This window comes from Mauremys reevesii, linkage group 25 (genome assembly GCF_016161935.1).
Source record: "Mauremys reevesii isolate NIE-2019 linkage group 25, ASM1616193v1, whole genome shotgun sequence".
Classification (NCBI taxonomy): domain Eukaryota; kingdom Metazoa; phylum Chordata; order Testudines; family Geoemydidae; genus Mauremys; species Mauremys reevesii.
This window is the reverse complement of record NC_052647.1, coordinates 19,414,543-19,536,438: the sequence shown is the minus strand read 5'-3', so window position 1 is coordinate 19,536,438 and position 121,896 is coordinate 19,414,543. Positions and strand designations below refer to the sequence as shown.

General features: G+C 52.2%; 2 protein-coding genes and 1 long non-coding RNA gene across 5 annotated transcripts; 2 read left to right on the top strand and 1 right to left on the bottom strand.

The window, feature by feature from the left end:
• Nucleotides 1-13,010: 13,010 nt before the first annotated feature.
• On the top strand, nucleotides 13,011-21,584 carry TMEM106C (transmembrane protein 106C). 3 transcript variants are annotated; one of them, XM_039514902.1, is made up of 8 exons: nucleotides 13,011-13,162; nucleotides 14,049-14,257; nucleotides 14,930-14,993; nucleotides 16,189-16,348; nucleotides 16,440-16,580; nucleotides 17,980-18,029; nucleotides 18,353-18,406; nucleotides 19,725-21,584. In XM_039514902.1, the coding sequence occupies exons 2-8, from the start codon at nucleotides 14,077-14,079 to the stop codon at nucleotides 19,885-19,887; spliced, it is 813 nt and encodes a 270-aa protein (XP_039370836.1). In that variant the 5' UTR covers nucleotides 13,011-13,162; nucleotides 14,049-14,076; the 3' UTR covers nucleotides 19,888-21,584. The 3 variants fall into 3 exon arrangements, with proteins under 3 accessions (XP_039370836.1, XP_039370835.1, XP_039370837.1); XM_039514901.1 differs by having other exon boundaries at nucleotides 13,023-13,178; XM_039514903.1 differs by lacking the exon at nucleotides 13,011-13,162 and adding an exon at nucleotides 13,184-13,247.
• Nucleotides 21,585-26,495: 4,911 nt separating this feature from the next.
• COL2A1 (collagen type II alpha 1 chain) lies at nucleotides 26,496-92,789 on the bottom strand. The gene is made up of 54 exons (XM_039514506.1): nucleotides 92,532-92,789; nucleotides 88,882-89,088; nucleotides 87,323-87,339; nucleotides 86,755-86,787; nucleotides 86,589-86,621; nucleotides 86,444-86,497; nucleotides 85,626-85,727; nucleotides 83,816-83,893; nucleotides 82,959-83,003; nucleotides 82,790-82,843; nucleotides 78,444-78,497; nucleotides 78,175-78,228; nucleotides 77,524-77,577; nucleotides 77,377-77,430; nucleotides 75,347-75,391; nucleotides 72,327-72,380; nucleotides 65,541-65,585; nucleotides 64,600-64,653; nucleotides 62,459-62,557; nucleotides 61,507-61,551; nucleotides 61,134-61,232; nucleotides 59,439-59,492; nucleotides 58,052-58,159; nucleotides 57,534-57,587; nucleotides 56,644-56,742; nucleotides 54,915-54,968; nucleotides 53,618-53,716; nucleotides 53,073-53,126; nucleotides 52,388-52,441; nucleotides 51,572-51,625; nucleotides 50,869-50,922; nucleotides 50,224-50,268; nucleotides 49,081-49,179; nucleotides 48,544-48,651; nucleotides 47,727-47,780; nucleotides 45,843-45,896; nucleotides 44,455-44,508; nucleotides 43,934-43,987; nucleotides 43,655-43,762; nucleotides 42,464-42,517; nucleotides 41,668-41,721; nucleotides 40,810-40,971; nucleotides 40,602-40,709; nucleotides 38,165-38,272; nucleotides 37,531-37,584; nucleotides 36,837-36,944; nucleotides 34,779-34,832; nucleotides 34,229-34,336; nucleotides 33,592-33,645; nucleotides 32,891-32,998; nucleotides 31,879-32,167; nucleotides 31,174-31,361; nucleotides 28,596-28,838; nucleotides 26,496-26,881 (listed from the first exon to the last, which is right to left on the bottom strand). The coding sequence occupies exons 1-54, from the start codon at nucleotides 92,623-92,625 to the stop codon at nucleotides 26,735-26,737; spliced, it is 4,473 nt and encodes a 1,490-aa protein (XP_039370440.1). The 5' UTR covers nucleotides 92,626-92,789; the 3' UTR covers nucleotides 26,496-26,734.
• A 2,129-nt stretch (nucleotides 92,790-94,918) lies between these two features.
• LOC120391132 lies at nucleotides 94,919-107,059 on the top strand. The gene is made up of 3 exons (XR_005591229.1): nucleotides 94,919-95,003; nucleotides 96,892-97,020; nucleotides 106,810-107,059. It is a non-coding gene; the product is annotated as an uncharacterized LOC120391132 (long non-coding RNA).
• The last annotated feature ends 14,837 nt before the right edge of the window (nucleotides 107,060-121,896 follow it).

The following is a 121,896-nucleotide window of genomic DNA, read 5'->3' as shown; positions in this document are numbered from 1 at the left end:
ATCTGGTTAGAGCCCAGCAGACTCAGGAGGCTCAGTATAACAAGGGGGCCAAGGTGCGGATTTTCGAGCCGGGGGATCGGGTCCTCTTGTTGCTTCCTTCCTCAGAGTCCAAGCTGCTGGCCAAGTGGCAGGGCCCCTTTGAAGTGGTCAGGCGGATTGGGCCGGTCGACTATGAGGTACGGTTGTCCGGGCGAAGGAGGGATACCCAGGTCTACCACGTGAACCTCCTTAAAGCCTGGAGGGACCGAGAGGGCCTGCTGATAGCCCCATACCCGCCAGAACCGGAGTTGGGGCCACTGGTGGGAGCCCGAGGCAGCCGGGACGGCGGACATAGGCCACGAGCTACCCCAGCCCAGCGGGACCAGGTAGAAAGACTGGTGGCGGCGTTCCCGTGGTTTTGTCGACGCGACCCGGACGAACCACATTAGCAAGCCACCACATCGCTACCCTTCCAGGGCACAAAGTGCGGACACACACCGCCCACTCCCCAGGAAGATGTGGGAGACAGTGAAGGAGGAGCTCGGGCTGATGCTAGCCTTAGGGGTGGTGGAAGAGTCGCGGAGTGAATGGCGGAGCCCCATAGTGTTGGTCCCCAAGCCAGACGGGACAGTCAGGTTTTGCATCGACTTCCGCAAGGTAAACGCCATTTCACGTTTTGACGCCTATCCCATGCCCCGGGTGGACGAGCTGCTGGAGCGGCTAGGAAAAGCCGAGTTCATCTCCACCCTGGACTTGTGAAGGGATATTGGCAGATCCCGTTAACACCGCCTCACGAAAAGACAGCATTTCCAACGCCGCTCGGACTCTACCAATTTACGATGATGCCGCTCGATTGCACGGGGCCGCGCTACCTTCCAGCGACTCATGAACCAGGTGCTGGACGACACAACGAATACGCCGCAGCGCATCGATGACATTGTCATCTACAGTAGCACTTGGGAGGAACATCTGCAACACCTGACCAAAGTTCTACGGGCATTAGGCGGCCGGCCTCACCGCTAAACCCGCGAAATGTCACCTGGGCCAGAAGGAGGTGACTTACCTGGGCTACACGGTCGGCCGGGGAAGATCCGCCCTCGTAGACAAGGTGGAAGCATTAAGAACGAAGCAAGTCCGCAGTTCTTGGGGCTGGCGGGTACTATCGGCGGTTTGTGCCTAACTCGCCACACTCGCTGCCCCACTGACGGAGTTGACGCGCAGTTCACAACCCCAGAAAGTACGCTGGACGGAAGGCTGTGCAAAGGCCTTTCGCGCTCTGAGCGAACAATTAACACGGAACCGGTACTAGTCCAACCGGATTTTTCAAAACCCTTTATCCTACAGACGGATGCCTCGGAGGTGGGACTGGGGCTGTACTGTCGCAGGAGGTAGGGAAGAAGAACACCCGGTCTTGTACCTTAGCCGCAAGCTGTTCCCAAACCCGGTACTCCACCATAGAACGCGAGGCCTTGGCAGTGAAGTGGGCGGTCAAGCACTAAGGTACTATCTATTAGGAACCCCTTCTCCTTAGTGACTGACCACGCGCCTCCGATGGATCAATAGTATGAAGGCGACGAATAACCGGATCATGCGGTGGTACCTGTCCTCCAACCCACGCCTTCCGCGTGTCACATCGGCCAGGCAAGGCTCATGGGAACGCGGACTTCTTCTCCCGCATCGGGGAGGAGGAGGGGGAGGCGGGAGTCCAGGGTCAGCCGGGCCCGACGGCCGTCTTAAGGGGGAGGGTGTGTGACGGGGCGGGACAGCCCCGCACTGGTACAGCAGGGGTTAACCCTTCCTTGCTAGCAGAGGAAGCCACGCCCAGGAAGTTCTGCTGGGCATGCTCTAACTGGCAGACAGGTATAAAAGGCTGCAGGTCTGCTCAGTCTGGGCTGACCACCGGGGGAGAAGGACGCAGACCGTCAGCTCCTGCGGGAGGAGAGCCAGGGAGCCTGGACCGGGACGTCAGCCGGGCAGAGGCCGCATCGAGACCCGGAGAGGACGCCGGCCGGAGGGGACCTACGGGGGAACCGCTCCCACAACGCCAACGTCCGACTAGACGGGGTAGGAAGTGACCCAGGGGACTTTAGAAACTGACAGCCTTAAAGCTGCGGCACCGCTCGGCGTGTTGCGGGCGGATCCGCGGGTGGCAAGGAGAGCTTGCCACAATCAGGGCCCTGGGTCGGGACTCGGAGGAGAGGGCGGGCCCGAGTCCCCCTACCCCACCCTGTGATACCCCACCCCGAGGGGGGGGGATTTATGGACTCCGGCCGCCAGGCCACACTACCCCGCCCCAGAGAGGGGGGGGTTTAGGGACCCCGGCCGTTAGGCCGCGCTACCCCACCATGGACTCCGGCCGCTAGGCCGCACTACCCCACCCGGCGCTTATGGACTCCGGCCGCTACCCCACCTGTTTATGGACTCCGGCCGCGGCGCTTATGGACTCGCCGCTAGGTCGCTACCCCACCCCGTCCGCTAGGCGTGCTACCTCGCCCGAAGGGGCGCTATGACTCCGGCCGCTACCCGCCCCGAGAGGGGCGCCACGGACTCCGACCGCTAGGCCGTGCTACTCTACCCGGAGGGGTGTCCGAGACTCTGGGGCTACCAGAGACGGACCGAAAGACAAGCGAGTGGTGCAGTGCTAGGCCCCACCCCGCCCCTGCCGCGAGGGGGCGCTGGGGCACCTGGCCCATCACAGGCCCAAAGAGCTCAAATCACAAGAGGGCGCAACACGGAAGTTGTGTTCTGAGGTGACCCTAGTGTCTGAATTTGGCACGCAGGGTCTGGTTGCAATGTGGCTGTGACTCAGGATGGGGTTCCCAGATTCTCAGCTGGCGTAAATCAATCATTGAGTAAATTGAGCTATGCACATTTACGCCAACTGAGACTCTCAGTCTGTCTGTCTCCTGACAGAGATTGTTTCTTTACAATTCTTCCTGGTCCTCTCCCTGGGCAGGTACCTCGTCTGCTCTCTCCCCACACCACTCCGGTAATGGTGCATACACTCTGGGCACCATGTATAATGCAACAGTACTGGGAAACTGGGTTCTATTTAGAAGCATACGTCAAACCCCCATTTATCTGGGGACAGGAAAAAAAAGGATCCCTTAACCAGCTGGGCAAAAAAATAGAATTTTAGGATACACAATGACCTGCCAACTCTACCTTCTACCCACACCAGATTGACTGATATTTATTTAAATTGATAGGAAAGCAGAGGCTTGATCTCTCAATGGTCAAGTTCCCAGACTGTAATATGAGGATAACAACACTTCCATTCTCTCATGCCATTGTAAACTCTCCAGGGGCAGGGACTGTTTTGTCTTTTGTGCTGCTGCACTCCTGGGTGGAGCATCAGTAGCAGGGTTTGAACCTGCAACCACTGGATCTCACAGCATGAGCCTCTACTGCTTGAGTACTTGCGCTAGTCAAGGTTGTAGCAGTCTCACCAATCTGCATCGGTGGCCCAGTCACTACTAAAGGCAGACAGCGCCACACTGAGAGGCTGTGGATTTCAGCCATACAAATTATAATTTTAAAAACAGAATCATAGAATATCAGGGTTGGAAGGGACCTCAGGAGGTATCTAGTCCAACCCCCTGCTCAAAGCAGGACCAATCCCAACTAAATCATCCCAGCCAGGGCTTTGTCAAGCCTGACTTTAAAAACCTCTAAGGAAGGAGATTCCACCACCTCCCTAGGTAACCCATTCCAGTGCTTCACCACCCTCCTAGTGAAAAAGTTTTTCCTAATATCCAGCCTAGACCTCCCCCACTGCAACTTGAGACCATTACTCCTTGTTCTGTCATCTGCTACCACTGAGAACAGTCTAGATCCATCCTCTGCAACCCCCTTTCAGGTAGTTGAAAGCAGCTATCAAATCCCCCCTCATTCTTCTCTTCTGCAGACTAAACAATCCCAGTTCCCTCAGCCTCTCCTCATAAGTCATGTGCTCCAGACCCCTAACAATTTTTGTTGCCCTCTGCTGGACTCTTTCCAATTTTTCCACATCCTTCTTGTAGTATGGGGCCCAAAACTGGACACAGTACTCCAGATGAGGCCTCACCAATGTTGAATAGAGGGGAATGATCACGTCCCTCGATCTGCTGGCAATGCCCCTACTTATACAACCCAAAATGCCGTTAGCCTTCTTGGCAACAAGGGCACACTGCTGACTCATATCCAGCTTCTCGTCCACTGTAACCCCTAGGTCCTCTTTTGCAGAACTGCTGCCTAGCCACTCAGTCCCTAGTCTGTAGCAGTGCATGGGATTCTTCCGTCCTAAGTGCAGGACCTGTCTTTCCTATAGTAGCACAAGTTGGCTGCTACCGCCATGGAAATAATAAAGAACATGCACTTAGAGAAGTAAGGCAGGGTTTCTACAGATGCAGCCGGGTTATGGAGGTCAGCACAAGGCACTTGGATCTAACTAGGAGTCGAGAACAGCAACTCAAGGAGACTGTTTGTGATTAAAGGGCTGGGGGAGATTGGCTAAGTAGGGATGGATGGATAGTCTTGAGTGGGCAATTACCACCCTGCCCCCACCAGCATGGGGACACCCCTGCCAGCATGACCTTGCTCACACAGGAGAACAAAATGGCATCCTCCATCAGGCAAAAGCGCCAGTAAGTCGCTCCTGGCGCCAGGCCCCACCGCCACAGCAGTCACCCGCCAACTGATCGAGAAAAGGACCGGGTTTTAAATCACAGAAACCAACAATGGTAAAATAAAAGGTTAATGACTTGATACCAGGCTGTATCTCAGGTAGTTGCTTTTAAAACTTTTGACAGTGTTACTTTTGGCCTAATTAAACATGACAGCTACTACCGTTACCACGGTTACACTAATGACTTGCAAACAGCCAGTGTAGAGATTGCAATGGTGGCTGCTGTATATAAAACATAGGTGATCGCCCGGACTGCATCGGGCACTTGCTGGACTCCACCTGGTATAGCGCTGGGCACTGTCCCACAAGGAGAGACAGTGTTGCTTGTAAGGGGTAGATTCTGCTAACACATAAGGCACTTACCAGGTTTACTGTGTGTAGGGCCAGACACTGTCCAGACCCAGAGATCACAGTGTGGACGGGAGTAATGTGGTGGTAGGTTCTGCGGTAGGTGCTGGGTTAGCCGGACATACCCTCGACAACAGCAAGGAATCTATAGCCTGGCAATACTTGGGTTGTGCAATGCATTTGTAACCCCATCTGGATCACTGTGTGCATGTAACTTGGCATGTCGTTCCTGACCGGATTAGGATCATACTGACCTCTGGAACTGAAGCATGATTTTTATCTTAACCCAGTTCTCTGGAACTTAGCAGACTTCAGAGAGGAAAATGTGGGTTTATTTATCACCCCAACAGTCTCCCATACACCAGCAGGGAGTGGCTTCCTAAATCCAGCACTTCTACTGGGTCCACCCCCTCCCCTCCATTTATTCTACTATTTCTTTTGAGTTTTCTTCTGCAGCTGTTCTTTCTTTGCAAGGTAAACACAGTCCCTTTCTCTGCTGTAATAATAACAATCATTAGCTCATTAATAATCCATTTATACTGAATTTTATGAAAACACCCACTTCTTGCTAAATGAAGTGTGCTTTTCATTTGAGTCCTTCCGAGCCTTTCCCTGCAGAGAAAATGTTCTTCTGGAAACTACACACCTTATGCCCGTAACCATTTTCAGTGAGCCTAAGGGAATTAGTCACCCAAAGCTTACTGAAAGCCTAAAAGTCCCTTAGAGTCTACTGAAAATGCCAACCTCTTTTTCTAGGTATGTAAAAGAAGTAGCAACAAAATCAGTGGCAGCAGGTTATGCAACGTAGCAATTAACACACACATTTTGCTCTAATACAAAACTTGTTTCCAGACATATGCACACGTGATTGTTTTATGAACTCCTTAGATAGATTAGATCATTTGAGACCACTATTGGACACTGTGTCCAGTTCTAGTGACCATATAAGGTCTGGAAAACATCCCTTATAGTCAGAGTCTTAAGAAGCTTGATCTATTTACTTTATCCAAGACAAGGTTAAGAGGTGACTTGGTCACTGTCTACAAGTACCTCCGTAGGCAAGAGATCTCTGATATCAGCTGGCTCTTTAATCTAGCAGACGAAGGCATAATGAGATCCAATGGTTGGATGCTGAAATTAGACAAAATCAGATTAGAAATGACGTCCGGTATTTAACAATGAGGGTAATTAACCACTGGAACACAGAACCGAGGGATGTGGAGTCTCAAGCACTTGAGGTCTTTAAAGCAAGACTGGATGTCCTTCCAATGCATATGCTCTAGCTCAAACGGAAAATATGGGTTTGATGCAGAAGTTGTTACAAACTTCTTGGGGTAGTTCTGTGTTTGTATTAGGGTGGCCAGGTGTCTGGTTTTTGACCAGAACGCCCAGTCAAAAAGGGACCCTGGCGGCTCTGGTTAGCACTGCTGACCGGGCCGTTAAAAGTCCGGTTGGTAGCGCAGTGGGGCTAAGGCAGGCTCCCTGCCTGCCATGGCTCCGTGCCGCTGCCGGAAGCAGCGGCATGTCTCCGCTCCAGCTCCTATGCATAGGGGCAGCTAGGGGGCTCCACACGCTGCCCCCGACCCAAGCACCAGTTCTGCAGCTCCCATTGGCTGGGAACTGAGGTCAATGGGAGCTGCCCCATCCACAGGCACCACCCCCGCAGCGCGCAGAGCAGCCTGGCCACGCCTTCGTGTAGGAGCCAGAAGGGGGACGTGCTGCTGCTTCCAGAAGCCGCTTGAGGTAAGCACTGCCCGGAGCCTGCACCCCGACCCCCACCCTCACGCCCCAACCCCCTGCCTCAGCCTTGATCCCCCTCCTTCCCTCCAAACCCCTTGATCCCAGCCCAAAGCCCCCTCCTGCACCCCAAACCTCTCATCCCCAGCCCCACCCCAGAGTCCTCACCCCCAGCCGGAGCCCTCACCCCCTCCTGAACCCCAACCCCCGGAGGCACCCCAGTGAAAATTAGAGAGTGAGGGTGAGGAGTGCAATCAACAGAGGGAGGGGGATTGAGTGGGTGGGGGACAAGGCCTCGGCGAAGGGGCGAGGTAGGGGGTGAGGCAAGGCTTTCAGTTTTGTGCAAGTAGAAAGTTGGCAACCTTAGTTTGTACAGCCCCTAGCATGTTAGCGTGATGGGACTCCTAAGCGCTATGGTAATACAAATAAATACTATTACTAATAATATAATATTGGGTAAGGTTTTTGGTCTGTATTCTACAGGAGGTCAGACTAGATGGTCAAAATGGTCTCTTTTGGCCTTAAAATCTATGAAATGGTGAATCTGTGCAGTTATACAGAGATAATATGCATAATTTAATCAACTAATTTGGTAACATCTAGCCCAGTTAATCTGAGACTCTGGCTGGATTAGAACTCAGGGGCCAGGTCTTTTCTGTAACCCCAGATTAGCCGAACTTTTCATATAGACCCACCTATGGAGGAAGCTCTGGCCATGGGTTAGAATGCTAACCTGGGACTCAGGACGCTCAATACAGTTCCCTGTGTGACTTTGGGCAAGTCTCTCTGTCCCTCGGTTCCCCATCTGAATACTAGCATGCCCTATCTCCCAGGGGCGTCATGATGATACAGATAATAAAGACTGAGGCACTCAGATACTTCTCTGGCTCCCATTATGTAGCATCATAGATAGGGTATGCTCTGGGACAACTACGAACCTGACGGCTTTCAACTTTGCTCCTAGCCTGCGTGCCACTTGGTTAGCAGCTGGATCTGCTTTTCCACAGAAGCAGCAGTTTGCTCAAACGAACGTGCCATCTAGTGAATTTCTGGGCAACTGCAACGTACATGACCAACAGACATGCGGAACGCAGCAGGAAACTTATTTGTATCGTGGGAGCATCAATTAAGATGGGTGCCCCGTTGCGCTAAGCAGCGTACGAACACATAGCACGAGAGAGTCCGTGCGTCATAGAGCCTACAGTCTAAATAGACTCACGTGGGGTCTGCACTTCAGAAGGTTGCTGAATCATACCCCCGATACAGCTGTGTCCACAAATGCCCTAACACAGATGCAGTTATAATGGCAAAAACATTTTGTTTGCCTATATTGCTTATGTCATTCAGGGATCTAATATAAGCTACACAGGTTACACTTTTGCTGGTATAAACTGCATCTCGACGACGAGGCTTTGCTGGCGCAGCTCTGTTAGCGAACCCCTTCTATTGTAGGCCAGGCCTAACACACAGAGGGTGGGAGAAAGGAATTTGGGATGCTACACATTAGTGGATAAACTGGAGAGAGTCCATAGAAGAGCAACAAAAATGATAAAGGGTTAAGGAAACCTGACCTATGAGCAGGGCTGTCCCTGTAGGGGGGGGGGGGGGTGCGGGGCCCCAGACAAATCAGCCTCTATCGGCCCCCCCTTAACAGATTAAAAAATACAGATGAAATCTAGTTGCAGTGAACTTCAAGGGCAGCTGCAGGCTAAATATTGATAGCGCCCCGCTGTATAATTATAATGTAGTTCTATTATATTGTAGTTCTTGTGTAGAATTATAATGAAGTTCATATAATTAAAAAAAACAAACCCTCACCGTGAGGTGGCCCTGCCCCAGGACTGAGCTGTGCATGGACCCTCTAGCTGGGAGTCAGTGTCTGAGCCGCTCTGCACCCCTGCGGGGAGCTCATGGGCCAGGGCCCGGCGGGCCGGAGCAGCCCTCTGCCCTGCACAGAAATAACCAGCCATGAAGGGGCCTCTCACAGGCTCCTGGAGCTGGGGACTTCATGTGACCCCGCTGCTGGCGAGCTGGGCCAGGGACCCCAGGAGGGCAGCACTGACTCCCACAAGATGGAGCTGGGAGGTCCCGGACCGTGGGACACCCCCGTCTGGCTGCGCTCCCCCTCCCCACCCCCGCACTCACTCCACCCCCACCCCAGCACTTACCTCCTGCCTCTGATCCTGCTGCCGCTGCAGCCCCCCCGTCTCTGAGGCAACCGGCCACGACCATCACCGCCGCCTCCAACGCTGCGGGGCGAACCCGAGAACCACCGCCAGGATCCCCTCACAGATCGCCATGGTCCCCTGGGATTCCCCAGCCTCGATCGGCCCCCGGGATCCCCGAACTCCCCAAGCAACACACGCGCACGCTCTGATGGGTACGTGCGAAGCATTGCATCTGACACCGTGATGTCGAAGCGTGGGGCCCCCCAAAGCGTGGGGCCCGGAGCTGTCACCCTGGTTTGCCCTACCCAAGGACGGCTCTGCCTATGAGGAAAGGTTAAAAAAACCCAACAACTGGGCATGTTTAGTCTTGAGAGAAGAAGACTGAGGGGGGAACCTGACAAAGTTCTCAAATACGGTGACGTCTGTTGTAAAGAGGATGGGGATCAATTGTCCTCCAAGTGCACTGAAGGGAGGACAAGTAGAAATGGGCCTAATTTGCAGCAAGGGAGATTTAGGTTAGCGCTTAGGAAAAACTTTCTAACTCTAAGGGTAGTTAAGCTCTGGAACAGACTTCCAAAGGGAGGCGGTGGAACCTCATCATTGATGATTTTTAAGAACAGGGTGTACAAACACCTGTCAGGAGAGGGGCCAGTACAGATTATTCAGAGAAAAATGCCAGTGTTTACTATGCAGACAAGAAAAGTTATATTTGCCATTTAGGCGTTTGGAAGTTAAGTGTTACTTAACATTTTTGAACAAGGCATTTTAAGTTGTTAGTTCTCCTTTATTGGGGTCGGTAGCAGAGCAGGACCATGCGAGAAATAGAACAGGAAGAAGGCAGAATTGAGACCTTTCAAAGTTTTGGCCCAAGCGAGAGGGCATGAGGGTGTCATTTGAGCTCCCTGCCTCGGGTGCCAAAATGTTGTGGGCCAGCCCTGGAGCCGCTCAAACCGTTGGCTCTGGGGCCAGCCGCACCAGCCACTGCTCTGGCGGCCACCGGCAGCGGTCCCGGGGCAGATGGAGCAGCCGCAGTCCGCGGCCCTGGGCAGCGGTCCCCGGCCACCCGGCGCAGCCATAGAGCAGCCACTGGCCCCAGCAGCGGTCCCCTGGCAGTTGGTGCCACCGGCCCTGGGTGTCCCCCCTCAAGGCCCCTCTCCCAAAATTTAATCACAGATATTTTTAATATATGTCATAGACAGGTCACAGGCCGTGAATTTTTGTTTATTGCCTGTGACCTGTCCATGACTTTTACTAAAAATACCCATGACTAAATCGTAGCCTTACCTATGATTAATATATGTGAGATGTCTACCTCTTATACATCACTTTTGTAAACAAATTAGGGAAATGCAACCTAGATGGAGCTTCTATAAGGTGGGTGCCTAAGTGGTTGGAAAACCAATCCCAGAGAGTAGTTATCAGTGGTTCACAGTCATGCTGGAAGGGCATAAGGAGTGGGGTCCCGCAGGGATCAGTTCTGGGTCCAGTTCTGTTAAATATCTTCATCAGTGATTTAGATAATGGCATAGAGAGTACACTTAGAATCATAGAATCATGGACTTTAAGGTCAGAAGGGACCATTATGATCATCAAGAGGCATCGCCGCTGAAAATCAGCGGCATTTCAGCAGCGATGCCTCTTGGTGATGCTGCTTTTTGGTGGCATTTCAGCGGATGCTTGTCCGCCGGCCGGTATGCGGGTGTACATAGATGCCCCAGCGGGCGCCATGGTGCCCGCGGGCACTGCGTTGGGGACCACTGCTCCAGGTCATTAATTTTATCCAAAAACTTCCTAGATTGTTTGTGCACTGCTGTATTGCATAGGCACCGACTCCGTGGGTGCTCTGGGGCTGGAGCACCCACGGGGAAAAATTGGTGGGTGCATCCACCAGCAGCCAAGCTCCCCAACCCAGCTCACCTCACCTCCGCCTCTGCCTCCTCCCTTGAGTGCACCGCATCCCCGCTTGTCCTCCCAGTCCAATAGGGGCAGGGAGGGGGTGGAGTTGGGGCGGGGACTTTGGGGAAGGGGTTGGAATGGGCAGGGGTGGAGTTGGGGCGGGGCCGGGGGTGGGTCAAGCACCCACCAGCACCAGGAGAAGTTGGCGCCTATGCTATATTGCTGTCCCAGCAGATATTGGGGTGATTGAAGTCCCCCATGAGAACCAGGGCCTGTGATCTAGTAACTTCTGTTAGTTGCCTGAAGAAAGGCTCGTCCACCTCTTCATATCCCTTAAAATAGTTATAGCGGTATGAAAATTGTGCGTAGACCAGTATTCAATTCCTCATTTCTTAGTCTGCCCACGTATTCACCATTTTTCTCTGGTTTTCTTTACAACATCTATGACGTAAACTGAATTCCCTGCTCACAGCTTTTTATGGGCGACTAGAAGCAGAATTGAAAAAGGCCCGTTTCCTGTCCCTGGTTTATTGAAGTTACTGATATTAACCTCAAGAGCCACCACAAAGGCAGGAAAGCATCCTTTCAATCTAGATTATTGCTGCCACTGCAGCTCCAGTGAGTCAAACTTTGTGCGTTAACTGTGAGTGTGGGCAGAACCAAGAGAGAGTGATGGGAAACAGCAATTCCGCAACCACAGAGTTTGTCGGAAAGTTCAGCACCTGCCACAGAATTGTGCAGCAAAATTGAAGCTTGCATTAAAACGGACATACACCTGCTCCATGAGGCCTGATTCTCCCCAGTCTTTCACCATGTGCAGTTTTCTATACCTGTGCAAGGTAGGGGTATGTCTACCCTATGAGCCTATGACAGCCAAACTCCACAGTGTAGACACAGGTTACACCACCTCCCCACATGCCGTTAGCCACTCGAAAGCAGCCCTCTTCCATCAACATAGCCGCATCCATGCTGGGGTTTTTGTTGGTATATCTACGTCCATCAGGGGTGTGCTGACGTAACTTTTTTGTGTAGACCAAACCTAAGTGTAAGGTGTTCTCACGATTTTCTGATTTGGCAGCATCTTACACTCTGCATAGGAATAAACTACAAAACAGAACCAAGAAGAGCTGCTACTCTGAGGTACAAAAAACAGGGAGAACGGGGATGTTCCTGAGCCCATAAAATGGGGCAGCTGGCAGTGCGTATTGGGTAGCCTTGCAGATTTCCCAGGCCACGTACCTCATGAAAGGGAGTCTTGGGAAAACCTGGGCAGGTGACAACCCTAGGCCAGTCACTTCTGCACTGCCCAAATCAGAACAGTAGCATTTTCCACTGGTGAAATGGCTGCACCAGGTACTGCTCAACAGAGACTTGGGTCCATAAAAGGTCTCCTTTCATTGCTACTTTGCACCTTGACCAGCCATTTGCACCATTTAAAATGCTACCAAACCAGAATTTGCACTGGTGTAAATGACTATGTAAGGGGCGGGGTCAGCAATGAACTGTGGTGGGAGTACAAAGCAGAGGAGGATCAGGCCAGGCTCTCCTGCAGCTAGCAAATTCATGTTAACCCTGGAACCTAATGATGGTAACATGAATTCACACTCAGCAACCACTATAACTGGGACAAATGGGCAGCAGGCAGCTGCAGAGCTGCAACCCAAGCCCCATAAGTGGGGAGGGCCCTTCGCGTCATAGCGACACCCCCACCACCCACTCACCAGGGGCCCTTCTGCCACCCAAGCACTGACACACACCCTAGTTCCCCACTGGGCGCATGCGCAGGAAGACCCTAAGGCCACAGGGACAGGACAAGCGCTAGCACATGCGCAATCACATAGCCCGGAAGGTCGTCGTCCCGTTTTGGCGCATGCGCAGTGAGAGCAGGGCGGGCTGAAGAGCGCGCGTACAGAGTGGGGGCCCCGCCCACAAGATTTGTTTTTTAAGGGCGGAGTCTTCTATCCGTGTATCTCCACCGCCTCTTGCCCTTGCGCATGCGCACTGGCAAGGATAAACCCGGGTGCGGCTCACCGTCACCGAGGGGCGGAACTTTCTCTAAGCCTCTCCCCCGCTTTTACCTCATCTTGGCCCCGCCTTTTTGTTGCGCGTGCGCAGTGTGGGCTGGGAGGGGCGGAGAAGAACGGGGCGGGTCAATGGGAGGCGGAGTCTTCCCTCGCCCTCCGCCCCACCTTTTCTCACTCTGGGCACATGCGCAGTAGGGCTGCCCCGCCTTGTCCCCCCGGAGGGGCGGAGCTTCCTTTTAGCCGCGCCCCCCCCGCCCACCTGCGCGCGTCGCGTTCGGAAGCGCCGTCGTAAGGAGGCGAGCCTGAGCTGGCGCATGCGCAGTGCGGGGAGCGGGCTTGTCGGGGTGAGAGTCCCGGCAGGTGCGAAGGGCCACGCTGGGGCCTGAGGGGACGGGGGCGAAGTGGAGTCGTCGTCCCTGCGGGGAGTTTGTGAGGGGGGAGGCTCGGTCCCTGAGGGGGGGAATCCGTAGGAGGGGTGTGGGGTGGCCACTGAGGGGGAGGCTCGGTCCCTGAGGGGGAACGTGGGGTCCGTGGGAGGGTGTGGGGTGGCCACTGAGGGGGGAGGCTCGGTCCCCGAGGGGGGAAACGCGGGGGGGGGGGTCCGGGGGGGGGGGGTGGGGTGGCCACTGAGGGGGGAGGCTCGGTCCCTGAGGGGGAATGCGGGGTCCGTGGGAGGGTGTGGGGTGGCCACTGAGGGTCTGTGGGAGGGTGTGGGGTGGCCACTGAGGGGGAGGCTCGGTCCCTGAGGGGGAACGCGGGGGTGTCCGTGGGAGGGGTGGGTGGCCACTGAGGGGGGGGAGGCGGGGTGGCCTTGGGAGAAGGGAAGGAAGGGATGGAGTGGTGGTTGGCCCTGAGGGGTGTGTGTGTTTCTGGATTGATGGAAGCAGAGTGGGGGGGATCTTGCCTGGGGGTGGGGAGGTTTGGCTCTTTTTGGTGGGGTGGGGGAGCGATACCTGTGGGGGGGGCACCTCTCTTGAAAGGGAGGGGGGTTATTTCTCTGGGATGAGAGGGGTGGAATGCCTCAGTGGGGGGGGGGGCGCAGGTGGAGGAGGCATTTTTTGCAGGAGGGAGCATTTAAAGAGGGTTTTGTCCCTCAGTGTGGGTAGGGGAGAGGTAGACCTCCTAGATGAAGAGCAGCGTGTCCCTCAGTGAAGGAGGGAGGGGATCAGACAGGCAGGTCTGGAAATCCTATCTGATCACGAGCCGGGCTCTTCCCAACTTTCATTCTAGGACAGCCAGCAACTCTTCATCTGTTGCCATGGGGTGTCTGTTCTCTCTCGGTGGTAATGCGTCTTCCAGGCAGAGAAGAGAGAATGATGAGGACTTACTAGACAGCAGAGATCGTGAGGAAGACATTGCCAAGTTTCCATATGTTGAGTTCACAGGTCGGGACAGCATCACCTGCCCGACTTGCCAAGGCACTGGCTGTATTCCCACAGGTGAACCTATCTGTATTGAAGCTTAAATCCCAAAGCATTTTACATACGGGCTAGAAACCTTCCTTATTTAGATAAAACTCTTATCTCAGGATCTGGTTAAAAAATTCCCTCTGTGATTTACAAATCTCTTCTGAAGTGAACTTGGCTGCCCTTGCTTGTTTCTCTTTCTGCAACTGTTTTAGTTTCTCCTGTTGTATAGAAAAAGTCATTGAATGAACTTTTTGTGTAGAAAAAACTGTGCAGTGAATTAGGTTTGTACTCTTCACATAGCTCCTAACAAGTTCCGTCTTCAAAGCCTGGTCACTTCCCAAGATCAAAGCTCCTAAATAGTGTTTGAGAATCTTAAGGCACAGGCCTAAGAAGAAAAGGTTTCTTGGGCTAGATAGTCGCATTGTGGGGCCATCTGTCCCATGGTGTTAACTGTTAAGTCAAGGAAGCAATGAGACAGTTTATCCAAACCCAGCCAGTTGGTAGCAGTGATATTTGTATTGTCTGCTACAGTCTAGAAAAGAATGTTCCTTCTCATGTTGAGGGAGCACGATATTAAAATGCATACCCAGAAACCCTTGGCAGCTTCTAGTCATTTCCAATGCCCTCAGTTTTAGGGAGCTTAGTGCAGAGTGACTTTGCAAATGGGTGGAATTGACAAAGCTTTTTCCTTTTGTCTTCTAGAGCAGGTAAATGAGTTGGTGGCGCTAATACCATACAGTGACCAGAGGCTCCGTCCCCAGAGAACGTAAGTTCAGAGTAAAAGAGTCTAACGCATGTCCACTAATCTTTCTCGTGAGGAATAAATGTGGCTGCTCCTCATTTGGTGACTGGTTGTGCTGCCACAACTAAATATTGCTCTGGCTCTGCATTTCCTTCTGTGCCGCCTTCCATGCTTTAGTTTAAGATAATGCTATTAAACACTTCTTTAGCTGTAACTATTTCCCATTAACTCCCACTCTTGGGGTGTGCATGAAAACCCCATAGCTACTCCACTTCATGCCTTTTACAGTCTTAAAAGAAACTCTGGCTTATCAGCATCAGAAGCACCAGACTGAAAACGTTAAAGGGGGGTGGGGCGGGGTGGAGAATGACTCTGTGAGTGCCATCTTTACATTTTTTGGTACACTCAATCCCTTTCTTTTTGGTAAAATGCCTCAGTTTAAAGGGCCTCCAGTTCTTTATTTGAGCTGTTTAGACACATTATCCAATTTAATCTTAATCATGTAGGAGTAGCACTTATTATTTGTGATATGTTTCTCCAGGGAAGCTCAGGTGCATTGTCTGATAGCTCGGGGAGTGGTTTATGTATAGCACTTGATATTTTTTCATGGAATCCTTTGTTCTTTCAGTCCTTTTTCTTCTGGTTTTTCGAGAGTTTTGGTACTGCTCGAACTTCATTAGTAACAGCTGGTGATCTAGTCTCTCATTGTATGGGAGGAAACCGTGCCCATTGGCTTTAAACAAACAAGCCAGGACTTGATGAGAAAGAGAGGTTGGTCCAATGGTTTGGGCACTAACCTAGGACTTGGGAGAACTGAGTTCATTTCCCTGCTCTGCCACATATGTCCTGTTTGACTTCGGGCATGTCACTTAGCATCTCTGTGTCTTGGTTCTCCACATGGAAATGATAGCCCCGTACTATTTTACATCTTATAGGGGTGCTGTGAGGATAAATATGTTAAAGATTGTGAGATGCTCTGATGCTACAGTTATGGGGACCATACAAGTAGCTCAGATCTGTGGTTTCCTCAAGGCTGTTCCAGAGACTGACTGGGTTACTGAGTCCCTCTGTGTCTTGGGTCATGCATACGTAAAATGGGGATAATATGCTTCCTACCTTCCACGGAGCCTTTAAAATCAGTTCATTTTTGTAAATTGAGACTCTCCGGTCACAAGTGCGGTATTAGGGCAAAGTGGGTAAATGTTCATGTCTGTTGCAGGAAGCTCTATGTGCTGCTGTCTGTGCTGCTCTGCCTTCTGATATCAGGGCTGGTGATTTTCTTCCTGTTTCCACACTCGGTCCTTGTGGATGATGAGGGCATCAAAGGGGTTCAAGTTTGGTTCGACCAGAAAAACTCCATTGTCATTCTTGCCATCACGGTAAAGCTCTGTCTAATCCTTTGCGTGAGTGAATTTGCTGCTGGACTCTACAGGACTCGGATTCTGATGTCTTCTCTCTTTCTTGATTCAGACCACCCTGAGGATCAGAAACTCCAATTTCTATTCAGTTGCAGTAACCAGCCTAGCCAGCCAGGTGCAGTACATGAACACTGTGGTTGGAACCCAACAGATTACCAATGTGTCCCGCATCCAGCCGCTGAGCGACAAACTGGTATTACAGCCTTTCTTGAGTATTGAGTAGAGAGTATTGAACCATGCCCTACTGCTGGTGATACTGGCCTTTGGAAGTGACCCACAGCCAAATGGCTCCAACGGAAAAAGTTAGATGACTTATGGCTGAGGCTCCTGTGCTAATGAGCGGGACCTTCTGCACAGAGAGACACCCTCCCTTTTTCCTCTCCTCCCAGCTTGTGCACTAACCAGATGGGACCCATAGCTACATTAAAATGCAAGTGATGAGATATCACCAGTGAGGCTTCACATCTCTGACCAGTTCCTTGTGTGGCTAAACACAGCCTGAACTGGAAATGGAGAATTGGGGTCGGACTAGACAAGAATAAAGATGTTAAGGCTAACAGGAAAAGAACAAATCTAGCATCCTCTCCCTTCCCGTCCCCCCTCACCCCCCAAAAAAGGCAGGGTGAGTTAATAGGAATGAAGGGTCTACTACATATATTGGTGAAAGAAGAAAATGGTGGATAGACACTGGGGAAGTTGATGGGTTTTAATGACTGAACTTTGAACTGTTTTTACAAAAGTTGACCAAGTAAGTTGGATGGGACAAGGTGAGTCTGGACAGTTTAGTCAAGAAGTAATTGGTAAGCGGTAATATTAAAATCTACAAGTCTTAGTGCTTGCCAAGTGATATGACAATTCCCCCCCCCCCCAAAAAAGCTAAAACAAAACAAAAAAAACCAACCCGATGCAGCTTTTGGGACCACTATAAAGAAGTGTTATGCCAGGGTAATCTCCTTCTGTTCAGCTCTGGCAAGGCTGCATCTGGAATGTATTGTTGGGTTCCAGGGAAAAGATGCTGATAAACTGGAGAAATCCAAACAACCAAAATGCTTCTGGGGGTGAAAGGAGCTGACTTGGGAAGAAGGATTAAAAGAAACTGGTTTAAGTGTCCCTCATGGTGTGTTGGTTAACAAATATCTGAATGCTGTGAATGGCTAAAAGACGGAGAAATTTGTCTAAAGGGGTCAAATCAGAGTATAACTAGAAGTAATAGGATGAAACTAGACAAGGGAAAATCTAGGCTAGAAGGAGAACCTTCCTGACACTGGGATGTACAGACTAACCTTCATCTACAGCACAGCTATAACCAAGTCAAGAGACTCAGTTTACTGCGTTGTTGGGTCCTGCCCCATGACAAATTTCAGCTGTGGTATTTCTCTGTTTCCTAACTTGGTGATAGTTGTGTGGATTAGGCTTTGAATGGTGAAATAGATGCAAGGAAACTAGAGTCTCTTATAGCTGGATTGGACAAAGCACTGGAGAACATATTGTAGGGAATAACCTGACTTGGTTTAATAGAGATGCTAGTGACCATCAGTAACTTCTGATTCATTATACTATTTGCTGAACATGTCTTCTCTTGTCCTTTTCAGGTGAATTTCACTGTGAAATCAGAGATGGGTGGACCTTTCTCCTATGTGTAGTAAGGATTATTTATTATTTATCTCTATATTTCGTGCAAAGATTCTGCTTAAATTGGATATCAGATCTGACTCCCGCAGCTTTATTTAACGAGTTCTTGTTGGTCAAAAATACCAGACCCGATAGGTCATCTGTGCCACACTTTTCAAACATTAAAAAAAATTGTTAAATATTCTGGACAGTTCAGCCAGAGCAGCCCCAAAGCCAAAAGGGAGTTCCAGGATGCCCAAGAAATTTTAAAAATTCCTTTCTAAAGTTTTGTTATGAATCAAACTCTGTTTTAGTCTTTCTTCCAACATGTTTCTCTGTGTTGGTCTCTTACAGTTTCTTTTGCACATTACCCAAGGTCACAGTGCATAACATAGTGATCTTCATGAGGTATGTAATTCTTCTTATGCTCTGCTGCACTGGAAATGGAATTGCAGTGACAAAATTACCTCCTTACTTTGACCTGAGTTCCTTCTGTTCTGCTGACACATTGGGCAGTCCACTTCCTTCACTGATTGTGGTCGCTTGCTAGTTGTGGTACTCCTTTCCAGATGTGCAGATTTGGTCATCAGGATTTGATGTCTTGAGATATCAGCTTCCTTTTGGCCTTCACTGAGATCTGTCATACTTGTGTTTTGAGCTTCATTTTCACCTACCATCTTCAAGTTTTGGTTTAACTGGACTCTTTTTGTTGCAGTAAGATTTTACCTTAGTGGGTCACAGACCCAACAGCAAGAACTTCCTCTTTAATCTGGGCTTGGAACTAGCACTGTTGCTAACAGCATGAGAGTTAAACCTGTAGCACTGCATACCAATTCCTTCTGGGAAGCAAGCATCCCAAGCTAGTTCCATGTGTCTGGAAGTCTGGCCAGCTGCTAGGGGATATGACTGTGTAAAGTGTGGGTCACCCTCTGTAGGAGAGGACAGTTGGCGGAAGAACCGGGAGTGGGATGGCAAAGCAGGTGATGGTTGTATCAGAAGTAACTTTCAGTATCTATCATACAGATTCCCATCACTGTGATCTAGGGGCCTAATCTCTAGCTCTGTTTTCATGAGTATTCTGATTGACTGCAGTAGGGCTAGCCAGGTGAATAAGGGCTGCAGAGACAAGCCCTGGCTGCAGGCAAAGAAAAGCTGCGTAATGTGGAAGTTGGGTGGGCCTTTGATCATTTTTTCTTCTCTATTCCATTAGCAGCAGAGGGGAGGGCTATATGTGCCTATTCCTTGTGCCTTCTGTATAGCAGTGATTCACATGTCAGTCTCAGTTTTTGGCATGGGAAGTTTGATTCCACTTTTAACTAGGGCACAGTCAGATGTGGATTGCTGCCTCTCTTTAAGAGTATGGTGATTGTATTTGCAGCAGGCTGCTGGCCCCAACAGCTGTGAAGAATGCAGAACAGTTAAAGCTTAGTTGCATAAATGTGAAAATCTGATATGCACCTAAGCAAATTCTGATGAAGAAGAAAAATGTCCCACAAACTAACAAACATCCTTTATCTGGGTACCTCTATACCACAGTGATAAGTGCTGTATAAATGCCCAAGATAGTCATCAGTTTTTCAGGGGAAGGAGATAACTAAAAAGCAGAGTCACTCCTATTGCTGTCTGATATTTTCATAATCTCTTCCCAGATTAGTGTCTTTACATTTCATAAGCCAATTAAATATTACTTGTCCTTTCTGAGCTAAACTGAATCTCTCTCTTCCAGAACATCAGTGAAAATCTCATACATCGGCCATGTGACTCAGAGCTCCTTGGAAACATATCACTATGTAGATTGTGGCGCTAATTCCACAGCTGTCCAGGACCCTCGGCCTGTGTCCACCCCACCTACTCTAGATAGTGTAACCAAAGAGAGGAGGATACTCTGAAGACAACTGAGTCAACTAATACTTCTCTTCGGGAAGTGATCATGCAGACTGACTTTTATTATGAATTATGTACCTGTAGGCAGGATCACAAGGTAACTTTTAAATGGAATTAGAGGGATCGTTGATGTCCTTGGAGAAACTTGGAGTGAACAGGAGGTGTCTGAAATCATGTGGCACTTCACGTTAATGCATATGCAGCTTGGCTGCACTGCTTACCTTTTGGGCAGTGATTTGAGAGTGATTTGTGATCCAATCTGATTCTTCCTTCCCAAAACATGCTGAGTTCCCACCCACTTATAACTTGACATCAATCTGGTCTTTAGCTGTTGCAATGAATTTCTTAGAATTGAACCCAGAAGAAATCAAGGAACTGTTTTAAATATATCTTTCAATGGAAAGACTTAATGAAATTCAAAGAAGGCTTCAGACTCTGTCATTGCCTTGGGATAAATGCTGGGGATTGAATTTTGCTGCTGTTTGGTGGGCTCTGCTCTATTTTTTTTTGTCCTTTCCGGACAAACATGCTGTTTCAGTGAAACTCTTTTTGCCCCTCATTCTGCTCAGTGACAGCATACCATTAAAATGTTATGGCATTTTGTTGTTAGGATTTCTACGCATAGTCATTCCAGGAGAGATTGGCGCTCATATTTATTCTCTGTAGCTGGAACTTGTGACGGATGCTGGAAGGGGAAATAATTGGAGCTAACCAGCATATGTTCTATTTGGGGTGGTGGTTTGCTTACTGACCAAGTTATCTGCGGGTGTCCCTCTACAGTGTATCAAAACCCTATTATCTTAGTGATGGCTGTGTTTCAATAGGTTCACCGCTCTAAAGGAGTCGTACTGATTTCCTTGTATGGACCATATAGCTCTTGGGCCTTTTTCCTTCATGCAGTGTTTTGAAGCTACTGCTCTAGGTATATGTTGAAATTAAAGTTCTTGGGTGTCACTGAAGCTAGGGAACCTGTCACTGAGCAGTTTGATCTGTGTACTTGCTGCTTTCTTTTAGCAGGAAAACTTTGTACTGGTTTGTAAGGGCCAATATTTTAGAATAGCATTTTTGTACTTCTGTATTTTTTCGCTAAAGGAAAGGATTTAAAGATTACATATGCAGTATCCTTGTGTAGTTTTTCCAGACATTGGCTCACTTTTGCATGGGGATTTGGCTGAGTGCAGACTTGAGCTGATTTCGCTTAAGTTAATGGAAGTTGCCTGTCTCAAATGCTCATTTTAGTGATGCAGTTTGTATCTTAGGATGTATAATAGCCAGTTAACCCTGGTACAGAAGGCTAAGCACAAGGTATTTTAGTTTTAAATTCCTCACTTCAAATGATTCTGTAGGCTGCTTCTGAGCCAGACTCTTGCACATCATGATTTCAGGGCTCTTAAATTCACTATAATTCAACTCAGCTTCCCCATTTCTTTTGGGCTAAATCAACTGGCATCTTTCTCTATCTTGCTTTAGAGGAAATAGCTATGCTAGTGGGGAGGACAAACCAAACAGTCAGACTCTGAAAAGGAAACTGATAATATCTAAAACGTTTCATTGAAGAAAGCTTGTTTCTTGTTGGTGTGAAGTAGAAAATGAACCTTATTTTAAGAAAATGTTTCTATTTGTATAGAATTGCACTTTACTGGCAGAATTTCTAGAACTGAATCTTGCTAGACAAATAAAACCTGAGATTATTTACCACTAAGTGTCATTTGAATGGAGTAGTCCCTGACTCTTTTCATCTCCTGCATTTCTGCCCTGGACTTTGAATACGTTGTACTGCAACTGGCCTGATGTGCCACTCTCAACTTCTTAGCTGGCTAATCCATGTATTATCAATTTGCAATACTTATTGACTTGTATTACAGTAGTATCTGGTGCCCCTAATCATGGATCAGTGCCCCAGCATGCCAGGATCTGTACAAACACACAGAGGGCTTAACATCTGCCTACTTTGGTGTTCTTGCACCTTTCTCTGGAGCATCTAGTGCTGGTCCCTGCCAGAAATGGGATACTGGACTAGACGGACCTTGGCTGTGATCCAGTGTGGGAGTTCCTGTGTCCACATAGAGATGGTCTCTGCCTCAAAGAGTTTGCAATATAAGTACTCTAGGATCAAACGTTTTTCTCCTGGATAACATATCCCTTTAATCTGCATTTTGTCCCGTTTTTCTGTATGGATCTTACCAAATGTACTAATGTGTTTTGTTCCCTTTGAATTGGTGAATGTTAGAGCCCAAACACTGAACTTCAGAGAACCATCTAAAGTACTCAGTGCAGCAGAGTAAAAGCATTAACTTAAATATCATCCATTCTGGGGCTGCATGGCCCAGCGTGCACTATGCCCTGCAGATCAGGGGCAGTGTAACAAAGGCATCCAGCTGTTAGGATACCACACTCTGTCTACAGCAAGAAGGGGGAGACTGTCATCCATTCCTGCCACCCACATCTTGAGTCATTGGAAGGCACCTCACAGATGCAGCAGACTTCTTTCAAGGTCTCCCCTTACCGCATGGATATTTCAGATGTTGTGTGCTCTGAAGGGGGCAATGCATTCTGTGACTCACAGCTAAAACTGCTTCATTTGTAATGAAAGAGGTGCTGGGGCTCAAGCAATTTTTTTTACTTTCCTGACTGACAGGGCAAGCCCAGAGTTACCAGGGCTCAACCCTGGCAAACCCCTGCACAAATCTTAATTTATGTCTAATAATTAGGACTGTCAATTAATCACAGTTAACTCACGCAGTTAACTCAAAAACAATTAATCGTGATTAATCACACTGTTATAGAATAGAATACCAATTGAAATTTACTAAATATTGATTTCTATTACAACACTGCTCACTTTATATTTTCTATTACAAATACATGCGCTGTAAAAATGATAAGTTGTATTTTTCAATTCACCTCATACAAGTACTGAAGTGCAATCTCTTTATTGTGAAAATGTAACTTACAAATGCAGATTTTTTTTGTTACATAACTGCACTCAAAAAGAAAACAGTATAAAACTTTAGAGCATACTAGTCCACTCAATCCTACCTTATTCTGCCAATTGCTAAGACAAGGTTGGTTACAATTTGCAGGAGATAAGGCTGCCTGCTTCTTGTTTACAATGTCACCTGAAAGTGAGAACAGGCATTCGCATGGCACTTTTAGCCGGCGTTACAAAGTATTTATATGCCAGATATGCTAAACAATCATGCTTTGGCCACCATTCCGGAGGACATGCTGATGATCATTAAAAAAATAATGCATCAATTAAATTTGACTGTACTCCTTGGGGGGAGAATTGTATGTCTCCTGCTCTGTTTTACTCGCATGCTGCATATATTTCATGTTATAGCAGTCTCTGATGATGACCCAGCACATTTAAGAACACTTTCACAACAGATTTGACAAAAGGCAAAGAAGGTACCAATGTGAGATTTATAAAAATAGCTACAGCACTTGACCCAAGGTTTAAGAATCTGAAGTGTTGTCCAAAATCTGAGAGGGACAAGGTGTGGAGCATGCTTTTAGGAGTCTTACAAGAGCAACACTGATGCGGAAACTACAGAACCCAAACCACCAAAAAAGAAAATGAATCTTCTGCTGGTAGCATCTGACTCAGGTGATGGAAAATGAATGTGTCAGTCTGGACTGCTTTGCATCGTTATCAAGCAGAACCAATCATCAGCATGGAAGCATGTCCTCTGGAATGGTGGTTGAAGCATGAAGGGACATATGAATCTTTAGTGCATCTGGCATGTAAATATCTTGCAACGCCGGCTACAACAGTACCACGTGCACGCCTGTTCTCACTTTCAGGTGACGTTGGTTGTGATCGAATGACAGTTCCCTCTTCCGGGCTGACTGACTCTCTCTATCCCAAACCCATGTTACACCTTCCAGCTGGAGAAACCCTTCCAGCTACAATCACACTGTCCTTTTTCCTCAGGACCCCGATGGAGGCAAGCTAATAATTTTCTCCCATTGTACCTCCTTGACCCTCACGGTATTGAGTGCCAGTTCTTCTGGGAATTTGCAGCCCTGAATTTTTGGGAGGCATTTTTCTTTCAGCTGAGCCAGTGGTTACAGACCATGCACTTGTGCAAGGCTAGAACCTGCATCTTGAAATAAGCTCCGTTCTTTTTACTCAGTTTGTGTGTCTCAAGATGAAAAGAACAAGGAAATTGAATGAAAAAAGCCTGTACGTCCCTTAGCGCCGCTTCCAGCAGCTCCCATTGCCCTGGAGTAGCCAACCAGGGCCACTGGGAGCTGCGATCGGCCGAACCTGAGGACGCGGCAGGTAAACAAAGCGGCCTGGCCCGCCAGGGGCTTTCTCCGCACAAGCGGTGGAACAAGTTTGGGAACAACTGGTGTAGGGTTAGCTAAGAATCTCTCTGCCAACATATGAGGATAGCTGCAGCTCTTATATAACCCATGCGAATCACGTATGGCTCTGTCCTCTAGGGGTTTATGACACTGCTAGAGTTCTTTAACGCAGGCTTGTGGCACAGAGCCAGCGCTCATGGCTTCAGTCGTTACTAACAACTCAGGTGAGGACATCTTATTACGCTTACTGGTTTCACTGGGAGCTGTTGCGCTTGTTTTTTGTCTGGCTGTGCATGTGCACCTCACTTGATGCCTTCAAACACATTGCAACCAGCGGTTGTAAGTGTTGTACAGAGTGCTGCTGGGTCGTGGTTTCCCGCATGGGCCCGTGCCAGAGTTATGAGCCCACATTAGAAGCATTTGCAAAGTGTCTCTTTAAAACATATATATAAATCTTCCAAGCTGGCTGTTTTAAATTAAATTCTTGTGACAACAAATTAAGGCGCTGATCCTGCAAAGATGTATTCATATATTTAACTTGACACAGGAATAGCTCTATTAACAGCCGTGCAGTATCACTGACCCCAAATATTCAACAAGCATGAGTCTGGGCTCAAAAAATCATGGGACTTAATAAAATGGAGGTTTTTATTTGCCTTCTGATTTTTGAGCCTTTTGGTTTAATTTCAAGTTCTTCTCTACAATTGAGAGTTCTATGTAGTTTAAAAAAAAAAAACTGAGCTTCACATAACGACTGGAGGCTAGGAGCTGGGGCTTTAGGGAAAAAACCCAAAAATTCATTAGATATGTGATTAAAATCATGTGCAGGGACAACACAATTATGCAGGATGGTTAAGCACAGAGGTAAAGCTGTGCAGAATGAGATGATGTATTTTTGGAGGGGGCAGGGATTTCAGCTACGGAGATTATTCTTCCAATTAGCAATTGCATTTTTTGGAAGGAAGCTTGTTTTAATTAAATCATGAAATGAGAGCCATTTTAGTTAAAATATTTTTAATTAAAAATTTTTTATTTGTGTTGTTTTGGTTTGTCATGAAAGATCCCAGATAAGATAAAACATTATTTACCAAAGATTACATCATCGGGCAGCAATTAATACAAATAAAAACAAATTCAACACCGGTGTCTGTTTTATTTTTTTTTAAGAGGAAAAGCATTCTATCTTTAGTGTGGAAAAATAAGGGAGTGGAGTGGGGAGATGGGCTGAGAAAGACAGGAGAACAGAGTTGTATCACAAGTAGTGTGTGTGAACTCTCTACCACGCTTCAAATTGGTCTTGTAAAATACATTTTTTTTTAAAAAAAAGTCTATTTTACATATATAAAGTAGTACATATTTTTTGGTTGGTTTGTTCCAGTCTTCACGTCACCAAAGGGTCATTTGAAAGCAAGGCACTCTCAGAGAGGGGGTGGGGTAGAATTAGCAAGCAGTTTTGGGGATCAATCCACATGCTTAGTTTTGGAAATAAACGTTAGAAGAAACTTTAACTAGCTAGCGCCCAAGTCCTTATTACGGCAAATGTTTTCATGTATATCCCATTCACTTGACGGCGACTGCAATACCAAATGTGTAAGACTTAAGGCAGATGTAACACAACATGTCAGATCAAACTTGAGAGCCGCTCTCGGCCTCCCTGGGCCATTACTGGGTTCCCCCGCCTTTCTTTAAGTATTCCCACTAACCCTGCCACGGACGAGAGGGAGCATGTGCCCAGAAGTCCCTTGATCAGCACCGTTACCTTGTAGAATTAGTGATTTCCCTTACAGAAATCTCACAGCTTCTGTGTTGTCTGCTCCTGTGATCAGTTTCAAGATATTTTTTTTTCCTTTTTAATTTTTTTTTATTTTTTTTATATTTTTTTTTCATATGAGGTAGCTTAAAACCAGGGAAGTTTGAGACGGGACCCTGAAACTTCCTTTATCTTGGTTTGGGAGAAAAAAAAAAAGTTAAACTGAGAAAGGGATGAAGGGAAAGTGTCAGAATGCTGGAACTTCCTATGGATAGAGACAAAAAATAAAACCTCAGATCAACTTGTACTTTCCAACAAAGTTTTTTTTTATATCAATTGATGTTAAAAAATACAGACTTGTTTTACAATAATAGCACCATTTTTGTTGTATTATACACAGTACTCCTGCTGATGATATACACTGGGGGGAGAAGGATTGGTTATACCTGTACTTGGGACGTCCATTTTGTAAGGAGGGGCCTTCACACCTGCCAGTTAGATTCCCACCTCCGTCTGACCCCACAAGAGGTCTTACAGGAAGACAATAAATAAATAACACTGTGATTTTATTTCACGGTCTGCCCAGTGATGGCTTTAGAAATAGACAATAGTCCAAAATGTAAGCGTGTGGATGTATGGCAATTGGGGGATTGATTCACCCATCAGTGCAGAAGTCATACAAGTGATTGGAAAGTACTTAGGTCCTTGGGGTGGGGGGGTTGGTTTGGTTTGGGTTTAATTAATGGAATTGGACTGGATTTTTTTTAAAAAATGTTTTTTCTTTCTTTTTACAAAAAGCAGACTGGCCCAATGTCAACGCCAAACTCCTGATCGGCTCCACCAATGTCCATAGGTGCAACATCGATGATGGGCAGGCGCGAGGTCTTCTGTGATCGGTATTCAATGACTGTCTTGCCCCATTTGCCAGTGTGTTTCTGGGGGAGAGAATGAGACCAGGGATTACTAGATGCTGCAAACGCCATCAAAACTGGCCTCTCTGAAGAACAGATTCCCAGTCTGGGCTGGTTAGAATTTCACACCTGTGTTCTCGGGATGCCTACGCTATGGGGACTATCACCGTGCCAGCATTACTCCGTTGTGTAGATTCAGCGATTCCATGACCAGAAGGGACCATTGTGATAACAGGCGCTGACTTCCCCTCTGCCCCGTGGGTGCTCGACCCCCCCCCTTCCCACGGCTCCGCCCCTGCACTGCCCTCGCTCTGCCCCAATTCCACCCCTTCCCCAAAGTCCCCGCCTTGCCTTTTCCCACCCCAGCCCCACCCCTCCCTGCCCCATTCCACCCTCTTCCCCACCCCACCTCTTCTCCTCCTCCTCCTCCCCAAAGCGCGCTGCATCCCCGCTCCTCCCTCTCCCTCCCAGAAAGTCCAAAGTCCTGCCAAACAGCTGTTAGGCGGCGGGCAGGAGGCGCTGGGAGGGAGGGGGAGCAGCGGGAATGTGGCGCGCTCGGGAGGAGGGGAGGTGGGGGCGAGGGGACCTTGGCTGCCAGTGGGTGCGGAGCCCCTGCTAATTTTTCCCCGTGGATGCGCCAGCCCCACAGCACCCACAGAGTCAGTGCCTCTGAGTATAATAATCTGATCAGACCTCCTGTGTAACAACACAGGCCCTAGAACTCCCCCCAAAGTAATTCCCAGAGCAGATCTTCTAGAAAAACTGCCAGTCTTGATTTAACAGTTGGCAGTGATGGAGAATCCACCACAACCCTGGGTAAGTTGTTCCAGTGATTAATTACCGTCACTGCTAAAAAGAGGTTTTATACTCACTCCAGGAACAGCGCCTCCCCAGGTGCCAACAGCTAGGTCGACGGAAGCATTATTCTGATGAGCTTGGCTGCATCTACCCTAGGGCCTAGGTCAGCAAAGCTGTGGCACGCAGGAGTGTGGATTTTTCACACCCCACGTGCGAGAGCTATGTCAACCTGCATTTGAAGTGTAGGCCAGACCTCAGCATGGCACTGGGATAGTGCGAGATGCGCAGGGCTTGACACTCACAAACGTTCACAGGAATAAACTTCAAGTGGGTTAGTTAAAACTGCACTAATGTCTGTGTGGATGCTTGGCTTCAGAATGAATTTGTTTGCTCTTAATTCACTGTGGAAGTGAATTACTCTTCCTCTGACCACAGCAATCGACAGTATAAAGTTGATACCGGCATAGCCTCCCGGCGTAGATCAGTTTACGCTGAGAGGAGGAAGAGTTCTGCCGGTGTGGGGGCACCGCCTCCCTGAACAATGTAACTGTGCTGACAGAAGCCCTCTCTGTTGGTGTAGCTATGGCAGTAGGGAGTGTTTTTTTCACACCCTGACTAATGCCGGTGTACGTTTTAAGTGTAGATCAGACCTATTACCCATGCTTAGGGGGCCCCAATCTCCAAGAGGGGAAATAGGTGCCATGAGGAAGGCCCATGTCTTAATCTCCCAAAAATTGAGGTGCACAAAATCACTGCGTTTGAAAATGCTGACGACCCTAAAAAAAACCCGTGCCTCAGTTTCCCCATGAAATGGGGATAATGGCACCAGCTGACCAACCAACCTAGCTCATTGTGAGGATTAATTAGCTGATGTGTATAGAGCACTTTGCAGATGTCCTGTTATATAAACCCTAAGCATCAGTAACTTCCATCAGCTTACCGTGCAGCCATCCACCAAGGCACTGTATGTGAATCTGCTGTTGCCCTCGGCTCTGATCTCGACGTCATTGGATCCCTGTATCAGGATGGCTTTCTTCAGGTTCCCGGAAGCCTCGTCCATATAGGCGATGCTGTTCTTGCAGTGGTAGGTGATGTTCTGGGAGCCTTCGGTGGACAGGAGGCGCAGGAAGGTCATCTGGATGTTGGCCGTGTTAGGGGCCAGGTTGTCATCTCCATAGCTAAACTGGAAGGAGAGCTCGAGATGGTTAGTGAGTCGGGGTAGCAACGGGCCTCCAATGTTAGCTAGGACGGTAAAGGCAATCATGGAAGACAATCTTAAATATGTCTTCTAAGACAACCTCATTTCCCATTGCCTTCCAAGTGTACTTGGGTGCCTAACTTCCTTGGGCTCCTGTGAAAACCCCACATGGTTAAAAAAAAGTCAAGAGGAAATTCAGAAAGTTGGCATGAACTGCAGAATCGTCACCCTCATCCCACTGTTAACATGGTCTAAATTTCAAAGGCACCCCCAGATCTAAAGGCCTTTGTGCTAAACAAGACTAAAAACTAAGTGTGGAAAAGTCAAGGTGCTCTTGTTCAGGGCCGGCTTTAGGCTGATTCGCCCGATTCCCCCATAGGTGCCTTTTAAATTTTTTTTTACTCACCCCGGCGGCAGTCCGCTCCGCCGGGGTCTTTGGCGGCCCCACTCCCCTGGCCAGAGCGCTGGCCAGAGCGCAGCAAGCCCCACAGCCCCACTCTCCCGGCTGGAGCTCCGGCTGGAGCGCTGCAAGCCCCACGGTCCCGCAACCCCAGCCGGAGCACGGCAGCCTCACGGCCCGCAACCCCGGCTGGAGCTCCAGCCAGAGCGCTGCAAGCCCCACAGCCAGGCGCTCCCGGCTGGAGCTCCGACCAGAGCACGGCAGCCCCACGGCCCCGCAACCCGGCTGGAGCTCCGGCCGGAGCACTGCAAGCCCTGCAGCCCTGCACTCCTGGCTGGAGCTCCGACCAGAGCATGACAGCCCCACGGCCCCGCAACCCCGGCTGGAGCTCCGGCCGGAGCACTGCAAGCCCTGCGGCCCTGCACTCCTGGCTGGAGCTCCAACCGGAGCACGGCAGCCCCACGGCCCCGCAACCCCAGCTGGAGCTCCGGCCGGAGCACTGCAAGCCCTGCGGCCCTGCACTCCTGGCTGGAGCTCCAACCGGAGCACGGCAGCCCCGCAACCCCAGCTGGAGCTCCGGCCGGAGCGCAGCGGCCTCGCGACCCCAGCCAGAGCACAGCCAGCCCCTCGGCTCCCCTCCCCCAGCCGGCAATCGAAGTGCTGCTGAAGACTGGGAGCGCCGCCCGGTGAGTACAAGCCCCGCCCCCAGGAATCGGGCCCCGCACTTGCTAAAGCTGGCCCCGCTCTTGTTACTGAGATGGAAAAGGGTGTTTGGATAGGGCACAGGTCATTATAATATATGAGGTGTGATAGTTCTCAGAAGAAGCCAGGGAAAAGCAACACTCAAGTACAGTAAAAAGTTTCTATAAAAATCCCCACGATTACAATCTCATTTTCTAATAGCTGAGATGCCCTTTGCCTCGTTTGGATACAAAGCACCAGATTGTCAAAGGGATTTAGGTGCCTAGCTCCTACTGAAATACCTTTATTAATCTGGCCTGGCGTGTTTTGCTACTACCTGGCATGCTAGAGATTGAGAAGAGATTATAAGAATTCTTATTTCCTTTGCAGATTTCACTCCACTTATGACACATCCCCTCTTTCCCAGGGTCAGTATGTCTGTTTACATCAGTGTGTGAGAGACATATTGACTTTTCAGGAACAGATCCAATTTTGTCCAGGTTTTTTTGGGGAGGGGCTGGGGGGGGGGCTGGGGGGAAGAGAGTTGAAATTTTGATTACAATTTCCATTGAGGTTCAATGACATCAACCAGCTTGAGTCTTGAGCCCGTATTTTCAAAAATGACTAGTAATTCCAGGGGGATTTTGTGGGGTGCCCAACTTGAAACATCTTAAAGAAAACTGATTTTCAGAGGGCGGTTGCTCAGTATTTCTTGAGAATCAGGCCTCTTTGGAGGGGTTTCATAGACTCATAGATTTTAAGGTCAGAGGGGACCATTATGATCATCTAGTCTGAACTTCTGCACAACGCAGGCCACAGAATCTCACCCATCCACTTCTATAACAAACCCCTAACCTATGTCTGAGTTATTGAAGTCCTCAAATTGTGGTTCAAAGACCTCAAGCTGCAGAGAATCCTCCAGCAAGTGACCCGTGCCCCACGCTGCAGGGGAAGGCGAAAAACCTCCAGGGCCTCTGCCAATCTGCCCTGGAAGAAAATTCCTTCCCGACCCCAAATCTGGCGATCAGTTAAACCCTGAGCATGTGGAGCCCCCTTAAATCACCACTCACTTTGGAAAAATGTAGGTCCCACTAAATAAAATGTGAAGCTGGCTATAGAGGTAAAGAAGGGCTCTCCCTTCGAATAGACAATAGATCTCTCATCCCACCCCTAAACTCAACTTCTCCCCCAAGAGAGGCCAACTCTAGTTAGTTTGAAACATTAACCACAGGCACGTACGTGGAATCCACCATTGATGGTCTCTCCAAACCAGATATGCTTCTTCTCCTTGGTCTTGCTGGTCCACCAGTTCTTCTTGGGAATGCTGGAGGGGTTGGGATAGACGCATGTCTCGCCAGTCTCCATGTTACAGAAAACCTTAATGGCATCCAAGGTACAGCCCTGGTTAGGGTCGATCCAGTAGTCACCTGCAATGGCGGAAACACACGGGAGGTTGGCGTCTTGGTAAAACTAGGACTAATGGGCTTTTTTGGTTTCATTTTGAAACTCAGGAGAGAGGCGGAGGGCTGTGATAGCAGAGGATGGTGCAGGTCAGGAATGAAGTGCATCCACATGAGGTGTTGGAGGGGAGCCCAGGACTGGAATAGCAGGTGGGCAGTACAGGTGGGCATTGTGATGTGCACTGGGAGAGAGACTTATGGTGGAGACCTCCAATGGAAGAGCAAGTGGGTGTGTGGGTTGGGACTGAGGGGCATCGGCAGAGCTGTGTGCATGGGAAGCTGAGGACTGGAATAGCAGATAAGCAGTGAGGTACATTGGCAGAGTGGCAGGTGAGGTTTGCACAACCCCCTGTCCATACAATGCCCGAAGGGTCAGTATTGCAGAGGAGGCTGGCAGGGAGGGATTCAGAAGTCAAAATGCCTCGGGGTTCCCTCCTGGCTCTGTGCCCCGCACTCAGCACCCGGCTCTGTGCCCGGCACTCACCACTCTTCCACTCGGGGTGGCAGAGTTTAAGGTCACGGCAGGTCCGGGCTGGGTTCTTCTTGGAGCCCTCGGGGCTGCGGATGCTTTCGATCTGGTTGTTGAGGGATTTCAGAGTGGCGTCGACCTCGACATCATGCTGGCGCAGGTCGCTAGAGGCCTGGTCAGCTCGCATGTAGCGCATAGGGTCAGGGCCTTTCTCAACCTGGCCCAAACCGGCGAAGGCCGACATGTCAATGCCGGGGCCTGGGGGGCCGGGAGGTCCAGGGGGTCCAGTGTTTCCAGGGGGACCCTGCATTGGATGGGGAAAGAGATGATCCTTGTTTAGAACTCAGAGCCAATCTCCAAGTTGCTGCTGTTCCTATTATCACCCCCCTCTCACCACGTCCCCATATGGGGCTCAGCAAAGGGGAAGACGAGGCCACATCGAGCTGATGAATGGATTTACCAGTCTCCTGGCTGCTCTCTGCTAGGAGATTTAACTGGAAATGACAGCCAGCTGCTGAGGTTAGACTGGGGCAAGGGAGTCACTGTGGGGATGGACTGGGTGATAGAGCCACTCGGGGCGGGTCAGGGTAATGGAGCCACCGAGGGAGAGAGCTGGTGGGGGAACGGGGTTGCTGGGTGCAGACTGGAGTGACAGAGCCCATTAGGATGATGGAACCAGCCGGAAATAGAGCCACTCGGTGTGAATTGGGGTGATAAGAGTTAGGGGTGACGGAGTCACTTGGGGCAGATCAGGATGATGGAGCTGCTCAGGGTGGATTGTGGAGATGGAGCTACTTGCGGGAGATTAAGATGATGGAGCAGGTCAGGGTGATGGAACCACTCCGGGTGGTTTAGGGTGATGGAGACACAGTACAACTGATTTCAAGGCATGCAAGGGTGCTGCAGCTGCACTTCACAGGGAAGGCCAAGCCTTTGGTGGTGTATGGGGCGATGAGCTATCCCATTAGCTGGTGGGATTTGAGTCGTTAAGGCCCAGGTTGAAAGGCTGCTGGGGCACGGTACTCACAGCAGGTCCAGTTTCGCCACTACGACCACGAGGACCTGGAGGACCAATCGGACCGGGCATGCCATTTGAACCATCTTTGCCAGAGGGACCAACAGGGCCTGGGGGACCCTAGAAAAGATTCACAAGGGGGGGAGTTGAGAGCCAGGCTGTGAAAGAATCATGATGTAAAAAGACAACTGCAAACGCAGAGGGCTCCGTGCGCTCATGAGGCAGCCAGGCTAATTCATAACGTAATAAATGGGGCACCTCGGACTTCCCCATCCATCCCTCTGCTACATGCCATGGCCACTGAGAACCCAACTGCATCTGCCTATGCTGCTAACGGAGACTGACCTTAGTGCAAATGCTAAGGAGAATCTCCACCAGCTGTTAGCACTATAGGGGCAGTGACACACACAGCAGCAATTCTTATTCAATCCAGCAGAGGTCACATGTATGTGTTACACACAGCTCACAACCTTACATTGGAAGTACAGAGTTCTTTATCCAGGTTACTAAAATCTCCCTTGTATTTCCCCTCCTTGAAGCTGAAAGACTAAAACCCAGTGTCCTTTTCGCCCGTAATGCTGTTGATTTATTTCAAGCAAGCACTTTGCTCAGCTTGACTAAGAAAGTAACTAGGCCATTTCACCTGAACCTGCACTGTGCTTCTCCTCAGTCCATCCCCCACTACCCTCCCGTACTCCGGGAACTGGACTTACCCTGGGACCAGAAGGACCAGAAGGACCAGTAGCACCTTGATCTCCAGATGGACCCTGAAGGGGGTGGAAACAGAACCACACGGTCATATCTCAGCATCTGGACAGCTTCTCTCTGGGGGTGCGGAACCCTGGCCAGATGGGATTCTGGCCCAAGAGGTACGTTTGGTGTCTCTGAGGCATGAGAGAGGCCTGGCCCAGCAGAGGGCCCCCTTTAGCCACGCCAAGAGAGGCTGTCAGCTTCTCGCCTGGCCCTAGGAGCTGTATGCCACAGCAAGGCCAACATGGCGGGGTGGTGAGAAGTTCCATTTCGAAGGTGGCCCAGAGCCACTTCCCTCAGAGAATGGAGGAAAGGGGGGACTGGCTTTGTTTGACTCCAAAGGGAGCAGTTGGGGTGGAAGGGCTCCGGATGTCTCAGCTCTTGACAGGCCTTCAGTGAGACAGGCTGCCGAACCTCCCAGGACACGCAGAGGGCTGGGGCCGTGGTATGAGCAGGATTACGCTCATGGGGCCAAGGCAGGGACGTAGCCCAGCGCCCCAGCATCTGTCCCGGCCAGATCAGTCCTAGCACGGCATGTTCTGTCCCGAGTCCTGCACCGCAAGCTCAGGCCAAGGATGAGGCTCTGACGCTGAAACTTACGGGAGGTCCAGGAAGACCCTGCAGACCAGTGAATCCTCGGTGACCCTTCAGACCTCTCTCGCCAGCCTCTCCAGCTTCGCCCTTGTCACCGCGAGGACCTTGAGGACCCTGAGAGAGGTGCAAGAGAAGAGCTTTCAGCCCGGGCAGGAAAAGTCAAAGGGCAGGACGTGGTCCAGCCCTGGGGGCTCAGCACACGACATGGACACACAACACGCCGTAGGGTACGATCCAGCCCAGAGGGCCAGGCACGACGCATGGACGTGCCACACACTGCAGGGCATGGCGCGGCCCAGAGTGCATCCCCTGCAGCTGGATGCAGTGCCAGTCTGTGCACCCCACAGGAGTTCCAGGTGGAAACCCCTTGCACGGACTCCCCAGGATCATGCAGCAGTAGAAAAGCATACAGAACAAAAGGGAAAATTCCCTCTCACAGACATATATCAGCCAGATTTTCAGAGGTGCTGAGCAGCTGCAACTGACGTCAGTGGAAACAGTGGGTGCTCAGCCACTCGGGGGACCAGGCAGCGTATTCCTCATGAGGATGACTTACCGGCATGCCGCGTGCGCCTGCGGGGCCAGAGGGACCCATGGGGCCTTGAGCGCCCTGGAAAAAGACAAAGGTTGGTTATAGATGTCATAATAACCCTATGAACAAGTCATCCATGCCGAGAGGCCATCTGTTGTAACATTTGAAGGGTTACAAAGGTTAAGGGACATGCATCCGACGAAGTGGGTATTCACCCATGAAAGCTCATGCTCCAAAACGTCCGTTAGTCTATAAGGTGCCACAAGACTCTTTGCTGCATTTGAAGAGTTGGTGTTGACTCCTAGTTTCCAAGACTAGAAGGGTCAACTGTGGTCATTTAGTCTGACCTCCTGTACAGCACAGGCCACAGGACTTACTCCCAAAAAATTCCCAGAGCAGGTCTTGTAGAAAAATGCTCAATCTGGATTTCAAATTGCCAGCGACGGAGAATCCATCACGACCCTTGGTAACTTGTTCCCATGATTAATTACCCTCACTGTTAAAAATGTGCATCTTATTTCCAGCCTGGATTTGTCTAGCTTCAGCTTTCAACTGCTGGATCATGTTAGACCTTTCTCTGCTGGACTGAAGAGCCCAGTGTTAAATATTTGTTCCCCGTGAAGGTACTTCTAGCCTGTGATCAAGTCACCCCTTACCCGTCTCTTTGCTAAGCTAAGCCGACTGAGTTCCTTGTCGCTGTCACTATACGGCAGGTTTTTTAATCCTTTTATCGTTCTCGTGGCTCTTCTCTGTACCCTCCCCAATTTATCAACATCCTTCTTGAATTGTGGCCACCACAACTGGACACAGGATTCCAGCAGCGATCACACCAGTGCCAAACCAGAGGTGATATAACTTCCCTATTCCTATTTGAGATTCCCTGGGTTACGCATCCAAGGATCACATCAGCCCTTTTGGGTGAGAACTTCAAAGCGTCGCAGGACATCTGGGTGCCCCATTAATTCCCATGGCAAAGTAATGGGAATTGGGCATCCATATGTGCCCAAGTGGCTTTGATCAGCTCATCCACGGCTGCAGCCCTCTGAACAGCTGGCTGATGTCGATCATTTCACCTCCTTTTCTGCATGGGGTGATGGTGATTTTCTCTCATTTATTCAGTGTCTGAAATTTTGCAAACAATTCTTGCTTCTGCAGCTGGTTTGAGAGCAGCTCTCAGGGAGGACTCCAAACGTGCTCTTGGAGTTGTTTCAACTGGACGCACCGACTGCCTGGTACTGATTCTGTTCCCTGATTGCACCAGCATCACTCTTAGAATCTGCCTTCTGCTGTGACTGTTCACAACTGGGAATTGGAAACCCATTTTTTGGGCAGATTCTTCTGCTGAGGCAGGTTGTTCCACCCCCCAACAGCCCAGCCAGCAAAGCCATTTGCTGGAATAGTCACAGACAGCAAGTGGAATAGAAGAAGCCATATAGGATGGCCAGGTCTCTGGGGCCGAAACCAACCCCCATTGGAGGTAACATCAGCTCATCTGATCTCCATGCATCGTCCTAACTGCAAAGCCCTGGGTTCCACGGACTCAGTTGATTTCAATCTACTGCTTTCTGCTCTGGAGAAATCACCACTGCTCTTGCACAAGCAAACTCAATAGTCAGCTAACTCTGAATGACACCTTTAAATACTCTTAAATCAGGGCACTGAGGTTGAATGATCACATTGCCTCCTAATGGTCCTCTCAGATACACTTAGAGCATTTCCTCTCAATGATACTCCGGAATACTCAGGTCCCTTTCTATATTCTAGATGGTACTCTTGAATACTCAAATCCCTTCTGTACTTTGGATGGTACTCTTGAGTACTCAGAGCATTTACTGTATCCTAGATGGGACTCTTGAATACTCAAATCCCTTCCTGTACTCTGGATGATACTCTTGAGTACTCATAGCCCTGCCTGCACTCTACACAGTACTCATGAATACTCAGAGCTCTTGCAGTACCCTGGGTAGTACTCTCAAATACCCAGAGCCTTTTCTGTATTCTGTCTGGTACGCTTACATTCCCCTTGTGAGACCATTGACCCCTTGATGAGCTGCTGCCGTCTGGGCACTAAGGGACACTTACAGATTCTCCTCTGTCTCCTTGTTTGCCAGTTGGACCAACAGGACCCGGGGAGCCAGGAGCGCCAGGAGCACCAGGAGAACCGACAGCACCAGTCTCACCGCGATCACCCTGCCAGGAGACAAAGACACAGCCATTAATGTCAACGTCTCTCGTCGCTGTGCCCCAGGAGGCCGTGGTGTCACCTAGTGATGTCACCATTCCCTCGCCTCCCTGGTTCCAGAGGTCACCTCTGACTTTTGTTCTGCTGGAGCAGGGGAGTGGCCAAGCACCATGGGAAGGTTTGAACAGGCCAGCGACCGCCTCTGTGGAGCATGAAGCCCCCTACCGCTGTCCAGGTCTGCGCGAAGCAGCCTGATGGGGGCTCATTCAGCCACCGGCAAAGCACAAGATCACTTCTATGCAAACACAGGAGCAAGCCAGTGTGCTAGGCAGAGGCTCCACCTGGGACCGCTCCCAGCAGCCGCTGCTGCCCAGAACATGGTATCCAGGGCAGGCCTGACCCTGCAGGGCACCATGAGCCCAATGCACGCGGCCACACAAGAAGGGGATGAACCAACCTTCGCTGTTTCGCCGAGCACAGAAGCTTCATGGCACCCTATGAGACCCCCAAGCCCTGGGACCCTGCTGCTGGAGAACAGAGATGGGTGCAGGGTGCCCCAAGGACTGGGATAGAAACTCCTTGTGCCAAGCTCACCTTCACTCCAGCTGCCCCATCTCTGCCAGGGGGGCCATCAGATCCGGGGGTGCCCTGGGAATGAGAAGAGAAGGAGAAGGTGATTCCTTGGAGGCCACCCAGGGAGCTCTGCCTGGGGAAGTGGGTAGGATGTGTGCAGACCTGGGCAAAGGAGCTGGCTGCACGGGCAACTGGAGAAACAAAGCTTCCTGTGCAGGGCTCCTGTGAGTTCTAGAACTGGAGAACTAGGAACTGGGCTGTCCCAGGGCAGCCGGAACTAGGGAGGCCACGTTCCTGGCCCTCCCCTGGGGAAGGGGGAGCTGGGTTACAGCCGGGAAAGGGAACCGTAACGCCGAATTTCCTGCTTTATCTATGTTGAATTGTTTTAAACGACTCTGTCCAAAAGAGGTTCTTTTGGTTTAAATTCCCTCTGATCTCAAATTGTCTTTCTTATCCACCTAATCCATGGGGTCTTGACTTGGGACATCACGAGCATGTCCGGCCGTCACCATGGGAATGGGATGAGGCCTAAGGCCGAGAAGTGCCACCGATGGCTGATTCACACCCAGCCTTGTGCCTCTTAGAATTTGGCTGTGGCAACGCGTCTCCCTTTGTTTCCAGGCCGTTAAGACGCCGAGCCAGTTTTGTTGCTTACCTCGCGCCCAGGTTCACCAGAGGGACCAGTCAGACCTGGGGGACCCACAGGACCGGGTGGCCCTCGGTCGCCGGCACCTCCAGGGGCTCCTTGTTTGCCAGGCTCACCCTAATGCAGAGAGACAAGAACAGAAACAATCCAAGTGAGCTGATCCCCGTGCAGTACATGGCTGCTTCTGGACAGTCACTTTCCTGACAATTAGCCCCCCGTCAGGATCATAAGATACTTTCCATCACAAAGCCCAAACCTGACCCCACGACCTTCTAACCCAACTCAACAAGAGTCTTTCCACTGACTTTGCATCAGGCCTGAGCATCCTTCCTGCCTGAAAGTTGCAGCGAGGCTCTCCTGGTGGAGCAGAATGGTTTTACCTCAGGCTGGCCACTTATGAAACAGGCCACGTAAGCTAATGGCCAGCATTGCCCTTCCAATGGAGTGTCTCCCTTGTGTTGGCCATTGCGTATCTCATGACATGGACTTCAAAGCTGCTGCATTCAATAGGCCTTGAGAAGCTGCTGTGCTGAGGTGTAGGCTCAAGAGGGGCTGTTTGAAAACTGTCCACCAAAACGGGCTTTTTGACCCAAAACTGAGGTTTGCAAAGCAACAGATTCATTCATGAAAATCATCTGCTTTTGGCTGAAATTTTTTAATTGTCCTCGAATGCCCGAAAACCTTGTCAGTTGAAAATGTTCAGTTCCAGTTTTTTTCCTTCAACATTTTCAGTGGGGAAGCAACCAGCTGAGGGGGTTGCTGACCATGGCCTGGGACATGCTAACTCCCTCCAATGGCTTCTCAAGAGGCAGCGCCTCCCCGATTGGACCCTATGGACAAAAGTAATGTGCAGGTGCTATGTGAAATCTCAGTGAAGAATACGGGGCAGATTCTCCATTGATTGGCACCTTGTGTCATCATCAGCGTCCAGGCAAGCTGGCATCATAGAATATTAGGGTTGAAAGAGACCTCAGGAGGTCATCTAGTCCAACCCCCTGCTCAAAGCCGGACCAACACCAACTAAATCATCCCAGCCAGGGCTTTGTCAAGCCAGGCCTTAAAAACCTCTAAGGATGGAGATTCCACCACCTCCCTAGGGAACCCATTCCAGTGCTTCACCACTCTCCTAGTGAAACAAAGTGTAACTGTTCTGCGTTAGCAGTGTGTTGCACGGGTGTTAGTGACAGCACAAGGTGCTGGGCAATGGAGAATAGGGGCTTATAACATTAGTGATGATCCCCGTGCACCTAAAAGCCGGTGAGGTTTGGAAGTGCTGTGAACGGAAGCACTTCCCAGTCTTAAAATATACACATGCTGTAAACCCAGTCCGAGAGCACTTCTAGGCTCCATGACACGCACAATATCGAGGAGCTGACAAACGCATATAGGGTGAAATTCAGCACAAGGTCTAGAGACCTGTCCAGTCTCTTGCAAGCCCTGCACTGGGATGTAAGTGGTGCAAAAATGTTGCGTGGTCCCTCTGCACCAGGGTGAATTTCTTCCCCGGCGCGTTCGTTCCTTAGTTTTTCATTGGCCGTCTTCCCCAGGGCTTAGCCCAGACTTGAATCTCTGTGATTTACAATGGGGTGGGGATGCAGGGCAGAGTTAAGGATGTTTGTGGGACCTTAATGCTGAATTTCCTGGTTTCTCGCTGTCGAATTGTTTTAAAAGACACTGTCCAGAAAAGGTTCTTTTGGTTTAAATTCCCTCCGATCTCAGATTGTCTCTCTCATCCATCTAATCCATGGGTTCTCGATTGGGCATCATGACCATGTCCAGGGGTGTCAGGATCGACCTCCCTTTCTTTATGGCCAGATAGAAGAAATATCCGACAGCATTATCTGTTGTCACCAGGGCTCTGCCTGAGCTTGGTGCCCTGCAGAACAGGCTCGCTGCAGGTTTACAGGAAACAGATTAACGCCAAACTCATGATACCCACCCAGGCTGTCAAGACACCTGAGGGAGCCAGGTTACTTGGGTTAAGGCAGGGACGGCTTCCCCATCCTGGCTTCACCCGGAACTGGCCCATAGTAGACACAACCACCCCTTTTATTAGGGCCTGCTGGGCCCTGATTGGCCTCCGCCTGCTTCTTGCCCTTCTAGGTGCTGGAGCAGCAACTCTCGCTGGTTTTGCCAGCAGCTGATCATGAGAGGCCTCTCTAGGCCACCCCTGGAGGACTGAACTCGCTGCTCTTCCCTTCCAGCAGGACACCTTTTTAGTGCAGGGGACAGCACATGCCTGGGATGCACCTTCACAGGCTCCCAGTAAAGACAGAGCCCAGAACCCCGGCTCTGCGCTGACCCCTCTCACTTAAGCTCTCTCAGCACATCCGCTTCATTCCACCTCTGCAGAGAAACAAGCTGTGCACAGCCACTTCCGCTATAGAGCACAAGGTATTGTGAGCTGGGTCTGCACCGTCTGACTTCGCAAGGTTCGGCTACTTACGGAGGGACCTGGCAGCCCCGGGAAACCTCTCTCACCACGCTGGCCGGGAAGACCGACAATACCTCGCTGGCCTGACAAACCTTGAGGACCGGGTGGCCCATCGGCACCCTGGAAAAGACAGAGGCAGGAGGTAAAATCCAGCAGAGGCTGCATTAGGTAGTAACTATTGTGCAGTCAAAGACAAGGCAACGTGCATGTGAAAACTTACAGGTGGGCCATCTTCCCCGGACTCTCCCTTCTCACCAGGTGGACCGGCAGGGCCTTGGAGACCAGGGTCACCAGCACGGCCCACTGGGCCCCCATCACCACGAGCGCCCTTGGGACCATCTTTGCCAGAAGCACCTGGTGGGCCAGGTGGACCTGGGTTACCCTAGATGAGAAGAACAAGGTTTTGGTGAGACTGGGGGAAGTTCCTCTACTCCGGTCCAAAGGCCAGTAAGTAATTCTGTCTTCCAATCCATCGATGAAGAGCAGTTCGGTGCCTAGGCCCTCCGCGTCTCAGAGAATCCTTCTCCGCATGAAGACTCACCAGCCCCTGCACCGTCCCCTCCCATCTCATCCCAACAGCCAACCATCTCAAAGTGAGGTCAATCCATCTCCGAAGCAAAGGACGCCAGTCTAATTCAGACTTGGCAACTGGTTTCCGTATCAGACAAACACTCGCGACGTCCTATCGTCTAGGACTCTCCAGCTGTCAAGAGCACAAAGTACCAGGGACCCTCATCGGGTCACAGCAGAAATTTATTTGGGGGGAAATAAAAGCCCCCAAAGTTACTGAAAACTACTAAAGGGCGGGAACTCGCTGGTTCATCTGTTAGAAATGTGGGGAAGCTCTTTCGGTTTGTCCATCCAGCTCAGTCTCCTTTCTCCTGCAGTGACCAGTGCCACCTGCTTCAGAGGAGGGTGCAGGAAATCCTGCAGTAGGTCACGAGGGACAAACCTATCCCAGGGAATGGACCATCTAACTCTCCCATGGACAGAGGGTGGCTTATGCCCCGTCTCTCTTCCAAAACCCAAACATAGGCCCCGCCAAGGTGGAACCGACGCTGGATGTTCATGAACTTACGTTAGGGCCGGGAGGGCCGACACGTCCTGCAGCGCCGGGGAATCCGGTGGTTCCCTGGATAAGGGGGGAGAAACAGAAGCGTAAGCAGAGCCCCCCAGTCCTTGCCCTTCCTGGAGAGAGGGGTGCGGGTTCCCCACCGTTAACAGATCCGAGCCAGAAGGGTGGCCAGAGAGGGGCGGAGTGCATGGAGTATGGGGCTGGGGGGTAAACCCCCGCTCAGTGTGTTGGTGCAAATGACTGGCCAGCTGGGCCCGGGAGGACGAGTCCTGCAAGCAGAATGAGTGCTTAACCCTGCCGGATACTAGGGGAGAGCAGCCGTCCAGGCCAGGCCTTTGCCGTCACCCAGGGCTGAACATTCCAGCATGATTCGAACTCAAGGGGTGCAGCAAAGTCCCCTGGCTCGTGGGTTGGCAGGGATCTGGGTCCCACACCACAGAGTCACAGAGCAAAGCCCACTAGCCCGCTGGCAGACAGGAGCCTGTATTGCATAGTGTGAATACAGCCACCCGTTTCACTGGGCCCATTCCGGAATCGTCCTGGTGACAAGGAGGGGGCGTTCCGCCTCCTGGCCTGCAATTCACTGAAACGCACAAGGGGGATGGGGCCCATTCGGCAGCCATCGCCCTTGAGTGGGCTTGGACTGTCTCTGCTTCCCTGCCACCTTGCTCAGCCCGGGCCTCGCAGGACAATACAGGCCCAACCAGAACCCCCTGCGCAGCCCTCGGGTGGGAGCCGGGCTGGGCTCTGGCACTTGGTGCCCGTCTCCGAGGTGTCGAAGGACCTGGGTGGTACTTACAGGGGGTCCCTGTGCACCTCGAGCTCCCTTAGGACCAGTCACACCAGTGGGACCCTAAGAAGGAAAAAGAAGCAGGTTAGATCCCGAATGGACCCCAGGAAATCAGCCCTTGGTCTTGGCAAAGGGACTGGTCCTTTGTTCCAATGGGTGGGTATTTGTCTTACAGCCTGGAGATGAGTAGCAGCCAGACCCTCTCTCTGACCCCGATGTTCTCTAGCGAGACACCCCCCCCGTTTGTCCTCACAGTGCCTTCCCTGTTGCACCCAGCTCTGTCTGGCGGTGGTTTAGATGGCTGGGTGTGCAGCTGGCTGCAGCCGTGTGTCCCCTAGAGGGCGCCCTTCACAGCTGGGGCATTTCATGATGGGGGGCAAAGAGGGAAACTGACCTGGATCAAACATCCCTGGGGACCATGTACAATGGGGAAGGGGGTCCTCGCTTGTGGGGGTGCGCAGCAGAGGGTACTCAGGTAGGAGGGTATTTTCCAGCCCCGCTAAGCTCCCAGAGCAGGGGCGGCTCTAGACCCCAGCACGCCAAGTGCGTGCTTGGGGCGGCATGCCGCGGGGGGCGCTCTGCCTGTCGCCAGGAGGGCGGCAGGCGGCTCCGGTGGACCAGCGGACCCTCCGCAGGCACGCCTGCGGGAGGTCCACCGGAGCCGCCTGGCGCCCTCCCGGCGACCGGCATAGCGCCCCCCCCCGTGGCATGCCGCCCTGCTTGGGGCGGCGAAATGTCTAGAGCCGCCCCTGTCCCAGAGGGCTTCAGGGCAGCAATGAAACTGCGGCCCTCGCTCCCGGGTGTGCGTGCACCTCGGAATGGGGCCCTGCCATTGCAGAGAGGGGCGACCCTCTGGCAGGAATCCGGCCCCCTCTTTCCTGGGCCAGTTCTGGGGGTTTATTCCAAACTGACCACGGGGCCTTGGCAGGCTCCCCCACGAAAGGTGAAATCGGGGTGGGGGATTGCTGGGCGTCAGCCGTTTCAAAGCCTGTGGCTCAGATCCCTCAGCTGGGATAAATCTGGGACCCAGCTCCTAGGTGCTGACCCGTTGCAAATGGCCAGAGTATTTGCAAAGCAAAGCACAGTCCTTTCTTGGGATTCCTTTTCCCGAGGACGGTTCAGCTCTGGCCAGCCACCACTCTCCCAGGCTGCCTTCCCCGCGGGATCGTGTGTGGAGGAGCAGGACGTGACGTTACCAACCTGTGGGCCAGGAGCACCGGAAGAACCCTGTGGCCCCGGGGCCCCGGCGTCTCCCTTCTGGCCAGATTCTCCTTGTTCACCTTTAGCGCCGGGTTGGCCGTCAGCGCCCTGCATGAGGAAGGGAAGAAAAAGCACCCAGGGTGAGATGTGACCTCCCCGCGAGACGGGTGCCCGGGGCCATGCATGTGGCACCGTCATCGCTACGGGAACATGGATATCGAGGCACAGGATGGAGAGGGAACCTGGACAACAAGGGTCAGCAAACGCGGCTCTACTCACGGGAGGTCCAGCAAATCCAGCAGGGCCAGGGGCTCCAGTCTCGCCACGATCACCCTGAAACGGAAAGGACTGGGGTTAAATGGGAGGCCCGGGCAGGAAACACCCCAACCTGGACAGCAAGCTCTATGGGGCAGGAGGCCTCTTGGTGCTTCCATGTCTGTGTAGCACCTAGCACCATGGTTCTCAACCTTGTCCATCTGGGAACACACCCCCGCCCCGGAGCCTCTCCCATCCAGCTGGGACCCCACCCCTATTTAGTAGGGTGGTCTCGACCTCTTGACACCTGTTTCTGAGCCCCACGCACTGGGGGTCACGACCCCCCTGGCCTAGCACAATGACCGGGGCCTCTGGCGGCTATCCCCATCAATCAGAGCAATGTTGGCAAGAATGAGGAAGCTGGTGAATTCCCCGGGGGTGGTCTCTGAATTGAGAGGGGCACAGACACCGCCCCCCCCCCAGGGGCTCAGACCCATTGTGCGAACCAAGGTCTGGGGACGTCGGGTTGTTGGCATCACACTTACCGGGGCGCCGCGGGCACCGGCAGCACCAGATGGGCCTGGGGGACCCGATTCACCCTAGACAGGGAGAAAGAAGATGGTGTGAGAGCAGCCAGGGAGATATGATAGATAACCTGGGATTCCGCCCCTCCCGCTTCCACAGCCCACCCCCATCCCTACGGTCTTTCCACACCCCAAAGCCCTGCCCAGATCTCAAGCTCCACCCACAGCCTGAGCTTCCTCTCAAGCCCCTCCTCCAGCTCCAAGCCACGCCCATGCTCCCAAAGCCACTCCCCCAGCCCCCTCAGGTCACCCATATCCCTCCCACACTCCAACCTGAGGACTCCCCGCCCCGCCCCCCCAGGCACAAAGTTCTCCCCATGGCACCAGGGTTGCCATATTTCTGATTGCAGAAAACGGAACACACTTGCCCCGCCCCTTCTCCAAGGCCCCGCCTCCCACTCACTCCCTCCCCCCAGCACTCACTTTCCCCCCACACAGGCTCACTTTCACCGGCCTGGGGCAGGGGGTTGGGGTGCGAGAGGGGTGAGGGCTCCGTCTGGGGGTGTGGGCTCTGGGGTGGGGCCGGGGATGAGGGGTCTGGGGTGCGGGAGGGGGTCAGGGGTGAGGCAGGGGGTTGCGGTGTATGGGGGGGTGCGGTGGGGTGACAGCTCTGCCTGGGGGTATGGGCTCTGGGGTGGGGCTGGGGATGAGGGGGTTTCACGTGCAGGAGGAGGCTCCAGGCTGGGGGGTGGGGCCGAGGGGTTTGGAGTGCGGGGGAGGTGAGGGGTACAGGCTCCAGGAGGCGCTTACCTCAGGTGGGTCAGCATGTCTGGCTCCTAGACAGAGGCACCAGGCAGCTCTGCCTGCTGCCCCTGCCCGCAGGCACCGCCTCTGCAACTCCCAATGGCCGCGCTTCCTGGCCAATGGAAGCTGCGGAGCCGGTGCTTGGGGCGGGGCAGCATGTGGAGCCACCTGTCCACGCCTCCGCCTAGGGGCCGCAGGGGCACATTGCCATTTCCGGGAGCCGTGTGGAGCCGGGTAGGGATGGGAACCTCCCTGCCCCACTGCACCGCTGACCGGAGCCACCAGGGTCCCTTTTCAAGCAGGCGTTCTAGTCGAAAACCAGACGCCTGGCAACTGGCTCGGCTTGTGCCCTGAAGCCCCGCCCACATGCCAAGGCCCCTCCCACAGCCCAGTGACCCTCCCCACTGGGTCATGGCTCTTGCAGTATCTCTGGCTCCGGCAGCCTGAGCTATGTACACCTGGAGGGAGTCATGGAGGAGCACAGACACCAAGAGGCTGGGAAATCCATGAGGTCTGAGCCGTGAATGTTGCTCTTGACCCTTCCCCCCTTTCACTGAGCCCCACTGCCCCCAGCCAGGCGTCATGCAGAGTTCCTGGGTTCCTACCTTCTCGCCGTTGGCGCCAGAAGGGCCAGGGGGACCGATCGGACCTGTCAAACCCTGGGAGAGGGAAGAGGGAGAGGAGAGTGAGCAGATGGCAGTGAAGAGCCGCTGCTGCCTGTGTGTGCCGGGCAGAGCCCAGTGTGGGGCTGGGTTAGTGTCAGAGACGGAGCCCAGCTTCTCTGGGTCCGTTGGCTTCTCTGCGGCACAGAGCTCCACCCCTCAAACCCCTGGGGATCGGTTTTAAAACAGCAAGGGAGTAATAACAACCCTCTGCCTGCTACAGCCTGGAAAACACCACTACAGCCTGAATGCTACCTAGCTACGGCTCTGCCTGACTGCTATGCAGCTACAACTGTGCTAGGCTGCTACAGCCTGACTCCTACCCTGCTCCAGCTCTCTGCCTGCTATGCTGCTCCAGCCTGTCTGCTTTGCAGCTACAGCTCTGCCTGACTGCTACAGTCTGACTCCTACCCTGCTCCAGCTCTCTGCTTGCTATGTGGCTACAGCTCTGTCTGACTGCTACAGCCTGACTCCTACCCTGCTCCAGCTCTCTGCTTGCTATGCTGCTCCAGCCTGTCTGCTTTGCAGCTACAGCTCTGCCTGACTGCTACAGCCTGACTCCTACACTGCTCCATCTCTCTGCGTGCTATGTGACTACAGCTCTGCTTGACTGCTACCGCCTGACTCCTACACTGCTCCATCTCTCTGCGTGCTATGTGACTACAGCTCTGCCTGACTGCTACAGCCTGACTCCTACACTGCTCCATCTCTCTGCGTGCTATGTGACTACAGCTCTGCTTGACTGCTACAGCCTGACTCCTACAGTGCTCCAGCTCTCTGCTTGCTGTGACTACAGCTCTGCTTGACTGCTACCGCCTGACTCCTACACTGCTCCAGCTCTCTGCGTGCTATGTGACTACAGCTCTGCTTGACTGCTACCGCCTGACTCCTACACTGCTCCAGCTCTCTGCGTGCTATGTGACTACAGCTCTGCTTGACTGCTACAGCCTGACTCCTACACTGCTCAGCTCTCTGCATGCTATGTGACTACAGCTCTGCTTGACTGCTACCGCCTGACTCCTACACTGCTCCAGCTCTCTGCTTGCTGTGACTACAGCTCTGCTTGACTGCTACAGCCTGACTCCTACACTGCTCCATCTCTCTGCGTGCTATGTGACTACAGCTCTGCTTGACTGCTACAGCCTGACTCCTACACTGCTCCAGCTCTCTGCGTGCTATGTGACTACAGCTCTCCTTGACTGCTACCGCCTGACTCCTACAGTGCTCCAGCTCTCTGCGTGCTATGTGACTACAGCTCTGCTTGACTGCTACTGCCTGACTCCTACAGTGCTCCAGCTCTCTGCGTGCTATGTGACTACAGCTCTGCTTGACTGCTACAGCCTGACTCCTACAGTGCTCCAGCTCTCTGCGTGCTATGTGGCTACAGCTCCACCGGACTGCTACCCAGCTTACAGCCTGACTGCTACCCAGCTACAGGTCTCTGCCAGCTATGCAACTACAGCCTGACTCCTACAGTGCTACAGCACTGTGTGACTGCTACAACTTTCTGCCTGCTACCCCGCTACTGCCTGCCTCCCTGCAACACTGCTACAACTCTACCTGACTGCTACAGCTCCCTGACAATTTATACGCTGCAGCTACTCTGCCTGACCAGTAGGGCTTTCTGATTGTTACACCATGACAGCTTGTAGCGCTCTGCCTGGTCTCCGCGCAGTCGCAGCTCTCTGCCTGACCTTTATGCTACCCTCCAGCATGTGTCCCCAGTGTCAGCTACTTGCGTAGCTAGACAGGCAGACGTCTGGGATGTTGCATGTTAACTCAGTCCCCGTGACAATCTGAGCAAGTGACGCCTTCCCCTCTACTTACCCTTCCGCCGTCCTTGCCAGGAGCTCCTTCTGGGCCTTTCTCACCGACATCACCCTGTGGGAGGAGATCAGAGGGAATTTACCACCCAGCCGCCAGTGCCGCTGAACCACCCCAGAGCAACAATGGACCATGAGCCCCTCCCCCACCCCATCAGCTCAGAGAGGGCAGCAAAGAGATCCCGGGATCCAAGCGATCCCAGAGATCGATCAAGAACCAATGGGGGCCTGGACTGCTTGATTGGCAGATGGTCTTTCATCTGCTACAGGGGATAGAAATGCTTAGAGTCAGGGACCACAGATCATCTAGCCCGATCTCCCGTGTGTTACAGGCCACCCCAGCATCCGGCCCAACAACCGAAAGTAGACCCAGGTATCACAGCCCACTGGAGACCAAGCTATTGCATGCCACAGGTCGGGGGTAGGTGGGACCAAGGTGCACCAATGCCCCTGCCATGGCCAGAAATTGCTTAGAGCTTCCAAAGCTCTGATGGAAGCAGCTGCTTTTGTGTCCTCCGGTCCATGGGTCTGAACTCTCTGCATTAAGGTCAACATCCCCAAGGCCAAATATATTCATTGCCGGGCAGGGTCCCCTTCCCATATCCCCCCCAGCCAGCCCCTTCTTTGCATGAATGTGGCTAGATCCCGTAGCTCCACTGAAGTCAATGGGGCCAGGTCCCAGCGTCTATAAATCAGCATCACTACTTTGAAATCATGACGCCTTCCATAGCTCTCACCCGCCGGGAACCCAGCCCTGCGTGTGCACCTGTCTGCCCTGTGCAGTGCCTGACCCCTGAAGTCCCAGGGAAGGTGCAACTTACCCTGTCTCCCTTTGGTCCGGAAATACCAGCTGCTCCCCTCTCACCGGGCATCCCCTGCAGACCCGGGGGACCTTGGGCACCAGTAGGGCCGGATGGACCAGTCGCACCCTAGAGCCAAGGAACACAGCGAGATGCAGACGGGGCAGGATTGGCCACTACTTCCCATGCACTGAGCTGCACTAGGATAGCAATCGAGGGAGGCTGAGCAGTCCCGGGCCATGCGAGGCTCTGCCCTGGTGGAACGTTCTCCTAGCAGGCAGACCGGATGCTTCTGGGGCCCAGCCCTTTTAAACATGATGCCCACAAAGCCTGCAGCTGCTAAGGTCAGTTTTCCTGCCCCCCTCCCAGGGCAAGAGCTCATCCTGGCGATCGGTACGATGCCACCCCGGGTGGGGCTTGAACCGTGGCCCTCTAGGGCGGAAAGCCTGAGCCTCGCATGCCAGAGCTAAAGGACCGGCTCTCTTTGCCAGGATGCAGCAGCAAGGACCGAATCCTTTTCCATGCTCCAGCTACTACAGAGAGACATAGGGAACCTACCTTGGGTCCATCAGTACCAGGAGTTCCAGGGAGCCCTCGAGAGCCCTGCAGACCTTGTGAACCTGGAGAGCCACGTTCACCCGGGAAGCCACGTTCACCCTGGCGTGGAAAGAGACACCGTTAGGGAGAGGACACAGCTAGGGACTGGCCAGGACAATTAAAGGGCCCAGGTGGTTTTCTCACACGGCGCATCTCGGCAATCGTGCCCCATTGCAACAGGGTCGCTCGGGGCTGCCCTGCTGTGGCAGGTGGCTGCCACGCTCCACCCCAGAGGTGGCTGCGTATCAGCGCTGGGTGAATGTTCCCTAGCGGCTGCCTGTTAGATGCTCGGGGATCACCTGAAAGATGCTGTAGAAATACCGGGGGGTTAAACAGGGCACCGAAAAGTGGAGGGACCAAAACTGAAAGGTGGCTTTTGACCATTTTGCTGCCAGCGCCCTGGTGTGGGCGGTTAGTGGTGCAGGGGGTGCTGAGACCATGAACAACAGATACACGGCCAAGAACGACAGCACAGTCTTCTTGTTCTGGGTTTGTACAGCACCTAGCGCGATGGGCTCCTGGCCCATGACTAGGGCTCCTGGGCAGTACCATAATACACCTAATAACGAATGTACAGCACCTGGCACCATGCAGCCCTGTTCCATTACTAGGGCTCCTGGGCACTACCGTAATACACCTAATAACTAATGTACAGCACCAAGCATCATGAGGCCCTGGTCCATGACTAGGGCTCCTGGGCACTACCGTAATACACCTAATAACTAATGTACAGCACCTAGCACCATGCAGCCCTGTTCCATGACTAGGGCTCCTGGGCACTAGTGTAATACACCTAATAACTAATGTACAGCACCGAGCACCATGAGGCCCTGGTCCATGACTAAAGCTACTAAGTGATACCATAATACATAGAATATGTAGCAATAATAATGTACAGCACCTAGCACAACAGGGTCCCGATGCATGACAAGGGTTCCAGGACACTACTGTAATCTAACTAATAAATACCATACAGCACCTAGCGCGATGGGCTCCTGGTCCAGGACAGGGGCTCCTAGGCACAGCCATAACACACCTAATAAATAACCATAACCCGGAGGCTGAGCTTCCTGCTCTGTGACCCGGAGGACAAATAGTACTTACTCGAGGACCCACAAGGCCTGGGGTGCCAGCTTCGCCAGGGACGCCCTACGGAGAGCAAGAAGGGGGAGAAGGCAGTTACACTCCAAGAGGGAGGCTCCCGGGCAAGAGAGCTCCTTCCCTAGCCAGAGACGCACCGCCCCGTGCAGAGAGAAGATGAGGTTAGGGAACAGACCTACTGCAGGGCCCGCTCTCCCCACTTGCGGTAGGGCCAGTTCGCCCTGGGAGGGGCTCCGGCTGTCATTTGGTTCGGAGCCGGCGGACATGCAAATCGGCAGCACCGGGCGAGCGATGGTTGTTTCCGACTAGCAGCTTTCGGACGGTGCGAGGGGACCAGTCTGGCCCTGGTGCACCGCACACGCTGTCTCGCTCCCGAGGCGGCCCAGGAAACCCTAGATCGGGGTGGCTGCGGGAGGGGGGTATGCGGAGCCTGACAGAGCCCCAAGTTTAGCGACCATCCGGCTTCTTCAGTGACTCAGACTTTTCCTCGCCTGGTGGCATGTGGCCGGTGGGCTGAACCCCCCTGATCCAGCGCCGGCCCCCGGGCTAAACCTTGCAAAGGGGACTCAGTTGCCAGCTCGCATGGCAGCTCTGTTCATGGCCTGCAGTGAGGCGCTAAGGAGGTTCCGGGATGGGGTCCGAACTCACCTGATCTCCTGGCTTGCCACCTTCGCCTGGAGGACCTGGGGGGCCGGGGAGTCCCTGAAAGGAAGCAGTGCAGAGAAGTTAGCCATGATCGTAGGTATCTCATGTCCTCACTGCAGGGTAAACCCGGGTCTGTGAGCCCCAGGCCTGTGGACTCAGTGTTTCCAAGCCTGCGCTTGAGCGTCCACACTGCACTGTAAACCTGGGTTTGCAATTGCTGGGGCCGGGTCTCAGAGCCATGCTAACGCGTCCACACTACGGAGACCTTCTGACTTAGGTCTGTGGCTTGAGCTGCATCCAGACAGCAAAATGACAGGGCCTGGATTCACAGCGGGACTTGGGTTCTGACACACACACACACACACACGAACGATCCTAGGATCCAGGTGCTTCCTGCTTTGTGTGTAGATGGAATGGGGGCTTCCTGAGTCACAGCCCAGGCTTAGTGTGCAGTGCAGACACATCCTCAGTCTCTGGCATGTTCAGAGCACGTGTTGGGTGACAAAGGGCCCAGCTGGCACATGTGACATCGGCTCCTGGAAGCTGCCAGCCTGCGGGCACTAGGGCTGATGGATGCAGCTACAGACCCCAGTGGAGATACACTGAGCAGGCCAGAGCTCCTGGGGATGGAGCTGGGGGGCAGGTATTTACAGGATTGCCCCGACCCCACAATGCAAAAGGGTTAACAGGCATTGCTCCTACTCACCTGGAAGCCGGAAGGACCTGGCGAGCCCTGTTCACCCCTCTCGCCAGCAGGCCCCTGCAGAAGGAAAGGAGAACTGTGAGCGTAAACGACACCCGGTCCCGACCCCAGATTTAGGGCCCAATGGGGCGATGACACCTGTGATAGGACAGGGCTACAGTGCCCGTGATGGGACAGGACACATCATCCATAGAATATCAGGGTTGGAGGAGACCTCAGGAGATATCTAGTCCAACCCCCTGCTCAAAGCAGGACCAATCCCCAATCAGTCCAGGACACCCACCCTGTGTGTTAGCCCTTGAAGCTGGATCTCTGTGATCTGGTTTGTTTTACTTTGATTTGTTCTCTAAGCCAGGTTCTGGCCAAAAAAAATTTTTAACGCAGAGCGCCCTCTAGTGGCCACACGTGGGTTCTACATTGCAACCAGATTCCACTCAGCATCCATCCACCCCTGTTATTGGGTGAAGTGTGGACTGACAACTCACTGACCAGGTGTGGTAAAGGGTCCCAGGGTGGGGAACTGGGAAAGGATCCTCCAGTCTGGTAAAGGAACAGTACCCCAGTCTGGGGTAACTGGGCAAGGGGCAGGGTCTCCCAGCTTGGAACCGGGAAAGGGTCAGATCCCCCAATCTACTGTAATGGGGTCTCCCAGTCTGGGTTGCTCTACAGGAAAGAAATCCCAGTCTCTGTGACCAGCAGGCCTATGGGTCAGCCATCCTGCCCAGGTCCATCTCTGTATCGTGGCTAGAGACTGGCCTCGCTGATTTCCTTCTGCCCCCCCACCCCTCCTTCCTCACGCTGGAAGCAGCAAATACTCACGGCAGGTCCGGGGGGACCAGAAGCTCCTGTCTCACCATCTTTGCCAGGAAGACCCTAGAGAGAAAAGAAACCCCCAGGACATTGATCAGTGACCTCTTTTTAGCTACCAGACTGTTGTGCTTTTAAAATTCCCTCCCGGAACCTCGCATTCTTTCTCTGCTCCTGTTGCAATGGATTAGGCAACAGTAGATTTCTCTGTCTGTCCATTTATCCAGCTGTCTGTCCATCCAGCTGGGCTCTCACCTTGACCCCATATCACTAGGGCTTTGTGGTGCACCCACCGAATTCTGAAAAAATCAGACCGCCGCTCCTTGAGAGAGGAAGATGCTGAGTTCAAGTCCTGGCTTGGCCTGGCTCAGTCACGTAATCGATCCGGCCCTGTTTCCATCTGTACGATGGGGCTTCCAACGCTGCCCTTGTCAGACATTGATTAAGTGACCCTCCTAAAACAAGATCTCTGCCAGCCAGGGGCAGAACTGGGAGGGAATCTCCCAGGAGCAGTGCGGGGGACCCTGGAGTGGGGGATATTTGAAGCTAGACTGGGGAGCCCCACATTAAAGGGGCAAAGGGGAGCAATCCTGCCCTGCCTTCTGGGAAATGGACGGGCCAGAGTCTGATTCTGGGCGTGGCTGCCTGCAGGGAGGGGCTGTGTTGTAATGGGGGTGGGGGAGATAAACCCACTTACTCTCAGACCAGGGGCGCCGGGCAATCCCTTCTCTCCAGCTTTACCAGCCTCGCCCTAGGAGGAGAGAGAACACACGGCGTGATGAACGAGGCCTCGATGTCACCAGAACAGGCTCGGGGATGCGGCAGGTCACCTCCGCTAGCCAGCCCCTGCTTCTCTGCAGCAGCAGCCCAGGCTGACATCAGCGGGAGTGATACAAATGGGGTCCGTGGAGCTCGGGTTAGCCCAGTCCTGGCCCCGCTCCGGCCGATCTGAAGAAACGGCAGCTCCACGGGGCACCTGGCCATGTTGGCACCAACTGGGGGGGTTCCCAGGGGCCTTTGCTTCGGGCCTCTCATTCCTCCTTTGCCCGATGCCTGACTCAGCTCATGACAAGCTGCCCAGGGCTGTACATGTGGATATGGACTGGAGAGATGGACTGTGGGGGTGCCCATTGCCACTGCAAGAGTCTCCATCCCCCGCGGCCTCACTGGTGCTGTCCCTTGGCCCAGGCTGCCTGGCAGGAGGGGGGCATGCAGGGTGAGGTCCCACTTCAGTGTACTTACGTTAGCACCTTTTGGGCCTGGGAAACCCATGACGCCAGGCTGCCCACGAGCACCTTGTGCGCCCGGTGGGCCCGGGCGACCATCCTCACCAGGGGCACCCTGCAGGGAGGCACAGAGGTTGGCACGTTAGTGGACGATCTCCCTCCTGCGCTCTGAGCAGCCCCCTACATGCAGCCTCTAGGAACCTGCGGCTTAGTCTGGGCAAGAGCGCTGGAGGTCTCATCAACTGCTGGCACAGGCGCCAACGGTGCCCAGGGCTGGGGACTTCGTTCCCCCCTGGCAAAGCGCTGAGTTGAGGCTGTTCTGTTCTCTGCGCTACGAGGCCCTGCCTGTCCCAGGACGGGAGCACACTGCCAGGGAGCATTCGAAAATTCCCATGATCACCCACCACTCAGCCATGCTTCCTGTAATACGTGGCTTAAGTGCTTCTCACCCCAAAAAATCTGTGCCCCCAGCACCCCCAAAGCACAGCCCCCACCCAGAACCCCCAAAGTACAGCACCCACTCAAGATCCCCTCCATAACCACAGCCCCCAGCCAGCACCCCCAAAGCACAGCCCCCACCCAATATCCCCACCCAATCACAGCCCCCACCCAGAACCCCCAAAGTACAGCACCCACTCAAGATCCTCCATAATCACAGCCCCACCCAGCACCCCCAAAGCACAGCCCCCACCCAATATCCCCACCGAATCACAGCCCCCACCCAGAACCCCCAAAGAACAGCACCCACCCAATATCCCCACCCAATCACAGCCCCCACCCAGAACCCCCAAAGCACAGCACCCACCCAATATCCCCACCCAATCACAGCCCCCACCCAGAACCCCAAAGCACAGCACCCACCCAATATCCCTACCCCAATCACAGCCCCCACCTAGTACCCCAAAGCACAGCCCCACCCAAGATCCCCTCCCCAATCACAGCCCCCACCCAGCACCCCCAAAGCACAGCACCCACCCAATATCCTCACCCAATCACAGCCCTCACCCAGAACCCCCAAAGCACAGCCCCACCCAAGATCCCCTCCCCAATCACAGCCCCCACCCAGCACCCCCAAAGCACAGCCCCACCCAATATCCCTCCCCAATCACAGCCCCCACCCAGCACCCCCAAAGCACAGCACCCACCCAATATCCTCCCAATCACAGCCCCCACCTAGCACCCCCCAAAGCACAGCACCCACCCAAGATCCCCTCCCAAATCTCAATGCCCATCCAATATCCCCCCAAATCATAGCTACTTTCTGTCAGTGCCCCTCAGAGCCCAACCCAGGAAGGAAGAGGAGTCTCACTTACACTCGGACCGACTTTGCCTTGAGGACCAGCATCACCAGGGCGCCCAGTGAGACCCTGGTGGAAAGAAGGAGGCAGGGAGTTAGGACTTTCCCGCGGGTCCCTGCTCTAGCTCTGCTCTGTGCTGGTTGCTCCAATGGCACTCAGGAGACATTGAAACGGCTGGTCAGTTTCCCCGTGTCTTTGGAGGAGGGGATGCCTCTGCTGCACCCTACACAACAGGGCCCTGATCTCAGCTGGGGCAGGGACCGTCTCTCGCTGTGTGTCTGTGCAGCGCCTGGCACCATGGGGGCCCGATCTCAGCTGGGGCAGGAACCGTCTCTCCCTGTGTGTCTGTGCAGCGCCTGGCACAACGGGGCTCTGATCTCAGCTGGGGCAGAGACCATCTCTCGCTGTGTGTCTGTGCAGCGCCTGGCACAACGGGGCCCTGATCTCAGCTGGGGCAGGGACCGTCTCTCGCTGTGTGTCTGTGCAGCGCCTGGCACCATGGGGGCCCGATCTCAGCTGGGGCAGAGACCATCTCTCGCTGTGTGTCTGTGCAGCGCCTGGCACAACGGGGCCCTGATCTCAGCTGGGGCAGGGACCGTCTCTCCCTGTGTGTCTGTGCAGCGCCTGGCACCATGGGGGCCCGATCTCAGCTGGGGCAGAGACCATCTCTCGCTGTGTGTCTGTGCAGCGCCTGGCACAACGGGGCCCTGATCTCAGCTGGGGCAGAGACCATCTCTCGCTGTGTGTCTGTGCAGTGCCTGGCACAACGGGGCCCTGATCTCAGCTGGGACAGGGACCGTCTCTCCCTGTGTGTCTGTGCAGCGCCTGGCACCATGGGGGCCCTGATCTGTTAGGGCCTCTGGGTGCTACTGGAACACAAAGAAAAAGAAGGGAGCCTTTGTCATGCCTAGAGGAGCCCAGGCGCAGGAATTATTCTCCCTGCGGGGGAGGGGAGGCGTGTGATCCTCAGTGGGGAGTGGGAATTCCTCACTGGGGCCGGATGCTTTGAACACAGTGAATATTCAGTGTCCTTCTGAGGATCTGCCCCTATATGGTTCAGCCTCGCTGGGTGGCATCACCAGCCAGGGGACTCCAGCAGCGGCACTGTTTGAGCGCCCCCTATCGCTGGGCTGCAGGGCTGCACATCCCCTCATTACCACCTGCCAAAGGCTCAGAAGGGGAGTGCGCCCCAGGGGCACCCAGGCTGCTGTGGTTGGTGCCACCTGCTGGCGCCTCGGGAGAGCTACATGTGCAGAAGATGGGATATCGGTGATAAACCGCTGGCATCCAAAGCTCTGGGATTTCAGTGACAGGCTCCTCCTGGTTTTGACAATACCTGCAATACCCAACGCTGGGAAACGTGGCTTTGTATCTGCAAGGGGCAGGGGGCTGGCACCGAAACCCAGCTCTCAAATCCCCCCCCCCCAAAGTCTTATTCAGGCCCATTGACAGCCAGTGCGTCCCCTCACTGGTACCCACGTGCCGTCTCCTGCTTAGACTCTGGCTGAAGGGCACACAGCTGGCGTTCCTTGCAGCACCGCTCGCCAGCCCTGTGGGTGGGTCACTCGCAGAGTGATGCCTTGGGCTCTCTGGAGGCAGGTGAGATGCATGGGAAGTTGGGGTTCCATTTCTGCTCCCCCCCAAAAAAAACCCATTGTTTTCTCTAAACATCTTAACCCTTTCAGTCCCAGTTGTCAAGGCCAAGCTTGGCTGGGAGCTGATGCCATCTCCCCTTCATTCTCACCCTAGCGCCGGGCAGGCCAGGTTCTCCAGGCCGTCCAGGATCACCAGTGGCTCCTTTCGGCCCCCCAAGGCCAGCGGGACCACGCTCGCCAGGGGCACCCTGTCCGGGGATAAGGAAGATATGCACGTTAGCCAACCCAGTTCTAGGGGGCACCCACGGGCAGGAGGCTGCCCCACAACCAGTCTGGCTAGGGACAGGTGAGGCTGACGTGTCACCGCTAAGGGCCCCAATCTGGCTCACGCGGAAATCAACGTGACTAAGGCTGCTGAGCGTTGGGTTGACCCCTGTAAAAAGGTGCACCCGCTCTTTAAGGACTGGGGTGGGAACTCCTCTGAGCCAGCCCAATCCAGCCGCAAAAGATACGTGGGAGACAGGAGACACGGGCAATGGACAGAGCTCACGCTATCCCTGTAGTCTCCAACCCCCTCTCCTCTCAGCCTCTACTTCAGAACCAGGAGAGCAGGGCAGGCTGGGAAATGAAGTCCACCGGGGCAGCCCTGTGGCAATCCCACCTTGGAGCAAGGCATGCTGGGAAAGAAGGGACATATATAAACCACAGCTGGGACCTGAGAGAGGGCGGGAAGTTGGCTCTCTCCGGACAGAGCCCAGTGCATAATATTAGGGTCACCTTATTTTTGCTCAGGAACGGTTCTGGGGGCAGATGTTGCCGAGCTGACCCGAGGAGTCATGCAGACGGTCGAGCAGGCCTCCTCCTGGGTGGACTGCACCAGACCCCAGGGCAGGAGATGTTCCTCCGCCAATAAATTCCACCCAGGTGCAGCCTCTCCCAGGACAGTAAGATGCCTAGGCTGAGTCTCCGGCAGGCAACTCCTAGATCATTTGCTACCCCCATGGTCCGCTCACGGAGCAGGGGCAGTGGTTTCACTCACCTTGGGCCCAGCGAGACCATCCTGACCTGGGAAGCCGCGGTTTCCAGGAGAGCCCTAGGAAGGAGGAGACGACAAGGGTGACATCAAGGTATTAGGTACCACTGCGCTCCCTCCATTAGTTTCCCGGCACTGTACAGGCCAAGGAGATGGATGATCTCAGCAGTCCCAACCCCAAACCACACACCTGTAGCTGAGCTCACTCTGAACTGGGAGTCCAGGGCTCGCGCTGGGGTGGGCATTACACTGCGAGCGAGTCCCACATGGCAGACACGCTTGCACCACGCTTGGGTTTGCGTGGGCTTGCACCATGATGGGCTCACATCACGGGGCTGCCGATCCTGCAGCTCCCCCCCGGGTGGCCTTTACACCCTAGGTCCCAGGGATCCTGCCACCGGGGCCATTGCCCCATGTATCCCAGGGCTCGTGCCGCGGTGGCCATCACCGGCTTTCTGTCCCGTGCCAGGCTGCCAAGAGTGGTGATGCCGCCAGCGTGGAAGCATGATGCAGACGGCACTTACTCTCTCTCCAGGGGGTCCGATAGGCCCAGCTCCACCGGGCTCACCACGGCCACCTCTCTTGCCTTCTTCGCCAGCTGGGCCGGGGGCTCCCTGTGGCCCTGCGGGGCCCTGTGGGGGGACACAAGGAGCGCATGTGTTAGGCTTCCCCATCCTCTCACCCGCAGCCTAGGACAGTGCAAGGGACCTTCCTGCGCCAGCCACTGAGGTACATGGCCTCTGTCACCTACCAGCTGAGGCATGTGCCTTGCAGGCAGGCAGTGTGGTGTAGTGGGTAGGGTCTGGCCCTTGGAGCCAAGTGATGAGGGTTCTATTCCCAGCTCTGCTGTGTGACTTTGGGCAAGTGGCATCCATTTCCTCTACTAACCTCTGTCTGGGTCATTTTGACTGCAAGCTCCCCCAGGGCAGGGACCAGCCCCTAGCACCATGAGGCTCTGATCTCAGACAGAGCCTCTCAGAGTTTTTTAATAATAGTGACGTAGAAGGAACCCTGGCCAGACCCACCCCTCAGGACACCGTCCCGCTCCGGGAGATGTGAACAGGGGCACAGCACAGTTCTGAACTGTTTGTGACAGCCCCTCAGCACAAGGATCCTGCATGGGGGGGCAGATCCTGTGCTGGTGTAAATCAGCCGTAGCTGCTCAGAAGTCAGAGCTGAGCTGATTTACACCAGTGGAAGCTCTGGCCCCATTGTATTCAGGCTGGTTAATGGAGTGGTGAGAGAATGTTCTGGGAGGCAGAGGCTAAATGCAACAGGGGGGCTATTGTTTGCCTTCTGTGAGCTCAGCGAGAGGGCCCTGCAGGGCTTGCTAGCCAAGGGGCCAGTTAGGGGAAAAGGCTCATTAACTGCGGGAGAGACTCTCTTCTGCAAAGTGTGCCGTGAAGCAGGGAACAGGTGCACGAGGGAATGAGGGTTACCGCAGCGCGGCTAAGGGATGGGATTCAAACTACACTCTGGGGAGGCAGTGCTGCCTAGTGGCTAGAGCGCTGGACTGGCACTCAGGAGACTGGATTCTGTTCCGGGCTCTGCCGGTGGCTTTAGGCAACACCTTTCCTCTCTGTTTCCTCCTGCACTGGTTCGGCCATCGGTTCTTTGGGGCAGTATCCGTCACTCACTACGTTAACTGGGTGTCTACGGGCGAGACTAGCTCGGGACGTATGCTGTACATTGCTGCTCAGGGCTTGGAGGAGAAGATTGTCATTCTGGTCTCAGCGCCTGAGAGTCCTGCCCAGAGGCCCCTCAGGGCGTGTGCTGGAGGGTGACGTCCAAGGGGCATCTGCGCGGGGACAACTGCCCACCGCTGGGTTCGCGCTGGATGGCCCGTGACTGTAAATCAAAGGAATTCTTCAGCCCATAGATCACATTCAAGCTGGCTTGCTGGATACTCACAGATTCACCTTTGGGGCCTTGTTCGCCTTTGAAGCCTGCAATGCCAGGGTCTCCCTGCAGAGAAAGAGAGAGCTCGTCACTCATCCTCCCACACGCCCGTCCAGGTACGAACGCTGCTCAGGTGCGGATTTCCAAGGGAGCGGTGTTTGCACACCCTGAAATATCCGATGGCGTCTGCTGATCCCTTTCCCCAGGGCACATGGCAGGGGGATTTGGGGCACATGGCCTGGGACAGCAGCCCAGGGCAGAATTTTTGGCAAAGGGAAGGGTAAGAGGCATCACGTGCAGTGTCTGGCATGGGGGATAGGAGACCACGTCAGGTGGAATCTGCGGTATGTGAGAGGAGAAGGCGGCAGTGGGAGGAGAATATGGCCGGGGGGAGGCTGTGGCATGTGTGGGTGGGGGCAGGGGAGGTCAGCACCAGGGAGAGACTGTGGTGTGGGGGCAGGACCTGGGGAGGCTGTGGCGTTGTGGGAGGGGGTCAGCACTGGGGAGGCTGTGGCGTCAGAGGGGAGGATCGGCACCGGGGAGGCTGTGGTGTCGGGCGGATTTGGCACCGGGGAGGCTGTGGTGTCTGGGGTGGGCACTGGGGAGAGGCTGTGGCATCGGCGGGGTTGGCACCGGCGGGAGGCTGTGGTGTCAGGAGTCAGCACCAGGGGAGGCTCGGCATCTGGGGAGAGGTTGTGGCGTCGGGCAGGGGTCGGCATCAGGGGTGGCTGTGGCGTCGGGCGGGGTCAGCACTGGGGGAGGCTGTGGCGCCGGGCAGGTGTCGGCACCGGGGGAGGCTGTGGCGCGGGCAGGGGTCGGCACCGGGGAGGCTGTGGCGTGGGCGGGGTCAGCACCGGGGAGGCTGTGGCGTCGGGGCAGGGGTCGGCATCAGGGGTGGCTGTGGCGTCGGGCGGGGTCAGCACCGGGGGAGGCTGTGGCGTCGGGCGGGGTCGGCACCGGGGGAGGCTGTGGCGTCGGGGCAGGGGTCGGCACCGGGGAGGCTGTGGCGTCGGGCGGGGTCGGCACCGGGAGGCTGTGGCGCCGGGGCAGGTGTCGGCACCGGGGGAGGCTGTGGCGTCGGGCGGGGTCGGCACCAGGGGGAGGTTGTGGCATCGGGGCAGGTGTCGGCAGAGGGGGGAGGCTGTGGCGTCGGGGCAGGTGTCGGCACCGGGGGAGGCTGTGGCGTCAGGCCAGGTGTCGGCACCCGGGGGAGGGTGTGGCGTCGGGGCAGGTGTCGGCAGTGGGGGGAGGCTGTGGCGTCGGGGCAGGTGTCGGCATTGGGGGGAGGCTGTGGCGTCGGGGCAGGTGTCGGCACCGGGGGGAGGCTGTGGCGTCGGGGCAGGTGTCGGCACCAGGGAGAGGTTGTGGCATCGGGGCAGGTGTCAGCACCAGGGGGAGGCTGTGGCGTCGGGGGAGTCGGCACCGGGGGGAGGCTGTGGCATCGGGGCAGGTGTCAGCACCTGGGGGAGGCTGTGGCGTCGGGGGAGTCGGCACCGGGGGGAGGCTGTGGCGTCGGGGCGGGTGTCGGCACCGGGGGGAGGCTGTGGCGTCGGGGCGGGGAGCAGCACTGCTGGGGGGAGGCTGTGGCGTCGGGGCGGGGAGCAGCACTGCTGGGGGGAGGCTGTGGTGTACGGAAGGGGGACGCAGCATTTCTTTGCGCTCTGTGAACACGTCCCCTGCGACCGACCTGCTCCCCCAGGTTCTTACCGTCTGACCTTTGGGACCCAGAGGCCCGGTTGCACCTTGAGGCCCGGGAGGCCCACGTGGCCCAGGGAAGCCGGGGGCACCAGCAATTCCAGGAGCGCCCTGTTGGCAGCACAGAGGAGGCAGCGGTCAGGACATACAAGCAAAGGGTCTGGCCGTCCCCTCGCCCTGCAGCTGAGAATCCACCACCTCCCTCGGCTCAGCACATCCATGTGCCATTAATTCCCACGGCAGGGGGTGGATGTACCTGCTGAGCTGGGCCAAGGTAACTCGAAACCCGCCCCCCCTTGCTCCGTCCACCCCACTGAATTCAGGCTCCGTCCACCCCACTGAATTCCCCACTTCTCCTTGGGCGTCAAGGCCAAGTCCTACTCACAGCTGATCCTTTAGCACCAGGGATGCCGTCAGTTCCAGGGTTACCCTAGAAGCAAGGAGAAGATCAATGAGCGACTAGCAAATCCCCTTCCAGGGGGCCAGGGAGATCCTATGGGGTGGCCGGGGGAGCTGTTGTAGGTTCCACCAAAGAAACAGGAGCGAACTCAGCAAGGGGAGAATCACTCGACAAATTCCCCGCTGGGGAAACGCTAAGAGGGGTGTGACTAAGGCTAACGCCCTGCAGGGACTGGTGTCAATCGGACTAACAGCTGGCCCTGCTAGGCTGCAGCTGCAGCAGGGGAAGGGCAGGGTTAAATATATATTGAGGGACAGTTCAGGTAATGGAACCCGCTAGGAAAGGAAGCTGGATCTAGATTCCAGTTGATCAGGCACGGTTGATGGTGGGAGGGGTGGCACTTGCCACAATGCAGGGGGAAGAGATCAGGGATGCTAACGGAGGAGGAAGGATGGCCTAGTGGATAGTGCTCTTCCTGTGTCACCTTGTGCCAGCCAGCTAGGCCCAGATCCTCAAAGGTATTTAGGCCCCTAACTCCCTTTGATCTGGGTGGGAATTATGGACCTAAACATCTTTGAGGAGCTGGGCCTTCAAATCCAGCATGCCTCAGTTTCCCCACTGGTAAAATGAGGTTAATACTCCCCGTAGTATCACTCATGGTGGGAGTGGGCATGAGGCCGAATGAAGCTGGCTGACTGGGGCAGGAGAAGAGATACCACACCAGAAGGGGGTCGTGTTTGGAGGCATTAAACTGGGTGGGGACCCTGTGCTCCAGAGGGACAGGGATTCTTCAGGTAACTCATCACCTGGGTGGCTTTCTCCTGTTTCTGTGACTATAGCCCTCCCCTCCCCCCTTGAAAGCTTGGGGGCAATTAAGCACAAGAGCCCTCCAGATAGGCCCCTCCTCTACCGTGGCAGAAAGGGGCAAGTTACTTACGGGTGCCCCTGAAGGTCCGGGGGAGCCGGGAGTGCCAGATTCACCTCTGGGGCCTTGGGCACCCTCAGGGCCTCGAGCACCAGTGGGGCCAGCTTCCCCCTGCGAAGGGAAAAGGAAAAGGGATGAAGAGAGCAGCACCCCACAGCGGAGAGGTAATGCCTACATGCCATCCTGTTTGAACCACCCTGGCCCGGGAGGCTTCCATGTGGATGGGGCTAGATGCTCTGTCCAGTTAAAAAGTGGAACAGCCTGTAAACGGGAGCGGTAACTTGGCTTAGCGGGTGATGCCTCTATGCCTGACCTCTGCCACTGACGGCTTGCGTGACCCTGTGCAAGTCACTTTCCCCTCCCACCCTCGGTCTATGTAGACTGTGAGCTCATCTGGGGAGGGTCTGTCTGTGCAGTGCCCAGCACGGGGTGGCTCGGATCTCAGTGGGGTGTCTAGATACTTCCCAGCCTCGTCTCTCTGGTCACTCATGATACAGCAGCCAAGGGGGCGGTGAGTGTCGGTGAACCTTTCTAAGGAGATGCCAATGCAGGAAGGAATCCTCCTCTCAGCACCTGTACTTATGAGTGTCTTTCCTCTGTCTTTGGGGCCACGATTTTCCAAAGTGGCTGGTGATTTCGGGGACCCCAACTGGAGACCCCCTTCAAGAAGCCTGATTTCCAGCAAGTGCTGAGGGACCCGCCCTCGGAAACCCAGGCCTCTTTAGGGGATCTCACACCAGGCAGCCAAAATGGCTACGTTTCTGGAAAAGATTGCGAAGATTTTGGAAAATCGCTGCCTTCCTCCACACATCCCTTGAGCCTGCCCTTGCCCCAGTCCCAACCCGCGGCGGCGGCTTTGCTTTTACTTGGGGATTTATTGATTTTTTTCAATAAATTCTCTCCTCTTGGGATTAAAAGACCCGGAGCTGAATAAACAAACTTCAAACGCAGCTCTCCGCTCTCATCCGCCCCCCAGCTGCACCGGGGAGGGGGAGATCATGTGTCTTTCAATCTCCGTCCACGATCCCGCGCTGCTGCTCATAATGAGGATGATTATTACTGAAGCGCCATTGTCTGCCTCTCCGCGACCGCATCGCCACGGTGCCCTGTGCTGTCTGGTAACTGGGGAAACCAGCCCTCGGTGAGAATAGCAGCCAGGAGCCAAATGCCACATGCCTCCCAGCCAGACTCCTGCAGGGGGGATTCCCAGGAAAATATCCCTCTAGATCTCCCAGGTCTCCCATGCATCTGATTAAAGAAATCACCAGGCTGGGACATGTGGGGGAGGAGATAGGACTTATGGAGGTGGCATTGGGAAATCTGGAGGGCGGGGGCTGCCTCTTTTCAGATTGTCCTGGTCCTCTGGGTGGTCATTTTTCAGCTGGATGCTTTGCCCCGGTTTCGCTGACTCTAATTGTTTAACCAGGGGCTCAATCCTGAGCCAGCAAAGCCGTTAAACACGAGATTCACTATAAACCCGTGACTGGGGCCCGTTGGAGTTAATGCGATTGCCGCACGTGCTCGAAGCAAAGTGCGCGTTCTGCTGGTTCCGGGCCGGAGCGCTCAGCATTTCCAGGGTCGAGCCCCCGGGGCAGCCCTGTTTACTCCCTAGCCTCACCTGCCCTTTTTCTCTCCCTCGCTCTGTTTTTTCTTCTGCTCTTTCTCCTGCTCCCTCTCCTTCTCTCTTTCCCACTCTTTCTTCTTCCTTTTTTCTCCTTCTTTTCCCATTTTTTTCTCTCCATTTGTCTCTTTTCTCATTCATTCTTTCCTTTTCATTCAGTTTCTCTTCCAGTTTTTTTTCTTTCTTTTCCCATTCTTTCTCTCTTCTCACTCTTCCTTCCTTTCTTTCTGACATTTCCCCCCATCTTTTCTCTCTCTTTCTCATTCATTCTTTCTGTCATTCACTCTCCTCCCATTCTTTCTTTTCTTTCTTTCTCTCTTTCCCTCCTTTCACACTCACTCCTTCTCATCCCGTCTTTGCTCACGGCTCCAGCAGGTGACCCTGAAAATACATGTCAGGCTGGAGGTGAGCAGGGGAACTGAAGCGCTCAGTGGATTTTCACTGATGTTTGCAAAAAGGCCGGGGGAGGGCATTTCTGGCCAGCTCCTTGCTCAGCTACATGAGAAGTGTTTGTCGGAGACTCATCACCTACCTTAGAGCCTGGGCCGCCAGGGAATCCAGGAGTTCCGGAGGGGCCGACGGGTCCCTGGGCAGAGAGAAACAGAAGTTAGAGTCGGCCCACAAGCAAATTCAAAGATCAGGCAGGATGCAGCCATTTGGGGACGGTGGGTGGATTGAAGCCCACAAAGGCACAGATAAAAGGGTTCCTTATCGGGTCGGGAGAAGTGGGGCGTGTTGCATGGTCCCCAGAGGGTTAAAATCTAAACCAGAGGGCCCATGACGGGGGAGCTCCAGGGGAGGGAGTCAGGACAGCTGAGTTGCATGGTCTAGACAGGTGGGCCTCGCAGGGGCACTACCCAGGGAAGTGTGCCAGACATGGGGTCCTGCACCAGCCCAGAGCTAGCTGCAATCAGTCCCTACCCCTTAGCAGCACAAGTGCAGCAGACTAGTGACTATCTCCCGGCGGGGGAATGGTCACAGGGGGCTCTCGTCCTATAGATCACACGCACACATTGCTGGGGACCCGCACAGAACACGGTGAGCACCACTGGAGGGCTCACTAACTATTTAAGGGGATACCATCCAATTCCTGTACTCTGCTGGGGGAAAGGGGGGTGGGCAATTGCTGGAGGGAGTGCGTGTGTGTGATGTTTTCTGTCTTATTGGGGGTGGGTGAGCTCTTCGGGACAGGCCCCGGTGTTTTGTTCTGTGTTTGTCCAGTGCCTGGCACAACGGGACCCTGGGGCCGGGGCCGAGAGGTGCTACCACAATACGAACAATAAATAGCAACTAGCGCTCCCGCGCTTAGGATGTGATGTGGAGGGAGCCCAGGGTACACGGGCCGGGGCCCATTTTAAAAAATATTTCCCACCATCTAAAAGCACACACACAATGAGACGGTTTTCAGCAAAACCTTCCTGTGCAAAGGCTGTCGTTTTAGAAGACGTCGTATACAGAAAACAAAGTACTTACAGGGGGGCCGGCGGGGCCAGGGAGACCGTCGTTGCCACGAGCACCCTGTGGAAGCAAGGCAATTGGAGTCAAAAGAGAGAGCCTCCTTAATAAGTGACATGACAAGGGACTAGCTAACAGGTAAGACAGTGTGGTCTAGTGGGTAATGCACTAGACTGGGACTCGGGAGACCCGGCTTTTGTCCTCACCTCTGCCAGTAACCTTAGGCCAGTCATTTCCCCTTGATTTTTTCTTTTTTCTGCTTAGATAGTTAGTTCTTTGGGGCAAGGAGTGTCTCTTGCCATATGCTTGTACAGCAGGGTGGGGCCCTGATCTCAGCTGGCTCCTTCCTAATAAGAGGGTGACAGCAACCAGCGTCGCGTTACTCTGCCGGTCCGGCCAATATCTGCTTAGGGGATGTGGGCGCAAAGAGGGCAGGGGTTAGCCAACGGGCCGCACAAGTTCCTAAGCCAAATTCCCCTCTAGTGTCAATCCGTCGGTTTCAACGGCGCAGGACTGAATCTGGATCTTTAGATTTTAAAAGAAGGGTGGTGATAGGCTGTGACTCCTTTCCAGGTAAAGCTCTGAGGGCAGATGCAGAAAGCAGGAGGGATTTTTGCAAGCCACTGGGGGCTGTTGCATTGGTGCAGCGAGTACAGTATAGGTTTAACATTCTGTTTCCGCGTGGGCTGGCATCCTAAGCTACGGCCCCTAGGAGGCGCTGTGTACGAACTCCCACCGGCAAAGCATTCCTTCCTTTACCAGTCTATTCCAAATATGGAGTAGAAGTCAGTGGGGCCTTTAACACCGCACCATTGAAGTCCGGGGACCCAGCTCGTGTAAATCCGCTGTAGTTCCATCGAAGGCAGTGGAGACGCACCAGTTTACACCAGCTGAGGGTCTGGAGTTGCTCTTTGACACTCAGCGGGCCTGATTCTGGTTTCACCTCGACCAGTGTTGGCCCATTGGAGTCACTCCACTGACTTCTGTAGAATTACTCCTGATTCTCAGCATCTGGCCCGTCTACCTCAAACAGGGATAGACCAAGCAGGGATTTCAGCATCCCCCTGCAAGCCGCTAGTCCGCAGTGAAGCACACGACCGAGTAGCCGAGCAGCCATTGTTCCTTTCCTGCACCAGGCAGCCGCTGAGAAAGCGCCAGACACACTACAGGGGAGCAGTAAAGGGGAGCCGTCCTGATCTTGGAGGAAGTCCACTGCCGCTGATGGCTTGACACCAGCGCACACGGAGAGTGGACTCAGGCTTTTGATGTGTCTGGGTAGCAGCCGTGCTGTGCTTGAACAGACAGCTGAAAAAGTATCCGCGAAGCCTTGCCGTGAGGAATTCATTACCCAGAGGAAAGGGGGCCATAAGGAGGAATTGAGATGAAAGCCTGCAAGGCCAGGAAACATTTCTTCAGGCTTAGATCTGCTGTACTAGGCCACGGAGCGAAGTCCCAGGGGAAGCAGGAGGAGCCCTGGGCTGGACACAAGCCCTTTATTGTGAAAAACATCCCCGTGTTCGCTGGGGGCTGGGGACTGGACTGCAGATCTGGGCCCAGGTAGTGCTTTCCAGTCTGGCTCTGTGGGTCTGAAGAGGTAGCAAACCAACCCCCCTAAGGATCTAGAATTGCCAGCCCAAAACATTGAGCTGTCGAGAGTCAGGCCTCAAAAAGATGAGATTGGCTTAAAAATATTAATTTTGGGCCTTTTTCTTTGTCTTCCAGTTTATTTTGCCCTGGGATCACGTTTTTAAGCTTTTCTCTGCAACCATGCTGGCTAGAATCTTGCTGCTTTTTTTAAAGTGAAAGCTGAGCTTCTCTCATATTACCATGACTCCAGTAGCTGGGGCTTTCAGAAAACCACAAAATAACGCAATGAAGTCGTCAGAGTTGGCAACACAGAGATTGTCAGCGAAGGCTGACGCAGCCTGGGCTGTGTCCTGGGTACCAAAATCTCAGTTCACACTGATGCTGAATTCCATACCAGCCTGGATTGGCCACGTTTGGCTGGTTTATGTTACAGACCTCGGTGTAACGTCGACACTAACAGATGCCAGCAACAGCTGTTTCAAAGATGCATGTGGCCCGCCAGGAGGCAGCTGCCCTCAGGGAAACTTTGACCCAGGCCCTCAAAGGTATTTAGGCACTTAACTCCCATTGGGCTGGGGCTATCAGGGGGATGGCAGGGCCCCAGGGCTCCACCATGTTCACCCACCCTTATCGGTATGATACCACAAGTATCTTCCCTGGCTCTTCATCGGCTTCAAGGCGCTCAACAGGCGCCTTGCAGGAATCAGGGGTTTGGGCCAAAATCTCTTGCCAAACTTCCCAGCCATTCCAGGAGTTTTCATGTGCTGCTCAGTGAATGGGGAGGGGGGGATTTTATGCTACACTATGTTACCAGCTGACAGCTGGAAGCCCTGGGGACTTATGAGAAAATGTAGGAAACTTGTCCAGGCACGACGGGCCTACCAGGTATTGCACTGAGCGCCTGAACCTACACAGATCGCCTGAACCTACACGGATCGCCTGTAGCTACGCCTCTTCCATGTGACACAGAGAGCACCTGTATCTGCAGCTTTGCTAAGCAACACACCCTACTGCTTTCCTATGCAACGCTCAGATCTGCTAAACAATCCACAGAGCACCTGTACCTCCAGTTTTTCTGTGCAACACAGAGAGCTCCTGTATCGGCCTTTGATAAGCACTGCACAGGGTGCCTGTCCCTAAACGTTTCCTAAATATGCAGAGTTTTTCCAAAGCCAGGTTCCTGTGCATGACCCCTTCCACTGCAGATCAAGGGCCTGCTTCCCTCTCGTATTGTTCGTACTGCGATAGCTCTCGAGCACATTTAATTACCTAAGGGACAGAACTTTACTCTTCTTACCATGCTGAAAGTGGAGCTCGACCTTGCTGTATTGCTCGGGAGAGAATTCACACCCCCCCGAGTGCCATAGTTAAGCTCACTTAGCTTCCCAGGGCTTCGCTGGGTGTCTAGGCCTGGCCCTGGGACCTCTGCCCAGGGCAGAGTTTCATACTCCAGGCAGGGATCCGCTCCACATGGCACAATATACCCACAACCTTGAAGAAGACAGCGCCTCCCTGTAGCCTGCAAGCACAGGGCCTGCATCAGGTGCCCAGGGGGATGTCAGGGTCAGTCATGTCAGGCAGACATGGTGCTCGGCCAGGAGCTGAAGCATTGGGAGGGCTCATTAGCAGCTCTCAGTGGAGCCAGGGCAGAGTTACCCACGACTGAGGGGTGTTCGGGGCCTAGCTTGCAGCGGCTTTTAATGGGACTTGGGTGCATAAGCTCTTAGGCCCATTGAAAACGCCAGTTTACATGGCTCTGAAGGACATTCATAGAATCATAGACTATCAGGGTTGGAAGGGACCTCAGGAGGTATCTAGTCCAACCCCCTGCTCAAAGCAGGACCAATCCCCCAACTAAATCATCCCAGCCAGGGCTTTGCTAAGGAAGGAGATTCCACCACCTCCCTAGGGAACCCATTCCAGGGCTTCACCACCCTCCTAGTGAAATAGTGTTTCCTAATATCCAACCTAAACCTCCCCCACTGCAACTTGAGACCGTTACTCCTTGTTCTGTCATCTGGTACCACTGAGAACATTCTAGATCAGAGGTTCCCAACGCGGTGCCCACGGGCGCCATGGCACCTGCTGGGGCATCTATGTCCGCCTGCTTACTGGCCACCGGACAAGCAGCCGCCGAAATGCCGCCGAGAAGCGGCAACGGCAAGAAGCGCTGCCACCGAAATGCTGCTGATTTTCGGCAGCATTTTGGCGGCGACGCCTCTTGATGACGCTGCTTTTCGGCGGCATTTCAGCAGCTGCTTGTCAGGTGGTCACGCTCCTCGGCGGCTGGTCATCCGGCGCCCAGTGGTTGGGGACCACTGGTCTAGAGCCATCCTCTTTGGAACCCCCTTTCAGGTAGCTGAAAGCAGCTATCAAATGCCCCCTCATTCTTCTCTTCTGCAGACTAAACAATCGCAGTTCCCTCAGCCTCTCCTCACAAGTCATGTGCCCCAAACCCCTAATCATTTTCAATGCCCTCCGCTGGACCCTCTCCAATTTTTCCACATCCTTCTTGTAGTGTGAGGCCCCTCCAGTCAGTTGCAATCTAATGGGAGTCACTTTGGTGAAGCAAATGCAGCCTGAGGCAACCCAGTGCATCTTGTTGTTGCAAACCAGGAGGCTGGACACAATCTGACGCTACACAGAGCATTGCTGCCAGTTGTGCAGCACGGTGCTTCCCAGTGCATGTCCCAGCACTACCTCCTGCACCCCACTGCACCACAGTGCATATGTCCCTGCGCTGACTCCTGCAGCACACTGCACCACAACGCATATGTCCCTGCGCTGACTCCTGCACCTCACTGCAGTACAATGCATATGTCCCTGCGCTGACTCCTGCAGCATACTGCAGTACAATGCATATGTCCCTGCGCTGACTCCTGCAGCATACTGCAGTACAATGCATGTGTCCCTGTGCTGACTCCTGCAGCACACTGCACCACAATGCATATGTCCCTGTGCTGACTCCTGCAGCACACTGCACCACAATGCATATGTCCCTGCGCTGACTCCTGCACCTCACTGCACCACAGTGCATATGTCCCTGCGCTGACTCCTGCAGCACACTGCACCACAATGCATATGTCCCTGCGCTGACTCCTGCAGCACACTGCAGTACAATGCATATATCCCTGCGCTGACTCCTGCAGCACACTGCAGTACAATGCATGTGTCCCTGTGCTGACTCCTGCAGCGCACTGCACCACAATGCAGAGCCCTGCGCTGACTCCTGCATCTCACTGCACCACAATGCATGTCCCTGCGCTGACTGCTGCAGCTCAGCGTAGCACAATGCAGGTTCCTCTGCTGATTCCTGTAGCCTGATGCACCCCCCTGAACTCAGTCATGCAGCCCGATGAACTCTAATTTCTGCAGCCCAGTGCATGTCCCTGCACTCTCGCCTGCAGCCCTGGCAGCCTAGTTCTGGTCACTGTGAGGCAGGAAGGCCGATGCAACACAACACGTTGCCCCGCTGTAATACGAGCTGAGGCAATGCAGCACATGCCTTCACTGGGCGGCCTGAACCCAGCACAGCAAACAAGCAAAGCAAGCAGTGGGATGCAGCTCACTGCAGGACAGCATGATTCACGGGGCAATACACTGCACAGAGCCCACACTCATCGCTAGTCCACAGAAGACAGTATTCCCTCCCTGCTGAAAACTGGTCTCTGATAGGACAGATCCTTGCAACAGGATTGTTCTTAATATTTGCAAAGCCCCAAGCTGCCAGAAGGGGGTGGAAATTCACCAATGAATTGCCTGAGAGGAGAGAGAAACCATCCCTTGGGAGGGAGATCAGGCCAGCCAGCTGTTCGCAGATCTTGCTTAGGGGGCCTGACTCCGACTGGCTACAAGCTTGCACAGCCCTGGTGCTCCGATTGCCTGTGAATTTTAATGGGAACCAGCCATCCAAATCCCCACTAAGTGACTGAAAATCTCAGCCTTAACATCTGCTTAGGACCAAGATGCCAGCGGTGTAACTGGACTTTACTGGGAATCCTCTCACACTTGAGCAGGGGTGGGCAAACTACGGCCCATGGGTTGGATCCGGCCCGTAAGTCGTTTTAAGCTGACCTCCGAGCTCCCGCTGGGGAGCTGGGTCGGGGGCCGCTCCATGCGGCTGCTGGAAGCTGTGGCATGGCCCTGCTCCGGCTCCTACGCACTCCAGTGGCCCCTTTGGCGCTCCAATGGGAGCTGTGTTGGGGGTGCTTGCGGGAGGGCAGCGTGCAGAGCCGCCTGGCCGCACCTTCGCGTAGGAGACGGAGAAGGGACATGCCGCTGCTTCCAGGAGCCGTTTGAGATAAGTGTCGCTCGGAGCCTGCATCCCTGAGCCTCTCCCCATGCCCCAACCCCCTGCCCCAGCCTGATCCCTCTCCCACCCTCTGAACCCCTTGATCCCAGCCCGGAGCACCCTCCTGCACCCCAAACCCCTCATCCCCAGCCCCACCCCAGAGTCCACACCCCAGCTGGAGCCCTCTCCCCCTCCTGCACCCCAACCCCAATTTTGTGAGCATTCATGGCCTGTCATACGATTTCTATTCCCCGATGTGGACTTCAGGCCAAAACATTTGCCCACCCCTGCTCTAGAGGGATGCCTGTGGTAGTCCCTTATTCAGTGGACACCTTCGCGGGCGTTATCCGAGTAGAACAATGAGAGCTAAAGACTAAAGATAAAAATGGCCGAAGCACCTCAGTGACTTAGGCACTTAGGAGCCTAAATCCCACCAACTTCCAATATAACTTGGGCTCCTAAGTGTCAACATCACTTTTTAAAATGGGATTTAAGCGCCCAGGTGACTTAAGCACCTAAATCACTTGGGCTCCTTTGAACATTTTACCTGGAGGCGCCCAAATCCCATTGATTTTCAAGGAGACAGAGGCTCCTAAGCGCCTCGGTGACTCATGAAAAAAAGGATTTAAGCTCCAAATCACCTTGGCGCCTTTGAAAATTTTACCCTATAATCTATAGTGTTGTCAAAGAAACTGATAACAGCAGAAGCCGTTTCATTCCAGTGTGCTCCCACTGTCAGCATCGTCTTTCGCTTTATGCAGAACAAGAAACAACCCCCCCGCAAATCAGAACTTAAATATATATATATATTTTCTCTCTTGGAATATCTGTGTTGCCTCTTTCTGGGATTTTGCCATGACAACAACATGGCGGCGTGGCTAATGGAGTAATTAACAGGCAGTATGGAAGGAAACTTTAATACTCACAGCAGCACCGGATGAGCCGGGACGTCCTCTTTCGCCTGGGAGACCACGGGGCCCCTGGAAAACAGCAGTGAAAATGATGAGATTTGTCTTATTACAGTCCTCTCATCGCAAACCTTTTGTGTGCTCCCAATCTCCATGGCGCAGCGCCTTTTTAGTTACATCAGAATGAACTACGAGTGCATCAAAGAAATCGAGCTAAGCCTCATCCTCGGTTCCTACACCTCAAAGCACCCCTTGCACTCCTTGTATTCTGGAGCTGTGACCCTGGTATAAGTTCAAGCAGCCTTGGGGTTGCTCTAGCTTTCCATTGGCATGGAAAGCTGACAGTAGCCATAATGCAGGGTTCTCCAGCCACATTCCCCCACTTCAGCCCCTATTCTGTGGGGCTGGGAGCAGGGCGGGTGCAGAGCATTTACATCAGCTTTACATTGGCCTGTGCAGGGGGTGCTCTCAGAATGTCCACACGTTAAGCCTGGGGTCTGTCTGAGGATTTGAGCCCAAGCCCCGCTTCCGTCCACACACGTGTCAGCCTGATTCGGGCTGATGAGCACTCAGGACCTAGGTCCCAAGATCCTGCTAGGAGGGTGAGTTGAGCCACAGTGGGTCTCGGGCTCTATTTCCAGAGCCAGTCATTTTGCAGTGCGGATGCAGGTCAAGCTGCAAAGCTCAATCTGAAGGTTTCTGTAGCGCAGGGTGGACGCATTCGCCCGGCTGTGAGATCCGGGTCCAGCCATTAGAAACCCCGGTTTACACTGCAGCCATAACCTACATGAAAATCAGGCCATGACCCAGCCTTCGTGTTGTGACTCTGGCAGCTCAACAGGCTGCTATCCCGCACCTGCCCTTGGGCTGAGATGTGACAACACTTTAACCAGCCAGCTGTGCTTCATATCTAGCGAGTGCCAAAGCTCCTGTCGACAGGGAGAGCTGGTCTGGGGCTGCTTTTCTGTGATGCGAGAGACACTGGGCGGGGCTGAAGAGGTTCGGGTCCTGCCCCCTGCCCTTCTCAGCACAGGATTGTTACAAATATCCACGCAAATATTAACAGAGCCAGGCTTGTCCAGTGGCTAGATCACTGGCCAGGGAATCGGGACATCTGGGTTCTATTGCTGGGCCTGCCATGTGACCGTGGGCAAGTCAGCTCTGTGCCTCAGTTTCCCCTCTTGTCTAGACTTTAAGGCCCAGATTTTTTCCTAAGTGCCTAAATTCCTTTTAAAAATGAGATTTAGGCTTCTAAATCATGTAGGCATTGGGACGCTGAGTGCAGCAACAGCTAAATACTTTTTAAAATCTAGGCCTAAGGTCTTTGACCACGGACTATCTCACTCTGCGTTTATACAGCCCCCGCCTGAGGGGGACCCTGATCTCAGCTGAGCCCAGTAGGTGATAAATAGTAATAAGATAAGAACGGCCATAATGGGTCAGAGCAGTGGTCCATCTAGCCCAGTGTCTTGTCTTGTGACAGCAGCCAATGCCAGACACGTCAGGGGGAATAAACAGAACAGGGCAAATCTGAGTGATCCATTCCCTGTTGTCCTGTCCCAGCTTCTGGCAGCTGGAGTTTTAAGGACACCCAGAGCATGGGGTTGCGTCCCTGACCATCTTGGCTAATAGCCATTGATGGACCTTTCCTCCAGGAACTTATCTAATTCTTTTTGAACCCAGTTATATTTTTAGCCTTCACAACATCCCCTGGCAAGGAGTTCCACAGGTTAACTGGGTGTTGTGTGAAGAAGAACTTCCTTTGGTTTGTTTTAAACCTGCTGCCTAATAATTTCATTGGGAGACCCCTGGTTCTTGTGTTATGTGAAGGGGTAAATAACACTTCCCAGGTCACTTTTTTCTAAACCAGTCATGATTTCATAGACCTCTATCATATCCCCCCTGTGTTGTCTCTTTTCTAAGATGAACAGAGCCAGGTTTTTTTTAATCTCCCCTCATGCGGAAGCTACTCCAGCCCCCTAATCATTTTTGTTGCCCTTCTCTGCACCTTTTCCAATTCTGACATATCTTTTTTGATATGAGGAGACCAGAACTGCACACAGTATTCAAGGCATGGGCGTGCCATGGATTTCTATAGTGGCATTTTGACATTTTCTCTTTTATTATTTGTCCTTTTCCTAATGGCTCCCTACATTCTGTTCGCTTTTTTGACGGCCGCTGCCCATTGCGCGGATGTTTTCAGAGAACTATCCATGACTCCAAGATCTCTTTCTTGAATGGTAACAACTAATTTAGAGCCCATTGTTTGGTATGTATAGTTGGGATTATGTTTTCCAATGTGCATCAAATTGCACTTATCCACATCGAATTTCATCTGCCATTTTGTTGCCCAAATAGACAATATCAATCAGAGCAGAGTTACCCGAAAGAGAAACATCCGGTGTTTGGGGATGTCGGGATTAGAGGGTTATCCTGGGCAAGTCCTTACCATTCCCTCCATTGTCTGGTCAATTTAGACCATAAGCTCTTTGGGACAGGGCCTGTCTTGCACTCTGTGTTTGTACAGCCCCCGGCGCAACGGGGCCATGATCTCGGCTGAGGTCCGTCAGTGCCCAGCGCGACGGGGCCCCGATCTCGGCTGAGGTCCGTACAGCCCCCGGCGCGACGGGGCCCCGATCTCGGCTGAGGTCCGTACAGCGCCCGGCGCGACGGGGCCCCGATCTCGGCTGAGGTCCGTACAGCGCCCGGCGCGACGGGGCCCCGATCTCGGCTGAGGTCCGTCAGCGCCCGGCGCGACGGGGCCCCAATCTCGGCTGAGGTCTGTACAGCGCCCGGCGCGACGGGGCCCCGATCTCGGCTGAGGTCCGTACAGCCCCCGGCGCGACGGGGCCCCGATCTCGGCTGAGGTCCGTACAGCCCCCGGCGCGACGGGGCCCCGATCTCGGCTGAGGTCCGTACAGCGCCCGGCGCAACAGGGCTCTGATCTCAGCTGAGGTCCGTACAGCTTCCGGCACAACGGGCCCACCCCCAGGCATTGCTATAATATAAATAATAATAATGGGGAGGCTCATACTCACCATGGGACCAGGAGAACCATTCTCACCCGGTGATCCAGCTTCACCCTAGAATGTAAGAGACAAAGAGAATTAAGTCCCCTCTTGCCCTGGTCCCCGGTTCCTATAAAGAGGCAGAGTCAGTGCTACAGTGCTACAAACACCCACCCTGATTCCCACAGGGGAGTCGTGCAGGGAAGAGAAATCCCCGTGAAATGACCACTGGGGTCCTCATGCGCATCCATAGCTATAAACAGGGTGGCCATACACACCCTGTCAGCGCCAGCTCTCGCCGCGGGAATGGGGGTGGGTGATTCTGCCAGGAGGGGTGGGATGTTCTAGGGGGTGCTGCCGAAGGGGGAGGGCCTGGAAATGGATTACGGGGCGTCTATTAGGGAGGAGATGGGCTAGATGCTACTGCTGGGGTGGGGCACTATTAGGAGAACTATAAACGGGAACAACCTTGGGGGGAAACAGAGACGCTGCATTGAAGCCCATGGACACTGAGGCGGCTAAGGGAGATGCTTAGCGGGAAAGTGGAAGCAGGGTACGGGACTGTGGAGACAGCTTTCCGGCATGGCCGGCGGGGAGGGACAGACACTGAGCACCAGGAGGTGGCGCTAGTCACATTTCTCTCTGCTTCTAATATTGGCCCTGCCCATTTCATATTCCCAGCACCATCTGGTAGGGTTGAACGGAGCTGATCTCTAGTACTGAGTATTTACCAGATCAAAGGCCTTAGATCGATCGATCGATCTATCGCTCTATCCCCATACACCCCCTCTAGCTATCTACCCCCATACACCTCCCTCTAGCTATCCCCAAACACCCCATCTATCTATCTATCTATCTATCCATTCCCATACACCCCCTCTATTTATCTATCCATCCATCCCCATACACTCCATCTATCTACCCCCAGATACCCCATCTATCTACCCCCATACACCCCCCTCTATCTATCCCCAAACACCCCATCTATCTATCTCTCCATCCCCATACACCCCCTCTAGCTATCTACCCTCATACACCCCCCTCTATCTATCCCCAAACACCCCATCTATCTATCCATCCATCCCCATACACTCCCTCTGTCTAATCTATCTCTCCATCCCCATACACCCCCTCTAGCTATCTACCCTCATACACCCCCCTCTATCTATCCCCAAACACCCCATCTATCTATCCATCCATCCCCATACACTCCCTCTATCTAATCTATCTATCCATCCCCATACACCCCCTCTAGCTAGCTACCCCCAGAAACCCCCTCTATCTATCCCCAAACACCCCATCTATCTATCTATCCATCCATTCTCATACACCCCCTCTATCTAATCTATCTATCCATCCATCCCCATACACAAGACCCACATCTGTCTATCTATATCTATCCCCATACACAGAGTCATAGATTCGTAGCATTTAAAGCCAGAAGGGACCGTTAGATTATCTAGTCTGACCTGGAAATCACAAGCATTTCACCCATCTACCCCTGTGTTAAGAGCAATAACTTGCGTTTGGCTAACGCACGTCTTTCAGGAAGGCATCTGCTCTTGAGTTAAAGACATACTCGTCTATCTGTCCAATCTCAGGATCTATATCGATGTAGCTACTTGATTCTGGGTCTCTCATCTCTCTATTCTATTCTGTCTAACCTGCCTTGAATTATCTATCTAGGTTTCTACACCGGGCCTATCACCCCAGCACCTGGCTGCCTCACAAAAAGATGTTTGCCAGAAATGGGCTGAACACCAGATACACTAGCTGAGTCACTCAGCCAACCTGAGTTCAAATCCTGATTCTGCTACTGCCTTCCTGTGTGACCTTGGGCAAGCACCTTCATCCCACCTCCTATTCAGACTGTGAGCTCCTTGGGGCAGCTACTATGTTTTTATGCAGCACCTAGCACAACGGCTAGGGGCTCTGATCTCGAGTTTCCCCCTCTACTCGCTACCGTAATGCATGTAATAGATAGCCATACTAATAACTTCCCAGCGATCGGTTTCGTTTCAGATGATAAAACCCGGAATCCTGTTGGCTAAACGCCTCACCTTAGCCCCTGCAGCTCCTGCTTCTCCTTTGGAGCCGTCTAACCCAGGGTAACCCTAGGGAGAGAAGCAAAGTCGTGGTTACTCTCCCGGCGAGCTCGAGCAAAAGGAAGAGCCAATGTAGCGCAAGTCATAACCACACGTGCTTACTCTGTGACCTTTGACTCCTGGGAGACCTGGGGTTCCTGGGAAGCCTCGCGCACCCTAAAATGAAAGAAACGGGGGTCAGTCCGAACGAAAGGCAGGGAATAGAGACGTGGGCAAAACCGGATCAAGTGTCTCCAGGATGCTCAGATGTTCTATTATTAACAAGCTCCAGGAACAGGAAGTAAAGGATTCTTACTGGGCTTTGTTCATCAGGGTAACACATAGGACCAGATCAGGGTCACATACAGGACCACAGCAGGGTAGTCTATAGGGCTAGATCCTCAGCAGGAGTAAATCAAGGGAGCTATGCTAACTTACACCACGGAGAACTGTCTGTGACGGGCTTGAACCAAAGCCCTGCATCTGAACTGCCGTGAACACTGGGGACGTTCACTGTGCCGATCATTAGTGGGCAGGGATTAAATCCGAGTTGAGCCTTCGGTCTGAGCCCTGAGCCCCCCTCTGGTGGTAACAACCTGACGTCTCTTTGGCAAAAATCATTAGGTTTTTAATGGTTCATTTCCCCTGACTTCTCCTGGTTAAATAACAAAGGAGACAAGAGAGCTGGGCCGGTGACTGTGGCCTTCCTGCCATCCAGCCATGCCCCTGGGACACATCGGTATCTACTGGACTTCAGAGCCTGGAGCCCTATACCTGCGGGCCAGGGGATCCACGTTCACCAGATTTGCCGGGTTTGCCTGATTCGCCCTGAGAGAGAAAGAGAGAGAAGAAAATCTCTTAGCTTCCTTCAGAGAGATCTTGGCGCAAGGCGCAGCCTAGCCAGAAGCAGGGGGCAAACCCCCTCTGCTCTGATCACTGATGCATCCCGTTTTGCATGCTGGCCGCTTGCCTTCCAGCCAGCTTTGATGTCAGTTGCTGGCAGCAGCTGCCCTGCAAGAAACGAGTGGCTACAGAATACTTACGTCATCGCCGGGTTTTCCAGGTGGTCCGGGAGGCCCTCGGGGACCCATTGGACCCTAGAAGGACAGAGAGAGTGAGTGTGACATGTGCAAGGCCAGCAGGGCATTCCGAGAGAATCAGAACCCTTTTTAATTGAGTCACAACAATCTATGTCGTCTGGGGGCTTGGGGTCGTCACGGTATGGGGCAGGAGGTAATTCGGCTAATGGGCTTCGAAGGCAACATTATCGCAAAGGGGAACTACAAATCCTTGCATTGTCACCTGCCTTTTTCCTGGGTCTGTGGGATGGGGACCCCAATATTCCGCACTGGGGCTAGCCAAAGAGTTATGGGGGAAGCTCATGAACCCTTCCAAAAAAGACCAAATCATTCAGGCCCAGCTAAAACCAGCCTCCCTGGGAGCATGCATATGGCTGACTCCAACATCATTCTCCATCTCAGAAGAGCCCGGGCTCTGGGAGTCCATCCCCGGGTTCAGGTGGCCAGAGAAAGCTGGCAAGGGAAGAAATTGGCCAGTAAGGCAGAGGAAGAGAGAGAAGTCCAGCTACTTTCCCAAGCAGCCTGTGCTCTGTGCCAGCCTGGGATGGTGTCGTGCTGTCATGTTTACATCACACTGCCGCAGGGTGACATCACGCACTGGGAATATCAGGGTCGGGCTTTGCTGAACTGGGCCACTGAGCTCAGGAGCAAGTTAGCCCTGTTCTCCCCACTGCCCCGGCCACGACCTGGAAACTTTCTCTGGAAATCTACAGCAGCCGAGTGGCTCCTCCCACCCGCCCTCTGCTTCCCTGGGCGGTGTGCAATAAACAGAGCTGTAAAACCTCTAGCTGCGAGCTCGGCAGCTCTGAAAGACTAAGCGGCGTTGGCCGGGAGGGGAGACCTCCAGGAAAGCTACGACTTCTGCAGGAAGCAGGATCAGTGAACCAGCAGAGGGGGCTCTTCTCTGTGCGCCAGCACAGAACCAACGGCGGGGTACAGAGGTGCCCTGACGGGACACAAGAGCGAAGTTCTCCCCATTAAAGACACTGCCGTGTCTTTTGTTTGAGCAAGGTTGTAGACTGCAAATGGCAGCTCAGACTCCCTGCCTCAAGCCAAGCTCCTCTTGGAATGGATATTCCTGGGTCCCAGTTTTGGATTCTGCCCCATAGCATTACCCCACTGAGCGCCAACTTGCTAGGGGGTTACGTAACCTAGCTTCCAAAGACCCACCCCTGCCCTTGGAAGAAGATGCCACCACCTGACCCATCGCACCGTCAGGAAGTTTCTCCTGACATTCATCCGAATTCTAACTCCCTTGTTAACTTTGCTCCTCGTTGGGATAACCCCCTGGAGCAAGCTAAACGGGCCCGATCCTCAGCTGGGGGAACTCAAAGTTGGCATCCATGGAGATCCATCGATATAAACTAGCTGTGGATTTGACCTCCGCGCTCGCTGCTCTGAGGAGGACACCTGCTCCCGCTTATGGAGTGTCTGAGTCAGAAGAAACAATAGCACTATACTCAGGGGGCTGCTTTTATCTCCCTCTCCTTCTTGGCTCTTGCTCAGCAAAGCTCTTTGAATCTTTTCTCTTAACCCAACGCCCCCAACACCCAACTGATCTTCTTTGAACTCTCTCCAATTTGCCGATAACTCTCAGCCCCCAACTGGGTAAAGTCATACTGGAGCACCGGTTCTCCTCTATTTCCATACCCACACACACACACGCTGAGCCGGGATCTAGCTAGCCACCCCCACAACGAGGAATGGTTTGGTTTCAACGCTTTGACCTGGCATAGAGCCCCTGGGCAAGTCACTCAGTCCAGAATCCTCAAAGGTGGGAAATCAATGGGAGTGTGGTGACTAAATACCTTTGAGGATCTGAGCCTTAGTTCTCAGTTCCGTAGCCGTAAAATGGGATTGACACCACTTCCCTACCTCAGAAGCTCAGAAGCTACCGGGATGGGGGCTGGATAAGTACCACGGATAGATCCGCCCACTCCCTGCATTTAGCAAGGGCCGGGTGGGTTGTGACCCCCAGGTCAAGAACCACGGTGCGGAAGCATTCGAGAAGCATTCTAATTTCCCTGCCCTGGGATGCCTCTGCAGATGCGGCTCCAAACTGCACGGCCTGTTTGCATTGCAAACGCCTGTCCAAATGGCCGACTATCTTGCCTCTCTGTGTCTTTTAACGTGGTCGGTTCCTCCCTCCCCTTAGTTGGTTGGGACGAGGACTAAGGAGGGATGGGATGAAACTGAACAAGAGGAAAAATTCCGGTTGGAACACTGGAGGGGAGGAAATGTCCTGATAGTGAGATCTGCTATAGGACGCTTCCAGGGTAAGCAGTCGAAGCCCCACTGCTTGGCAGGACTGGAAAAAACCCGTTAGCGTAAAGAATGACCCAAAACAAGCTAGGGTGAGGAATGGATTAGATGATCCTTTACTGTGGTCCTTTGGATCATTCCTGCCCCATCCCCGCCCAATGGATTAGCATTTGTTCACGCTGCATCGTATGTTGCTATTTTCCAGCTCCCTGGAGCCCCTTCACACATTTTTCCCATTCCTGACTGTTGTTTGCACCTCTCCCAAATGTAGCCTCATCTCCCAGCCTCATTAATGGGCTGTTTGCCTCCCAGACCATTAATGCAGAGATTATACAGGACTGAATCTAACACCAAGCCCTGTGGTGCCCCACTATATAAATTACCCTTGGTCACAGGTGCATGGATGGGAAGGATAGTCTCGTGGGTAGGCAGGGCCGGCTTTAGGCCGATTCCCCTGAATCGGGCCCCGCCCCCTAAAGAAAAGTGCCTAACTTTTTAATTTTTACTCACCCGGCGGCGGTCCAGGTCTCCAGCGGCACTTCGGCGGCAGGTCCTTCACTCGCTCCAGGTCTTCGGCAGCATTTCAGCGGCGGGTCCTTCAGAAGACCCGGAGCGAGTGACGGACCCGCCGCCAAAGTGCCACCGAAGACCCGGAGCGAGTGAAGGACCCACCGCCGAAGACCCGGACCGCTGCCGGGTATTCAAATCGGGCTCCGCACTTCCTAAAGCCGGCCCTGTGAGTAGAGCACTGGGCCAGGACTCAGCCATCCTGGAGGCAGGAGGGTATCTATTCCCATTTCTGCTACAGACTCCCTGGGTGGCCTTGAGAAAGCCACTTAATCAACCCAGTGCCTCAGTTTCCCTGTCTTTAAAATGAGGAGTTATTTTTCTCTCCCTGTTTTAGGATAACATCCATTTAGGCTCCCAGGTGCTACTGTGATACCAGCACAGAGCCACAGTGACCCACGCCTTGCAGTCAGTTGTGCCTCTCCAAACCCATGTGAGACAGACACAGGATCAAATCCCTAATTCCAGCATCTACGTATATTACATTGACTGGGCTCCCCTGCTCCTAGCTCCTTGCCCCCGTCTCTCCATCACCATCGGAGCTGAGCCCCTTTGTCCTTTTGTCATCCTGCCCTGCAAAGCGACCGACTTACAACTGGACTTACAACCATCCCCCACCATCACTGCCACCAACCACGCAGCTTCTCCAGCCTACAGCGTCCCAGCACGTCCTTGTCATGCTCTGCGCCCCTAAGATACACACCCTGAGCCTGATTCTCATGGGCACTAAGGCCCTTTACGTCAGCTGAGCAGTCCAAAGAAGCCTTAAAATAGGAGTGAGCTAAACGGGCACCCACTTTATTGGCACCTTACATGGCCAGGGCAGCGTAACAGTCTTCGTGTGAGTCAGAATTTGTCCCTTTAATTCTGTTTCCTTTCTATTCGTCACATTGTTCATCAGCCTCCTGTGCCTAAAACCGAGGCTTGAGATTTTTCAAATCCACTGCCAGGAATTAGAAGCCCAGTCCCCATTAGTTATACCGGGAACTGCGCGTCCAAATCTCTTAAGCCCCTTTGAACATCTCGGCCCACGTCTCTAATCTAAGCACTTCCTCGGTCGATCACCCCAGCTTTGATTATCAGTGATATCGTAGCAGAGACTCAGAGAAGGGTGATTTCTGCTCAGAGAAGTTGGCATCGGGGTCTCTTGGTGGAGAGGCTTTTTGGAATTCCTCAGGGCAGCTCAAATGTGGGGCTCACGTTTATAAGAACATAAGAACGGCCGTACCGGGTCAGACCAAAGGTCCATCTAGCCCAGTATCTGTCTACCGACAGTGGCCAATGCCAGGTGCCCCAGGGGGAGTGAACCTAACAGGCAATGATCAAGTGATCTCTCTCCTGCCAGCCATCTCCATCCTCTGACGTTTCTCGGACGTTTGCGGGTGCAGCTGGGGTGTTGGCTGTTTGCATGGGTAACTGAGGTGTCAATTTGTGCCGTGTCACGGCTTCTTTGGCCAAAAGCGAAGCTGCTGGTTACTCACAGAAGTTCCAGGTTCCCCAGGCTCTCCAGGGTTGCCTTGAAATCCTTGAGGGCCCTGCAACATACAGCAAAGGAGCCTCATTAGCCATCTCAACAATGGCGCTCTGTATATTCACTATGTTATTTTACCCCCAACGAGACAGATCGCTCCTGAAAGAGCAGGTACTTACAGGAGCTCCCGATGGTCCTGGAGGTCCTCGCGGTCCCATAGGTCCCTACATTGGGAAACAAAATCACCGTCGTTAAGAAAATCTCTAAGCCCCCCGCAGTGAAAGGGGGCGAGCAGTTTCAGCTGATGGCACACAAAGAACAAGGAACTTTCCCCCTCGGCAAGAGACTATTCTGAAATCGTCCCTTTTGTTTTCAGCCCCTCTGGAGATATCGCCGAGAACTATTTTTCCTTTAGAAGCCACTTGGAAGGGGGGAAAAAAAGGCAGCACGCTTTCTCCTGGACGGTAGCCATGTTTACTAAGCCCTGCTTTTCATTTACTGCTTGCCAAGAAAGGCTGGAGAGCAGAAATTTCCTGCTGGAAATCTTGTGGGATCTTGAAGAACAGTAGCTGCTGTCATGCATTCCTCAGCCCATGGTCCAAAAGTTACAGAGACCAACCCCTAAACAAAACGTTCTATAACTTTCTCTCCCGGGAGGGTCTATTTAAACAATTTGGCGTGTGACTTGGGAGGCCCTGGCAAGCAGAGCAGAAGCAGAAGCAATTAAGTCATCTTGGTGCTAAGTAAATCCTTGGTTATGCAACCGTTTTATAGTACTTTTAGTGTGTTGTGGCTAGGACGAAACGGACAGAATCTCGGTGAGTGAAATTCAGCATGGACTTTGATAGAGCTGTGCTGAATTCCTACAGCTGAGGATCTGGCTCATAGATAATATCAAGCTGTGTTTTAATGGCCGGATTTTTCAAGCTGCTGAGCAACCCCCAGCTCCTGTCAACTTCAACCCTAAATATCAGGCCTCCCACAAAGAGGTCGCATAGTGGCCCAGTTGCTAAAAGGAAGCAGAGAGCTATCTTACCATAGGTCCCTGCATCACGCCCAGCTGAGCACCACCAGCCTTCTCATCAAATCCTCCCGCCATCTGAGCAGCAAAGTTCTGCAAACAACACCAAAACACAGACGCATCTGAGTGGGATTCTTTTTCATGATCAGTCAAGCCATGCGATAGGCATGCGGGCTGCAAAGGGATCACAACTACTGATATCCTAAAGATTTTGGTGAAGTATTAATATTGGTAAAGTATTTGGATCCATTAGGAAAAACAGACAAGCCAGTGTAACGTGAAAAGCAATAACCCAGCGAACCAAACGTTCCCTGTAGCTGATAAGCAACCATTTCCACATCTCAGAAAAAATCAAAATGAGGCTTTTTAGACCTGTTATTTGCTAGACACCGATTTGCAGTAAATATGCAAAATGTTCCGACATTTCATTTTAAATTTCCTCAGGGTTATTACTTCAGGCTCAGCCTTTCTATCTGGTGATATTTCGAGGGGAGACATTTCTTTGAAGAGTAAGAAAAAAATCATTTAAAATGGCCAAATGATTTCAGTACCGTCATTTGCTCCGATTATGTAAAGAATAATTGGAGATATACCAATCTCCTACAACTGGAAGGTCATTGAGTCCAGCCCCCTGCCTTCACTAGCAGGACCAAGTACTGATTTTTGCCCCAGATCGCACCCTCAAGGATTGAACTTACAACCCTGGGCTTAGCAGGCCAATGCTCAAACCACTGAACTATCCCTCCCACCCTGTTTTGCTTCTACCAGAGACTGTGAAGGGCACTTTCCAAAACCAGAAATCATTCAGTGTTTTTTATTTTTTTAAAGAAACTGCCCAACAGTTCCTCACAAATCTAGAGTGATTCATTCATCTGAAAGACTAGGAGATTAGAAAACTCAGACGCAGTGACTCTAAACATAGTGCACAGCATTTGGGGTAATTAAAATGCGCCTTTCAAGCATTGAGTTAAATTTGCACCAAACAATAAGCTTGGTCTTGCACAAGGTAAGACCAACAGAAATGTTTCCTTGGATTTTTTTTTAAGCTATCACCATGTGGTATCTACCTGCCCTCCCTACCCCTCCACACACATCAGTCACTGCAGGGTTGGACTAGTGCATGGGAATAGGGTGACCAGATGTCCCGATTTTATAGGGACAGTCCCGATTTTGGGGTCTTTTTCTTATATAGGTTCCTATTACCCCCCACCCACTGTCCCGATTTTTCACATTTGCTGTCTGGTCACCCTACATGGGAATCACAGAGTAAAACTGACCAGGAACAGAAGTGAAGTACTAAAAGATTCCCCTTGTGGTATTTGTAGCCTTGGGCTACCTCATGAAAGCAACAGACCACGAACATTAGTGAAACTTTAAATATTCCCATGCTATGTTTGCTCCCACTCGCTGCAGCTGTGGGCTAGTGCAAAGCGCACCCTAAAGTGAAACTGACCAGGGACAGTGGTGAAATTGACTTGCGAGCCAGTGAAATGCTAGCGCAATAAAGGCCTTTATTACTGGGTGTCTGCACGGCGTCTAACAGCGGGGGTGAGGGATCAGTAGCTGCAAAACAAATAACAACTAATGGGGAGGAAGCAAGTTAGATGATAAAAAGTCTTGCATTCGGAATAATCGAAAATGTTATTTAATTTTTCATAGGAGCCCTAAAATGACATAAATAGACCTATCGAATCAGTGACTCCAGCTGAATTATACTGTATCGGGACACACTCAAAAGGCCCTTTCAGTCAGTCCGTGCAGCCACATGTCCTGGATGTGAAGGTTCAAACGAACAAGCAAACAAAAAAGCCCTGAGGATACTCACTCCGCCAAGCCCAGGAGGCCCTGGGGGACCCGGGGGCCCTGGGGGTCCGGGGTTTCCAGGGGTACCAGGTTCGCCATCTCTACCCCGAGGGCCAGGAGCACCCTACGAGGAACAAAGAAGAAAGGTGACTCCAGACAGACACCCAGGAAAAGCTAATTACAGTCTGCGCCCCGATGTGACACGAGTCCTTGGACTGCAAAAGACTCACGGTATATTATTAATTCCATACCATTTGATTATTTGTAATCAATTATTAATTTTATATGCTCCATTATTGTCATGCATTAAGCATCATTATGAATACAGAGTGGTGCCGTATTCATCGGGATGTCAATGGACCACAGTGTGTGTTAACAACACATCATTAATTATTATTAATAACTTATTATCAATGACAGATTACCAGTCATTAAGGACTGAGCATCCTTATTATTCATACAGAGTGGTGCTTTCCTCATCTGAACGTAGGCAACTCACAGCATATATTAATCATTTTACACATTAATGACATTAATGAATACCACTGTCATGGAGCTTAGTTATTGTTAATATAGCACCGTAATGGAACCATGGTGCTTTAGATATATAGGGTCCTGGTCCGCGACTGAGTACCCTAGACATCATCCTCATCACAGATGGCAAGTTCTCTGCCCCGATGAGATTACAGTTTAATCTGAAAGACTATTAGTCAGGTGTGAAGCGGCAATAATATTAAGATGGGGATGTGTCACACTGATGCTTTTCGAAGTATTTTAACCCTTGGTTTGTTGTTGTGTTTAGTTTTTTGCTCTGTGTTGGTTGTTTAGTCTTAAACTCACTTTTTCTCCTTTATCCCCACGGTCGCCCCGTGGTCCTTGTTCCCCTGCAGGTCCCTGAAACAGGTGAGACAAGAGGAGTTCAATAGTTTCCAATGTTTTGCCCACAAACATTCAAACAATGTGATAGAGAAAGGAAGCTCCTCACCTGTGGTCCAGGTGGTCCTCTTGGTCCTACGACCTGGGTGGGGGAGAGAAACACAGGAAAACTCAGCTGAGAAGGAAGCTCACAAGGATTCTCTCACCGCACCCTACACGCCACCAGGGGAAAGAAATGGATGGAGGACATGCAGAAAACTCAGATTCAAACTTACATCTTTAATATCACCGGGTTCCCCTTTTTGTCCCTGCAATGCAAAGCAGCTGGAATTAGAACACTGACAATTCTGCACACAATTGATGTATATGATTATACATCCCACCCCCTGCCTAGCCCATTGCTAGACCCATCACAGAAATGCAAATAATCCCCATCCTGTGTGTCTGCCCAATCCTGCACAGAACTGAGCCGAGCACGTCAGCGCGCTCTGTGCTTTAAGCACGAGTAACTGTCCCACTGAAGTTTTCCCTGTCCATATGGGAATAAGCTATAGCGTATAAGCACCGTATAACTGCATCCACCCTGCCAGGTGGCACCGCTTTAACTAGACTGGTGTAATTAAAAGGATACAACTTGTGTGTCTATCCGGAGTCTGATTCTGTTTCACTTCCACCAGCCTTACACTGGTGTAACGCCACTGACTCCAGTGGAGTCACTCCTCATTGGCAAAAGTGTAAACTGAGACCAGAATCCGGAACGCTACACCCATGGAACTGTAATAAAGGCCAAAGAAGGGAAAATGTCCCGGTGGTCGTGATGAATAACACTAATAATGATCTCACCTTGGGGCCAGGTTGTCCTGTTGAAATGAGAGAGAGAAAGTGTCAGCATCATGGGGAAACCCATCATTTAAGCACACAAGGAAGTACACGACAAGGCATTGGATAAGACGCCAGGGAGGGATGTGGCTGGGGGTAACATCAGTTGCTCCTCTACATCCAACTGCCTGAGTGTTGCTGTCACTGCTCTGCTGGAGGGGCAGTAAATTGGCCAGCATTTCACACAGACAGGCAAGGCTTCATGCAAAGCATCGTGGGAAAATAAGCTTCCAAATGGCTAATGGCAGGTGGCGAAAATTTCAGATCTATGGTGGGCTAATCACTTTGCCCTCCCAGAAATGACCGGGGCATGGTTACGAAGCAGCCAAAGAATAATGCACTCAGACAAAAAAGTAGGTTAAAAAAAAAAACCCACCAAAAACAAGGAAAAGACCAAAAAAGGCAGACGTTAAAAGCTACGTTCAGCACAGGTCCCAATCAACACGATTGCCTTTCAGGGGGAAATGTTAACATTTGCTCTCAACCCTTCGCTGACACTTGCAGGCTCAGAGGCATTTCCTAATTAAAGAGGGGGGGCGCAAGGGGAGCATTGGAAAGGTAGCCTGTGTCAGCAAAGGGTTAAAAAAGGCGACTTCTGCTTTTGATGGAACTAGGCCAGAGAAGGTCCTCAAAACACTGGCACTGAAATAGCTTCTGGGCTCAGCTGAGGATCTCAAAACGCTTCCCAAATGAGAGTGAATTATGTCCCAGGCTGGGAGAGTTTGATTCCCCATCCCCATTTTGCAGCTAAGGAAACTGAACATTGCACAGTGAGTTTTTTTACAAAGCCAGGCACAGGACTCTGACCTACCTGGAGGCCTGGCCTCTCCTTTGACTCTCAGGACCACCCATGACCCCCTTGAACTTGGGAGCTCTTACATAACTTGGGCTCATGGTCATTTTGGAGGTAGTATTAAAATTAAAAGAAAAGGAGTTTTGATCTTTGCTAGTACCAGAAGGCATGTTTTTATATCACAGCAAGGTTTCCAAAGCCTTTATTCTAGGGGCTATTCCTATTCAGCTCACCCTGCAATTTCTGACCCCAGTGTAGTGGTTAAATACTAAGAAACCAAACCAAAAAAAATAAAATAAAAAAATCCCACGTACTATGTACTTAGCACAGTCCAGTTTCCGCCCTCATGGCTTAGAAATCTGCGGGCTGTGGATTTAAATAAGGTGTCTCTGGTGCAGAGAGACTTGATTCACCGTCAGGGCAGAGACAGATTTGGTGTTGTCTTGCTGCCTTGGTAATTACTACGATATCTTTAAAATCAGGGCTGTTAGACTAATTGATTATGTTAATTATCTCTCTTCTCATCTGTGATTTGACCAAACTGTTATTTCAGACCTTCTACAGCCTAGGCAAAGAGACAGACCCAACTGAGTCCATGAGAAGTGGCCTTTCCCAGCGAGGTCCCATGGATGTCCCCGTCTTTTGCTGGGTGCTCATCCATTGGGGGCTATCGATCTTTGCAATCATCTCAAGTAATTTATTTATGGAAGGGAAATAAATAAATTACGACCGCTGACAGCAGGTTGGTCAGTTGGGCAGATAGGGCAGCATTCTCCGAAGGGGATCTCGGGGCTGGGACAGTCTCTCATTTCTTCGCAGATTATCTCGTCGCAGAGGATATTCCCAGTGTCACAGACACAGATCCGGCAGGGCTCGGGTTTCCACACATCCTTATCACTATACCTCTGCCCATCCTGCACACAGCTGCCTGCCTCCTCTGTGCCGAAGGGAAAGGAAGGGAAGGGGGGAAACGAGACGCGGTGGGAGGGGAGGCAAAAGGGAGAAAACCAAAAAGGAGAAAGAGAGAAACAGGGTCATACCATCAGCATCAGTTACAGCAATCCCATACCAATTGCAATAGGGCATAGAATTAACCTCCCACGTTCACGGTCCAAGCCAGCTCCCAGGTGGGATGGTTCTGGCTCTCCCATCTTCCTTAGACATCTCACAGATCAGAACATGGAGCTCATGGCCACTCCAGAAGCAGACAAAACAAAGAGGCCTGATGATAGCTCTTTGGCCTCCCCAAGGATACTGTGAGGAAGAACTGTCCTGAAGGCCCAGGGCCCTTCTGCTGTTGACACTGCTGTAAGGTTCAAGGCTTCCCACCTGGCACCTTCTTAATTTCCCATCACTTTCGCTGAGCGAAACTGATGACACAGCTGTGCCCATGAGTCTGGTAGAGTTCGTAGCAGCCACAAGCCATGTCCACTTTGGTCACACTCAGCTCAGCCCTCTTGTGCCTCCTTCACGACCCCCCTGTGTCTCTTTTCTACAGCGCTTTTCCAGCACACCAGGCCTGAACTGGGTTTCACGCTAGTTCTACACTGGTGTCATTCCATTGGCTCCGGTAGAGTTACTCTGGATTTACACCAGCGTAGATAGGCAGGAGAATCGAGTCTGGATTCCCTTTCTTGGCGCTGCCAGAAGGGGCAGGGTTACACCGGTCTGCTTTGTTTAACCTCATCCCACCAGAAAAAAAATATAAACGGGGAAAAGGTGGAGAGAGAAGTAACAAAGGAGGTTCTTTAAATGCCCCCTGGCCGCTTCTGGAATGCACACTCCAGACCGAACTCTGTGATGAACAAAGAGCAACAGCCCTGGCTCCTTCTCTCCAGGCAAAGGCTGTTTTTCTAATCAAACCGCCATAAAAGAAAAACAAACTGAATCAAAGTGAAACCTATGAATGGACCAAGGAGCCCGGGAGGGCGGCGGGGGAGAATGGCTGCAGCCATGGGGGGCGCTTGGGGGGGGGAGCCATGAAAAATGCAAAAGGAACAAGCATCCAACTGCCCTTGGGAAAGTTCATTATAATATTATCCCAATTATAACAGCTCAATAGAAAGGGTCCTTGATAAGGGGAGCCCCATAAAAAATATAAGTGCCTCTTTGACATCTGTTTCTCTCCCCCCCAGCCCCATCCAAGTGAATGTCTGAAGCCCGGATGGCAGCAGTTGAGATGACAGGGGGGGTCTTTGTGCAGGGAGCTGGGGCACCTTGGGGAGCCCAGGGGACCCTTCCTCTCATGAATGGGCCTTTTCTCGAGCGCACACAGAGCTCGATTCACGTTGCGCTGTTAGGAACCAGTTTAAATAAATAAGGGCAGCATTTCAGCTCCATCTGGAAGCGATCGCTGCCAATCTCCCCTATGCAAACAAACTGCTCACAATGGGGAATTGAGTTCCCTCCATGACCTGGAGACAACTTTTGCAGATGAGCCTCCCGAAAGAGCTAAAGCCATCTGAGCCGAAAACAAGTCCCTCTCCTGGGACACCGGGTGCGATTTTTTGCTTTAGAGGAGACTAAAGCACAAGGCATGCTCGGTTATGCCTGTTCCTTGTGCTGCACACCTGAGGAATCCAAGCACATGATGAAGGATGAGGGCAGACAAGGCGGGAGATGGCAGCTTAAAGGAACCGCTCTGCCAAGATTTGGTGTACAATCAATATTCCTGCGGGGAGCCCATCCTTTTACAGCAGACGTAGGGCAGAATTAATTAACCGATCAGCATCGTTTTACCAGGAATCGGAAAAGGAAACAGAATCACCCGTTGCTACAGACAGACTGATTCCCAAAGTGCAGCCTTCCGCTTCTGAGTTCTCTTGGGGTGTATGTGGCACAGGTGCTGGATCTAGGGGTGCTGCCGCCCCACCTGGCTTGAAGTGGTTTCCATCCTATCCAGGGTTTACAGTTTGGTTCAATGGCTCTCAGCACCCCCACTATACAAACTGTTCCAGCATCCCTGGCATGTGGTCGGATGGAGGTGTCTCCCTGGGAAATCTTACAAATCCAATCCTTTTGTTACGAACTAAGCAAACTGAAAATGGCCTAGCAACTCCTGTGCGCTTGAATGGGAGGAATTTCAGCTCCTTTTTGCTGGAATCTCAGGCTGGGTGTGGGGAAGACAGCATGGCCCAGAAGCAGGCGCGCAAGGAGGCATTTTCAGGCACTCTCTCTCCCCCTGCAATTGATTTACAGTCTGGAGCATATGGAGACAGGGATGGAATTCAAGCAATAGGAAACCTGCCCAAACAAGTGAAAAAAAAAATCCTTTCTACCTAATAAAGTTTCCAGCTTCCAGGCTGAATAATATGCCAGACCAGAAATTTTTCTGGGGTAGGGGGAAGGGCTGGCTGTGCATTGGACTTTAATGTCACATCCTGCAGCTACTGCACAAGATGATCTTTTTTTTTTAAATGGTAAAATGTTGGGGGGCAGGGAGTGGGAATGAGCTCCCCCACGTGTCCCCTTGCTTTCCTCTTTGGGTTCAGATTTGGGGGAGGGGGTTGGAGGGTGAAGGAGAAGTTGGACAATCTGTCTAGTGTGTCTGGAATGCCTCTCATCCTCCAGGTGGCCTCCTCTAGGGGGGGAATTTCCTTTCTGATCCTTAAAGAAAAAGTCTGTTAGCGATCAACTTCTTCTGCACCTTACTCCCAGCCCCAACTGAGAAGTGGGTTGGGGGGGGGGGAGTTAAAGCCTGTACAAAGGTCTTTCTTTGTAAGTCTCAGCCTCTGGCTTGTCTGTCTCGGAATGTCCTCTTTGTCTGGCTCCCCCGGTGAACCCCCCCAGCCCACTCAGCTTTGTTGCATTAACTCTTTCACCACTGCAGGAGGCGGAGAGGTATTTTGTTCTCCCTTGGGTGGGTTCTGATCCGACCGGGTTATATTTGCCTCTGAAAGCCCTTTTCCAGGGTGAAAATCAACTCAAGGAGGGGGGGGGGAGGCGAAATAATATACAGGGAGGGGATTCCCGACTGCAAGGCTCTTCCAAAGCAACCAAGCACTACAACAAATAGGAACAAGCTTCTTCACCAATCAGTATTTTGTCATCGCTCAGCAGTGAGCCTCATCCAGCATCCAGAGACGGTACAAAGTGGGAGGAAAGGCAGATCTAAAGAGGAGCAATGGAAACCACTAAGCTCGGGATCAAATACAGGGAGGCCGGGAGGCCAGTTTTCCAGATCTTAAGGTACTTATTTTTTTCAAGCCACTTCTCCCAGAAGTGCAACACTTGCTCCTACCATCCCATCTTTCCCTTCCAGGAGCAGCGATTTATCTCTGTGTGTCGCTCTGTCTTCCATAGCGTTTGTGTCGAATCCCCCCCCCCCCCCACTTTCCCCCTTTCAGGATCAATTTTAAAGAAGAAAAAGGTGCAACTTACGGATATCCCCATCCTGACATCTGACAACGGCTAGTAAAAGGAGCAGGGTGGCTGCGAGCAGCACTACAGTCCTTGAAGCCACAAAGCTGATCATGTCTAAATGTTAGACATGCAGGACCTTTGTGTGTGGAGGAGAGAAGAGGGAGGAGGTTGGTTTCCCCAGTGACTACCGAGCCTTCATGCAGCCGATTCCCCCTTAATTTTTGGAACCAGCAGGAGAATCCAAGGTACCTAGGCCCCAGCAGAATCTGGGCGCCGTCTGCTCTGGGCTAAGGATGGCCCCTCTGCCTTCCAGGAGCCGGTGTATATGCCCAGATCTGTCCTCCCCCTGCCCCCCAGCTGCGCTGTAACCTGAGCCCTGAGCCCCGTCCCCAGGGCTGGAGACCCCTCCTCCTGCCAGCGCTTCAGTGCAGCCCTGGAGCCAAAAGGGGCACGAAGTTAGGGAGGGAAAGGGAAGGGAGGGGAGGGTCCTACCTACCCCACCTCCTCCCCGAGGAGGCGCGGCGGGCAGCGCTGTGTGTCTCCAGACGCACGCAGGGATGGGGCAGGGAAGCGGCTCCCGTCCCTCTCCAAAGCGCCGCGCCGCGGATGAAGTTTTCCCAGGCTCCCCAAAGGCGCGTCGCGCTCCCCGGGAAAGGCGCGGGGGAGGCAGCGGGGTGCCCAGGAAAAGCCCAGCTCCGGGGAGGACGCGCAGCTGGGAAAGGAGAAGTTTGGGGAAGTTTCCGCCGAGGTTTCCCGGGCCCGTGCGGTGCAGCGGAGGATGCGGAGCCACGGGGATGCGGCTGGAGCTCGGAGGGGTCTTTGGCTTCCCTCCCGGCTCCGGCATCTGCACCGGGGTGCGGTGCATCCTTCCGAGGGAATGTTCCGCTCTCCAGCACCTCCGCCCCGCTGCCAGTCAATCCGGTGTCACTCCGTTCGTTCCAGGGCAGAGGCTCCGGAGTGACACCGCTGCGACTGAGTTCACAGCCAGGCCTTTTCGTCCCGCTATGTCCCAGTCCCCGCGCTATTCCGTCCCAGCCCAGACTCCGGCTCCCTCTGCTCTCCCCTTCGAGCCCGGCTCCCGGACCTTCTGCCCTCCCCGGCGCACCTGCTCCCCCACTCCCCTGCCCGGTACTCCGCAGGTGGCGTGGTTTCTGGAGATGATTTGCAAACGGAGGCGGTGAAATAAGGAAAGGGGATTAACCCGAAATCCCTGGCATCAGGCTCCAGGAATCCCCTTCTCCGCCCCCCAAAGCTAAGACACCCAAGCTGCAGGGTTTGGGAATCCTGCCCCCTACCCCCTGCTTGTCCCCAGCCTAGTAAACGCTGGTCCCATCGGCTGGGGAAAGAAGATCCCCGCATGCCCCCGGTTCAGGTCCGGGCATCTCCCTCTCCAGCCCTCGGGGGAGCCGAGCATCCAGGGCTGGGACAGCCGCAGGGGCCGTGGTCCTGCAGGGGGGAGGGCGGAGGAGTCTATGGAAAGGGATGGGTGAGGGGGGCGCCTTTCCCCTTGCTCCACATCCCCTGCCTGCTCCGTTCTCTTGATCGGATGGCGCGGATCCCAAAGCTTTAATCCTGGGGGAGCGAGGGGGAGTGCGAGGGCTTTTGCAACCCTTAGCAGCGCTGGAGAGGGATGGGGTTGCGCTGTGCTTTGCAAATACTAGTACCGCTGCGGGGGAGGGAATCCCTCTGATTTGCAACCCCTAGCAAAACCGGGGAGGTTCCCCGCTTTGCAGACCCTTGGGGCTGAGGGACAGAGACGTGCTGGGCTCTTCCAGGCCGCCAGTCAGCTACACCCAGGCCCCGATTCAGCAGCCGACTGAAGCACGTGCCTCTCGGCTCGCTCGCAGGCTCCCCGTGAAGCACCTGCCTCACCAGATGGGCGGGGGCTTCCCCCCCCAAGCCCCTCCCTGAGGTGCAACGAGAGGCCGAGCCTCCGGCACAAGCCCTTGCCCCCGTCCCACCGCCCCTGCTGCTGCAGCGCCTCTGCCACGTGCGCACAGGCCCCGCACTGTACGTGCGCGCGTGGGTGTCCCGGGAAGTCTCCAGGCTGCTGCAGGGACAGAGCTGGGCGCACGCGGCCACTTGGGGGTGGGCGGGGGGGGGAGATGCACCACTCCCCCCAGCCAATAGCAAGCTGAGGCTCAGAGCGCCCATTGGCGAAGGCTCCCATGGTGGGTGGAGCTTGGCGCACGAGCCCTCCAGCCAGGCCACCTTTAAAAGGCGCCCCAGGCTCTGCGAGTGCTTCGGGAAAAGCCACCGAGGCCAGTCACTCAGCTCCTGGGATTCCTCTTACCAGGCGTCCTGGCAGCTAAAAGGGGCCAAGCTTTGCCCATCTCCATTGGTGGCATTTTATGCAGATTATCCGCTGCTCTGATTTGCATATCGTTTGCATAGGTCAACAAAACTTCTGCTGACAAATAGTGTGCGTTCAGCTGTGCTGAAAGGCAGCCCTGGTTGAATGAGGTCCAGTGTTTACAGGACAGCAGCTAGGTAAGCTACCCATACACACAGCAATGACTTTGAAATCCTGCAGGCTGCACATCACCAAGCCTCACCTCTGAACGCCAGTTAATGTCAAAGGCTGTGGCCCTCCCTTTACACAAATATTTTCCTAGAACAGCTTTCAGAGTGGTAGCCGGGTTAGTCTGTATCAGCAAAAACAACGAGGAGTCCTTGTGGCACCTTAGAGACTGTCACATTTATTTGGGGAGACGTGTTAATCTCTAAAGTGCCACAAGGACTCCTCATTTTTCCTAGAACAGTTCCTCTTGGTTAATCAGAATGAGCTGGGTGTTTCCCTTTAAGCTATGCAACATGGCTGTTGTCCTCAGTCTTTTTATTTTTCTAGGCATCTTTTGTGTGCGGAATGGAAATAACAATAGGATTGCTTACCGCTGGAAAATAAATTAGGCCGTGAAAAGATCAGCAATTGTGCATTTGTGCTTTACAGGGAAAGTGCTAAGGCAAAAGGGCTAGAAACCACTTTTTTACTCAGGTGGCCCTGCCGGATCATTCAAGGAGCTATTTCTCCTGGATGCTCTCTTGCTGCACCACAGTTAAGGTTAAAACAATTTATGCTGAAATCTGAATTCCCAAAGAGCTCGCAAATCCAAATGCATCATCAGACTGGCTTGAAAATTGCTATGCCATTTGAGGGCCTGAGGGGGAGTTGATGGGGCAGATTAACCTGGGGGATTCCCAGACCCTCCAAAAATGACCATAACCATTTTTTTGCACATAGCTAGGAAAAGGATTGGGGGCTCAGTCATATAAAAGGGAGGTTGCTGGACTCATCTAGTGCCTGACACCAGTGCCATCCCCAAAACCCAATAACAGAAAAGATCAATCACATGCAACTTGGATTTTCATTAGTTTCCAACACGGAGGCTTCGAATTGTTAGCTTGGAATTAACAGTAGCTCCAGAATCAACGTGGACAATGAGCTGCTTTTCTAAAGTTGTTCTTAACTAAGCCCTTTATTTTAATACATTGAGAGAGTTTCCATCATCTCTATCTCTGCATTGCTTTGGGGGTGCCCCCCAAGCAATAACTGGTAGATTTAAGGAATTTAGAGCTGAATTATTACACAATAAAGGAGCACAGGTGAATCTTCGAAGGTGGCCAGACGTTATTTTGGGTGCTGTGAAAATGGGGACTTGTCAAAGCAATGCTAGATGGATGCAAAAACTCCACTATTATGAGCATCCCTGGCATAACGACAAAGCCCATTAAGCTGCTTAAAAATGTCACAGCTTCCTTTCCCTCAGTCAAGACACTCTAGAAATCTTTGCATAGGACAACAGCCGCATCAGCCCCTGAATGGAGAGAACGGGCTCATAAATAGGAGTGGGGGAGAGCGGTATGTTTCCAAGATCAATGGCTGCAGAATACGGTTTGCCCTGGCAAGAATCACAGCATAGTTCTTGCTCCCTGCTCAGTGATGTCCCAAGGTATCAAAGCAGCTCATAGTGATCAACCATCCTTCCAGACTCCTCTTGCACAGGCAATCTCACTAAATCCACATGATCATTAATACAGTATTTCTCTGACAGTGTTGTCTAAAGGGCCCCCCATTGTGCTGGGCACGGTAAAGAGACAGTTCCCGCCCTGAAGAGCTTTGACGTGTTTTGATGCATTTGTCTTTTGTAGCTTGTGCCCTGCCTTGGGCCTGATCTAATCAATGCCTATTGGGATCATTGTTTAAGGAAGTTTTAAATTAGGTGGTGCATAAATCTAGTGCTGCCTCCTGTCTTCACAGGGTAGAATTGCACCCTCTGAAATCAGTATTCTCAGCGTAGGTTTATCACAATTACTGCTGAGAAGCTGGATAACCAGAGAGGGGTTAAAAATAAATCAAGGCTACTTTTTCCTTATGCAGAGCTGCTGGAGACGGGGTCACTTGCCGTGAAACGATATATCAGTGCTCTGTGCCTTATAATCAAAGTCCCAGGGGATATTCAATGAAACTGAAAGGTGGCAGATTTAACACCGATCAAAGGAAAACTAGGTAAGTTTATGAATGATAAAATGATGGAGTTTCCTGCAATAGCAGCGGACTGTACTCAACATCCCTTCCAGTCCTATGTGCCAGTGAAATACTTTTAGATACAATGCATAATTAGACTGCTGAACTCATTGCCACGGGCTGTCACTCAGGCTGGGTTCCCAGAGGGACTGAACATTTACAGCGCTCACAGGAAGACCCAGCATTTTAATAGTTCATGCTAACGAACTGCTTCAGGGCTTAAAATGTACTCTATTAGCCGTGTTTGCCAAATTGAAGTGTTTAAAAAATCATGGTTGGACCCTCCAAAATCACGAAGCTAGCTTATAAATCATGAGATTTCTCTCTCGCTCTCTTTTTTTTTTAAATTGCATTATTTTTATTCATCGGTTGGTTTCTCAACCTTTAGGAGGCTCTCACTTCATGTTTGCAAGCCTGCAACCATGAGGGCTAGAAACATGCTAATTTAAAAAAAAAAAAAAGAAAGCCGAGAGTCTCATCTAATCCCATGCATCCAGCAGCTGGGGCTTTAAACTGCACACTCCTCATAGTAGCACGAAATAAGGAACTGGTTAAAGGGGAGACCACAATAGGTCATACTGAAAGGTGAACTGTCAGACAAGAGGGATGTTACTAATGGAGTTCCTCGGGGATTGGTCTTGGGTCTCATCTCATTTAACATTTTTATTAGTGACCTTGGCACACACAGTCTGAGTGTGCTAATAAAATGTACAGATGACAGAAAGTTGGGAGATATTGCCAGTACAGAAGGGGACTGGAATATCATACAAGAAGACTCAGCAGTGCTGTATTTAAGGTGAGGACAAGACCTTTATGTAGGTTCTTTGGGGCAGGTCTTTCTGGTCTGTTTGAACAGTGCTTAGCACAATGGTCCATGAATATGCACTACCGTGAAAGAAGTAATAATGTCTAGTTTTTTTCATCAGTAGATCTCAAAGCAGGTCAGTATCATTAGCCCCATTTTGCAGATGGGGAAACTGAGGCACAGAACGGCAAAGTGACTTGCACAAGGTCACCCAGCTGCAGAACCAGGAATAAAATGCAGGTCTGCTGGATCCCAGGCCAGTACTCTCGCTACTAGGCCATGCTGCCTTCCCAATAATAATAATGTGGAGGCCATCACCCTACATCTGCTTTCTGAGGGGTTTCTTGCTCTTTTCTCAGAAGCCTCTGTTGGAGGCAGGATACGGGGCTAGATGGACCATGGTTCCGATCCAGTCTGGCAGTTTCTATGATCCTTCTGGAAATGACGCATTTCTTTCAGCTCGCTTCTCGGGTATTGCAGTGGAGACAGGAGTGTGTGACTTTGCCCAAAGCATCTCAGCTACGCTAGGAGCCTCCGAGGCAGGATACTGCATCCCTAAAAGCCCAGAAAAAAACAAAACCTATGTTGTTGCTGCCGGGAACGTCTGCCAAAAATAACCTGGGAGGATCTGTCATTAAAAATGCCGGCGCGCACTGCCCATGTTTGCTCAGTGTTGCTAAAACGGCCCTATCAATAAACCAGCGAAGCTGTTTCATTAGCTTTCACAGGGCCACATGTGCTCCCAGCCCAGAGCTCCGAGGTCCACCCAAGCCGAGAATAGCCGTGGCTCTCAGCTCGGCGGAGCAGCCCTTGAGAACGCACCAGGCTGCGCGGTTTCGTTTGCTATTTTTAGCCCCCTCCAGCCTGTCATTAGGACGTACCCAGATCCTCTTGGATCTCTGGGACAGGGACTTGCAGCAGCAGAGGATTGCTGGGAGAGGCTGGTTTCTTAATGGATTTGCAGTGCTCCCCTTCACCGTCAGCCTCAATCTCTCACGCCTGCGGGCCGAGCTAGCCTGGCTCCGGCTGGACTGGGCAGGCTTTAGCAATGGCCGGCGGCCTCATTTTACAGTGGGCGAGAAGAAAACAGCCTCTGTGAGAACGGGGGGGAGGGGTTCACACAAGGCTGCGGAAAGGATCCAGACCGGCAGATATAACTTGCAAAGTGTTGCTTTGCTGCCTGCGTTGCACAGGCGGAAGGGTGGGTGGTCTTACGGCTAAAGCACTGGACAGGGCACCACAAACCTAGTTCATAAGCCTGGCTCCTGGTGTGACCCTGAGCAAAACACTAGGGTGTGTCTACACTGCAGTGAGGCACCCGCAGCTGGCCCGGGCCAGCTGACTTGGGCTCACGGCGCTCGGGCTGCGGGGCTGTTTCACTGCAGTGTAGACTTTTGGGCTTGCCCTAAGGGTTGGATTTTCAAAGCGCTGTCAATCAGGTGCCTAAATCTCCTAGGCAGCATTGCAAATCACACCCTTAGGCTATGTCCATACTGCAGTCGAGGGGTGTGACTGCAGCTCTTTGATGTTTTGGGGAGCAGTACGGGGTCCTGTCACCGCCTGCCCTGTAACCTAGGAGGCCTTTGCACTGGACAGCTATGCCTCAATTCCCTGACATCAGTAGCCTGATCACAAGCACAAGGTCTCACCCTGGCTTCCACCAGCCTTGTTACTCTGGGCAGAGTGACCGCAACAGCTCTTCCAGTGCCAAGTCCCCCCAAATCCGTCCACCCTGAGTTGTTAAGTACCAGACATTTGGACCGTTCCCCTCTGGTTTGTCAGCCCTGAAGATGTGAAACCAGCCCCCCAGTTATCAGCTCTCTTTGGCGCACACCGTTCGCACAACAGAGACCTGCTTGGGGTGAAAATAAACCAAAGGCTTATTGACGAGAAAGCCGCAAGTTCAAATGGGCCCCGTAGTGGTAGCAGGATGGGCCAGGCGGGCAAACTATTACCCAGGGTTCCTGGCAGGCTGGTACGGCCCATGGTACCATAACGTCACTGCTTTGGGACTTAAACTCGCTACATTGAAGCTGGCTTAAGTATGTCTAGATGAGCCGCAAATCGCCCCCGTGATTGCAACGTAGACCTACCCTTCGGCTCTCTGCGCCCGTTTCCCCAGAATCCTTCCATTGCCTCTTCCCACCCCTCGTATGTAGATTTTTTTTTGCAAGGTTTCATTGGTCATTTTCACCTCAGCGGTGCAGAAAAACTATGGGCCGTTAAGTGGCCAGACGAGATCAGCAATGAGGATATTGGTAGCCAAATCCACCAGCCCTCTCCATCAACCCGTGTTTGGTTTCGTGGTGCAGCCATATTATTAACATGGAAGACCAACTCATTACAAAGCACGTTTATCAAGGAATGACACCACATGACCGGTCATCACCTGGGCGCCAAAATCTTCAATGGTGCGACATGACTACCTAGGACGGACATAGACTGAACATCCAGATGGACCGTCTGAAGGACCTAGCTAGAGATCAACGTGGGCAGAGCTTGATCTGCAAGGAAGCTACGTCCCTTTGGCATCTCCCATGATGATGCTGACATCTTGCATAGGATATGAGCCAAAAGCAAGTAACCTCTCCGATCCCATCCTGGCTCAGAGACCACTGAACTGCAGGAGAAGGTTTCCCAAAACCAGGCAGGCTCCAGCTTGCAAACGCCTTTCTCCTTAACCCTCAGGGTAGGGTTAAAAGATTTGGCAGCCCTGCACCTGGAGCCCTTTGTCAGATACAATGATCCTCAACACCTCTGCCTGCCTTTGTGCTTCTGATGGACAGGTGGTTTCTCCGGAGTGTTACATTCTGGAGCGGCTAAGCTCCATGCACCTGGGCCATGCATTCCTGATCCATTGCCTTCAAGAGGGGATTTACCCTGAGCCCAAAAGAGGACAAGAAAGGAACGGGAGAACGAAGCATTGAGCCACCCTCCCGCATTGTTATTCCTCTTTCGCGAGGAATACCCCGTGCACCCAACGAGAGTGCAGCTCCTGTCAACTCCAGAGGTGGAGCAGACCCACAGCCAGAAGGAACAGGGGGAAATGCATGCGTCTTGGATCTTTGCCGGGACGACAAAAGGAATGCATTTTCCCACAGCGGTTTGGAGCTGTGGGGTCTTGCAATGGAATTCTTTGGCTAGATGAATTTAGATCTTGGTCTGAGCAGGTGTGAGATTGAGGAAAGTAACAACACTGCTGCATTTAAATTAAATCCCTCAGTTTGCAATCAGACTTTGGAAGAGAATCAAGTTTTGCATATAAACACACACACACAGGACATTATCAGAAGTGCTCAGCACCCAGTAGCTCCCAGTGAAATCCACAGAGACCCTCCCCCAACCCCTTTTCCCCTAGAGAATCCAGTCTCTACCTGCACCATTCTGAAAGGACGATTCCAGTGACGGTACTTCAGTCACGTATTCTAGAGTCTATAGATATTAAGCACATAGATCTCTCTCTAATGCAGTGGTTTCCAAACTGTGGGGTGCACCCCACTATGGGGAGTGTGGCAGGGCTGGGACAGCCGCCATAGGGGCTGGGGAGGGAGCGCCACCCAGCCCCACCCCCAGCTCTGCTCAGGCCCACTCCCAGCCATGGCCCCGGTTCCTGGCCGCAGCGCCATACCCGGTCATGCTTCCACACTCAGCTGTCGGCCCAGCCTCAGTCCCCAGCCACAGCACCGCTCCTGGCCCCAGTCCCACCCCCAGCCCTGGCCCCCAGCTGCAGCTCCACTCCCAGCCCTAGCTCCCCCTCCCCTCCCAGGCTGGGGGGGGGACGACAAGGGTAAGGGGGGTGTGACTGTGAAAAGTTTGGGGACCACTGCTCTAATGTGTATGAGGCAGTGTGGCCTAGTGGAGTGGAAGCCAATTCATGGCTCTGCCAGTGACCTATTTGGGGAAGTCACTTCTCTTTGTCCCTCTATTTCCTCTCTCACTCTTTGTCTGCTCCTCTGGGCAGGGGTTTTCTCTCCCTGGGCAGCTGTACAGCCCAGTCTCCTTAGGACTCTGTACAAATATCTAGCAATTGGTTTTCTCCTATTAAGTTTCAATGTCCCTTTTCTCCCCTCCCTGGGGTTTATAAACTTCAAATGCACCTAGATGGCTCATGTCAGTGGCTGGCCAAGCGATATGTTCAAGGTGTGTCTCCCTTGGCTTCAGAGGGCTCTGAATCAGGCACTAAGAGAAATAATTCTCTTTCCTCAGAAGCGATGGTTGGGGTTATTCAACAGCAAGCAAGCAATGGTCACGCCCCCCACTCTCTCAGGAGCAAGAACCTCATGCATCCCCATGCCCTAGGCCGTGCGTGTGGCCTGCACTGGGGAAGGCATATGCCTATCCAGGCTAATGGGGAGCCCGCATGCAACCTTAGAAGAGCCATCCAAATTCTGGGCTATCGTGGCAAGTGTCTATTCCTGTCTTTGCCCCAGAGACGTATCAGGTACAACAGAGACCTCTAAGAGGTGTGAGACAAAGTTCCTCCTCTGCCTTGGTGGGTCCTGCGCTTATTGGCAGATTTGCTCACCTCAGAGATTCATGGCAGCCCTCAGCTGGCCACTTGTGCTTGTGGCTCAAACCTGCCGTCCACTCAGCTCACGTCATCACTGGCCAGCATGGGGGAAACTGAGTACAATCCCCACGGTCTCTGTGTCCCACCTAGTGGGCCGGGAACAGGCCAGATCCCTTTCCAATTTAGACCTTCCCTTCTGATGTTTCTCACAGACCAGGTCAACTCCTCCTGTGTCCGATCAGGAGTTGGGAGGATGGGGGGAACCCAGGCCTCTACACCAGGTTCCAGCCCAGGGCCCTGTGGAGAGCAGCTGTCTACAACGTTCCCTGAATCAGCTGCGTGACAGCTACAACTCCCTGGGCTACTTCCCCCTGGCCTCCCCCCAGCACCTTCTTTATCCTCAGGGCAGGATTTTCCTCCTGAAGCCTGATCACGCTTGAGCTTTTCACTCCTCCAGCAGCACCTTCTCACTCCTTGCACGCTCCCCTTACTAACTGATGGGAGGTCTTTTTTAAACCAGGTGTCCTGATTAGCCTGCCTGCCATAATTGATTCTAGAAAGTTCTTAATTGGCTCCAGGTGTCTTGATTAGCTTTCCTGTCTTAATTGGTTCTAGCAGGTTCCTGATTGGTCTAGGGCAGCCCCTGCTCTGGTCACTCAGGGAACAGAAAACTGTTCATCCAGTGGCCAGTATATCTCCCTTCTACCAGACTCCTGTACCCCACTAGTCTGGATCTGTCACAGGTGGAAAATTGCTACTAGCGATGGCCACGGTTTGCCGCTCTGGGGGCATTTGGTTGTTGCTAGCCTGGCCCCATCAACCGACCAAGGGACAGACCAGGGGATGGGATGCTGTAGCAGTGGTATCCTATACGCCAAGGTGGCGGGTGGTGGCTTTTCACCAGGGCATCTAAGAATTGCCACCTCAGATCAGAACAGTGACCCGGAGGAAGTGGAAGAAAGCCCAGAGTTGACAATTACGGGGCCTACCAGATGGCAGCCCTGCGGCAGTGTGCCCCACAATGACAGTAGTGGGCTGCACTTGTGGTTTGGGGGGTGATGCCTGCCTCACTTGTGTGATGCTCTCCTAGGTACTAGAATTGAGTCCTGGAGGTTTCAGAGGACTGCCCAGCTGCTGGGGAGCGGATGTCATTTGTCAAGCAGTGGGACTCTTGGAAACGTTCTGGAGGGTAGGGAGTCAGCAGAAAAGACACACGACTGGATCCACAGCTGTTTAAATTAATGCAGATCCATTGCCTCACGCACCAGCAGTGAATCTGGCCTGAAGATGTGTCGCGGGTAACATGGACAACCCCAGATTATTATTAGAATTGCAGTAGCCTCTAGAGGTGCCAAACTGGATGAGGTTCCCCACTCTTGTCAGGCGCTTGCTCCGAAACACAGCTGCTGCCTGGAGGGGAGAACAATCTAGGCAAGACGGGCAAAGGGTTGGAGGGGAAATGACTTGCCCAAGGTCACACAGCAGAACCAAGACTAGACCTCAGGGCCCCCAGTCAACTATCCAGTAGCCACTAGCCTTTTTCCTTCAAAGCAGAGCTGGGTTCAGGCATATCACATGGGGCCCTCGGTTTCTGGAGAAAGGCAACTGCTTGAGTCCTTCCAATTTAGCTAGAAGGCCATGGGACTGGGTGTGGAGAATAAATGAAGCGCAGCCTTGCAGAAGGTCAGGCATTCCTTAAGTGATTAAAGAATACGGTCACATTAAAGCAACAGACAAAGCCATAAACGCCCTACAGCAATGACTGACAAGGCAGCGCCAGGCTTTCCTTCCATTAAGAACTTCTTGTTTGGTCCTCAGAGTTATTTCTCTCTGTGGTCCCTCTCTGGTGCAATGGAACCTCTGGGCCAGATTTTCAACAGGTGTAAATCAGCGTAGCTCCACCAAAGCTTTGCTAATCATCGAATCAGAATATCAGGGTTGGAAGGGACCTCAGGAGGTATCTAGTCCAACCCCCTGCTCAAAGCAGGACCAATCCCCAACTAAATCATCCCAGCCAGGGCTTTGTCAAGCCGGACCTTAAAAACCTCTAAGGAAGGAGATTCCACCACCTCCCTAGGGAACCCATTCCAGGGCTTCACCACCCTCCTAGTGAAAGACTTTTTCCTAATCTCCAAAATGATGGTGGGTGGGGGGAGCCTTGACTTCTACATGATGGGGCTTAATGAGAGCTCGGTGAGTATGCAAAGAATCACTAATAAATGACCATTTGGCAGAATTGGTTGCGAAATTTTCACTGGAAATTTTTCAGATGAGATAGATCTTTTCATGAGAAAACGTGTTTTTCATCAAAATCTTTCAGGCTTTCATTGAAACCCTCCAACTTTTATTTGTTTAATTTTTTTTTCTGACAGCCAAAACTGTACATTTGTGGTTGTCAAAATACAGGGGAAAAAATCTGTTTTTTCCATTTTTGGCGGAAAAAAACCCAACCCTATGAAAAATTTAGACAAAAATGAAACATTTTCAGCTGGGTGGAAATTGTTATTAGAAAATAAAATACATTCCCCAGCCAGCTCTGCTATTTGGTCCTTTAAAAGAAAGAAAGAAAGAAAGAAAGAAAGAAAGAAAGAAAGAAAGAAAGAAAGAATTTTGAATCTATGCAGATGCCTTTTGGGTAAAGTTCAGAGCTGTGCAGCCAGCCAGCACAGGTTTATGCATCACTTAAAACCTAATTAGGTGGGGCCTAGTCCTGAGTGGGGCCTAATCCACGCACTGACTCTTCTGCACAGGGCGAATTTCCTTCTGTGTGTCTGGTCAATGCAGCTATGATCGTGGACTAGCAGAAATGCATCCGGATGAACTCCCGTGACACGATCTTTGTCTCTGCTTATATCATACTGAAGGGGAAAGAGCTGATTAATGGATGACACTCATCGTAATAATTTTGGCAAAGGCTAAGCAGATATTACAGGCTCTATCTATCGCAATATTAGCCGGCAAGGAGGGTAAAGGTTAAGCCTCATTTAGAGGTAACTCCACTTGGGGGGTGGAATTTAGCTCCGCATTGGGGTGATGTCATTTAAAGGGCCGGGTGATGATAACCCACAAGTGGCTCTATCCCCTGAGTCTGTTTCTTTGCATCCCGGCTGTTAAATCCCTTGGACTGTTTACCATAAAAAGGTCACACAGCCAGTCACTTGACAGATGCAGAGATGAGCAGCACCTTCCATCTGGGCCGCCCGCAGCTGCGTACAGTCATTCTTACCAAGCCTGATGCCGTGTGTGCCCGAAAAGGAGACAAAATGTTCGCTCTGCTTCTCATTCGGCCCCTGAGGCTCGTGAGGTGGGGTTGTGTTTTGCAGGGGGTTGGTACTCTAAGTTGGCTCCAGTCACAGAAGTCTAGCTCAGCCTGTTACATAAAAAAGTCAGCACGAGTTAAAGACAAAAAGTCTGAATTAGCCCAAACAAAAAGCCTCCCTGTTTTAACCCGAGAGCACGTCTAGCGAACAAGAGGAACACGGGACCGAAAATCAATAGATCAAAACTGCTGTGTCAAAAATTCAGCCTGAGTGGTGGAGAAAATTGCGAGGGGCTGGATTATTCTGCCCTCCACTCCCACTTGAGGGCCTTAAAAAAATAAGACTTCAGGGGAAGAATCAAGGTGGCTAGCTGGGAGACAGGTGGGCTAAGAGGAGCAAGCTTCACAATAATAGCTGCCACCCCCACGATCTTCTGGGCCCCCAGGATCCATAGTGATGACATGGGTCTTTCACTGCTCTGATCCTCAGAGACGGCCTGACAAATAACAAATAACGAAGAGCTGAGCAAATCATTGGTGTTTCAGATTTGGGGCTGAAACAGAGGTTTTGCTGAGAGTTGTTTTCAGGTGCCTTGAACCCATTTTTGTCATCGGCAGATCTCAAAGTGCTTTACAGTGTCATCATCCCCATTTTACAGATGGGGAAACTGAGGCTCCAAGCAGGGACGTGATATGTGCAAGGTCGCAGGCTGAGCTAGGACTAAAGTGTGTGGACAGGTACTTGTACAGGGGATGGGCCTGGTTTAAGGGTTCTAGCCACCCCATGACCCCCTCCTCTCTTTTGTAAGTGGGGATCGCTCAGTGGTTTGAGCATTGGCCTGCTAAACCCAGAGCTGTGAGTTCAATACTTGAGGGGGCCACTTAGGATCTGGGGCAAAAATCTGACTGGGGATTGGTCCTGCTTTGAGCAGGGGGTTGGACTAGATGACCTCCTGAGGTCCCTTCCAACCCTGCTATTCCATGATTCTAGAACCCAGGTCTCCTGACCCCCAGCACAGTGGTCTTCCCACTAGACTGTACTGCCAGCATGGCTCAGGCTTGTGGGGGATTCTAAATCAGAGCAGTCCAGAACTCAGTCACTGTTGCCTCCCAATTCCTGTGGGCTTCTCCTCCAAAGAGGCCCAGCATGGCATCTACCCCCATGTCTCAATCTCTTGTTCTTATCTCTCGTTAAAGAAAAGGCTCCAGCAGTTCTGCGCTGATGAACGACGCTCAAATTAACGAGCTCCCGTCCGTCGTTGGGACGAAACGCAGCAAAGGCTAATCTAAAGCTGGGCGTTTGTTGAGACTGGAACATGTCACCCTAAGAGGCTACGCAATCGAGGAGGCATTGGAAGGCGAGCAGTAAGAGCCCTGATAGCTTCTGAACAGCTGACATTCCTCAGCATCAGCACGAGAGCTGGTCAACATTTTTCCCTCAAAACTTTTTTTTTCCCCTCAATGGAAAATCGGGGTTTTGACCAAATGAAAATGTCACAAAAAGCTACCGAGCCTCAAACTTTTTCAGTTTTTTGTGGGGGGAAACCCTGTTTTTGGCCAAAAATGATCCTTTTTTTTCCCTTTTGGATAAAAAAGTTGAAGTTTTCCACAGGAAAAACCCCACCCTGGTTTTCTAACCAACTCTAGTCAGGATACTTTTGTCTTTCACTACAAAGCATCTAAGGACGGGTGGCTCATTGCTGGCCAAATCCCAACCATCAAGAGTGTTTTGGTCACTGGCAGAATGAATGTGTAACCCTCGGATAATCGGGAAAGGGCAATGTCTCCCTCTAGTGGTGGCACCTTGGCCAATAGAACTAGGTGTTTTAGTCATGCTTTTAGAACCAGAGGTCCTAGCTTTGATTCATGCTGCTGCTGCTGCACCCAGGGACCTAGTCACCACCAGACTGGATGAGGGTTACATATTCAGTAGAGCCCGGTCCAAAAATGGATTTTATGTCCCACCAAAAATGTTGGCAGTTCAAGCAAAATTCATCCTGCATTGAGATGGAAACCCCAAATTTTGAAATTTTTCACTTAACGAAATTCCCAACTTTTTTTTTCAGATCAAATCAAAAAGTTTTCAGTGTCTCAAAACAGACTTTTCATTTTGATTTCAACCCTGGTTTATTTTCTTTTAAATACGTCAATTTCAAAATAGAAAGTAATGCCGAAACTAAAAAATAGAAACACTTTGTTCCAAAAGCGTCAAAATGGGACAACTTGACATTTTCAAAACGTGGTTTTCTGCTCCCCACCTCCCCAAAGCAAAATTTCATCATTTTGCAAACATAGTCAGTCTAATAAAAATGACATTTTCTGGTGGAAAACTCTTTTGATGAATATTTCCCAGGCAGCTCTCATATTCCCCCTGTGTGCCGGGATCTGAGAATGGAGTTAGGCCACTGAAGCCTTTATTCTGCGTAGAAGGGGAGAATAGATGCAGCAGGGATGGGAAAGTGATGAGAGGAAAGGGTGGGTGGATGCGCGACAAAAAATATTTATTATTGGCATGTAGAGGCTTCCACCAAAATCAGGCACTAAGATGCTAGGCACGGCACAGACACATAGTAAGAGGCAGTCCCTGCCCCAAAGAGCTTACAGTCTAACTAGACAAGTGAAGGACACCGTTTTAGAGATGGGAAACTGAAGTCCAGAGGGGCTAAGTGATTTGCCTGAGGACATACAGGGAATCGGTGGCACAGCCAAGATGTGAAGCCACCTCTTCTAACTCCCAGTCCAGTGCTTCACCCATAAAACTAACCTTCCTCGGCAAAGCAGGTGCAGAACAAGAAGTTAGAAAGTGAGAGGAGAGAGAAGACAGAAGAGATCATGCAAAGGGAAAGGGTTAAGGAGGGAGGGGAGGAGTTGGAGGGAGAGGGGATTGTTAGGGAGGGGTTGCCAGGGGAAAAAGGAAGGTGGAAGAACTGTGCTTTATAACAAGATGGTTCCTGACCTGATGCCACAGAATAGATGCAGTAGTAGAAGGTGCTCAGTATGCGTCTCTATCATCCCACCTCCCAGGATGTGTAGAGAATAAAATTAGAAGTCTCCTGGCCACATCCTCAGCTGGGGACACTCCACTGAACTCAGACCTACAAAGAGTCCTGGGACCATCCCACTTTGATCTACGAAACCCTCTGTCCTGCACCACTCACTCAGATTTGACCTGGCCACCAGGAAGCCAGGTCCCAATGGACCAAGTCACAGTGCCCGGAGCAGGGGTGCGAGCCCTGCCAGCCTCGTGGGAGAGGAGATGCAGTAGCATCCACCCCACCAGCTCCCATCCTGGAGGCAGGACCTGTCCCACATTAGCCACTGGAAATGTTGGGAGATATGCTGAACTCACTGAAGCTATGTTGATTTGTACCCACAGAGGCTCTGGCCCCAAGCACATTGTGGGAGCTTTCAACCCTCTTTGGCTGTGATGCAAATTGGGAAGAGATCCACCATCTCCCATCACCATGAGCATTGTCATAAGAGACTGTGATAAAAAGAGCTTCAGTCATTCCTTGACCTGAGAAAAACATGCCCCCAACACGTCCATACCAGTAAATCCCCTCCACAAGCCACAGCAGCTATCGGAAGTGGCTTAAGGATCCATTTTTTTGATATACAGAATATTTCAAGTTTCAGAGTGGTAGCCATGTTAGTCTGTATCAGCAAAAAGAAGGAGGAGTCCTTGTGGCACCATAGAAACGAACAAATTTATTTGGGCATAAGCTTTCGTGGCCTAAAACCCACTTCATCAGATGCATGCAATGGAAAATACAGTAGGAAGATATATATACACACAGAGAACATGAAAAGATGGAGGTTGCCATACCAAATCTAATGAGACTAATCAATTAAAGTGGGCTATTATCAGCAGGAGAAAACAAAACTTTTGTAGTGATAATCAGGATGGCCCATTTCAAACAGTTGACAAGAAGGTGTGAGTAACAGTAGGGGAAAAATTAGCATGGGAAAATAGTTTTTACGTTGTGTAATGATCCATCCAAAACTCCCAGTCTTTATTCAAGCCTAATTTAGTGATGTCCAGTTTGCAAATTAATTCCAATTCTGCAGTTTCTCATTGGAGTCTGGTATTGAAGTTTTTTTTGTTGGAGAATTGTGACTTTGAGGTCTGTTACTGAGTGACCAGGGAGGTTGAAGTGTTCTCCGGCTGGGTTTTGAATGTTATAATTCTTGACATCTGATTTGTGTCCATTTATTCTTTTGCATAGAGACTGTCTGGTTTGGCCAATGTACATGGCAGAGGCCAGGGCTGGTGCAACCCATTAGGTTTCCTAGGGCACTAACATTTGGGGGGTGGCGGCCGCCCTGGTCATCGTCGGTATTTCGGGGGTGGGACCGTCTGCCACCTCTGTCGGGGGTGCCATTTCAGGGGCAGGACCTTCCGCTGCCTAGGGCGCCAAAAAAGCTGGCGGCACTCCTGGCAGAGGGGCATTACTGGCACATGATGGCATATATCACGTTGGTAGATGTGCAGGTGAACGAGCCTCTGATGGTGTGGCTGATGTGATTAGGTCCTATGATGGCGTCCCTTGAATAGATATGTGGACAGAGTTGGCAACGGGCTTTGTTGCAAGGATAGGTTCCTGGGTTAGTGTTTTTGTGGTGTGGTCTGTGGTTGCTGGTGAGTATTTACAGCATCTATTCAGACACCAAAGTCAGCAGCTGGATTTTCAGAAGAACACAACACGTTGAGCTGGGTGCTGAGTTCCCAACTGTGGGAGCTGATAGCTTGGAAATCCGGCTCTTAATAAACCCATGAATCATGCTTTGGAGGTGTCTTGGAGCAGGAACAGTTCTCTCCCTGAGTAGCCAGTTATCCGCATTACCTGGTACCAAGTTCCTGTCTTAAAGGATTGCACAGTAAAGTCTATGGGGATGTTAACACTAGCATGAAAATAGCTCAGATCGACCAATTTCCTGCCCCAGTCGACCAAATCCACCAGGCTGATTTACACCAGCGGAGGATCTGGCCCTACTGACTCCAGTGAGCACTGGCTGATTTACACCAGCTTGGAACCTGGCCCCACTGTCTGTACATTAAATGGATCGTGAAACAACTATGAAATTACTTAGGAGATGGGACTTTATATCTGCAGGGCCAAGTTTTACTTAGTTCTCACTCAGTCCTTGCTCGGAGGAAATTTGCCCGAGTGAAAACTGGGGTTGACCCTTAGGAAATCTGAACCTTCAGCAGGGGACGAACCATTTTTCTGGATAAATAACATCATTAGGTATTGGAAGAACCAGTTCTTCCTCCAGACATCATAGCCCAGATCCTCAAAGATACATAGGTGCCTAACTCTCTTTGACATCAATGGGAATCAGGTGCCTAAATATCTTTAAGGATCTGGGCCCCATGTGCCCATCAGCTCTGTTTCGCAGTAGCCTGGTTACTTGCAAAAGTTGCCAATGCCTTGGGTTGTCCTGATGACAAAAGGAGCTGAGGAACAAAAGTCCTTGCAGCTCATAACTCCAACATCACAGAAGGGGAAACCGTGCCAGCACCTTCTGATATAAGAACGGTGTCACGGAGTGTGGGGGAGTCAGGGCCCTGCACCCCCCACTTCCTGCGATTCACCGTGACTCTCAGCCAGCCAGTAAAGCAGAAGGTTTATTAGACGACAGGAGCATGGTCTAAAATAGAGCTTGTAGGAACAGACAACAGGACCCCTCGGTCAGGTCCATCATGTGCGGTGGGGAGCCCAGACACAGGTTCTGGGCCTCTCCCCATCTCCCCAACCAGCTCCAAACTGAAACTCCCTCCAGCCCCTCCTCTGGCCTTTGTCTCTTTCCCGGGCAAGGAGGCCACCTGATCTCTTTGTTCTCCAACACTCCCAGTTGGCGCCTTGTAGGGGAGGAGCCAAGGCCATCAGATGCCAGGAGACAGGGTGTCGCCCATTCTCTGTGCAGACAGCATCACACCTGCCCTCTAGGGCTCTGCAACAATCACACACCCTTATCCCACCACCTAGCTACTTAAGAAATGCATAGGGGAAACTGAGGCACCCACACAGTATTCAGAGAAAACATTAAGAACAGTCCCACTTTGTCACAAACAGACAAAGGCCGTTTAAATTATAGGGGTTGCCAGATAGCACCACAAGAAACACAAACTAAGATCCTTGCAATACAAAACCAATTCCTCTGTCAGTGCAAACATCTGCTGGTCTGAGACTGCTGAATGACCTCCCCCAGGAACTTAAGGACCATCACAAACCACCGTACCTTCCACTCCAAGTGCAAGTTGCATTTTTCTGACCTGCCTTCTCTAACGTGAAGACAGCAAGGCGTAAAGGTGGCCGTAAATGCATAGGTACTTAATGTCTGGACAGTGTTTTAACACAGTAAGCACCATTTATAGTCCAGTGGCTGGGCCGCTGATGTGGGACTCCGGAGGCCTGGCTCTGCACTGGCCTGCTGGGTAACCTTGGGCACCTCTCTGTGCTTCAGTTTTCCCCATCTGTAAAATGGGAATAATGATACAGCCATCCTGTCTACAGTGCTTTGAGATCTAAAGCTGAAGCTCTACCTATAGTATTATTATTAGTTGTAGAGCTGGTTGGAAAATGACAAGACAAAGAACATCTAAATTCTGGGGTTGCCAGGTCCCACCAGTAGAAACGCAACCAAAGATCCTGTTTATTTGTTTTTCCCCCCAGTTTTTTGATGAGAAATAAAATTTGTTTGTTTTTTTCCAGGTTTTAGTTTCTGGTTTTAACGTTTCAACCAAAATGAAGCATTTTATTTTGGCTGAAATGCCATTTTTTTGGTCAAAAAATATTCAACCATTATTATTAATTATTATTTTGAGGCCCTCACGTGTAATCAGGGGCTGGTCTGAAAGTCTGAAACATTCCGAAAATCTTCTATGCCATAAACCCACAAGCAGGGGTAAATTTGGCAGCTGGGGTTGAGGCTGGTCCTGCTTTGAGCAGGAGGTTGGACAAGATGACTTCCTGAGATCTCTTCCAACCCTGATAGTCTATGATTCTACTGCCAAAAAAAAAAATGACCTCCTTGATCGTTAATGCGACAAAGAGATTTCTGCCAAGAGCCACTAATTTTCATCGCTTGCCTAAGATGGCCCTGTGGGCTGAGACCTGATGTGGTTGGTCCGAGTTCACGGGTGACATTTTTGGGGACAGTTTGAGCCAAATGAGTTGAGCCGGTTTTGAGTGACGTGATTACAGAATCTTTCCACTAAAAGAAAATCCCATTTTTTTTGGTACCTAAATAGTCCCCTCCTCCCTCCCCCTGTGTGTACACTCCTCCCCTCCTGAAACACAGTCTCTTTTCCCATTCTGCCTGTCTCCTAATGAAACACCGTTCCCATACTGCCCTTACGTGGCCAAACTGCCTCCAGTTTATTAGTACGGATCCCTCTCTCTCTCTCTCTCTCTCACACACACACACACACTCTCTCTCTCTCACACACACACACACTCATACAAGCTGCCCTTTGTCGGCCAGCGCCTCCCCCTCCCGCAGCAAAGTACAGGGGGACTCTAAAAAGAGAACAGGGTTGATGAACGACCCAGGATCCCTCTGCATGTTGCTGCCTATCACACAAGGGCTGGCCCAACCTCTCTCCGACATCCAGCAGCAGATCCCAGCACGTGGCTGGGCATCTCCCAAGCTCCTCGACTCTTGCTGTCCACGTGAATGCGCCTTTGCTTGTTGTGCTGAGACCAGCTGCTTCCAGTTCCACCATCACGCCACCCAGATCGACCCTGAACCTGCCCAGCAACATAGCACAGGAGATGGGGCTGGGTGGCGGGGGAGGGATCTTGCCTTCAGACCCAAATTCCCCAGCCTTCCTGAGGGCATCGGTCAGCACTGCTGGCTCCTTGCCAGCCCAGATGTCAGCACCAGGCTTTGTACATCCAAACAATCGGCTTATTTCAGGGCTTTCTAATGACCCTTGCTGACTCAAGCCTTGCCGCTCTCTCTTCTGGGAAGGGAAGGGAGGGGGAATGGTTTTAAAAGGCCGCTGGGCTGATTTATTGATGTTTTAAATGGGAGCGCGCCTTGGTCTGCTGCAAAAATAACCAACACATCGTCTCAGAGGGGAAAGAAGCAGCTTTTTGTGTCCAACCAAACCACTGTCCATCTTCCCCTGGTTGGGAGGGGAAGATCTAGACTGGGAATCAGAGGCACAGAACTGCTGCTTTCAGGAGAGTTACACACCCAGGCTGGAATGTGCCATGGGGACAATGGAAGAAATGACATCACACCAGGCTTCTCCCCAGGGAGCCCAGCTCTGGCTGGAGAACACGGGATACCCTGCCTCTGCTTCTCGGACTCGCTCCTTGGCTCATGTAAATCGGCACAGGCCAGTGAAATCAATGGGCTGCACCAGTCCAGCAGAAGGGGGGTCTCACTCATTTACACCGGCTGCAGATCTGGCCCCATTGACTCCCAAGGAGCCGCGGTGCTGCTGGCTGGTGGGAATCACAAGAGCGCCACTGAAGCGCAGCTTACGCCAGCTGGGGAATCTGACCCCGCTGCCTGCCGTGAAATTGTGCTGATTGACATCAGCGGTGGAGCTGCCCCACCGGCTTGGGCAGAGCCAGGCCAATTTACACCAGCCAGGAACCTGCCTTAACGATTTCAGCGGCACGCTGGTTATTTACACCCGCTGGGTATCTGGCCCACTGACTTCCACAGAGCTGTGACCAATATACACCAAGCAAGGATTTACATTGGTGTAGAGGGCAAAAAATTGGCATAATGGGCCTGATTCTTCTCTTACACCAGTTTTATCCCAGCAACTCCATTATGCCAGTTTCGCCAGCTCGTATGACTTGGCCATAGCTCCATTGCATGCATTGGGCCAGAGCCCCGGTGGGTGCAAATCTGCCAAGCCTCATTGCATTCAATAGGCCAGATCCCAAACTGGTGTAAATCACTGATGGAGCTACAGTGATTGACACCAGCTGAGGCCCTGGCCTATTAATGTCAGCAGCATTACTGCTGATTCGCCCCCGCGTGAGAGCAGAATCAAGACCAAGATCCGGCCACGGAGCACGAACTCGTTTCACAGAGCTCCGTAATAAAAGCCTGCGTGGGTGGAGCCCTCGTGCACAGAGGGCAGGAAACGGGCCCTCTGGCTGACTGACGGGTTCAAGCGTTTTGACAACCAAATGGGGCCTCTGCAAATTCCTTCTGAAAGCTTAAAAAAAAAAAAAGAGAGGTGTAAAACAGGCACCTGCAGGCCGATGCGGTGCGAAGGGGCCCTCCAGATTCACAGGACGGGCCACTGGGTCCCCAAAAAAGGGAGAGCCGGAAACATGCTCTCAACTATTGTCGGGAGAGGCAGCGTTCCCCAGGTTCTCTGGTCCCGATACAGGGGCGTGCGCGGGTTGGACAGCTGCTGTTATGTAACTGTTTATTGTATCATTATTAACAAAGGTGAACACTCCATGCCATTGTTAACAAGTCTCTATCGTATCAGAGCGGTAGCCGTGTTAGTCTGGATCTGTAAAAGCAGCAAAGAGTCCTGGGGCACCTTATAGACTAACAGACATATTGGAGCATGAGCTTTCGTGGGTGAATCCCCACTTCGTTGGATGACCCATTGGTGTTCAGTCGACCCCCTTGGTGTTCAGTCGACCCCTTTCATTAGCTTTGTCTTTATTTTGTTCTAAGACCCCCCAAACGGTAGCCAGACATTAGCAAATCCACTTGATCGTGGTGAAGGCTGTCTGTCGGGTGTAAAAATTTCCCATCCTTTATTCCTCCAGGTCTCTGATACTCGGGGAATCAAGGAAACAGGTTGTCTGGCTGCTAGCAGTAATTTAGTCCAACAGAAGCTATTGGACTCAATATAGGAGTAACTGGATGAAATTACGCAACAGGTCAGACTAGAATAGATGATAGAATGATCCCTTCTGGCCCTAAAATTTATGAATCTATCAATCCGATTGTGTTATCAATGCGTCCTTCCCTGAGTTAATAATCTCTAGTATAATCGCTATGGGTTCTATTACAGAAATGTGTACAGGCCGTGACCGAGATCAGAGCCCCATTCTGCCAGGCTCGGGACGTACACTTAGTGAAAAACAGTCACTACTCAGGAGATCACGCAGTCTAAATAAACAGAGGCACAAGAAGTGGCGGTAACTTGCCCAAGGTCATATAGCAGCCCAGTGGCAGAGCCAGAGATAAACCCCAGTCCACGCCTGCCGTTCTAGTCGCTACACTATGCTGCCTCTCCCCATACGGCAGAGGACCTTATACTCTCTGAGGACTCCACACATTGGGACCTGTGGATGGAGTTGGAGTTGATGTAGCAGAGAGTTTGGAAGATCAGGGAACCCCATAAAGTAGCCCTGTGCTCCCACGTTCCCATCTCAGGAGCCCAGCAAGGGAAGGAAAAGGCCTGCGCTGGCAATTCCCAACATGGTCTTCTGAAAAGCACATCCAGCATCACAGTGAGGGAAGAGCCGACTGCATCCCTCTGCAGCTTGCACAGACATGTGATCACCCTCCAGTAGCCACCCATCATCTCTCTGCCCCTCCAATGACAAGAACTGCAGCCCAGGGCCGGCACCTAGATACCATGGGAACTGGAACCATCTGAACACCCAGACTAGACAAAGGGAGGCTCTATCTATCCATCCAACCACCCATCCCCATGTACACCCCTCTATCCACTGTGACAAAGTTCCTCCTCTACCTTGGTGGGTCCTGCGCTTCTTGGCGGATTCGCTCACCTCACAGATTCACCCTGTGGGTCGGGAAACAGCCCAGAGACCTTCCCCTCTGGTAGAAGCCACAGTCCAGGTCAATTCCTCCTGTGTTTGATCAGGAGTTGGGAGGTTTGGGGGGAACCCGGGCCCGCCCTCGACTCCGGGTTCCAGTCCAGGGCCCTGTGGATTGCAGCTGTCTAGAGTGCCTCCTGGTACAGCTGCACGACAGCTACAACTCCCTGGGCTACTTCCCCATGGCCTCCTCCCAACTCCTTCTTTCTCCTCACCACAGAACCTTCCTCCTGGTGTCTGATAACACTTGTACTCCTCAGTCCTCCAGCAGTGTGCCTGCTCCCTCTCAGCTTCTTGCACACCTCTTGCTCCCAGTTCCTCGCACGCACTTCCTCTCCTCAGGCTCCCTGGCCCCCTCTGGCCTGACTGGAGTGAGCCCTTTTATAGCATCAGAGGGGCCTTAATTAGAGTCAGGTGCTTAACAGCCTCACCTGACTCTTAGCAGGTTAATTGGAGCCAGGTGTTCTCATTAGCCTGGAGCAGCCCCTGCTCTGGTCACTCAGAGAACAGAAAACTGCTTATCCAGTGGCCAGTATATCTCCCTTCTACTACTCTGCTGTTCCCAACTGGCCTGGGTCTATCACACCACCCATCTCCATACATGCACCCGTCCATCCACCCATTCCCAATCACAACCCTCCATATACCCATCTATGAATCCATGGTAACTAGCGCCATATAAACACCCAGACTAGACAAAGAGAGGATCTATCCATCTATCCCCAAACACACCACTCCATATACTGTCTATCACACCCCTTACACACCCCTTCATCTATCCATCCCCTTACACATCTATCAATCTGTGTTCTCATTTCCACAATATCTCTCTGGATGTTATGCTTTTCCATAACGAGCTTCACACAGAATACAGAGTTCCTATATTTGACACTTCCCCCTGAAAAAGAATCCAATCACTTTCTAAAGAACATTAATAAAAATAGAACCATGCACTGATTCTCCTTGAAGAGGAATGTGCTGAACAAATGATCAATCATTAGCCCGAGATGTTTATGAGTTCTGGGTGTGTGTGACGCTTTTCAACAAGTGAAAATCCAGACATTTTTCTCCCCAAAGCCGTGTCAGTCCAACACGGCATGTTCAGTTAACCTCAGACTTTCCCCAAAAACATTTCCTCTGGCCTAAAAGGCAAGCCTGAGAAATGTCAGGCAGAAAGGAGCCTTGTTAAAAAAAAAAGCAAGCTTCTAACGGAAAGCGTCTCGCGACCCCCACCGTGGAGGGACCGGCATGGCTCCGTAAATACAGGCACTCGGAAAAACTCAGCTCTCCAAGAAATCCTGTTCCAACATTACTTCAGCAGCAGAATGGAATGTGCCTCTGGATCGGCGGAGCGTGCTTCTGAGCAAGCAGTATACAATGAGGAAATGGAGCGAGAAATAGGCTGCCCAGCGATGCAACCATCTCCAGGGCCACAGAAGGGGAAACTAAGTTGCTGTAATTTACAATTCAACAGTATTTTCTGCAGCAGTGTGGTCTACCGGACAGGGAGACATAGGTTTGAATCCCAGGTCTGCTACTAACATTGAGCAAGTCACTTCCCCTCTCTCTTCCTTTGTCTATTTATATATCCATTGTCGTACACACCCCTCCGCCTACCCATCCCCATACGCACCCAAGCTGTTTGGGCAGGGACGGGCTCTCTCTGTGTGGCCAACCTGTGGCTCCGGAGCTAGGTAATAATAGGAGATATACCAACCTCCTAGAACTGGAAGGGACCTCGAAAGGTCATCGAGTCCAGCCCCCTGCCTTCACTAGCAGGACCAATTTTTGCCCCAGATCCCTAAGTGGCCCCCTCAAGGATTGAACTCACAACCCGGGGTTTAACAGGCCAATGCTCAAACAACTGAGCTATCCCTCCCTGAGCTGCATGCGGCTCTTCAGAAGTTAATATACGGCTCCTTGTATAGGCACCGACTCTAGGGCTGGAGCGACAGGCGCCAACTTTCCAATGTGCTGGGCGACGGGGGGGCTCACTGCTCAGCCCCTGGCTCTGCCACAGACCCTGCCCCCACTGCACCCCTTCCCACCCCCTCCCCTGAGCCTGCCGTGCCCTCACTCCTCCGCCCACCCCGAACCTCCTGCATGCCACAAAACAGCTGATCAGGAGGTGCGGGGAGATGCTGATCGGTGGGGCTGCCGGTGGGTGGGAGGCACTGGGAACGGGGTTGGGGAGCTGATGGGGGGCTGCTGATGTATTACTGTGGCTCTTTGGCAAAGTCCATTGGTAAATTCTGGCTCCTTCTCAGGCTCAGGTTGGCCACCCCTGCTCTATGTGGTCATGTGTGAGGCCCTGGTCTCAGTTGGGGCACCCAGAACCAAAAGCGTGCGCATCTACAGCTTGCACTGAAGTCCAGGGCCTATAACAAGGAGCTGTAATAGATTCACCGTGTGGATCAGGCCCAGCAAGGAACCAAGTGACACACAGACGGACAACAGCGGGTCTAATGAAAGTACTTCCGCCCTTCCTGCGACAGCGGAGCCATTGCTCATTTTCTGTGTTCGCAACTGGATTTTCCTTGCGCGCTGGGAGTCCGACTCACCCCTTGCGTTACTCCAGTTTTATGCTGGTGGAACTCCCTTGAATTTAAGAGAGTTACACCCATCAGCGCCTCAGTGGGTGTAAATCAGCATTGCTCCATTGACTTTAATGGACTAATATTGATTCACGCCAACGGGCTACACCCATTTGCACCAGTTGGTGAGCTGGCTTGTTGAGTTCAAGGGAGCTCGTTCCATTTGCACCTGCTGGGGAGGGGAATTTGCCCATTGACTTCAATGGACTTATCGCCGTTTGTACTAGCCAGGGACCTGCCCCAGTGATTAATCAGACAGGGCCAGATCTTAGCTGGTTTAGATCTCAAGCTGAAGTCCTTGGAGCTACACCAATCTATGCCAGCAGAGGATCTGGTCCACTCTTTCCCAAAAGCTTGGATTGTAGAAGCTGTCCCCTTGTCAGCGAATGCTACGCTGAGAAAAGTCACCGCTTACAGTTCCGGAGGGCGGTTGGCTTGTGGGCCGAGCAGAATTTCTACAAAGCTAGTCAGAACGCTGCGATGCAGAGACCGTATTTTAACCTGGGGAGGTCAACGCTAGCTGTGCAAAACAGGCCCACGCTTGCTCACGCTGCCTTTGAACTTGGGAAGGTTCAGATCCAGACCCAGATATGGCTCGGCTCTTATGTCAGCTGCATTCTTCTCCCTTCCAGCCTTGCTCCGTCCTCATCAAGATTCATCCAGACGTTTAGCCTTTCCTCCGGGCTTCTTAACAATCTGCCACCAGATGCCTGCTCTCCTGCTGACTGACTTTCTGACCTTTCATAAGCTTCCTAAATATTTCACTAAAGTGCTGTCAATTTTGTCAGTTTCCTTGGGAGGGGAGGGGGGAAATATTCAAACTAGGGGGTCATGTGGCCGCAAAAGGGCAATTTCATTGGCTCACTCTTTTGTTTTTGTAACCCGGTGCCTCGGGGGTCAAATTATCCGTGGATTTCTCTCCATTCAATCCAGTGGCTTTACACCAGGGCTGAACTTGGCTCAGATGCAACAGATTCTGGAAAGATGGTCGGCTCACCCGTGCAATTTATGTGGTTTGTCTCCCTCCTTCTCCCCTCCCCCAGGATCCTCCTAGGTGGAAATCCGACAGGACCTAATTTAACAGTCTTGGCCACTTTTGCTTTGGAAAATTGATAAGTGGCACTAGCGCTGGAAATGAGTGCCCTGTAGAAATGGGGAGATTGCAGTGGCAATAGAATCTACATACAATTCCCGACTGCACAGTTACTGCCATCCTCAAAGGTTCAAACACCAGATCATCAGATGGGCTTAAAATCTGTGAGATTTTTAAACATGCTCAGCGTTGGGTCTTTTTATTTGCCTGCTGGCTTGTAAGCCTTTAAGGGTTAAAAGTTCCAAGCTTTTCTCTGCAACTTTGAGGGCTAGAAACTTTCTTTAAACGAAAATGATTCTCATGCAATCAACTGACTCCAGGAGCTGGGGCTTTGAGAGACGGCAACCTCGTGGAAGAAATTCATGTCTGTGGGACAGGTTGGGATACACACTGCATGGGATTTTCAAGAGGAGCCAAAGACAGTGGGGTGCCCAAATCTATTGAAATCCTGTGGGAATTGGGCATCAGACATCTTTTGAAAATGCCAGCCACTGAGCCTTGGCTTATTCCATGAGCTGTCTCAGGCTGTGTCTACATGGCCCCGCAGTTCGGACTACAGGAGTGTGCAGCGTGCTACTCTTTAACTGCCCCATTGGACGCTGCTGGCGTGAACTAAAAGGTCCCTCGTTCGCGTTAACATTTAAACAGGACTATGTTAACGTGCACTGGGTTCCTTCTAGTTTGTGCCCGCAGCGTACACCGGTGAGCACTGCGTGTGAAACAGAGTGCAAGTTGGCGCATGATACTTCCCAGCTGTAGTAGGGCAAGCCGCACTCTGCAACTTCCATTATGCTGTAGCAGGAGCCACGTGGCACAATACTGTGTGGCAAGCTGGTGCACCAGAGATCCACACTCTAGTTCGTCACGCAGTATCTTGCTTGTAGAGAAGCCCTCGTTGGGCCTCTGTCGGGGCATCCACCCGCCAGAATTTGCTCAAGCCATTCTACGGTGCGTTACTCACTTCCCTCAAGTCAGCCAGTCACTAGGGGGCGCCGGTGCTGCAGCTGGGTGGGAACTTTTTGACAAAACTCTTTTGCCAGAAAATGCCAAAGGATCAAAAGGCCAAAGTCGTTTGCGGGAAAGAATCAGATTCAATGAAATTTCCTGACTCGAAAATACATGGGGGGGGGAGAATATTCAAATTGTGACATTTTTCCGACAAAAAGTTATCAGTTTTTTGGGTCAAAATTGCTTTTCATTTCGAAATTTAACTTGATTTAGACCTAAAAAAAAAGGTCAAACAAATTTAAAAATAAAAGATCAAAACCAACCTAAAGTGTCTTGAAATGATTGGAACAAAACATTCTGATTGACCCAAATTGATTTTGTCTCACTTCACAAGCGTAGCAGAATCTGACCCTGTATTAGCACTTCCTGCAAAGTGCCACTGAGAAGTCCCGGTCTGTTCTGTGACTATTGTGATATTCTGGGGTGCAATCCAGACCAGCGAGGGGTTGTGTCACCGCCTGCCCTTTAAGCCTGAGTACACCTCTACCCCGATATAACGCTGTCCTCGGGAGCCAAAAAATCTTACCGTGTTATAGGTGAAACTGCATTATATCGAACTTGCTTTGATCTGCTGGAGTGCCCCCCCCCCGCCCTCCCAGATCGCTGCTTTACCGCGTTATATCTGAATTCGTGTTATATCGAGGTAGAGGTGAACCTCAAAATGCTCTGCTGTTCTTGAGGTTCTCTTGTCTGGATGCTTCCAAGCAGCAGACAAGCATGCGGTATCCCGAGTGTGTACCACGCAGCCCTGGTTCAGCGCTCTGACCCCAGCAGCTGGCTACAACGCAACAGCCCCGCCCTGCTACCC

Coding starts and splice junctions, on each gene's coding strand:
- TMEM106C (XM_039514902.1), top strand. CDS start 14,077: ATGGGGTGTCTGTTCTCTCTCGGTGGTAATGCGTCTTCCAGGCAGAGA. Junction 14,994..16,188: donor AGGCTCCGTCCCCAGAGAAC/GTAAGTTCAGAG, acceptor TGTCTGTTGCAG/GAAGCTCTATGTGCTGCTGT. Junction 18,407..19,724: donor AACATAGTGATCTTCATGAG/GTATGTAATTCT, acceptor TCTCTCTTCCAG/AACATCAGTGAAAATCTCAT.
- COL2A1 (XM_039514506.1), bottom strand. CDS start 92,625: ATGATCAGCTTTGTGGCTTCAAGGACTGTAGTGCTGCTCGCAGCCACC. Junction 50,269..50,868: donor GTGGCAAGCCAGGAGATCAG/GTGAGTTCGGAC, acceptor TGCTCTCCGTAG/GGCGTCCCTGGCGAAGCTGG. Junction 34,833..36,836: donor AAGGAGACAGAGGAGAATCT/GTAAGTGTCCCT, acceptor GTCTTTTTCCAG/GGCGCTCAAGGCCCCATGGG.